The sequence below is a fragment of the Lepidochelys kempii genome, chromosome 14 (genome assembly GCF_965140285.1).
Source record: "Lepidochelys kempii isolate rLepKem1 chromosome 14, rLepKem1.hap1, whole genome shotgun sequence".
Classification (NCBI taxonomy): domain Eukaryota; kingdom Metazoa; phylum Chordata; order Testudines; family Cheloniidae; genus Lepidochelys; species Lepidochelys kempii.
This window is the reverse complement of record NC_136393.1, coordinates 35,136,856-35,258,751: the sequence shown is the minus strand read 5'-3', so window position 1 is coordinate 35,258,751 and position 121,896 is coordinate 35,136,856. Positions and strand designations below refer to the sequence as shown.

The 121,896-nt window shown below is 49.0% G+C and overlaps 1 protein-coding gene and 1 pseudogene across 1 annotated transcript; both read left to right on the top strand.

Moving 5' to 3' along the window:
* The first annotated feature begins 692 nt into the window (after positions 1-692).
* LOC140898123 (butyrophilin subfamily 1 member A1-like) lies at positions 693-74,337 on the top strand (annotated as a pseudogene).
* A 14,729-nt stretch (positions 74,338-89,066) lies between these two features.
* Positions 89,067-100,751, top strand: LOC140898283 (zinc finger protein RFP). Its single transcript, XM_073311917.2, has 7 exons — positions 89,067-89,483; positions 91,542-91,637; positions 94,423-94,653; positions 94,969-94,991; positions 95,642-95,757; positions 97,706-97,765; positions 99,989-100,751. The coding sequence occupies exons 1-7, from the start codon at positions 89,067-89,069 to the stop codon at positions 100,501-100,503; spliced, it is 1,458 nt and encodes a 485-aa protein (XP_073168018.2). The 3' UTR covers positions 100,504-100,751.
* Positions 100,752-121,896: the final 21,145 nt, after the last annotated feature.

Sequence of the window (121,896 nt, the reverse complement as noted above, 5' to 3'; positions counted from 1 at the left end):
CGAGAGCAGCTGCACATGTGTGTAGTTATGATATTTATGACACACGTACATTGTAACTGAACAGCCCAGTCTGACGGTTTTTAATAAGTATTTTGATAAGAGAAATATTTTGGATTTCCTGAAATGACACAGTTGAAATACAAATGATGCCATGTAGAGAAGGTAACCCTCAATATAGATTTGAGAGAAGAATCAAAAAATAAATGTAAATAATTCCATTTCTAAAAATATGTTCAGATGCATGTGTCAGAAGTACTGTTGAAATGTCTAGGAAAATGCTTTGGTTTTACAATAACATTTTCTAATTAGAATCATCTTTTTTTCATATTTTGCATTGAGATTTCACGGGGTAGAAAATTGTGAGAGGAGTGAATGATCCCCATCCGTCACCATCTGCTACCCCTGGGCAGGAGACGGGGAAAGGTGAGGGCAGCAAAAGCCACTCGCTGTCTGGCCGTATTTCTTACCAGCATCGCCCTGTGCCAGGGGTGGAGCAAACACGTGTGTGGGGGGGGAATCTGTCTGGGTCCCACTCAGCAGCCTGGGCAGGGGTTGCCAGGTGTCCGGTTTTCTACTGCAGCTGGAAAGGGAAACTGGCAGCGTCTGGTCAGCACAAAAAACTCCAGCAGCTGCAGTAACTGGCCTCTGCCACAGGGGGTGTCCGTGCCGCGGGGTCACTGTCAGGGACCGAGATGCCCCCCGGCCGGAGCCGGGACCGGGCAGAGGATCAGGGGAGCCGCGTTTCTACCCCCAGCGTTGAGACCGGGACTGAAATAAGGGCGGAGCGTCCCGGAGAAGGTGCCAGTGAAAGTGAAGAGACGGGACCCGTCAGTCACATTGTAAAACGAGACCTCGCCCGCCTCATAGTCCAGGAAAATCCCCACCCGGCCGGGCCGGACGCTCACGGGGAGGGGTGTCCAGGAGGAGGTGAGGGCCTGGTATACCCCCTTCCTCAGCCACACGGCCCAGAATCCAATCCCAGGAGTGTATGTGACCCACCCCTTCCTGCGCACAGATTCCCTACAAACCCCCAGTTCCCACTCAGTCTTGTCTCCCACCCCCACCTCCCAGTAACGCCTCCCGCCCGCGAACCCCTCAGCGCCCAGGACAATGGGATAAGTATCGAATCTCTCAGGCTTGTCGGGCAGATCCTGGCGTCTGTCTCCGTGTCTCACACGTTTCCGATCCTCAGACAGGACGAGCCAGGGATTTGCCGTGTCTGGATCCAGAGTCACGTCCACTGGGGAGAGAGTCACCGAGTCAGGGCCGGGGGCAGGGGCTGGTCACTGGGATCGAAGGGAAATTAACCTGCGTCCCGTTAATTGCTGTGGGGGGGGGAGGCATGGGGGGGGGTTGTTGCCTGAGGGGAGTCAGGGCCCATCTGCCTGTGAGGAAATGGCAGAGGCCGGGGGAGGGGGAGGGAAGGTGTCCGTGGGGGAGGGGAAGGGAGGGGAGGGCAGCAGAGGGATGGGGGAGGGGACAGCTTGATGCTGGGAGAGGAAAGGGGAGGGGCAGGTGAGGGAACACGGGGGGAGGGGTCGAGGGGGGCAGGCACAAGGGCAGTGGGGGGGAAAGAGGAGCTGGCACCAGGAGGGCCGGGGCGGGGGGAGAAAGGGGGATAGGTTTGAAAGGGCTGCAGGGGGTGAGGGGGGGCAAAGGGAGGGGAGGGGCAGACAGAAGTGCAAGGGGGGGCAAGGGAAGGGGTGGGCACCAGGAGGACGGGGCAGGGGAAGGGAAGAGCAGGTTCCAGGGGGTGAGGGGAGGGGTGGGTGCCAGGGCAGAAGAAGGGGACAGACCCCAGGGGCACAGGGAAGCTAGGGAAGGGGCGGGCACCAGGGGCACAGGGTTGTGAGGGAATGGGGGGAGCTCCAATGGGGTGGGGAGGGGGGAGGAGGAGTGGGGCAGGCACTGGGAAGGCAGAGGGGAGGTAGAAGGAGAGGTTGGCACCAGGGGAAAAGGAGGGGGAGGGGGAGGGAGAAGGCGCAGGTGACAAGGGGAGGAAGAGGGGTGAGGGGTAGGGCAGGTGCCATAGGACCATGGGGGGGCAAGGGGTGGGGCAGACCCCAGGGGGAAACGGGACCAAGAGAAGGGGCAGTCATCAAGGGGGAGAGGGGCATGATGGTAGGGGTGGGTGCTGGTGGGGCTGGGGTGGGGGGGTGAGGGAAGGGCTAGTCTCCAGGAGGGATGAGGGGGCTGATCAGAGGGGCAGATGTAAGGAGTAGAGACAGGACAGGGATGGGCACCAGGGGGCAGAGTGGGGGAAGGGAACAGGTGCACACAGGTGGGGGGTAGAAAGTGGGGTGTGGAGAAGGGCAGGCCCTGGGGGGCACAGGGGTGTGGAGATGTGGGCACCAGGGGGACAGAGGGAGGATGAGGGGAGGGGTGGGACCTAGAGGTTAGGAAAGGGTGTGGGGAGGGGTGGGCACCAGGGGGGCAGAGATGGGGGGAAGGAAGGTCTGACACCAGGGGGCCCAAAGTGGGTCAAGGGAAGGGGTTTTCACCAGGCAGGCAGATGGAGCAGAGGAAGGGGCAGGCACCATAGAGGCAGATGGGGGAGAGGGTAGAAATGGGCGTCAGAGGGGCAGAGGAGTGAACAGAAGGGTTGGTACCAGGGCACTAGACGGGGGTGAGGGGTGCAGGTCTCAGGGAGGCAGAGGGGGCGACAGGAGGGGTGGGGGGAGAACTAAGGGGAAGGTGGCAGGGGGAGGAGGTACAAGGGAAGGGGCAGGCACCAGGGGGTGGGGGGGCAAGGAAGGGGGCTTGTGCCAGAAGGTGAGGGGAGGGATGGGGTCAGAGACAGGCATTGGCAGGACAGAGTGGGGGAGAGGTGGGCACTGGGGGGCAGTGGTGTAGCGTGGGACGGGACAGGCACCGGGGCAAATGAAGGGTGAGGGAAGGGTTGTCATCACGGGGAGGTGGGAGGGCAAGGGAAGGGGTGGGTGCTAAGGGGCTAGAGGGGCACAAGGGGAGAGGTGAAAGTCAGGGGGTTGAGGGGACAAGCAGATGGGCAGGCAGTAATGGGGCGGGGGAGGGGCAGGCGCTAGGGGGACAGTCGTGCGGCATGGAAAGGGGTAGGCACTGTGGCCAACAAGGGGCAAGAGGAGGTATTGGGGGATAGAGGGGGCAAGGGAAGAGGTGGGTCCCTAAGGGGCAGGGGGAGGGGCAGGTGGTGGGGGACAGACGGGGGAAAGGATGGGGCAGGCAAAAGGAGGGAAGGGGGAGGGGAGCAGTAAGTGCTAGGAGCAGGATGGTGTGAAAGCAGAGGTAGGCACCAGAAAGGCAGGGAATGGGGAAAGTCATGGGTGATGGGGGCAGAGGATGGTGTGTGTGTGGGGGGGCACCAGGGAGGAAGGGGGCAAGGGGAGGGGCAGGTGACAGAGGGGGTGAGGGGGGTGAGCAGAGGGGCAGACACAAGGAGGGCTGAGGGGGGAGGGGTGGGCACCAGGGGGCAGAGAGGGGGGAGGGGAGAGGCAGGGCAGGTGGGGAGAGGGTGTTAGGAGAGGGGATTGGGAAGGGGCAGGAGCCAGAGGGTCAGAGTGGGGCTAGAGGAGGGGTGGGCACAGGGGGGCAAGGGAAGGGGCGGGTGCCAGGGGGGCAGAGAGGATGCGGAGAGGGGCAGGTGCAAGGAGCGCTGAGGGGAATGATAAGAGCAGGAGCCAGGACAACAGAGGAGGGTGAAAGATGGGGTGGGCACTAGGGGCAAATGGGAGTGAGGGGAGAGCTGGGATTCGTGAGCAGGGGGGAAAGGGAACAGCAGAGGCTAGGGAGTAGGGGAGTGAAGTGATGGGTGGGCACCAGGTGCAAAGAGTGTTTGGAAGAGGGGGCAGCTGCCAGCCCAGGAGGGCAGGGTGAGAAGGGGGGTGGGCTCCAGGGGGGCAGAGGTAGGTGGGGGGCAGGGACATGTGACAGGGCAGGGGACATGTGACAAAGTGCGTAGAGAGGGGACCATGGGAGCAGAAAGGGGGTAAAGGGAAGGGGTGGGGCAAAGTGGAGCCATGGAGGATAGAATTAGGGGCCAGGTGGGCACAGAGGTTGAGGGAAGGGGAAGGGAGGGGCAAGAGCTAGGGGCCGGAGGGCAATGAGGAGATTGGCAGGTGCCAGGGGGCAGAGAGGGGTGAAGGGGGCAGGTCTGCATCTCTGTTGCTTTGGGGCCATGTGTGGTTGGTTTGTTACTAAGAGCAGGTTGGCACTGTCCCCACATACACTGGCCAGGCAGCCCTGCCCCAGGGGTGGAGCTGGGACTCTCCATGCCGCCGGCCCCATGGGTACCACCTTCCAGCCAGGCAAACCCCACAGCCAGCCCCTCCCCTCCCCTCGCCAAGCCCAGCCCCTCCCCCAGGCCATGGGAAGTAGATCTGGGCTTGGCTCCTGGGTGGGGGCAGGACAGTGGGGGGATGCTTGGAGGTGTAACTGGGTAATGGGGGGACCAGGGGCCATTACTAATGGGGCTGGGGCAGTGGGGAGGGCGGGGACATTTCCCCACTTCCTGCCCCCTCCATCTGGGATAAGCTGCACCAGGGGCCAGTCCTGACTCACACCTGTGCAGCGCGTCTGCACTAGGGGTTTGCACAGGGGCACCGACATGCCTGAGACACTGCTGTGCCAGGGGCCATAACCCCTTCTCTCACTGGGGTTATGGATCAATAATTACAGGGTCAATGGAGCAGGGGAGCTGACTCTGGGTGTACGTACCAGGTGGGGCCTGACCCACTGAGCTGCAGGGTCATTCTCACTCCCATGCTCTGGCCGAGGGCCCATGGCAGTATTTAGACACGGGCATCTTCAGCAGGAGAGACACAGAGAGCCCCATGTCAGAAACCTGGAGCCCAGCGGTTCCAGCCCTCACCTGAGGGGGGGGAGACCCCCATTCCAATTCCTTCCCCTATATCACACGGGGGGGATTGAACCTGGGCTCCCAGATGAGGGCCCAGCCACTGGGCTAAAGGCTAGAAGGGAAGGGGTGGCATATTCTTCTGTTCATTCAAAGTATTCAGCAAACTCAACATGGATTTGCAAAGTTTCAGCCTATCAAAAATAATATTTTGCAGCAAATAAACTATTTGTCCAAAACATTTCACCCAGCTCCACTTCAAACCTGTCTGATCAACTTAGGAGCCTAAACCCCAATGACTTGCAATGAGTGACTGTCAACATCCTCAGCAACGCAGAGTTACGGGCTCAGGTCATCAGCTATGAAACACCCCAGTGCTGCCGTTAAATTTGCCCTGGGTAGGAAAATTCCCCACCCCCCCAGCTCCTGATCGCACCCAAAAAATCAGGCTGAAAATGGAGTCTCGGCTCCAGCCTGAACTCTCTGCTCAGAGCGATTTTCTCCCCTGGATTGTGCGAGTGGCACAGACCCTCTGCAGCTGCACCTGGGTGTCTCCCAGAGCGGATAATGCTCCCAGAGACCGTCTCAGAGCCCCAGGGGCTCAGGTGTCTCCATCTAATGACTGTGCCAGCCACCCCCCTTGCTCTAATTAACCGGCCCTGGGTCAGACACTCTGGGAACTTTCACACCCAGACTCTGGAGACACTTTGGGTTCGTCTACACAGCCCGTGGCAGCAAGTCTCAGAGCCGGGACAACAGAATGAGGTTTGTGGGGGCTCCTGCTATGGCGCTAAAAAGAGCCGTACAGACCTTCTGGCTCAGGCTGGAGCTGGGGCTCTGAAGCCCAGGGAGTAAGTGTGGAGTTCAGACCCAGGCTCCAGCCCCAGACACAACATCTAAACAGCTGTGTTTAATGCTTAGCTCAAACCCCAGAAGCTGATGTCTGTCACCCCGGCTCTGAGACTCGCCCAGGAGGGCTGACAGAGCAGCACGGTACAGACACCTTCCATGATGGTGGGACATTCACTCTCCCAAGCTGATGTCTGGAGGGCCAGCAACAGCCAAGGGTATTCCAGCTCCCATTGCTGGAAGTGCCCACGCACCCACAGCGATGCACAGAGGAGGGCCAGTGACTTGAAAGAGTCACCCTGGCCCATTGCAGACAGGGCTGGTCCAGTGCTGTGCACAGACTGTGGGCAGGACGGGCATATAAGATGGGGCTGCCTCCAGAAGCAAGGATGGGCAGACTGGCCTGGTTTCCCAGAACGCTCGGGGAACAGAGGAGTCCCAGGTTATTAGACACCCTGCCATGGGGAGGTCAGGCCCAGGACTGTGGGAACCCTATTTTGGGCTGGGAAGAGTTCCCCCTCCAGGGTCAATTTGTTTTGACTACACAGAAAAGGGACACATAAAAAGATGCTGCCCTACAAGAACTTTGGATTTTGGACAGAGGGGATCGGGGATGTTGCTATGGGGCAGTGAGAGTTTCTAGCACTGAGCAAAATGGGTAGCTAAGAAAGCAGGCCCTGGGGTATAAGCTTCAGAGGGAGAGGCCAGCCATGGGTTTCAGATATCCCTCTGCTTACCAGGGATATCTTAGCCTCGCTCCCAGAAACAAAGCTTGAGAACTGGGGGCATTTGAGTAGCTTCCTCCAGGATCCTGAAAGGACTCCCTTGGAAAATGATCCAACCAGCAGCTTAGTGGACAGCAGGCTCTCTGGGCCAGGGGAGCTGAGGAAGAAGCTAAATGTGATTCAGCATTTCTGGTGGTCCCAAGAGGGTGGTGTTACTAGAGCTCTGAGAGGGCTATTGAACAGCTCTGTAATTTGCAGGCCCAGGTACGGGTTTTCTTACTGAAACTGGCCAAGCAACAGGAGCAAGCCCACTGACCAGAAGACAGGCAGAAGGAGCTACTCACAGAGCAGGAGAGAAGCCACCAGGTTGTGGCTGTGGAGAGCAAACAGGTCAAGGCACTGAAAAGAAATAGGGCATTCGGCAGAAGAAATTCTGCTCTAGCTCCCAAAAAGCCCAGCTGTTGAAGATTAAGCTCCAGCACCGACATGAGCCGAGGACTGATGAGATTATTGATATTCAGGAGAAACTCACAGCTGCTGAATGTACCAAGCGCCAGGTACCATCCCACAGGGAGGAAGTGGCAGTTGGAATTGACAATACTCCTGGTCAAGGAGCCCAGGCCCTAGAGGAGAAGCAGCACCTGGAGACCGGAATCGTTCAGCCGAGGGAGGAGTAAAGCAACAGGGAGATGGGGAACAACAGTCTCCAGGCAGCCAAGGTAGAAAATGAGCCATGCAAGAGGAAAGTTACCCAGGAGCCAAAACGGGAAGGGCTTGAACAAGCCCTAGGCCTTGGAAGGAGGGGCCCAGAAAGGGCTGCAGGATGGGAGTGGTGTGGCTGGGAAACTAGAGGAGGGTTTGCTGGGACACAGGAGCCTGCCACGCTGGTTAGAAGGAAGAAACCTGGAGAACTTGAAACAGAGGGTGTCTGCAACTGAGCGGGGAGGTGAGATTCCCAGCTCATGTAGACGTACCTACACTAACTCTGCTCAAGCTAGAGCGCTAAAAGTAGCAGTGTAGCCCGGCGAGGAAGGGCAGCTCGGGCCAGCTGCCTGAGTACGTACCAAGGGGGGCTGGGCGGGTTTCTACTCAGATGGTTAGCTGAAGCTGCCACCTGTGCTACCCTGGCCACACGGCTGTTTTTAGGTGCTAGCTCAGCTACGTCTACATGAGCTGGGAATCACACCTCTTAGCTCCAATGTAGACGTTTCCTAATAGAGGAGAAGGAGCAGCTCCTGGACTAAGTTAAAGAACTAGACAGACTAAAGCTGAGGGTTCAGGAGAGGGCAAAGGTGCAGCCTGAGGGCTCTGGTGTGTGCGATAAGAGAGCCCAGCAATAAATCACCAGGAGGCTGCATTTACACAGGGGAGTGCAGTGATGCTGCGGGTGTCCTGGGAGGCTTTTTAGGGGAACAAGTGGATCAGTCACTGAAGGGCTGGATGTCGACGGGCACAGATACAGAGGTGCTGGCTACAAAGGAAGCTGCACTAGTGGCCGAGTCCTCTACAGCGACCCAGCAACCCCACCCACAATGGACTGGGCAGAGCGAGAAGAAAAGGTTGCTGCAGCTGAGGGGAGCAGGGCAGAAGGCCTTGCACAGCTGAGCACCCTCCAGGCCCAAAGGCTGAGGCCCTGCAGGAGCTAGAGGAGATGCGCTGACAAGGGACTGGATCTCAGCCCAAGCCATCCAGTGGGAACGGGAGCAGGAGCACTGGAAGGAGCCCATCTCAGCACTGGAAGGTGACCGGGAAACAGCAGTGTTTGTTGTTGCAGAAGAAGCTGACTAAGCTCCAGATCCAGCTTAAGATCGAGTATGGAATGAAGCCCGGCTCTAAGACGCATACGAAACAGGAGAGCCCAGAGGCCTTGTGGAAAGAGATGAAATTATGTCAGAGAGAGAAGGCGCAGCTTCTCCAAAAAACAGAGCAGCTGGGCAGTGAGCTACACCAGCCAGCTGGAGACAAGAACAGCGCTGTGGTGGGTGCAGAGGTACAGGCCCATCGTGTGGAAGATGGACTGTCTGAGGTGGAGATTGCACCTGCTGGAGGGAAAAGCCACCATAAAAACATACGTCCAAGAGGAAGTTGAAATAGAAAAGGAAGAGACTGGGGACCTCTCTCCCCAGAGACCTGAAAAAGCAGCACAAAGCCCGAACCAGAGCTGGGCTAAAACGAAGTCCATCCTACAGGAAAAGGGGAGAAGCAGAAAGGCACTTTCCCAGCTCCTAACATTACACCCAGCCAGGTGAACGGAGGAGGATCTGAAATGTGCTCCCAGAGCTCATTTACTGAAGGCTGCAGGAAAGAAAAGCTGTGCTCAGTAATAATTAGAGATGCTAATAAGGAGCTATCTGAATGAAAGACAAACTTAACTCCAAAGGGCATGTGTGTGAGTGTGTCCTGGGAGGCAGCTGTTGGAGGGACCTTGTAGCTAGGTGGGTCTGTGTGTAGCAGACCTTATTTAAGCTAACCTCAGCCAGACCTGGCAGAGCCCTGAAGGGCCTTGTGATGAGCACATCTGGTGTGTACCTGGCTCCGGAGGAAGCTCTGTAGCCAGCCTGTATCTGTTACAGCATCATGACGGCAATGGTGAAAGCCTGGTGCTATTGCCTACCTCTGCTATGGCCAGAGGGCCTGACTCACACAGTACATGTTGTTCTGAACTACGCCATGCTGAAGACTATGGGAGATTTTGCCCATCACATGAGCTACACAGGACTGTGGGGAACACAACTCCTGGTCTCTTCATTTTTTCACAATTCAGTGATGAGGATAAAAATATGGCCAAGGGCCTTGTAGGTTTCCTTGTGGCAGAAGGGCAGGAAGTGCCCCCTGGCTGCAGAACATCACCAAGTGTTAGCCACGGTCAAGCCTGCTTTTAGGTAAACGGGGGGAAGGGAGGTCATGGGGGCCGGCCCTTTACGGGGAGTCAGGGATCAGCCTACCTGTGACAGGCTCCTGTAAGGGAGAACCAGCCAACCCAGCCCCACCTGGAAGTAATGAAATCCCTAGTGCCTGGTTGGCAGCTAAACAGCTAATGAGCCTGATAAAGGGTTATCAGGGCTCAGCTGAAGGGATCCCAGAAAGAGGAAGCTGCTGAGGAGAGGGGGGCCCAGGACAGCTCACAGAGCAAGGACCCTGGAAGGGGTGCACCTAGAGAGAGGAGCTCCTCTAAGGGGGAGGAGCTGCCAGAGATGACATTGATAGAAATAGCAGCTGAATTAGGACAGAGGCCTGCAGGTGAGGTCTGCAGGGAAAAAGGTACAGTCTGAACTGAATCCAGCTCCAGGAAGGAGGGCTGGGGTCTCCTGACTCGAGGAGAGTGAGGACCTTGAATTAGAGCCAGAGGCTAGAGCAGAGTGAAGGAAAAGATTTTATTTTGGGGTTTGCTGGGACTCAGAGTAGACCCCAGCAGGGGACTTTTGTCTCAGCCCTTTTGGACTGTGGGGAGCAGTTTAAGGAATGCTGAAGAGAGTAAACTGAGGCAGGGCAGTTGCAGGGCCACCCAGAGCCGGCTGAGGGTGGTATGTGTGGGCGCCACCCCATGATGCGTCTGCACAACTGGCCCCCATTTAACAGAATTGCCCGTTCCCCAGGCAGACAGAGCCTCGCTCTCTCCAGTCTGTCTGCTTGGGCCCAATGGAGCCTGCGTCGCTGAGTGAGAACCTGGAGCAACTGAGCACAGGGTGGTGCCTCCCACCTGACTCCTGGCCTCCCCATCCCAGCTCCCAGGCTGTTGCCTCTTGCCTGTGACTGCCCCGTCCTCTGAGTGCCCCTGCCCTGCCCTGTGCCCTGGGGGTGCTGAGCCCCCTGCTGGCTGTACATTGAACTGGGAGTGACCCAGGGCCCGGCAGGGTCACTACAATACTCTGTCAGACCCAGCCAGACAGGCCCAAGGGTGCACTGGGATCCTTGCATCATCTTGGCGTTTGCTGCTCCCCTTGCTGGGCCTTGTCCGCACTCAGACCGGGAGCCCTTTGGGGCCAGCAGCCCCTTGTTCTGTCTCTGCAGCGCCTGGCTCACACATGGGCACTCACTGCCCAGCCCCTAAGGTCTGCATGACAGCATGGGGCCTTCCCCATTGCACATGGAGCCCTGGTTACTCTGCCCCACAAATTCACGCAGTGACTCCCCCGAGTTGCCAGACCTGGGTCCCTGGGGTCAGAACGCGGGCAGTCGAGTGGCACTGACCAGTCAGGGGCTGGTGGGGTGGGTGGAAGGAAAGGGTTAATCCCAGCACGGTGGCACTTTGCTGCCTGGCCCTGGCTGGTCTCTGCCCTCCGGGTGCAGCACAGGGCGTGTGTCTCTGAGCAGGTCCCTGCCCACTCGCCCGGCCACTTGCCCCAGACGCAGAGAACCCAGGTGCCGGCGGAGGAGCAGCCCCAGCAGCGCCGCATTGGCCCTGGCACGGGCTGAGCCTGCGAGCGCAGCACCAGAGGCAGCGGCAGAGAGAGGGGCTCCGCCAGGCAGAGCTGCAGAGGAGGGGTCAGTGCTGGGGCAACAGGCCGGCCTGGGTCAGGGGCTGGGAGCTCTGGCCAAGAGAGCGCGGTACCAGCACCAATGGCCCTGGCCAGCTGGGAACAGCCAGTGAGTCTCTCAGGGCCTGGACCCTGCCCAAGACAGGACAGCTGGGGTGTGTGTGTGGGCCGGGAGTGGGGGCAGGAGGCTCCCCAGGGGCTGGAGATTCCCTAGAATGAGGCATCGAGGAGACGGGCTCAAGATCACAACAGGCTCAGGGGCCAGGGGTGTGGAATGGCCCAGAGAGCCCAGCCATGCCCAGGGCCCCGTGGCCATAGAGTGCGCTGGGCTGGGGGCGGGGAGGGAAGCAGGGCTGGCAGTGCCAGGGGTCTGAAATAATCCAGAAGGAGCATTTGGCCTTGCTGACTCTAGTCTTGCCCTGCCATTCTGTCCTGATCGCTGCCACCAACTCCACCTCCTCCTCATCATTCTGGCCCACCACATAAAAAACAATGGCTCACGTTTTAGGTTCTTTTTCAACAAATTATCTAAGTATATGAATGTGCCGATGGACGTTCTACAGCATCTCTGTCTACCTTCCTGAGCTGGGGTGTGTGTGACTTTGCTAAATGTGTTAATAAACTATTTGTAAATCTAAGAGGGTTCCTGATGTAAGCAGTGTCAGGATGAGCTCCACCCTGACATCTGGTGGTGAGGTGTGGCAAGTTGTGGAAAAGAACTTCAGGGGCCGATCTCATTTGCATAGGCACACCCACCACGCCTAGAATGAGACCATAGCTGCCCAAATGGTCACTTTGGCTGCTGTGGGATCCCCAGTGTCTCTGTTATTGGGGCAGGAAGAATAAATTGTTATTACCCTGATTATGGGAACTGTGCTTGGAACTGTACGTGGCCTTTTGTTATGATGGAGGGATTCACCATCAACTAAGTAACACTCGCTAGGCAAGGGTCATGGGTTCCAAAACTGTGTGACTGGAGAGAGGCTGGGGACAAGTATTAATACTTGGTGGCATGGGCCCCTTGGTGAGGGCCTTACATGCTGATTGCGCTTCCTCCTCTCTCCACTGTGGAATATCAGAGCTAATTTTGGTTTTATTAGAAGTCTAGTTATAGGCTGCTGAGCTCACTTTGGGCTGACAGTGCACCAGCACTAGGGCTCCCCTACTATAAGCTGAATTCACCTAAGAGCTGAAATCACTGAGTGTTGTGTTAAGTAGTGGGGGAGCCTGAAGATATATTGTGGAGCAGTTTGAGGGAGGGCTGGTGAAGCAGTTAGACGCGGAGCAGTGTGTGGATGGCAGGAGCTGCTTGTGGGCCGTGGAGCTGAGTGAAGGAGTTTGTGGGGCGGCTGGCGGAGCGGAGCGGAGCGCAGCTGAGCGAAGGAGTTCGTGGGGCGGCTGGCGGAGTGGAGCGCTGCTATGGAGCTATGGGGCGGTCAGCTTCAGATCGCGTAAGGTGCCTCTTACCCCCGTCCCATTTCCACCCAGGTTGGGAGGTAAAGCTCCGCAGATAAACTTTCGAACTCTGGGGCTGCCCTGACCAGGGACAGAGACTTTTGGGACTTTTGGGACTTTTGGGACTTTTGGGACTTTTGGGACTTTTGGGACTTTTGGGACTTTGGGTGATTTGGGGTTGCTGGACTCAAGAACCAAAGGAAAAGGGCATGCCCCAATTTGCCTGGGGTGGGGTTGTTTTTGCTCATGGGTTGTGTTATGAATCCTGTTGGTGGTGTTTCCCCAACATAATGCCACATTGTTTCTCTCTGTTATTAAAAGACTTTTGCTACTCAGACTATGTGCTTGCGAGAGGGGAAGTATTGCCTCTTGGAGGCGCCCAGCGGGGGTGGTATATATTTGTCCCAGGTCACTGGGTGGGGGCTCGAGCCGTTTTTCATTGTGTTATTGGAATGGAACCCCTAGATATTGAACCTGGCCCTTGTTGCTGCCAACTCTGACGGGCAGAAGGGTTACATTTTTGGGGGCTCGTCCGGGATGAGAGATGTGAAAGGGCTTTTCGAGAAATCATTACTTGCCTAAGTCATGCTCCAGTCCTAGTTTTTGCTGACCCAAGCAAACCATTTATCCTGCATACTGATGCCAGTTTGGAGGGTCTGGGAGCAGTCCTGTACCAGGAAGTGGAAGGCAAATGTAAACCTGTAGCCTTTGCCAGCCGAGGATTGTCTGATAGTGAAACTCGCTATCCCACCCACAAGCTGGAGTTTTTAGCCTTGAAATGGGCCATCACTGAGAAATTTCGAGACTACTTGTATGGTGCTCAGTTCCAGGTGTGGACAGACAACAATCCACTGACTTATGTGTTAACAAGTGCTAAGCTGGATGCTACAGGGCAGAGATGGGTGGCCGCCTTGGCTAGCTATGAGTTCAGCATTCAGTACCGATCAGGGAGAAGCAATGTGGATGCAGATGCATTGTCCAGGCGTCCGCAGGCTCCAGAAGTTGCTGTGATACCCACAGATGGAGTGAGAGCTATTTGCAGTGTGAGTCGCCGAGAGCCAGAGGCCCGTGAAGGCTTTCAGGGATGTGTTGCAGAAGCTTTGGGCCTGCCCCCTGAATGCATGCCTTCTGCTTCGGTGAACTATATTGCATTAGACCAATCTCCTTTGCCCATGCTCAATGCGGCTGACTGGCAAGAAGCCCAGCGGCAAGATATTGACATTCGTGATACACTACTTGCCAAAAGGGAGGGGCGAAGCCCAGCTGCGGTTGTCCCACCTAACCCGGAGGGTAAACTACTATTGAGAGAATGGACCAAATTAAAACTGATTCAGGGAGTGCTACACCGAATGACCACTGACCCTTTACAAAAACAACGAGCACAACTAGTACTGCCAAAAAAGTACAGAGCCCTGGCCATGAGGGCCCTGCATGATGACTTTGGGCATTTAGGGATGGAGAGGACCCTGGAACTTATTCGTAGTAGGTTCTATTGGCCCCGAATGGCTGAAGATGTTCGCAGGAAATGTGAGACTTGCGCTCGATGTGTTCAAAGGAAAACTCTGCCCACGAGGGCTGCATATCTCAAGAACATCACCAGCAACAAACCTTTGGAGTTGGTATGCATTGATTTCTTGTCTGTAGAGGTAGACAAGAGGAATGTTGGAAACATTCTAGTAGTGACTGACCATTTTACACGGTATGCACAAGCATATCCCACACATGATCAGAGGGCCACCACCGTTGCTCGAGTATTGTGGGACAAATATTTCTCAGTCTATGGATTCCCGGCTCGGATACACTCTGATCAGGGGCGGGATTTTGAGAGTCACCTTCTGAAGGAGGTGCTGAAGATAGCAGGAATTAAAAAGTCTAGGACAACGCCTTATCACCCCCAAGGTGATCCTCGGCCAGAGAGGTTCAATCGAACCCTATTAGATATGTTGGGAACTTTGCGACCAGAGCAGAAGGCAACCTGGAGCCAGCATGTCGCATTTCTGGTGCATGCCTACAATGCCACAAAGAACGATGCTACGGGAGTCACCCCATATCTCTTGATGTTTGGGCGAGAACCAAGATTACCCATAGACTTGTGCTTTGGTGTATCAGAGGATGGAGATAGCTATGAAACTCATCAGCAATATGTATCCCGACTAAGAGAAAAGCTGCGGGATGCTTATCGCTTAGCTACCGCTGCGGCTCGGAAGAACGCAGACCGCAACAAACATCGATATGATGCTAGAGTGCGTTCGCAGGAGCTCCAGCCGGGGGACAGAGTCCTGCTGCGAAATTTGGGTATTGCTGGCAAACACAAGATAGCTGACAGATGGAAGGCAATACCTTACCTGGTGATGGAAAAGCTGGGAGATCTGCCAGTCTACAAGATCAAACCTGAAGACGGTCCAGGGCAAATAAAGACGGTGCATAGAAACCTTTTGCTCCCTGTGGGGGAATTGGTAAGCACCCCTTGTGAGATGGGCCATGGCAGGGCCGCCGGGCAGAACAGAGGTGCTAGACCAAAGTTGCCATCCAACACAGACAGTGGGCCCCCTGCAGCTAACTTACCCCTATTCTGCACATCTGAGAGTGAGTCTGAGGAGGAAGACACAACCCTGGTGTATCCTGGGATGGAGACAAGATTTCAGTCTCGATCAGCTGAACCAAACGAGAGTTTTCCCTCTTCCGCCCTAAACCCAATGGCGGAACTATTTAGGCCCCTTTCTGATACCCCGGTGCTGCTGATGAGACCCCCCTGTGATGACACACACAGGTTATTGGACAATGGGGACAGACAGGTAGAGGATGTCCTGGGCACCTTGGACCCTCCAGCGTTAGAACTAGGAGTGCAGGGGCCTACGCCAGTAGCCGAGGGACCCTCCAGGGAAGCCTCTCCATCCGTCACTCAGGAGGATGTTCCCCCTACTTCGGCAACAGAGATTCTCAATAGACGAGACAGGGTGATAAGACCAGTGAAACGGTTAACTTATGATGCACCTGGGGTGACTAGTGAGGAGCCAATACATTTAGCACACAGGCTTGTGGAAGCTAAAGTGGGCTTCCTGAGGCCCTTTGGAGGAAACCAATGAGTTGGTATAAAGGGAGTGTGATTTGTCGGGACGACAAAGTCTCAGCTTGGGGGAGGATGTAAGCAGTGTCAGGATGAGCTCCACCCTGACATCTGGTGGTGAGGTGTGGCAAGTTGTGGAAAAGAACTTCAGGGGCCGATCTCATTTGCATAGGCACACCCACCACGCCTAGAATGAGACCATAGCTGCCCAAATGGTCACTTTGGCTGCTGTGGGATCCCCAGTGTCTCTGTTATTGGGGCAGGAAGAATAAATTGTTATTACCCTGATTATGGGAACTGTGCTTGGAACTGTACGTGGCCTTTTGTTATGATGGAGGGATTCACCATCAACTAAGTAGCACTCGCTAGGCAAGGGTCATGGGTTCCAAAACTGTGTGACTGGAGAGAGGCTGGGGACAAGTATTAATACTTGGTGGCATGGGCCCCTTGGTGAGGGCCTTACATGCTGATTGCGCTTCCTCCTTTCTCCACTGTGGAATATCAGAGCTAATTTTGGTTTTATTAGAAGTCTAGTTATAGGCTGCTGAGCTCACTTTGGGCTGACAGTGCACCAGCACTGGGGCTCCCCTACTATAAGCTGAATTCACCTAAGAGCTGAAATCACTGAGTGTTGTGTTAAGTAGTGGGGGAGCCTGAAGATATATTGTGGAGCAGTTTGCGGGAGGGCTGGTGAAGCAGTTTGACGCGGAGCAGTGTGTGGATGGCAGGAGCTGCTTGTGGGCTGTGGAGCTGAGCGAAGGAGTTTGTGGGGCGGCTGGCGGAGCGGAGCGCAGCTGAGCGAAGGAGTTTGTGGGGCGGCTGGCGGAGTGGAGCGCCGCTATGGAGCTATGGGGCGGTCAGCTTCAGATCACGTAAGGTGCCTCTTACCCCCGTCCCATTTCCACCCAGGTTGGGAGGTAAAGCTCCGCAGATAAACTTTCGAACTCTGGGGCTGCCCTGACCAGGGACAGAGACTTTTGGGGCATTGGACTTTTGGGACTTTGGGTGATTTGGGGTTGCTGGACTCAAGAACCAAAGGGAAAAGGGCATGCCCCAATTTGCCTGGGGTGGGGTTGTTTTTGCTCATGGGTTGTGTTATGAATCCTGTTGGTGGTGTTTCCCCAACATAATGCCACGTACAGTTCCAAGCACAGTTCCCATAATCAGGGTAATAACAATTTATTCTTCCTGCCCCAATAGCAGAGACACTGGGGATCCCACAGCAGCCAAAGTGACCATTTGGGCAGCTATGGTCTCATTCTCGGCGTGGTGGGTGTGCCTATGCAAATGAGATCGGCCCCTGAAGTTCTTTTCCACAACTTGCCACACCTCACCACCAGATGTCAGGGTGGAGCTCATCCTGACACTGCTTACATGTATATGATGGAAGCCACTTCAAGCTGGGGGTTCCTGCCGCACCCTCAGTATCCCTGGTAGCAGCACCTTTCCAGACATCAGCTCCAGTCATTGGAATTCATTGAGATTCAGCAGACTCCTGCTCTCAGAAATCTCCTTCCTTGTAGGTCCCAACAGCCCACAACTTTGAAAACTGCCACTGAGCACTCCCTGGCCATCTACCCTTTGTTTTATCCTCAACAATGGAAAATTAACTTTACTAAAACATCAGAGTCACCTAAGTGAACAAGTAGCAGGCACGTGGGCTTGCATGTTCCAGGCTCTGTGCATGAAGCGCATTTGGGTTGTGCAGCTAGAGTAACATGCATGCCCTCATGCCCGTCATACAGGTCCTGAATACACGGGAACGCCAGGCAGGCAGAGCGGGGCAATGGAGCTCAAGGGACAGAATAAAAGGTATGACAGGCTGGATGCAGCCTGCAGACCATAGCTTGCCCACTCCTGGTCTACACTGACCACTGCATCATTCTAACTAGGTCGCCCTAAGCACTACGCCTCTTGTCAAGGTGGTTTTATTATGTTGGGGTTGCAGGAGAACATAAGAACGGCCATACTGGGTCAGACCAAAGGCCCATCTAGCCCAGTAGCCTGTCTTATGATAGTGCCCAATGCTGGTGCTCCAGAGGGAATGAACAGAACAATAATCATTGTGATCCATCTCCTGTCACTCATTCCCAGCTTCTGACAAACACAGGCTAAGGACACCATCCCTGCCCATCCTGGCTAATAGCTATTGATGGACCTATCCTCCATGAATTTATCTAGTTCTTTTTTGAATCCTGTTATGGTTTTGACCTTCACAACATCCTCTGGCAAGGAGATCCACAGGTTGACTATGCGTTGTGTGAAGAAATACTTCCTTTTATTTGTTTTAAACCTGCTAACTATTAATTTCATTTGGTGACCCTAGTTCTTCTGTTATGAGAAGTAATAAATGACACTTCCTTATACTTTCTCAACACCAGTCATAATTTTATAGACCTCAATCATATCTCCCCTTAGCCATCTCTTTTCCAAGCTGAAAAGTCCCAGTCTTATTAATCTCTCCTCATAGGGAAACTGTCCCACACCCCTAATAATTTTTGGTTTCAGAGTAGCAGCCGTGTTAGTCTGTATTCACAAAAAGAAAAGGAGTACTTGTGGCACCTTAGAGACTAACCAATTTATTTGAGCATAAGCTTTCGTGAGCTACAGCATCCGATGAAGTGAACTGTAGCTCACGAAAGTTTATGCTCAAATAAATTGGTTAGTCTCTAAGGTGCCACAAGTACTCCTTTTCTTTTTGCTAATAATTTTTGTTGCCCTTTTCTGAACCTTTTCCAATTCCAATATATCTTTTTTGAGATGGGGCGACCACATCTGCGCACAGTATTCAAGATGTGGCTATACTATGGATTTATATAGCGGCAACATGATATTTTCTGTCCTATTATCTATCACTTTCTTAATTATTCCCAGCATTCTGTTCGCTTTTCTTACTGCTGCTGTACATTGAGTGGATGTTTTCAGAGAACTACCCACAATGACTCCAAGATCTCTTTCTTGAGTGATGACAGCTAAGTTAGACTTCATCATTTTATATGTATAGTTGGGATTATGCTTTCCAATATACATTACTTTGTATTTATCAACATTAAATTTCATCTGCCATTTTGTTGCCCAGACACCCAGTTTTGAGAGATCCTTTTGTAGCTCATCACAGTCTGTCTGGGTCTTAACGATCTTTAGTAATTTTGTATCATCTGAAAATTTTACCACCTCACTGTTTACCCCATTTTCCAGATCATTTATGAATATGATGAATAGGACTGGTCCCAGAACAGACCGCTGGGGGACACTACTATTTATCTCTCTCAATTCTGAAAACTGACCCTTTATACCTACCCTTTGTTTCCTGTCTTTTAACCAGTTACCAATCCATCAGAGCACCTTCCTTCTTATGCTGAGCAGCTTACCTGCTTAAGAGCCTTTGGTGAGGGACCTTGTCAAAGGCTTTCTGAAAATCTAAGTACACTATATTCACTGGATCACCTTTGTCCACATGCTTGTTGACCCCCTCAAAGAATTCTAGTAGATTGGTGAGGCATGATTTTCCTTTACTATAACCATGTTGACTCTTACTTAATAAATTAAATTAATCTATATGTCTGACAATATTGCTCTTTATTATAGTTTCAACCAGTTTTCCCAGTACTGAAGTCAGACTTACAGGCCTGTAATTGCCGGGATCACCTCTGGAGCTCTTTTTAAAAATTGGCATCGCATTAGCTATCCTCCAGTAATCTGGTACATAAGATGATTTAAATGATAAGTTACAGACTACAGTTAGTAGTCCTGCAATTTCACATTTGAGTTTCTTCAGAACTCTTGGGTGAATACCATCCAGTCCTGGTGACTTATTACTGTTTAATTTATCTATTTGTTCCAAAATCTCCTCTAATAATACCTCAATCTGGGATGGTTCCTCAGATCTGTCACCTAAAAAGAATGGCTTGCGTCTGGGAATCTCCCTCACATCCTCAGCAGTGAAGACCAATGCAAAGAATTCATTTAGTTTCTCTGCAATGGCCTTAAATGAGAGTTAAATGAGTGGGAGTAGCATTGCAGTGTGTACACCTTTGTAGTTAGGTCGACATAAGATGCCTTATTTCGACTGAACTTTGTAGTATAGACAAGGCCTTAGACCTGCCTCAGAACAGGGAACTGGACTAGATGACCAATCAAGGTTAAGTGGCCTGTTAACACTTTGCCAGTCAAACAGGCATTAGTGGGTTACAGACTGTTGCCTCTTATAATTTTAGGTAAAGGGAGTGGGAGTGAGGACTGAGATGCTCTCGCTATCCAATTCCACTGGGGTAGTGCAGAAGCCAGGAAAGTTCCCCACAATAATGAGACCATTCCCCCATTAACATAATTGGCATTGGAAACAGGATCCTATCCGTAGGATTTGCCCCATTGGTATACTGGTTGAATTCTGGTAGTACTGTCCAGGTCTGGGTCAGAAATCTATAAAGGCTGGAATTGAAGAACTAAACACACAGTTTTCTGAACTTCAGCACATATTACTGGACAGGCTGAGGCATTACGACAAGCTAGATCTGAGCAGCAAGAAGTTTTATCATTGGCTAAGGTGGTGAAAGACCAGCATGCTGATGCAGCTAAGAAGCCTCCTACCATTTATGTTCCATGAGACTGGAAGATATCTGAGTTCAATAGCTTGGCAACAAAGTCAGGGGACATCACAATAGAAGACTGGATTAAGTCAGTGAAAGCAGATCTACAGGTGATGAGAACTGAAGATCATATGGATTTTGTGGAAGAGCATGGAAAAAGCCAGACCCGATCCATAGTGAAGTTCAGGGCAACAGCTGACAAGACAGATGTAGAGAAGACATTTCAGCTTCTCTTAGAAGAGTATGGAAACTCTGATGGGTTGGGTCACAGAGATCTCCTTGGGATTGTCACCTGATGTGCTGAAATCACCTCTGAGCCAGTCTTCCCTGCCAGCCCAGGCCCCCCAGAACCCTGCCTTGATGGACCAGACACACTAGCCTGCCCAACACAGACCCAGGGTCTGGGCTAAACCCCAAAGCTGCAGACTTTAACTGAAAACAGCTCAGCAAGTTACCTATTTCCAGCATCCAGACACCCAGCTCCCAATGAGATCCAAACCCCAAATAAATCCGTTTTACTCTGTATAAAGCTTATACAGGGCAAATGGATAAATTGTCCACTCTCTATAACACAGATAGAGAGATATGCACAGCTGTTTGCTCCCCCAGATATTAATCACTTACTCTGGGTTTATTAATAAACAAAAGTGTTTTTATTAAGTATAAAAAGTAGGATTTAAGTGGTTTCAAGTAGTAACAGGCAGATCAAAGTAAGTTACTATGTAAAATAAAACAAAACACACCAGGCCAATTTAATACATTGAGGATCTAGTTACAGGTAATATCTCACCCTCAAAGATGTTCTGATAAGCATACTTCACAGACTGGATTCTTTCCTGGCCTGGGCCCAGTCTTTTCCCCTGGTACAGTCCTTGTTAGTTCCAGCTTACATCTCAGGTGGTAGACAGGGGTATTCTCCTGACTGGCAGCCTCTTGAACCAGCTGAAGACAAAATGGAGGGGTTTCCAGGGCCTTTTATATTCTCTGCCTAGTGGGAGGAAACCCTTTTATTCCTTTGTAAGATTACAGCAGCTAGATGGAGTTTGGAGCCACATTGGCAAGTCACATGTCCATGAATGATTGAGCTTTCTGCAGGCCGTCGCCATTGTTTACATGTTAGCTTAGCACATGTGGACTGGTGTCTCCCACAGTCCATTGTTAGTCAAGTACTTCCAATTTACCTGAATAGTCTTCAAAATAGGTTGGCTCACCCTCCCTTATGTGTTTCCCACAGCAAACACTTAACATATAAGAATAGAGCCAACGCTCATAACTTGAAATATAAAAATGATACATGCATACAAATAGGATGAATATATTCAGTAGATCATAACCTTTTCAGATATATGTTACATGGCATACTTAGCATAAAGCATATTCCAGTTATCTCATATTCACATTCATAAACATTTCCGTAAAACATATGGAGTGCAACATCACAGAAACAAAGTGCCCATTGGAACCAGACTCAAGGAATTCTACAATCTGACACAGAATCCAGGTGAGACCATTTGGACCTACACGTACAACCTTCAGGAGAGAATGAGTAAGCTGAAGCGCTGGGACCCACAAAGAGTTCCAGACAGAGATATGGTCCTGAAAGAGCAGCTGGTGCTGGGGCTCTAGGATGACTCCCTCTGCTGTGAAATGAAGAAGAGGTTTAAAGAAGAGACCATTAAGAAGTTCCATGAACTCGTGCCAGCTGCCATTACATGGTCCAAAGAAGAGGAAGTTCCTGTGGAAGAGATGGACAAACCTAATACCTGTACACAAAGTGGAGGCCTAGTGAATGCAGCTACCAGGGAAAAGGCCCTGCCTCAAACACAGTTAACACTGGAAAGTTTAAATGAAGCTGTTCAGAACCTGGCTGAAGGAGATGACTGAGGTGATGAAAGCTAAAATCTCCCCAGTACACCGAAGTATCCAAGGGCACTGATATCCTGAAAATCTCCACTGAAGGATGAGCAGGGAAGGTACATTTGCTACACTTGTGAAGGGCCAGGGCATACTAGCCGAGAATGTCCACTGAGAAGGAGACCAGAATGCCAGGCACTCAAAACCAAAACTCATTCCTGATGCCCCATCTACAGTAGAAGCCCAAGCAGTGGCAGAAGGATTCCTAGGCCTGTCCTTGGTGTCACTCTGCAGACAGTGCTGGAAGAAACATGAACAGTGCCAGGATATGTAGTGACTTCTGTGAGTGAGCATTTGGAGACTGTTTAACTGCTGAAGGACTTATAGCAGGGGTGCAGACCAGATGTTTGTTAGATACTGGCTCAGAAGTCACCACTGTTACTGAGTCGCATTTTAAAAATATTTGAAGGACAAGGAGCTGACCATGCACAGCACACGGTTTGTACATCTAACAGCAGCTAATGGAATGACAATCCCAGTGGTAGGGTGCCTTGACACAGACATAGAGAACCTGGGTCAGACACTGCCAGGAAAATGCATCTTCCTCCGGAAAGACAAGGTCTCCGAAGGAAATCATATGGGAGATGGAGTCCCCGAGATTCTAGGGATGCACATCATTAGTGAGCTGAAGGAGCTACTGTTGCCAGGAGAAGGAACCAGGAGGATGAACTGTCATAGGCACTTCAAGAAGAATGCTGTGCAGAGTAGGGTACTGGCTTGAGCAGAGAGACGCCATTCCCTGGGCCCCTTGGGCAGATTGGAAATGTGAAAGTGGCTGGAAGACAGAAGGTGGCTATTCCTCCCTGGAGAGGGAAGATCCTTGATGAATGCTGCCGGGTACCAGGAAATACGGATGGATATCAAGTGCTTGTAGAGCCCGCATCTTGGGCAAGCCTACCTAATGGGTTTCAGCCAGCCAATGTACTGACAAATGCCATGAAAGGAAGAATACCAGTGAGTCTTCTTAACTCAAGTGTGAAGGCTGAAGGGTTGTATCCTCGAATTAGAGTTGCTGAGGTGTACCAGCCTGAGGAAGTGGTTCCTCAGGTGGAGATGACCTTTGAAAAGAATGAAGATGAGAAGACAAGAAGAGAGAAAGAAGAACAAATTGCCAGTTGCAGTTCAAGCAGAGCTCCAAGAGTTGATTCCTGTCACAGATGGTTATTTAGGGCTTGTCTATACTACCACTTACTTTGGTATAATTCACCTCGCTCAGGGGTGTGAATAAGCTACCCCCCGGAACAATGGAAGTTACTTTGATCTCAGCACCATTGTAGAGAGCACTATATTGGTGGAAGAATTTTTCCCACCGACACAGCTACAGCCTCTCATAGAGGTGGAGTTTTATGCCCACATTAGAGCTCTCTCCCATCGGCATAGAATGTCTTTATTAGACGTAGAGCTTCTAGTGTAGACTAGTTCTTAAGCATGTTGCTAGAGAAGCATCAAAAAGTCTTTTCTATGGATGAACTGACCAATATGGAGAACTGGGTCAAAGGTCACCATGACAGGCTGAAGACAACCTGTGAAGTTGCTCCCAGCACAATGCAAGACACAGCCCAAAGTAGGAAGAGGACTTCTGATCACGAGACCAGTGGGGCTCTCATCAGACCTGGTGACCATGTACTAGTTCGTAACCATAGATACTGGGGATGTAATAAAATACAGGACAAGTGGGAGTCAAATCTCCACATTGTACTTGCTCACAACAACCCTGAGCTGCCAGTTTACACTATCCGGCCTGGAGGAGGAGATCCCGAAAGAGTCGTGCCTAGGGACCAACTAAAACATTGCACTCTTAGTCCGATTGGGGACCAAAGGAGGCACAGATCAGCATACCTCAAGGATACTGATATCAGTGTGAGTGTGGTTCTAGTCACATAAACTGAGTCCCAAGGAGAACAGAGTAGAGCAAACCTAATGACAATGGCCAGATCCCTCAAATTGACCCAGTGTTACTCGGGGACGGGGAATAGAAAATATGGGTAATAAAGATGGTACCAGGGAACTAAAAAAGGTGAAACACCCATTAAATTTACAGATGATTGTTATTCGTTTTGTGCATTATATTAATGAATGTTATCATGTATAAGATAAAGAAGTGGGCATAGAATGTTAAATATGTTCAATGTTTATATATATAAAATGCTTGTAAATGTTGTTAATGTGGGACCTGGATGTGCTGGTGTGGACATTCTGGATGTGGCAGAAAGGGGGAATGTAGAGGCTGTTGGCCCTGTACTGAAACTTAGTGGAGGTTTGGCACTCTCCTGAAAGAAAGGGGAAAGGCTGAAGAGAAATTAAGATCCTAAGACTGGCAGTCCCCAGGGCCAATGTGGGAGAGGCCAAGGCTCCAGGTCAACCTGACTGACAGGGCAGGCCGGCCAATGAAGGAATCAGGAGCCCAGAGGACCGTCCTCCATGTGAGCTGGAGCTGCCTGACCTAATCCGTCACAATTAGCTACCCCTGTACGAGAGGACGATAGAGGTGAGAGGTAGAAAATTGTGACGGATGATTGATAGCCTGTCACAATTGGCTACTCCTGGACCAGAGGATGGGAAAGCTAAAAAATTGTGAGGTGTACCTCATCTGTCATAATTTACTACCCTGAGACCAAGGAGAAAGGAGGGGTAGCAAATTGGGACACGACACCATGGGTGTCAGTAACTGCTACAGGTCACAAACTCTGCTTGACTTTTCCAACATGGCATTTAGTATCAGTTGTGCAAGTCTGTCTGTATTGCTGGTCTTCAGACTGCCTTCACTGCATGCACGGACAATTCAGGGACTAAGTGTTCTCCACTTTACACGGTCTAAAGGCCAGGAGAATGTGGCCGATGCTTGCCCTAGAAACCAAAGGGAGGTTCGAAATGGGAGGGGGGTTGAATCCTTAGTGTTCTGTAGCATTTCTATTTGCAGAAATTTCCAAAACTTCCATAACCCTGATTTTCTATGTGAGCTTTGTGATATTCCCGCCGCTCCTGAAATCTTCTCAGTGCACTTTTAACTCACTGGTGAATGGGAGCTATGCATCCGCCTCTGGTCCCGAGCCACAGAGTATATTAATCTTTTACACCTCTCTACTCATTGTCCACCCTCCTTCCTTCACCACCTGCTCCCTTTTCCTGCTGTTAAACAGGGTCATACAGATTGTAATCAGGTCACAAATGACACAGGATGAGGAGAAAGTTCAGTTACAGTGTTTCTCTGCACTGGGTGGGGAGACTGGGTGGGGTCAGATAAGTCAAGTAAATTATTTACCAGGCACTGGGAGAAATAGCAGCCAGTGAAGGTCTCGTGTCCTCCTGCTTGGCAATCAGTGTATTTCCACACTGGGGAGTAACCTGCATGTCACTGAGCTGCTTACATGGTGTAAACACAGTGTGGAGTGGACATCCCCATTTAATCACCAGGTTTAAAAGCCTGATTCTGCCTTTGAAGAGGGAGGAGAGTTTGGGGGCAAACAGGCTAAAATGACTGGATTTTGCCCCGACATCTCTCTGCTGCCATGTGTGATACTGAGCCACTGGCCCAGCTACAGCCCCCATTGACACCAGTGGGGATTTTAACCCTTCACCCAGTGGGAGCAGGACTGGGGCTCACAGGTTTGAAACATCAAGATGAGGAGTGTTGATTCCCCCTCCCAGTTTCAGGAACAGACAGACCACATGGGGGGATCCTGAGCCTGGATCTGCCAAGGAAAGAAGGGAACAGGCTAAGATAAGAGACGGGTGGGACACTGGAAGCAGGGAGAAGGGGTGGGTGGGTGGCAGCAGGAGAGGGGGTGATTAGGGCAGGGTGAGAGCTTGCCCCATGAGGGGTTCTGTACCCTTATCCTGTCCTCTGTGTGAGCCAGGATCTGCAACTATTGTTCCATTGTTCAATGTTAGATGAAATTTTCTAACTTTTCTTCCTTCTCTTCTTAAGAATGAAACTTCCCAAGAGCCAGACACTTAATGTCTCCCTGGCCATCAAGCAACCGTTGATCTGATAAGGGAATGTTTTATGGTGCTACCCATATTATTCATTGCTGTGTAAAGTCTGAAGTTTACAACAATTCCTGCCTCCAGAGACAAGGAGCCTTTCAGCACAAACTGGTGTGAAGAAAAGTTATCAAATACGGAGGTGACTCATGTCCCCCTGCCCAGATCTGCTCTCACAGGAAACCTCTGCACCAGGGTCCCCTGCTGTGAATGGGGCTCAGAGGTCTCTGTGGCACTGCCGACACCCCCCCCCCCAGTAGAGTGTACTCCATGGACCCTACAGCAGATGGTGCGAGGAATGGATAGGCCAGAGCTGGGGACACCCATCGTCCCTCCCTCAGCCTAGTGGAGATTCATTGGAAAAGGCAATATCACAGGGGGCTATATGATATTTTCTGCACCTTCCCATTCATGGTGGGGATCCCCCTTTATCGGGTTCCCCAGGGGCAGCTGTGATCACAGGGGACTTCCAGCTAGTGCTGCTCCCTAGGAACTGTGTTTCCAAGGAATGGCCATGGGCACTGCCTGGGGCTTAGGGCCTCCTGACTTCTTGCTGGTCCCGCAGCACCGGCCAGTTTTGGGGCAAGTCTCTGGCTCAGTCTGTGGGAGAGCCAGCCCCCACCCACTGACAGAGCTGTGTGAAGGGTATTCCTGTATGGGAGCTCCATGGCGACTTCCTCCAGCTGCAACCCCTCCAGCAGGTGTTACCACAGCAGGGGTCTGATCCCTCCTGCTCTAGTCAGGTTCTTATACTGCACCCATCCCTGTGTGCTCTGCAACCTTGCAATTTATATATTTAGTCTTTCATTAATTTTGGAAGTGTTTAAAAAAGAAAAGGAAATCAACCTTACGGAAAAGTAGAATACAAATGTTCCCAGCAATAACTTGTACAAACGATTCTGGGGAAATGCAGGGGAGATATTGAGGTGTCAAACCCAGAAATGAAAGCAGCTAGAAGGACAAATATAATCAAATGATCCTTCGAAAAGGTTTCTGTTACAGAGGAGTGGCTGGGCATTGGCCCACACCTGGCTTTCACCACTAGGGCACTGGTACCGTTGGTCAGTAATAGCACAGGACAATACGTGGACGATGTCTGGAGACCTGTGTGAAGTGAGCTGTTGGGTCTTCGTCTATTTCATAGGGAACTGGCCACACATCGCCTCATCCACCCTCACAATCGGCACCGACACAGATGCTGTTTGGAGTCTCAGCAGAGAGGTGAAACAACCCAGGACGGGGAGAGTGCTTGACTCTGATCCCTAGAGAGGGCCTTGCCCATGGGGTCTCAGCCTGTGCAGCTGCATGAAGGGGTCATGGCCACAGACTCTGCTAAATTGTTTTATTTAATTGCACCAGGAAGACTATGAATGAAACTGACACTGTGGAGAGGGTTTTGTCTGGTTATCTTGGGCGGCTGCTGAGCTCCTGCCAGGCTGCCGGCCTTTGTCACACGCCTCACAACCAGACCTGTGTCGGGGTTTCTCTCCAGTACGGCAGGAAGGCTGGGCAGGTGGGTGTTACATAAACATTATTTCCTTAATTACACCGGGGCCCAGTGAATTTCTCAATTCTCAGGCTGCAGAATTCACCTCTTGCTGCAGAACTGGGCTCCAGAGTCTCCATCTGCATCTTCAATAATCACAGGTGGGATTTTCAAAGCCCCACAGAAGATTTGGAGGCCCAGCTCCCATTTTAAATTAATGGGGATTGGGCACCCAATTCCTTTACTCATTGACTTCAAGGGCAGAAGGGACCATTGTGATCATCTAGTCTGACCTCCTACATGGCACAGGCTACAGAACCTCTCCCACCCGCTCCTGTAATAGACCCATAGCTGCTGCCTGAGTTACTGAAGTTCTCAAGTCATGATTTAAAGACTTTTAAGCAATAACCTTGAAAATGTGAACAGGCAATGACTGCCTGAGTCTGCAGACAGCCTGAAACAGTAGCTCTGAGAGGAGTGAACTGCCCCAGACATCTGAGCCAAGGTCCCATGGAGGGGAGAGAAAAGAACAGCTGAGAGAGAAAATGCAGCTTCTGTCTGTGGGTCTGACTCTGACTCGCAGCCTTGCTGCTGGAGAATCACAGCACACAGTCTGATCAGCCACTGCGAAGACAGAGCAAACTTGTACCAGCATCCGGTTGTTTAGGTCATTGCTTTTAGTGCCTCCTCTGCAAAATATACAGAAGGCAAAAGGAAAGGGACTGGACAGAATAAAAATAAGGTAGGGAAGGAAAAGGACAGAGAGAGAGAGAGAGAGAGTATGTGTGTGTGTGTGTGTAAGTCTCTTATCCCAGGGATGTAGCCAGAGTCACTTGCGATGTCACCTGGGACCCTCCCTGGCTCGGTCTGGTCAGCACATCTCTCTGGATCAGGGCTATGAAGGCCCAACTGCATAATGGTGGATTCTGAGGTCCTAACACATGATGGGGGTGGCAGCCATGATGGTGAAGCTCGCTCTTTCCGGCCAACCTGACTCCCAGTCAGCCAGCATCGGCTAATTTCCCCCGCAGGTTCTCTTTTAGAAGTCCCCAAGGGGATTGGTGGGTGGAATAGCCCATCCCCTCATTATTTTGCTCACCAGCTAGGCCTAATTTCAGACACACGCATTGTGCTCCACTGATTTCCCACACCACCCTCCTCATGTTTACCAGGCGCGATCTGAACACAGTCCTGGAGTTAAACCAGGAGCCCGTCTGTTGGGACTGATTCAGGCTGTCTGTCTCCCACCAAAGCCAGCCCTCGGCATAAGCTGACTAAGCAATTGCTTAGAGGCCAGGACAGCTCAGGGGGCCCTGTTTTTTGGAAATAATGCAGTTAGTATTCTCAGGGGTGGGTAAAGGCCACCCCGCCCCTGCACCGCCACACACACATTGTTCTCTCTTAGGGTCCCCAACAGGGTAGCACCGGCTTGGTTTGCAGCTTTTCCTATCAGCATTTATTGCTATCGGCTATTGTGATATTTTATCAACTTTTTCTCACTTCTCACCGCTCAGCTCACAATTCGGGCAGATGTGTAGCCCAATTATCACAACATTCCACAGTGAGGGAATTCAGCATTTTCCATGATCCCACAGAATTCAGGAGGTTTGTTGCACACAAGGTTTGTATTTTAAAGAATCCTTATTGAGGTTGCAAAAACAAACCATCCCAATGTGTAGAAAGAATAGTAAATATGGCAGGCGACCAGCTTGGCTTAACAGTGAAATCCTTGCTGTTCTTAAATACAAAAAAGAAGCTTACAAGAAGTGGAAGATTGGACAAATGACCAGGGAAGAGTATAAAAATATTGCTCGGGCATGCAGGAGTGAAAGCAGGAAGGCCAAATCACACTTGGATTTACAGCTAGCAAGAGATGTTAAGAGTAACAAGAAGGGGTTCTTCAGGTATGTTAGCAACAAGAAGGTGAAGGAAAGTGTGGGCCCCTTACTGAATGGGGGAGGCAACCTAGTGACAGAGGATGTGGAAAAAGCTAATGTACTCAATGCTTTTTTTGCCTCTGTCTTCACAAACAAGGTCAGCTCCCAGACTACTCCACTGGGCAGCACAGTATGGGGAGGGGGTGACCAGCCCTCTGTGGAGAAAGAAGTGGTTCAGGACTGTTTAGAAAAGCTGGATGAACACAAGTCCATGGGGCCGGATGCACTGCATCAGAAGGTGCTAAAGGAGTTGGTGGATGTGATTGCAGAGCCATTGGCCATTATCTTTGAAAACTCTTGGCGCTCGGGAGAGGTCCCGGATGATTGGAAAAAGGCTAATGTAGTGCCCATCTTTAAAAAAGGGAAGAAGAAGGATCCGGGGAACTACAGCCTCACCTCAGTCCCTGGAAAAATCATGGAGCAGGTCCTTAAGGAATCAATTTTGAAGCACTCAGCGGAGAGGAAAGTGATCAGGAACAGTCAGCATGGATTCACCAAGGGCAAGTCATGCCTGACTAATCTAATTGCCTTCTATGACGAGATAACTGGTACTGTGGATGAAGGGAAAGCAGTGGACGTGTTGTTCCTTGACTTTAGCAAAGCTTTTGACACTGTCTCCCACAGTATTCTTGCCAGCAAGTTAAGGAAGTATGGGCTGGATGAATGCACTATAAGGTGGGTAGAAAGTTGGCTAGATTGTCGGGCTCAACGGGTAGTGATCAATGGCTCCATGTCTAGTTGGCAGCTGGTATCAAGTGGAGTGCCCCAAGGGTCGGTCCTGGGGCCAGTTTTGTTCAATATTTTCATAAGTGACCTGGAGGATGGTGTGGATTGCACCCTCAGCAAGTTTGCAGATGACACTAAACTGGGAGGAGAGGTAGATAAGCTGGAGGGTAGGGATAGGATACAGAGGGACCTAGAAAAATTGGAGGATTGGGCCAAAAGAAATCTGATGAGGTTCAACAAGGACAAGTGCAGAGTCCTGCACTTAGGACAGAAGAATCCCATGCACTGCTACAGACTAGGGACCGAATGGCTCGGCAGCAGTTCTGCAGAAAAGGACCTAGGGGTTACAGTGGACGAGAAGCTGGATATGAGTCAACAGTGTGCCCTTGTTGCCAAGAAGACCAATGGCATTTTGGGATGTATAAGTAGGGGCATTGCCAGCAGATCAAGGGACATGATCGTTCCCCTCTATTCGACATTGGTGAGGCCTCATCTGGAGTACTGTGTCCAGTTTTGGGCCCCACACTTCAAGAAGGATGTGGATAAATTGGAGAGAGTCCAGCGAAGGGCAACAAAAATGATTAGGGGACTGGAACACATGAGTTATGAGGAGAGGCTGAGGGAGCTGGGATTGTTTAGCCTGCAGAAGAGAAGAATGAGGGGGGATTTGATAGCTGCTTTCAACTACCTGAAAGGGGGTTCCAAAGAGGATGGCTCTAGACTGTTCTCAATGGTAGCAGATGACAGAACGAGGAGTAATGGTCTCAAGTTGCAGTGGGGGAGGTTTAGATTGGATATTAGGAAAAACTTTTTCACTAAGAGGGTGGTGAAACACTGGAATGCGTTACCTAGGGAGGTGGTAGAATCTCCTTCCTTAGAGGTTTTTAAGGTCAGGCTTGACAAAGCCCTGGCTGGGATGATTTAACTGGGAATTGGTCCTGCTTTGAGCAGGGGGTTGGACTAGATGACCTTCTGGGGTCCCTTCCAACCCTGATATTCTATGATTCTATGATTCTATGATTCCTTCTTTAGAAGATTTTAAGGTCAGGCTTGACAAAGCCCTGGCTGGGATGATTTAATTGGGGATCAGTCCTGCTTTGAGCAGGGGGTTGGACTAGATGACTTCCTGAGGTCCCTTCCAACCCTGATATTCTATGATTCTATGATTCTAAGGTGCCACAGGACTCCTCGTTTCCATTGATATGTGTTGATTCCAGTCCAGATACTCTGAGTGGCTCTACATCTCAGATATCTGGCCTTTTCAGCCTAGTCCCAGTGAGAGAAGCAATTCTTTCCCCCAAAGAAGTAGTGATGCCAAGGGGATAGGTAGAGAGTCCTACTGATAGTTCATTAAAATATTTCAGTAAAGTTTCCCATCTGTCAGACCTTCTGTGACAGAGCAGGGAGTGGGGAGTATTGACCTGGGAATGTTGTGTGGGAGTTGTACTCGTATTGTCTGCATTGATACTGGATGGTGGTGGGATATCAGGGTGTGACTTCACTTGGGGGATGATACGTGAGCATGTAACCTGAGCCCTGGAGGGGGTTGGGGCCAGGTGACACCTTCTGCCTGGGAAACTGGACAAAGGCTGGAGGAGGAGCCAGGGTGGGGGGTTGGCTGGGTGAGATGGCTGGAGGAGGGTCTCAGTTTGGAGCTGGCTGGGGAAATGGAGGGAGACCCAGGACCAGGGTCTGGGCTCCCTGGCTCTCAAGATGGACGTGACTGAGGGGGTCCTGTTGTCTGTACCTACAAGCCCTGTTTTGGACTGTGCTCCTGTCGTCTAATAAACCTTCTGTTTTACTGGCTGGCTGAGAGTCACGGTGAATCACAGGAAGTAGGACACCCATCCCAGTGTGTGTAGGGCAGTGTCTTCTGCCTTGTGTTCTTGAGTTCTACAACCAGACGTTCCTTTTCTGTGCCCCGCTCTGCTCCCTCACCCCACCCCACCCCACTCCACTCACAGTGGTTGTCCTTGGTCAGTGAGGACCCAGGGGATCAGAGGTGCATCTGTGTGAGTTTACCTCCCTCCCGGAGAAGAAGGCACCTGACTTGATCTATCCTCTGAGCACTTGCTCTGGCTAGTTACCCCACCAGCCCCTGTTCCTCTTGCCGATCACCTTCTGCCACCTGTGTCTGCTGTGACCTCGGCAGGTCAGTCTCTTGAGGGTCTATCCAGCTCTTAGTGACGGTCAGCTCTGAGGCTGGGCAGAGACACTGTCCCACCAGAAGTGATTGTCAGCTCTTTTAAGCACTTAAAATAACAAAAGGCTCCTAATGGAGACTATTTAGCTCTACCTCTGAACCATGGGGAGGAACAACTTAAACCAGCCCAGGCACCCTTAGGGAGCATCCACACCTCCTTGCTAAAACACTTGTCCCCACCCTGTCTCTGCTTTCTCAGGGGGGTCTGGCATTTAAGCCCCTGGCTTAGCGAGGTGACCTCTTATTTGGGACAGGTTAAGCACAGTTCTGCTCCCTTCTACTCAGACAATAAAGACAACAACACTGATAACAGCATTTCACTACCCCTGCATTCAGTACTAAAGTGATTTGTAACCCAGCACCAGCCAAAGTAGATCACTTGGAGCTACACAGCTCCTTTCTGCTAGATATTTACACAGAGTAGGAGTGTTCATGTAAATACAGTTTGCTCCTGAAGTCTCTCCCCTCTCAACTAGATGTCAGGGGACAGCTCATTCAGACCCTGCTTACATCTAGTGCTCCTGTCAGCTAATTACTAAGTTACATATAAAAAAACCACTCTAGAGTTTTCAGGTACCTAAGTAGCCCCTGGAATCACAGTTAAAGTTGCCCCCACTCCCCAAAATCAGAAATGGCACCCCGGTGAGCCAGGAGTGGCCCAAACGGCTATGGGCTCTGGCAAGATGCAGCCCCTGTGTGATAGTGTAAAGCCTGCCTTGAGCTGCAGGCCGAGTGCCAGGCACTACGAGTCACAGCAGCAGCAGTAAGGGTAGCATTATAGCATATATCACGCCACCCTTACTTCTGCGCTGCTGCTGGTGGCAGTGTTGCCTTCAGAGCTGGGTGCCCGACCAGCAGCCACCACTGTCAGACCACCCAGCCAGTGCTTAATTTGTGCCGGGATTGAGCTCTAACACCTCTTTCAATATAAATTGAGCACTGGGGGGAGGCAGTGGGGCAAGGAGGTGATGGGGGAGTAGGAAGACTGTGAGTGCCAAAGGTGATAGGGGGAGGCACCAAAATAAAAGCTTGCCCAGGGCACCAGTTTCCCGAAGGCCAGCCCTGAGATCAGGTCCAGAAGTCTAAGGGAACAAAGATTTTTGGTTTAAAAGCTGGATTTGAACTGACCAGAGGCCCAAGATCTTGGGCTACAAAGTGACAGGACCTGTTAACCAAGGGGGTAACCTTTAGAGAAAGGTTTGAAAGACTCTGAACCCTACCAGCGAGTCCCATGTGCCAGATGAGAATCCTTTGGGACAAGTGTAAAATGTGTTCAGACTTTTGATGGGTTTATGGTAACTTTTCTCTCTCAGGCTTTTGTCCTTAAATGTTCTCTGCTTTGCAAGAGCTCATAGAATCATAGAAGATTAGGGTTGGAAGAGACCTCAGGAGGTCATCTAGTCCAATCCCCCGCTCAAAGCAGGACCAACACGAACTAAACCATCCCAGCCAGAGCTTTGTCAAGCCAGGCCTTAAAAACCTCTAAGGATGGAGATTCCACCACCTCCCTAGGTAACCCGTTCCAGTGTTTCACCACCCTCCTAGTGAAATAGTGGTTCCTAATATCCAACCTCGACCTCCCCCACTGCAACTTGAGACCATTGCTCCTGGTTCTGTCATCTGCCATCACTGAGAACAGCCTAGCTCCATCCTCTTTGGAACCCCACTTCAGGTAGTTGAAGGCTGCTATCAAATCCCCCCTCACTCTTCTCTTTTGCAGACTAAATAAGCTCAGTTTCCTCAGCCTCTCCTCATAAGTCATGTGCCCCTGCCCCCTAATCATTTTAGTTGCCCTCTGCTGGACTCTCTCCAATTTGTCCACATCCTTTCTGTAGTGGGGGAAGCAAAACTGGACGCAGTACTCCAGGTGTGGCCTCACCAGTGCTGAATAGAGGGGAATAATCACTTCCCTCGATCTGCTGGCAATGCTCCTGCTAATAAAGCCCAATATGATACTGGCCTTCTTGGCAACAAGGGCACACTGCTGACCCCTATCCAGCTTCTCATCCACTGTAATCCCCAGGTCCTTTTCTGCAGAACTGCTGCTTAGCCGGTCGGTCCCCAGCCTGTAGTGGTGCATGGGATTCTTCTCTCCTAAGTGCAGGAGCTGTTTGGTTACTGGCACACGCTGTTCATAGCCCTGGGACAGGAAGCAAAGCACAGGTCTTTGGTCAGGCCTGCTGGGAAAACCACAGTGAATTGTGGGGCCTGAAACCCCAGTGTGAGGGAGAGGGACGGTGAGAGGTGACGGCTGGAGGCCCGAGACCTAAGGAGACATGCCTTGAGCAGACCACAGAGGGGTCAGAGGTGCAGTTACCCCAAGCCTGTGACTCTCTGCATTCATAGACGTGACTAGAGCACTGCATGGGGACATGATTTTCACTTCTAACGCAGGGCACGCTCTCACTGTGGGTCTTACTGCTGAATTAATGCTCCCTCTCGCCAATTTAATTTCCATTTTTCATTGTACATTTCACAGCACAGTTCACAGTGACTGGACCTGACCGTCCAATCTCCGCCTCCCTAGGAGGTGAGGCCATCCTGCCCTGCCACCTCTCCCCGAGGATGAGCGCTGAGAACATGGAGGTGGGATGGTTACGATCCCAGGACTCTGCAGTCGTTCACCTGTACCGTGATGGGCAGGATCAGTACGGAAAGGATAGGCTGGAATATCGGAGAAGAACTGCGCTCTTGAAAGATGACATCACCAGTGGGAGAGTTCTCCTGAGAATACGTGATGTCCGACCCTCCGATAATGGGCAGTACACGTGTTTTTTTCAGTCCAGTGTCTCTTATGAAGAAGCTTTATTGGAACTGCAGGTGGCAGGTCAGTGACTTGTGGTACTTTGACGTCTTCAGCAGGGTAATAGGTGGAGTCGGGGGGGGGTCATTGTGAGATGACAGGTGATTTTTCTCATTGTAGTGGGGCAGTAGCTCTGCTCTGGTTAAGGTTTGTTCTAGTTCACTGTTTAACAACAATTTTTCCCCCTAAGGGCTCTAAAATCCACACGCATACTCAGATTGCCTTGAAAATTGTTGTGGCTCATTGGAGTCTGGGGTAGGGTTAGTGGGCTAAATCTGAGGTCATTAGAGCAACGGTTCTCAACCAGGGTACATGTATCCCCGGGGTACGCAGAGAGCTTCCAGGGGGTACATCAGCTCATCTAGATATTTGCCGAGTTTTATAACAAGCTACATAGAAAGCACCAGCGAAGTGAGTACAAACTAAAATTTCATACAGACAATGACTTGTTTATACTGCTCTATACGCTGTACACTGAAATGTAAGTTCAATATTTATATTCCAATTGATTTATTTTATAATTATGTGGTAAAAATGAGAAGTGAGCAATTCTTCAGGAATAGTGTGGCTGTGAGACTTTTGTATTTTTATGTCTGATTTTGTAAGCAAGTAGTTTTTAAGGGAGGTGAAACTTTGGGGGTAGGCAAAACAAATCAGATTCCTGAAAGGGGTACAGTAGTCTGGAAAGGTTAAGAGACACTGCATTAGAGCCAGGGGTTAAGAAGATACACAAACACCAATAAAATGTCAGGTGATATTAGCATGTTGTGGTTATTACAACTTTTTTGTGCACAGCTGGGGCAAACAATGGCTGATCCTCCCCAGACTGATGTCACCAGTTGGGATTGGTTCTCGGCTTGTGTCTGGCGCCCACAGGGTAACAGTGGTTGATACACAGGAACCCATAACCCAGAGTCTGGTCTAAGCATGGGAGAACTGAGGAATTCCCCCTACCGCAGGACAGGTGAAGGCAGGAGGCCTGACAGCTGAAGGTGCTGCCAGACAGACCAGCCAGGACACAGGTGTAGCTAGTTCTGTAACCATGACATGAGATTTAGGGCAGGTGCAGTAAACACCACACTGCTGACAATCCCCATGGCTGGAAGACACCTCTGTGCACTTTTATTGACACAGCCTACAGACCTAGGGTGACCAGATGTCCCAATTTTATAGGGACAGTCCTGATATTTGGGGATTTTTCTTATATAGGTGCCTATTACCCCCCACACTCTGTCCCAATTTTTCATATTTGCTGTCTGGTCACCCTATACAGACCTCAGCACTGAAATGAGACATATGTGATCATATGACAGCGACAGCTCTGCCAGCCTGCTGTAATGCATCCCTTCACCAGTCACTACAGAAACTCCAGACACGGGGAAGGCAGTGGGAGTGCAGGCAGATCGATGCTGGAATCCAGATCCGAGAAATACAACACAAACAATGGCACCTTCCTCATGCCTGTTTATTATGGCACCACCCTCGCTGAACCACTCCCCGCTCCTGTTGCCAGCCCCAGGAGGCAGAGTTAAGGTTGCATGGCTGGGGCGCTGTGTGCTGTTACTTTGTATCTCTTGGGTCTCAGATATGTAAGTTTAGCCGCTCTCTGCATTTGGAAAGGCACAAGGCCCTACTGGGAAACTGTAATTCTGCACTGGGAAGTACTTTGTGGGAATTAATAGGTAACTAGAGAGCCCTCATGGCCAAGATGGAGTCTGCTCTGCAGAGCAGCTCCGGCCAAAACCAGGCGCACACAGTGCGGTAACTCCCTTCCACTCCAGGGGCACTTGTTCCAAACCCCACTGATGTAAATACACACACACACCAGAACAGATCAGTGAATACAGGAAAGGGAAATATCTACAGAGGGATGAAGATAGAAAAACAACAGGGGGGGAAAATGGGAATGCCGGTAAAACAGGTTACGGCCCAGTGATACCACAATTAAAAATGGGAGACACCAAGCACTGCGTCTACACTCACAGTTCAGGAGTCCTGGGTCGAGTTCTCATGCAGCAGTGAGTCTTGGGTGCTCCTGGTCATCTTTGACACCAATGAATTTTCCACAGCAAACCCCTCTAGTGCCCTCTTCTGCCGCTCTCTGCAAACCCACACAGAGCGACAGCCTTCCCACTTACCTGGCTAACAGCCTCCCTCCTTATTCCCAATGTAGAGTCACAAACCCAAGTACTCACAGCCCCATACAGCTCGGGGTGACAGCGAAACTGGGTCTGGCTCTGGTTTGTCCTTCTCAGGTGATTCCTCCCTGGCACAGCGCTCTTCCTGGCTCCCATCCTGGGGTGTCCCCAGCCAGCCGCTCTGTCACTCCTGGGCTTTGGGCAGGTTCTTGGCTGCTGTCACTGTGTGAGGGCCTCTCGCTGTAGCCCTCTTGTTGGGAGCTATAGACACACTCACCCTGTCTCTCTGCCTGTCTCCACCCTCCTCCCCCTGGAAGACCCAGCACTTCCTTTGCTCCAGGACAGGTTTGAAGGGGCCGTGCTCTCTAAGCCCCAAGGGTGTCACAAATGTTTGTAAAATTATCTTTGTAACTAAGTGAAAGTCGTGGACGACTTTAGCCTCCCTGCCCATCAGTTAAGCCAGGGGTGGCCAACCTGTGGCTCTTCAGAAGTTAATATGCGGCCCCATGTATAGGCACCGACTCCGGGGCTGGGGCTACAGGTGCCAACTTTCCACTATGCTGGGGAGTGCTCACAGCTCAACCCCTGGCTCTGCCCCCCTCCCCCCTTTCTGCCCCCTCCCTTCTGCCTGCAGTGCCCTCGCTCCTCCCCCTCCCCCCCAGATCCTCCTGCATGCCACAAAACAGCTGATCAGGAGGTGTGAGGAGGGAGGGGAAGGTGCTGATCAGTGGGGCTGCCTGTGGGTGGGAGGTGTTGGGAGCGAGGTGTGGGAGCTGATGGGGGGCTGCTGACATATTACTGTGACTCTTTGGCAATGTACACTGGTAAATTCCGGCTCCTCCTCAGGCTCAGGCTGGCCACCCCTGAGTTAAGCAGTACACAGCTCCTTCCAATGGTTCTTCTGATTCAACCCTTTGTCCCTGCTGAGAGGCACTGCCTGTGTTCATAAAAGGGAGAGTCAATCTCTTGTTCCTGCTCAGGAAACTGCAGGGTTATGTAGCAGCACCAGCTCCCCGCTATTGGTAGAGAATATGAAGCATGTGCACGTAAGGTAGAACAGCACTAAATGAGAGACACGATTGCCTCGTGGATAGCAGGGATTTCCCTACGTCCCCCCTGAATTTTCCCAACACTCCTCCCACCAGTTTTGTGAACTAGTTACACGCAGTGTTGCAAATTTAGTGATTGTTTGGAAATTTGAATTGAAATTGAAACATTAATACACACTTTAAAAGCATGTAAAGTGTATGATAAAATACGTGTATCTGAAAAAGTATAATTGATTTGAAAAGTATGAACATAGACTAGCTTCCTTATACAGCTGTTGTTTTTCATGACAGTGTCAGTGCATTCATTTCGGTGATGTTGGCCAACCTAATCATTTCAAATTATGATTTGTAAGCAAAGTCTAAATGAGCTCTCCCTGACAGCTAGTGATGAGCTGGGGGCTGTGGGGGAAAGGCTTCAGGACCAGATTGTATTTACATTCACACCTAATCTACCTAGGTATCCATCAAACGGACCTGTGTTGCCCAAGTGATAGATTTTGGCTGGGATTGGATTACAAATCTCTTGAATGTGGGGGTAAAGAAATGTTGTTATTCTTATTGTATGAGTAAAGGGCAGTAGAACTGTACTTAGCCTGTGCTGATTGAGGGCATCGAGAGAGAGGGTGGGGCCAGGTGTTTTGCTTGATGGTCTGCCTGAGTCACAAGTACTATTTGACTTACCCCCTCTACTGTTTAAAGACAGAGCTGATTAGGCTCCATAGATAGTCTTTTGTTTTGTTAAGTGACCACTACAGCTGAAATCACTGATAATCAGGTCTAAGTGCTTAGTCCTGCTGTGGGGACAGTGTTTTTGTGGAAGAGTTGGCCCAGTCTGCACTAGCAGCGAGGTTCCCCCACTGAGAGCTCAGCTGAAATCACTGAGAGCTGGGTGAAACCTCAAGAGACCAACTCACAGAGGTCATGATGGCAGCAGAAGGTGACAGCGCAGGGCCATTGGCAACAGAGCGATGGAGTGAACGGTGGCATAATGAATAACAGTGACCAGAGCGAACAGTGAGCAGCTGGAGGAATGAGCAAGGTGCCTTCTTGCCCTCCACCTAGGAGGTGAACTCATGTGAAAGCACCTCTAAACTCTGAGTCTCCACTGACCAAGGACAACACTGGTGAGTGTCAATGAGGCTGTTAAGAATGCTGGAGACACAATACAGTTCATGTGAACAAACATGGCTGTGGCATCATACTTTCTATTTAAGCAAGAGATAGCACACACTACAAACTGGAGGCCAATGTTAAGTGCATGGTCACTTGTTCATCCTGAATTTGAACACTGGTTCCGAACAAGACCAGCAGATGCTCACTATCTTTCTGCAAGAAACTCAACTGACTGGCTAGACGCAGGTGGTGCGACAGTGAAAGACTCAACAGTTGAAAAAGTGAAGAACGCTCTCTCCACATTCAAAAAATGTGCATCCATGGCTGATGAATGCACCGATGCAAATGGGAATCAAGTATTAAGTCACTGTGTATGTTATCTTGATGTCAGTGGTCGGCCAGTAGATGCATTTCTAGATGTTCAAGTTATAGAAGACACATCGGCTCCATCTGTGACAACCCACATCTTAGAAGAGTTAAATGCTTGTCAGTTGGACCCCAAACAGATGGCTGCTTGTGCATTTGATGGAGCTGCAAACTTCTCTGGAAGATATGGTGGAGAACAAGCTTTGCTCAGAGAAAAGTGTAACCCTAGTCTCTCCTATACACACTGCAGAGGCTATCTACTCTAACTATCACTAGTACGAGCTGCAGAATCTTCAAACGATATTTAAAAGCTATAAATTTAATGTCTTCATTATATTTTTCAGCAAGAGTCCAAAAAGACGGAATATCTTGGAAAATATAGAAGATATACTGGTATTGAAGTTCAAATTAGTCCAACCTGGGAAAACTCTCTGGCTTTCTCATGAGCGATCCTTAGCTGTTGTCTTAAAATTACTCCAGCCATTATTACGGGCTTTGGAAAGTATCTACCAAGATGGGATGGATCTAAGTAGTGAGGCTGGTGGATTACTTTTTCTACTACCTTCAGAGAAGACTATGACCATTCTCTCTCTTGTAAGTCTACTGTTGAAACCACTTGGGTCATTAAACAATGTCATCCAGGCATCTGCTACAACAGGAGTAGATCTTTGTCCAGCAATAGAAGCTACATTTGGATCAATCAGAGAGCTATCCATTGAAAATGTACTGGAAGAAGCAAAGACTTCAGTCCAGAAGTTGAGTAATGAAGGCATTTATATTGAATCCTTAAGTGAAGAGGACAAAAAGTGTTTGTTAAGACAACTGAAAAAGTACACAGACTTGACTCTTAAAAATCTACAACAGCGACCCCTAGATTCTACTCAACCTCTACATAGCTTTTACAGATGCCTGTCCTCTAAAACACTGACAGTTGAGTGGAGTGAGGCACTACCAGCAATGGGGCTGCTGTGGGATCAGGACAGAATAGAGAATTTGAACACACAATGGAATATCATACAACGAATGAATGAAGATTTGACTTCAACTTCTTTTTTATCATCACTAGCGGCTCGAACCGACGTTTGTGCTGTGTTTCCTGGGATGAAAGAAGTAGGAATTCATCTCTTGCTACTCCCAGTCACAACAGCTACAGGTGAGTGTTCCTTTTCATCACTGAATAGAATTTTGTGTTCTGAAAGAAGTCACCTTCTGCCTGATCACGTGAATGAACTAATGAGCATATCAACTGAAGGAATGGAAGTACCGGGCATACGAGAAGCCACCGAAGATGAACGCATTGCATTCAAGAAGTTTATTAACAGAGTTGTGCAAAATTATAACAAGGAACCAAGAAAGATGTAGATATAGTGCTTCATAGAAGGCTTGAGTAGCCAACTTTAATTTGTGTGATGATTTTAAAACATGAGTTAAATCTAATAAAATAGTCTTGAAACATTTTTCAGTTTTTACTATGGTGTCATACAACCCACCTTCACCCTCATGGCCTCACCCCTCATCGGCCCTGACCCCGCCCCCCTGTAAATTCAAACACCCCCCCAATTTCAATTCCTGGGGAAAACACTGTTCTCTATCATATCCCCCCCAGTTGCCTCTTTTCCAAACTGAAAAGTCCCAGTCTTATTAATCTCTCCTCATACGGAAGCCGTTCTGTACCCCTAATCATTTTTGTTGCCCTTTTCTGAACCTTTTCCAATTCCAATATATCTTTTTTGAGATGGGGTGACCACATCTGCATGCAGTATTCAAGGTGTGGGCATACCATGGATTTATATAGAGGCAATATGATATTTTCTGTCATATTATCTATCCCTTTCTTGATGATTCCCAACATTCTGTTCCCTTTTTTGACTGCCGCTGCACATTGAGTAGATGATTTCAGAGAACTATCCACAATAACTCCAAGATCTCTTTCTTGAGTGGTGACAGCTAATTTAGACCCCATCATTGTATATGTATAGTTAGGATTATGTTTTCCAATGTGCATTAGTTTGTACTTATTAACATTAAATTTCATCTGCCATTTTGTTGCCCAGTCACCCAGTTTTGTGAGATCCTTTTGTAGCTCTTCGCAGTCTGCCTGGGACTTAACTATCTGGAGTAGTTTTGTATCATCTGCAAATGTTGCCACCTCAGTGTTTACCCCTTCTTCCAGATCATTTATGAATATGTTAAATAGGACTGGGCCCAATACAGATCCCTGGGGGACACCACTATTTACCTCTCTCCATTCTGAAAACTGACCATTTATTCCTACCCTTTGTTTCCTATCTTTTAGCCAGTTACCAATCCATGAGAGAACCTTCCCTCTTATCCCATGACTGCTTATTTTGCTTAAGAGCCTTTGGTGAGGGACCCTGTCAAAGGCTTTCTGAAAATCTAAATACACTATATCCACTGGATCTCCTTTGTCCGCATGCTTGTTGACCCCCTCAAAGAATTCTAGTAGATTGGTGAGGCATGGTTTCCCTTTACAAAAACCACGTTGACGATGAAATTATGAAACCATGAAATTATGTTCATCTATGTGTCTGACAATTTTGTTCTTTACAATAGTTTTCAGCCAATTTGACCTGTACTAAAGTGAGGTTTACTGGCCTGTAGTTGCCAGGGTCACCTCTGTAGCCCTTTTTAAAAATTGTCTATCCACCAGTCATTTGGTACAGAAGCTGATTTAAATGATAGGTTACAGAAGACAATTAGTAGTCCTGCAATTTCACATTTGAATTTCTTCAGAACTCTTGGGTGAATACCATCAGGTCCTGGAGACTTATTACTGTTTAGTTTATCAATTTGTTCCAAAACCTCCTCTAATGACACCTCAATTTGGGACAGTTCCTCAGATCTGTCACCGAAAAAGAATGGCTCAGGTTTGGGAATCTCCCTCACATCCTCAACAGTGAAGACCGATGCAAAGAATTCATTTAGTTTCTCTGCAATGGCCTTATTGTCTTTGAGTGCTCCTTTAGCATCTCGATCGTCCAGTGGCCACACTGGTTGTTTAGCAGGCTTTCTGCTTCTGATGTATTTGAAAAATATTTTGCTATTACTTTTGGAGTCTTTGGCTAGCTGTTCTTCAAATTCTTTTTTGGTCTTTCTAATTATATTTTTACACTTCATTTGCCAGAGTTCATGCTCTTTTCTATTTTCCTCATTAGGATTTATCTTCCACTTTTTAAAGGATGCCTTTTTGCCTCTCACTGCTTCTTTTACTTTGTTGTTTAACCACAGTGGTTCTTTTTTGGTTCTCTTATTATGTTTTTTAAATTGGGGTATACATTTAAGTTGAGCCTCTGTTATGGTGTCTTTAAAAAATTTCCACGCAGCTTGCAGGGATTTTACTTTTGGTACTGTACCTTTTCATTTCTGTTTCACTAACTTCATTTTTGTGTAGTTCCCCTTTCTGAAATTAAATGCTACAGTGTTGGGCCGCTGTGGAGTTTTCCCTGCCACAGGGATGTTAAATTTAATTATAATATGGTCACTATTATCAAGCGGTCCAGCTATATTCACCTCTTGGACCTGATCCTGTGCTCCACTTCGGACTAAATCAAGGATTGCCTCTCCTCTTGTGTGTTCCAGGAATAGCTGCTCCAAGAAGCAGTCATTTAAGGTGTCAAGAAACTTTCTCTCTGCATCCTGTCCTGAGGTGACAGGTCCCCAGTCAATATGGGGATAGTTGAAATCCCTCATTATTACTGAGTTTTTTACTTTAATAGCCTCTCTAAAGTCCTTGAGCATTTCACAGTCACTATCACCATCTTGGTCAGGTGGTCTGTAATATATTCCTACTGCTATATTCTTATTATTCAAGTGTGGAATTACTATCCATAGAAACTCTATGGTACAATTTGATTCATTTAAAATTTTTACTTCATTTGATTCTACACTTTCTTTCACATATAGTGCCACTCCCCCACCAGCACAACCTGTTCTGTCCTTCTGATATATTTCGTACCCTGGTATTACTATGGCCCATTGATTATCCTCATTCCACCAGGTTTCTGTGATGCCGATTATATCAATATCCTCATTTAATACTAGGCACTCTAGTTTACCCATCTTATTATTTAGACTTCTAGCATTGGTATATAAGCATTTTAAAAACTTGTCATTTTTTGGCTGTCCCCTATTGCATGACATAATCGAATGGGACTTTTTTTCATTTGACTGTTTCTCATCAGATCCTCCCTGTATTTTATCATTTTCCATTCTCTCCTCCTTATTAGGACATAGGGAATCTCCATTTATAGATCCTTCCCTAAGGGATGTCCGAACCACATGCTCCTCCACACCCGTCGGCTTTCCCCCAGCCCTTAGTTTAAAAAATGTTCTAAAACCTTTTTAATTTTAAGCGCCAGCAATCTGGTTCTGTTTTGGTTTAGGTGGAGCCCATCCTTCCTGTATAGGCTCCCCCTCTCCCAAAAGCTTCCCCAGTTCCTAATAAATCTAAACCCCTCCTCCCTACACCATCGTCTCATCCACACATTGAGACCCTGCAGTTCTGCCTGTCTAATTGGCCCTGCGTGTGGAAATGGAAGCATTTAAGAGAATGCTACCAGGGAGGTCCTGGACTTCAGTCTCTTACCTAGCAGCCTAAATTTGGCCTCCAGGACCTCTCTCCTATCCTTCCCCATGTCGTTGGTACTTACATGTACCATGACCACCGGCTCCTCCCCAGCACTACACATAAGCCTATCTAGATATCTTGAGAGATCTGCAACCTTCGCACCAGGCAGGCAAGTCACCATGCGGTTCTCCCGATCATCACAAACCCAGCTATCTATGTTTCTAATGATCGAATCGCCCATTACTAATACCTGTCTCTTCCTAATAACTGCAGTTCCCTCCCCTGGAGAAGTATCCTCAATGTGAGAGGATACCACAACATCATCTGGGAGGAGGGTCCCAACTATGGGATCGTTTCCCTCTGCTCCAGTTGGATGTTCTGCTTCCCTGAGGCTTTCATCCTCCTCAACAGCACAAAGGCTGTCAGACTCGGGGTGGGACCGTTCTACTGTGTCCCAAAAAGTCTCATCTATGTACCTCTCTGTCTCCTGTAGCTCCTCCAGCTCAGCCACCCTGGTCTCCAAAGTCCGTACACGGTCTCTGAGGGCCAGGATCTCCTTGCTCCGAGTGCACACATACGCCACCTGCCCATAGGGCAGTTAATCATACATGCCACATTGGGTGCAATAAAATGGGTAGCTCCCAATCTGTTGCTGGACTTCTGCCTGCATTCTCTTTTTACTCCCGAAGCTTGTTCCCTTGTTGGTGCTTTGTTTTTATCAAGCGATGTTTTGACCTTTAAGTGCAAAGAATGTTAGGTGTATCTAGCCCCTGCTCACACTCCCCCTGTAAACTCCCTCGTCAAACTCCCCTGTTCGCTAGCTCCTCTGGTCGCTTATTTTTTAAAGCCCTGCTCTGCCTGAGTAGTGCCGCCCCCTGGTTGAGGGTTGATTGGATGCCTCGTCAAGAAGCTCCTAGCTCTCAGCCTTGCCTAGCAGGCTGCTAGGCTCAGCACACACATGGTCAGCACACGGTCCCTCAAACAAACAGACCACACGGTATATTACAGTCAAGCAGCAAGCACACCACAAACACAAAGACTACAGACAACAAACTTACCCCAAGGGATATTGATTTATCTTGAGTCAATTCCTTCTTGATTTAAGAGTGTCCACACAGGAATTTGCACTTGATGAACTAAACCAGTTTAACTAAACTGGAGCAAATTTGTGCATAGAAAAGCCCTATTATAATATCAGTTTTACTGTATATCAAATATTAATCTGGCCAGATTAACTGACCAACCACACTTGTGAACTCACATCTGATTATTAGTTTAATAGGAAATGGCTTTTGATAACAGTGTAATGAAGCTTTTGACTCATTACTGGGCACTGTAGGATTATCACAAGTTCATTTATTTCTTCTGTAGATATGGGCTCTGCTCCTTCCATCTCAGTGGAGGGACATCAGGACAGAGGGATCCGGGGTGGTGTGTCGATCATCCGGATGGTACCCACAGCCCAAGGCTCAGTGGAGAGATCTCCAGGGAAAGCTCTTAGCGTCAGCCTCTGAAGAAATAACCCCAGAGGCCAATGGCCTGTTTCAAACAGAGATTGCCATTGTTCTAACAGAAGAGTCCAACCAGAAAATGTCCTGCTGTGTCAGGAACCCCCGACTCAACCAGAAGAGAGAGTCAGTGATTTCCATAGCAGGTCAGTGCCAGTCTGTGCCGCACATGGACAGACTGAGATGCTGGAGACGTGAGCGGAGAGTATTTATCATTGTGTCTCCTATTTATTGGCCTGAACCTTCAAGGTGCTGAGCACGTCTTGTAAAGTCCTGAACAACCTCCGTTCTCTTTGGAGATGTCTACACTGCAGTTAGACACCTGCTGGTGGCCTGTACCAGCTGGCTCAGGCTAAGGGGCTCGGGCTAAGGGGCTGTTAAATGGCAGTGTAGATATTCAGGCTTGGGCTGGAGGGTCCCAGAGCTCAAGCTTCAGCCTAAGTTCAACTACACTGCCATTAAACAGTCCCTTAGCCTGAGCCCAGTGCACCTGAGTTAGTTGGCAGGTGCCAGCCGCAGGTGTCTAATTGCAATATAGACTTACCCTTTGACTCACAGGGGCCGTCCTGCATAAAGTACATCTCAGTTATGTCATATCCATATCATAAGCATATTTTCATAAAGATTATAGAGTGTAACGTCACAGCAGCAATCATCATTCTTCTCAGTAGGGGTGGGGGAGGGAATTCTCCTTTGTTCTTGTGGTGTGGTGAGGACTGTGTTGGAATTTCAAGCCATCACTTTGAGAGGGGTGTTTGCCAGGTCCTGTTCACAGACCGGAGGGCTCTGTAGAAAATCCTGCAAGTTCACAGAAGCAGTCTGTGGCAAGCTGGGGTGTAAATCTGCCTCTCACTAGCCTGCCACATACTAACTGTCCATGTGGACCCGGCTACGTACACTAGTAATTCCGCAGTGTGCTTTGTTCTACCCTGTTTTGAAATGGGAACAGATCAAAATGCACCAGGGAACTTGTAGTTCACCGTTGCAGGGTGCACACAGCCAGTTAGTGCACAGCAGGCTAGTGCGAGGTGGATTTACATCCCAGGCTGCCACACACTAACTGTTCCTACAGACAAGCCAACGTAAAGCAAGGTGCCCGCTGCCTTAGGGAGCAGCCTCCTCTCTGTGGTTTTAGTTCTTGTGTGTTATGGTTCTGGATTCTAAGAAGTAAAGTCCTGTTGGTGACATCCCCTAGGGTACAGTCTGGACTGTTGAACTGCTGTGTCCCTTTAACTGTCCAGCCCAGGGTGCCTCGTACACGGCTTTGCTAGTGAAACGCAGCCTCTCTGGGCTCTGCTCACACACAGCCATTAGCACGTAAAGTTACTCACAGCAAAGTTACATGAATGCTTTCCCAGCCACTTATGGACTACATAGAGTGACACTTGCAAACTCCCCAGCCTTGCACCCAGGAGTGTGCGTCCTGTAGTGTCCAGCACACTACTGAACAATCTTTAATAGTCAGTCGTTTCATCAACGGAAATGATTCTGCTGGAGTGTTTGTTAACCTGAGTAACACTTAAACCAAAACACACTGGTTTAGGTAAAACAATAAAATAAGTTTATTAACTAGAGAATGGTAGATTTTAAGTGATAATAAGTGATAAGGCATAAAGGTCAGAATTGGTTACAAAAGAAATAAAAAATGAAACCAAAAACTAATTCCTAAACTTTACCAAGCTAAACAACATTTGAAAGCAAAAAGGTTTCTCACACCCAAAAACTTACTGCAGTCCAAACTAACTGGCAAGCCTTCCAGCTAGGACCAACTCTCCCCCCCGCCCCCGTTCAATGCTGCTTCTACTGACTTTCAAGCAGTCTTATTGCTGTGAGTAGAGATGGGGGAGGAGAGGCAAGGTGAAGATCACTGTCTATTATTTTATACCCTCCTCCTCTCTTCGAGGATTACTCCCCACTGGGGTGTAGACAAAACAGTCCCCTGTGTATGTGAGATTCAAAGAGTCTATCAGGAGAACTGTAAATTTCTTGTTCGCACCATCTGTGTACGTGATGTGTGAGATGTCACTGGGGTTGATATGCAAATCTTTTTACAGTCCCCCGATGGCAAATGGTTGCCTCAGCAGTTAATGGCTTCCCATCACCTGTCATCAGTTTGTTGTCTCTGAGGAGCTAGTCTGTGGGCATTCCCCAGAATTATAACATATTTCACTAACAAACGTAGTAAAATCTCATAGCTCCACATACAATGTTATCGTACACATTTAAACAGAAAAATGCTATTCAGTAAATTATGAATTTCAAATGATACTTCACAAGGCACACTTTGTACAAAATATATCAATCATATAGCAGTGGTGAACATGGGGGTTCAGGGTTTTATATGGGGTGCAGTGTGTCACAGTGTTACAGAAAGCAAGGTGGGATGAATTGTGCCGGCTGCCTTAGAGACTCCATTGTAGGGTTCTTGTGGGTTAAGGTTCTGGATTCTAAGGAATAAAGTCACATTATGCTGCAACCTTCCAGCAAGAGTATTGATATCTGTGTCTAACTTCTCTGTGTGCTGTGACCATCGCAGTTCTTGGGGGGGTGGGGGGTGGGGGGGAGGGAATTCTCCTTTATTCTCACTGAGAGCTGCTGGGTGCTGACTGTTTGTGCAAATCTGGCTAATGAAGTCATTTTTCCTGACTAGCACAAGAGAGCCCTGGATATGGTCTCAGCGTTGCTATTTAGATGACATCTGAAACTCCCACATCAATGTGAGAGCTGTGCTATGGGCCTTATCCTGCAGTTCAGACTCTGGCAAAATCCCATCACCTTAAATGAGAGTTTTGCTCATTTAAGTCATAACTGAGGATCAGGTCATAACTTGTACTTAATTGCTCAGAAGGCAGTAATCACAGAGCTCCACAGCCAGCATCGGCCATGAATGTACATTGTGTTTTTTTATTTCACAGCACACAATGGAACGGATCCTACCTTCCCTGCATAACCAGGTTGATGAGAGTTTTGGCAGTGCTAACAATAAAGGATCAGGCCCAAAACATGCAGAAACAAACTTTTAGCTAAAAAGCATCTTGATTTTTAGAAAAAAGGTTCATATTTTTCTGTATTATTATCTACCAAATAACTTTGTTAATACAGAATGTGTAGTTCATCACTATTGTCATAAACATACAGCTAAGGGTAGCCTAGAATTCCTTCTTAACCCCTTACAGGTAACAAGGAATTCTAGGCTACCTGTAGCTGTATGTTTATGACATGTCAAGGTTGCCTCCCCACTCTGAACTCTAGGGTACAGATGTGGGGACCTGCATGAAAGACCCCCTAAGCTTATTTCTACCAGCTTAGGTTAAAAACTTCCCCAAGGCACAAATCCTTCCTTGTCTTTGGATGGTTACTGCTGCCACCACCAAGTGAGTTAGACAAAGGTTCAGGAAAAGGACCACTTGGAGTTCCTGTTCCCTAAAATATCCCCCCAATCCCCTTCACCCCCTTTCCTGGGGAGGCTTGAGAATAATATACCAACCAAATAGGTAAATCAGATTCTTAAAAAACAGAACTTTATTATAAAGAAAAAAAAGTAAAAGAAGAACCTCTGTAAAATCAGGATGGAAGGTAACTTTACAGGGTAATCAGATTCAAAACACAGAGGATTCTCCTCTAGGCAAAACTTTAAAGTTACAAAAAACAGGGATAAACCTCCCTCTAAGCATAGGGAAAATTCACAAGCTAAAAGCAAAACATAATCTAATGTGCCTTGCCTTATTTACTTACTCTTTTTGCAATATTGAGACTCATTTTAGGATGATTTTAGGAGAAGGAATTTTCTGACCTGATGCTTCTCTGTTTCCCCAGAGAACACACAACACAGAGCACAAACAAAGCCTCCCTACCCCACCCCCGATTTGAAATTATCTTCTTTCCCCATTGGTCCTTTTGGTCAGGTGCCAACCAGGTTATTTGAGCTTCTTAACCCCTTATAGCTAAGGAGGAATTCTAGTCTACCCTTAGCTGTATGTTTATGACAACTATAATAATAACAATGTTGCATATGTTAATCACTATTCATCTGAGATCTCATAGTGCTGCGCTGCTGATAAGCTTATGGTATGCCCGGTATCACATGATTGTTGTGTTCACAGCATACCCACAGAGAGTTAGAAACAAAACAAATACTCTTCCTGGAAGGTTACAATGTAATGCTGCTTTATTCCCCAAAATCCAGAACTCTAACACACAATAGCCAAATACAGAGAGAGACAAAGCAGGCTGCTCCCTGAGGCAGGGAGGCAGAACATAGCCCACCTGGCTCTGTGCAGAGTGACTGTAGAGGCCCCACATTGCATGCTCCTTACAGAGCCCCCTAGCCTGCAAGCAGCATCAGAAAACCCCTCAGGATTCAGAGTGGCAATTTGTGATTTCTACACAGTTTTCAATACACCACACTAATCACATAGCAAGGACCCTGTTGTCAGCATCGTTCCAGGGCCCAGGGAAGAGGAATCTGGAGGAATTTTTAATCTGACTCTCCAGGCTCAAGTTTTGTTTGTATTAAAACCCTGCAATAACATCTTTTGGGCCAGACTCTCTCATGTGGCTGAGCCCCTCTGAACACAGGGGAGTTGGGGGTGTCAGGAAGCTAGTCACAACTCTCTGATTCTGAGGGTCAGTCTGCACTGGCTGCAGCTTGGGGATCAGTTAGAGCAACCTAGGAAATACCTGAATTTATGCCAGTGCGGGATAGATGTAACACAGCAGAGCTCCACCCTACCCCCTCCCTACCTCCAACACGCCCCCTCCCTTTAACGAACCATGATCAGTAAGAAGAATAAAGCCTGGACTTTCATTGACTTAATAATAAAGCACAAAGGAGCCACATCTCATGGTGCTTTTCCCCATGAGATTCTTTTAACTAATCACAGTGTCACCACTGTCACAGTGTCCTGCCTTCATTCTGCACGTGTTTGCTCCCAAGTCAATGGCACTTTCTCTTGCAGAGCCATTTTTCCCAAGGGTCAATCCCTTGAAAGTGGCTCTCTGGGTGATCCTGACTCTTCTGGCTGTTCTCATGGCCCTGGCCGGTTACTGCTTCTGGAGGTGAGACAGAGCAACAGGTGAAGTAACGAGAGAGGGGGCTTTGGGGTGAGGAGAGAGATAAAAATGAAAAACAAAAGTAAAGATACAGGGATTAAGGGGCTTTGATTCCATGTTCAGAAGAGTTTCAGGCAATGGGCGGTGGGAGAAGGGTGAACGATGGCTTCACAGTTGAGCTGAGAAGTGTCAAATGGCTTCACCCCTTCAACGTTCATTAAAGGATCCCAATCGAATGGGATTCTGAACTATTCCACGGGGATCAGCACCACTTACATTGAAACACCCATGTGGGGCTCAGTGAGCTGGGCTTGGAGCGCTGACATTTGTAACTTGGCAAGAAAAAACTAACAGAAAGTAGGAGGAGAGAGGGGATTTCTTCGGTTCCAGTTCTGCCCCCGCCCCAGTCTGTGCATGCCCCTTCCCCTCCCCATCTAGATGAGTAGGAGCTGCAAATGGGAAAGTAGTGATAATGGAGAGGTTAGCAATTACCTTATCTACTGTGTGGTCATGCACCAGCAAAACCACTCCACGAGGGGCGGGGCGTAGCTCCCAGTGCTGGGAGCCTGTCTACACTGGCAAGTTACTGCGCTGAAACTTGCTGCGTTCAGCCGGAGGGTGGATCTACACTGCACACTTCTATCGGTATAACTACATCCCACGCTCGGGGGTGTGGGAAATCCTGACCCACGAGCAACTCAGTGATACCGACCTAGCTCTCGGGGAGGTGGAGTACCTACCCCAATGGGAGAGGCTCTCCTGTCAGTGTAGGTAACATCTCCACTAAGCACTCCAGCGGCGCATCTGCACGGTGCAGCTGCAATGCTGTAGGTGTAGACAGGCCCTGAGATCCTGCTACAGGGACAGGGCAATAAACTCTCTATTGTAGTACAAGCGCTCAGCTGTAGGTTTTCCTCTGATCACAAGGGGTAGAAATTGGCCTTCAGTGATCTGGGCATTTCTAGCAATGCTGGGGTTTTCAAAGCTGCCTAAGGGATCTGAATACTCAATTTTTGTTTAAATTAATGGGCACTGAGTGTGCAAACCCCCAAGGCAGCTGTGAAAGTCCCAGCCAGGGTTTTCTCGCCTGAAGTGCTGTGTGGGAATTTACAAGTATCTGAAGAATTGGGAAGGGGAAATATCTGTTACAACCATTTCCCACTGAGGACGGAAGCGGGTAATTCAGAGAAGCAGAAAGGAGCTGTGCTTTGTACTTGTGAAAGTTGGAACTGGGTGTTGTACCTTTACAGCTGTCACCAGTAACCCTTCTGCCTGTTGGAACTGGCAGCAACAAGGGCCGAGTTCAATACCTAGGGGTTTCCCTTCAACAACACAACACCAAACCAGCTTGAGCCCCCACCCAGTAACCTGGGACAATTATATACCATGCTCTGGGTGTCTCTAAGAGGCAATACTTTCTCTCTTGCAAGCACAAAGTCTCAGTGTAGAAAGAAACTTAATAAAAGGTGGGAAATAACCCAGCATTAATTTGGGAATACACCACAAACAGAGTTCATAAACATAAACAATGAGCCAAGGACTCAAGCAGTGTCCTTTTTCCCTCAGGTTCTTCAGTCCAGCAACCAAATGTCCCTTTAACATGCCCATCCCTTCTCTGCACCCCACTCACAGTTGTTGTTGTGGGTCAGTGCAGACCCAGAGTCCAGAGGTGCATCTGCAGAGTTCACCTCCCACCCTGGGTGGAGAGGGGGTAAGCAGGCATATTAGGAGCTCTGCTGCCCAGCAATTGCTTGCCACTCCTCGTCGCCAGCCACCGTGCTGGCTGATCACTGTGCCTCTTCACCAGCTACCCTGACAGACAATTGGCCCTCTGCTTCTCTTCCCCAGCCACCCTGCTGGCCAATTGCTATACCAATCCACCAGGATGTTTTCAGGTCCCCACACTTAGCACAACTCTCATGATTTCAGCTGTTAGAGTGTGGGAGCCTCACTGGCTGGTGCACACTAGGCAATCTCTTACATCAGAGACACTGTCCCAAAGCAGGTCTAACAGTTAGACCTAAATATCAGTGATTTCAGCTCTGGGGTGTATAACAAAACTCTCAATTGACTCCAAATTAACTTTGTTATTACACAGCAGACAAAAAGGATCAAATAGCTGGCTGGCCAGCCTCACTAGGCTTTGGAGCCCATGTCCACTGCCTAGCGAGTGCCATTTAGTTGAGGGTGAGTCCTTCAATCAGTTATGCCACGTACAGTTCTGCTGCCCTTGATTCACACACCAAGGATAACAACCCTTTATTACTCCTGCCCCAATAACAAGGAGATGTGGGATCCCACATAGAATCATAGAATCTCAGGGTTGGAAGGGACCTCAGAAGGTCATCTAGTCCAACCCCCTGTTCAAAGCAGGACCAATCCCCAACTAAATCAGTCAGCCAAAAGTGATCATTTGGGCAAGCAATCCCATCATGTTGAGCACCTAGGCAGGGTGGGTGTGGAGGGCAGAGAGGCCCTGTGACCAGAATATATGGGGCTGCCCTTGCCCTCACGCCCCATGGCCAGAGTCAATATGGCTGCCCCTATCCTCAGGGCAGCGAGGCCTAGCAGCGAAAGTCAATCAATCTGGGGCTTTAACACCCAGTGGCTCTAGCTTCCAGTAGCAGTGCCCAATAGTCACCATCTCAGACAGTAGCACCCAATCCCTGGGGTGGCCCCTGCACCCAGTGGTAGGCACGGGAAGGGGTAGGGGGACCCAGATCCACCCTGCTCCACTGGGTCCCAACCCAGGGCCCTATGAAACCAGTAGCCCTGGTTTCAGATTCAGGTTCCAACCTCAACAAATAATCTTCCTGGGCTGCTTCCCACCCATGATTCCAGTGATGGCATTTCCTCCACCAGCAGCAGCTGTCTGTCTTCCTCTGTCTCCGCAGTCAACCGGGGTCCTGCCGTGGGCTCGGTGTGTTCAGCTGCCACAGTCTGCAGCTCTAGCAGCTTCCTGGCAGGAGCTCAGAGTGTGCGTATGCTCTCTTCCGCTGTTAGCCCAGACTGGGCTGAACTGCTCCCTTGTATATCCAGCATCCAGTTGGAGCGTGTCCAGGAGGGGCGAGGATGCATGGCCTCTTGCACCCATAGGCTGTGTTCAACCCTTGTTAGACCAGTGCACGGTTGATAGGCCCCATCACACAGGGATTCACTCATTTTCAGTCATATGTAAAATTTGTCTGTGTCCAGAGAAAGCTATGTGGGGTTCATTTCCAAGCACTAAAAAAATCAGAAAAATTAACTGTCACTGTCTTGTTCCCTGGGCCTTTCAGAGAATTCTCCGCACTAGCTGCCCTGGTGAGCTGTGGCTAGGATGCTGTAATTACACAAACACACTCAGGACTTGCACAGCTGGTCTGAGATGCTGCTCACACTGGGTCCCAAGACGGTCTCGCTCAGGCTGTGCTCAGCAGTGACTGGCAGACATGACGCTGCCTCCATGTCCAGCAGTGTTGTTACCTCAGGGCTGATGCACCAAGTGGATGAGCTCCAAGTAGGAAAGAGCTGATCTTAGAGGCGATGCCTGTAGGGGCCCATCCACACACCCCTCCCTAGTTCATGCTGACCCAAGCATCCAGCTAAAGAAAAGACCCCATCCACACGATTCTTAGCTGGGGCACCCCATCTACCCAGGCCCTAGAAGGAGCTTTTCCCAGATATCACTAGGATCAGGGAATAGGCATGACCCTAGTGATACATGGCCAGCAGTTGACCCATGATGGAGCCAATCAGACCCTGTCCCTTAACCAGCTCAGGTCAATGCCCCATTCCCATCCTTCACTTTCCTCCCCCATCCCCACAGTCAGGAGCTGGGGAGAACTGGGGCCGCCCAGGGGATGGGCGCAGAGGGGAGCAGACAGGGAACTGGATAAAAAAAGAGACCTTCTCTCCTCTTCCCCCGCAACAGTCAGATCAGACGGGAGTGCGACGAGGCCCAGGAAGCGGGGATGGCTCCTAGGGGAGACACTTAGAGCAGCTCCTAGAGGTGATGGTCAGTGGGGGAGGGAAGTGAGGGATGGTCAGTGCAGGAATGTTGAGACAGATCTGTCTTTGTGTCCTGTCAGTCTGTCTGCCTCACTTTCATAGTTACAGCACAATTATATTAATATCTGGAACTGCACCATAAACATGATGGTGAAATCTCACCTCTTGCCCTTTTCTCCCTCTCGAGATTCTGCGATCTGATATGGAGAGCGAGAAAGGTCAGTGTTTGGATCCCATTACACTAGCTGACAGTAGAGTTATCCCCATAAACACAACAGGGTGAAATCTCGCCATTATTAATTAATGATTGGAACAATTTCCCAAGGGCCGTGGTGGATTCTCCAGCACTGGCAGTTTGTAAATCAAGATTGGATGTTTTTCTAAACAATCTGCTGTAGAAATTATTGTGGGGAAGCCCCCTGGCTTGTGTTATGCAGAGGTCAGACTAGGTGATCACAATGGTCCCTTCTTGCCTTGGAATCTGTGAATTGATGAATCACCTCTCGCCCTGTTCTCTCTCTAGAGACTTTGCTGTCTGAACGGGAAGGAGAGAAAGGTCAGTGTCTGGGCCAGTTACAAAATTAACATTATCCCCATTAAGACTACAGGGGGAAGTCTCACCTCTCCCTCTTTTCTCCCTCTAGAGGCTCTGCGATCTGAGATGAAGAGGCAGAAAGGTCAGTGTCTGGGACCAATGGGATGTGTTGAAGATTTCATGTCAAGTCAGTCAAGTCAGCTCAGTCCAGCCAACTTAACTCAATTGAAAGCCACATTTACTGCCAGTGGAGTCACAGTTTAACACCTTTAGCTCAATTTTAGCAAGTGGAGTTACAGCCTGTTTGAATGAGTGACAAGGAATGTCTCCATATGGGCACCAGAGCCCCAAGCAGGGAGCTCAAGGCTGCTCACACCGACACAAAGAGGCTCTGAAGGGTGAAGGGCCCATTTGTCCTAATAAACCCCATGGAAATTACAGAAATGGCACCTTGAGCCCAGGGCCCTGAATACAACAGCCCAACTTGGTCAGTCTCATTGCTGGAGACTGTGGGTACATATACAGTGCAAAAACCCACCTGTGGCTGCGAGTCTCAGAGCCTGGGTCAACTGACTGGGGCTTGTGCTGCAGGGCTAAATCTAGCAGTGTAGCCATTCCCACTGGGACTGGAGCCCAGGCTCTGAGACCCTCCCCCATCGCTGGGTTTCAGAACCCAGGTGCCAGCCCAAGCAGAAACTTCTACACTGATATTTTCAGCCCTGTAGTGCGAATGCTGCAAGCCCGAGTCAGTTTGCCCCAGGCTCAGACCCACTGACACAAGGTTTTCTGCAACGTAGATGAACCCGGAGAGACTTGTCCAGTGTTTGACAGGATCCCTCACCCAGGAACCCGCTGTGTTCTGACCCTTCTGTGCCCATGTAATATGGGGGGGGGAAGGGATTTTACCCTCAGTAACCACGCACACCCACAACCTCAGCTCCACCCTGCAGTGACTCCATACAATAACCATACAGGTCTGATCAGTGCAGAGCAGTGTGTGTGGTTCTACATTAAATGAAACTGATTTTTAAAGGCACACAATGTTTTTCAGTTTCCCCCTCGTGATCTTACTACAGGGCAGAGTTAAGGTTGTTTAGATGTCTTAGCTGCATTTCTAGACCATAGATTTCTTTTATAATTTAACCATAATTTGTATTTCCTGGGTGTATAACACTTGGTTTGGGAATAATTAAAAGATTCCTCCTGTAATGTGTTTTACCCTAAGTTACAAGTATGTTCTCTCAGCCTTAGCTCCACATTAATGTAGTTTTTATCTGGGAATTGCACTGTGCATTACGGCCCGGATCTACAAAGAAACCCCAGACATAAGCCTCTCAATCCTAGTTTTAGGCACCATGGTCCACAAAACCCCACTTGGTTGAAACCCAACCCTGTAGGCACCTAAACTCACTCAGGGCATTAATCTCTGGTGTAAAAGTTCTCTCAGTGTCTAAGTTTCTGCCTCTGGGCACATGGAGCACACAGGTGCCCAGATATCTACAGCAAGGCAACCATCTCCCACCTGTGCTCCTGGAGACACATAAACTGAGGGGAGGAGCATCTAGCTCACTTGTGGGGCCTGATCCAGTAGATGTGCTCAGAGGCTACCCACCACCACACAGAACGAGGTGGGAAAGGGAGAGGTTGTGAGCCTCCTTTGTAACATTTAGCCCAGGGGTTAGGGTACCCACCTGGGCTGTGGGAGACTCTGGTTCAAGTCCCACATATCTGCCAGATAAGGAGAAGGCATTTAAACAAGTATCTTCTACCTCTCAGGAGAATGCTCTAATCACTGGGCTATGGGACATTCTGATGTGAAGCTCCCTTTGTCTCTTTTCAGAGTAACAGCCATGTTAGTCTGTATTCGCAAAAAGAAAAGGAGGACTTGTGGCACCTTAGAGACTAACCAATTTATTTGAGCATAAGCTTTTGTGAGCTACAGCTCACTTCTGCGAGTGAGCTGTAGCTCACAAAAGCTTATGCTCAAATAAATTGGTTAGTCTCTAAGGTGCCACAAGTCCTCCTTTTCTTTTTGTCTCTTTTGTTACACTTTAATTAAACATTAACTCAGAATCACTCTATAACACCTCTCTACCCTTCGGCCATCTTGCGTGGCGCATGGCCAGTGCCTTCCTCTGTCTCTCAGACACACAGAGATGCCTAATTTGCCTGGTTCCAGAAGAGGGGCTCCTGGCTGTGGATCACTAGCAGAGAGAGGCACCAAATTCAGGAGAGGGGTGGGGCTTAGAACATACCCCTCTTGTCGGCCTCTCCCATTGGCTGGCTTACATGGCTTCTAACACACTAGGTTCTGTGGATCCCATTCTAAGTCGCCTGCTTCTCCCCATTCAGTGTATCGGGAGCTCTGAGATGCCTTTGGGGTTACACGAGTTCTAAATCGCTGCAACCTGCTCACAGTGTGAGAACCTTGTCTGTGCCCACCCAGGGAAACTCTCCCAAAGCTACTGGCTACAGGCAACACGAGGTGCTGTGCTCCGGGCTCCATGAGCCCCACTGTGTCTCTCTGCAGGCTAGCAATTCACACCCCGGCTTTGTTACACCCCTTTGCCCAGTCCCCTGTCTCCTCCTGGACACCAGCAATGCACCCCCGCTTACTGGCTTCACCTTGGTTCAACACACTCCTTTGCACCAGGCACTTAGACACTTCTACAGTAAAACAAAACTGAAGTTTAATTAATAGAGCCTAAGACAGGGACTCAACTAAAAGCAAGTGTAGATTTGGAAACATAAAGTTACAGGTATAAGAAACACAATCTATAGCCTATACTTGTTCACAGGTTATCCTGTCTAACAGGGTATTTCTCACCCACTGGACAGTTCTATTCACAGTGGCTGCGAGAAAGCTGGTGCAGGGAATGGAGTTACAAATTTCCAACCTTTCACACAGTGAGGCTGAGGTTTTCGAAGCTGCCTCAGAGATCTGGATGCCCATCCAAATTCCTGTTTAAAACCTTGTTAAAACTTTGTTTTCATGTTTTTGTTACAATCAGACATGAACAGGGCTCTTTTCCATGTCCTAGGATGTCCTGCAGGTGTCTTCCTGCTCCCTGAAGCTCTCCTTAGCTGAGGGACTTGCTGGCCAGGCTTTTGTGAGGACAAGGCGATCTTTAAGCCGTCACCTGATCCCTGGGCCCAACTTCCCTTAAAAGACCAGACACCCTGTGACACTTAGTCTCACCCATCTTCACACTTTCCATCCCCAACCCCAGTTCCCTCTCTACTTATTGTCCCTTCTGCCTTCCATCTCTAAGCTCAGTGAACACTCTGTCTACAATCGCTGTCTGGAGTTCCTCTCCTCCAATTCCATCCTAGACCTGCTCCAATCCAGCCTCTGTCCCCTGCACTCCCCTGAAACCGCTCTCGCCAAAGTTTCTAATGACCTTCCTGGCCAGCTCCTATGGCTTCTATGTGATCCTCATTCTCCTTGCGCTAGCTTCATGCTCCTCCTTCTGACACCACTGACCAGACCACTTGTCTCCATTAAATCCTTGGCTTTCACAGCTCCCTCCTCTCCTAGTTCTCTTCTTGCCTTTCTAATCACTTCTTCGGTGTCTGTTTTGTTGGGTTGGTCTCTTCCTGTCTCCCTCTTTCAGAGAACATCCCTCCCCCAGAGCCCAGTGCTTGGCCCCCTGCTCTCCTTTCTCCACACCCTGCCTCTAGTAGCTCCTATCTACACACATGACTTCAGATACCACCTCTGTGCCAATGTCTCTCAAACTGTTTCTCCACTAAAGACTGTTCCCACATCTCAACCTATCTGACATCTCCTCATCAATGTCCAGAGGGCAACTTAGGTTCAACAGCTGAGTGTTTAATCTCTTCTGCACCCCTCAGAGCCCTCCTCACTTCCTAGCTTCTTCATCTCTTTGGATAACACCATGAGCCCTCCCAGAGGCAGGGGGCTGGGGCTGCCCTCCCTCCCTCCCTCCCATCCTGCCCACTGGTCTGCCCCGAGCTAGGTACCAGGATCTCTGCCCCTCCTGTGGTCCAGAGATTGTAGCCCTGAGGTGGGGTGTGAGGCTTGAGCTGACTGGAAGGAGCCCAGAGTGGAGTGGGAGGCCTGGGGTCTGAGCCCTGCTTGAGGTGGCTCCTTATGGGAGGGGACCGGGGCTATTTCCCCTGCCCTGGCTGGGAGAACCACTCCATGATGTTGGCCTGAGTTGGGAGTTGAGTGGGAGGGGCAGAAAAAAACTGTCCGGTATTTTTGAAATACAGTGTTGGCCACCCTAACAACACCTCCATCTGCCCAGTCACTCGGGCCAGAAATCTGGGCATCGTCTCTGACTCAGCCTCTCGCTGGGCCCGCATGTCCTGACCTCACCCCAGTCTCCCTGCTCCTGCCTGTATAACACGTCACAGATACAGCCTCTTGTGTCCGTCTCAACAGCCCAGACTCTTGTTCATCTCACACCTCCACTGCTGTGATCGCCTCCTGTCCTGCCTTCATGCCAGCCGCTTTGTCCCCTCAGCTGCATCCAAAGCACGGCTGCTAGGCTCAGCCCTCAGGCTCGTCTCTCCTACCACATCCTCCACTTAGTTCCACTGAGGCCCCCTCCAGCACAAGCTCCTTGTCTTTGCCTTTAGGTCCCTCACCAGTTAGTCCCACCCTGTCTGAGCAATTGGCGCCACCTTCCCTCTGCCAGTGATGGCAGCCTGCAGAGCCGGTTCTAGGGGTGGGCGCATGGGGCCGGGTCACCCTCGGCACCACTTCCAGGGGGAGCTGTACTGCTGCTGGGCTTTTTTTTTTTTCCTCCTGGCAGCCTAGGTAGGGTGACCAGGTAGCAAGCGTGAAAAATAAGGACTTTTTTTTTTGCAGTAGGGTGTATAGTTGCATATATAAAACAAAGCCCCTCGTATTGGGACGGTACTGATAATATTGGGGTCCCCCCAGCCTGGGTCACCTGCCTGTCTGCTTCTCCCTTAAAAACCTCAGTGTTTTCTCCGCTTCCCTTTCCATGTACAGAAAAACACCCCCTCAGTATTAGTAAAGCTGCCCCCTTCTCCTCTCTTTAATCCCTCCTCCAAACCCAGCTGTGCTGTGGCCCCTGGAATCTCTCCTGGCTGGCACTGGGCACCTGGTGAGCTGGGCTTTGGTTTGTTTTTATCATTATCAACCCCTCCCAACCCCTTCACCCCACTTGCCTATTTCATCCCCCTGTTGTACCCTGTCTGCCATGCAGAGGGTGAGCTCCCTGGGCCAGGGACTGTCGCTTTATTAGATGCAGTTTGTGCGGACAGAAGGGGGACAGTGGGTGCGTATGGGAGCCATAGAAGAGGCTGTGGTTTTAGTCATGGCAGGATATAATGAGGGCCTGAGAGAGAGATTGTGCTGCAAGGATGGAGAGAAAAGGGCAGATACTGGAGATAACACCCAAGAAGCAGCAGCAGTGTTTGGAAATGGCCTGGGCGTACAGAGGGAGGAACCAAAAATAACCACAAAGTTGTGGGCACTGAGATTTGGCCAGGGTGATCACTAGGGACCCCAGTGAGAGTGGAGTGGGAAAAGTCAGACTGGAAGGGATCTAGGACAGCTGGAGACACAAGCATTGTTTGCAGACTGGGTTCACTGAGTTCAGAGACAAAAGGGAGGAGGGAGAAGGGGCAGCAGTTAGAGGGTTGGGTGGGGAAAAGGCGGTTTGTGGATAAAGTTAGACATGGGCATAAATATTTGCAGGGTCAGGCCCCAAGACTGTAAACTCTTTGGAGTAGGGATTATGTCTCTTATAGTCTGGCGTGTGTGCACAGGTCTAGTGCTGTGGGCAGGGCCTTTAGCGGCTGTAGCCCAGGGCCCCGGGCTAAGCATGGGTGGGGGGGCCGGGCTGCAGCCACTAAAGCTCCTCAGTGTTGCATTCTTGGCCAGTTCTGCCTGGCGGGGGGTGGGGGGAAGCGGCTCCGTGCACTGCTGACCCTTTCCTCCCGCACCCGCCCCGGGCTGGAGCCCTGTCCCAATGCTTCGTTCGCTCCGCCCCCGCCGCTCCCATTGGCTGGGATCCATTGGCAGGTGTCTCCCCCCTCCCCCCCCCGAAGCAAGCGGGAGCGCCAGGTAAGCGCCCCGCATGTCAGCCCTCTCCTACACCCTACCGCCCTCACAGGCCCCGCACTCCCACCCCCCCAGCCTGCTCCTGCACCCTACATCCCTTCCTCCCTCCCAGACCCCGTACCCCCACCCAGCTCCTACACCCTCCCTCCCAGACCCCACACTCCCACCCCTCAGCCTGCTTCTGCACCCTCCCTCCCTCCCTCCCAGACCTTGCATCCCCCCAGCCCACTCCTGCACCCTCTCTCCCTCCCAGAGCCCCCAGCCCCAGCCTTCTCCTGCACCTTACCTGCCGCCCAGACCGCTCCCCGGCAGCTGCCTCCCACACACTGAACCCTGCATTTTTGGCCCAACCCTGGAGCCTAGGGGGCCCCACAAAATCAACTAGCCCCAGGCCCCCAGAAGAGTTAATCCAGCCCTGGCTGTGGGGCCTGGCCCTGAGTGTGTGCGTACAGGACCCAGCTCAGCGGGGCCCGGCCCTGAGTGTGTGTGTGTACAGGACCTAGCGCAGTGGGGCCCAGCCTGGAGTGTGTGCGTACAGGACCTAGCACAGTGGGGCCTGGTGCTGTGTGTGTACAGGACCTAGCGCAGTGGGGCCCAGCCTGGAGTGTGTGCGTACAGGACCTAGCGCAGTGGGGCCCAGCTCTGAGTGTGACTTCTAGGTGCAACTGGAGTGCAAATAACAATGTGGAGTGGGGCAGAAGACTGGCCATGGGATATGCAGGTATGGCATCAGGTGGGGCTTAAAGGTAGGGTTGCCAGCTCTCCAGGATTGGCCTGAAGTCTCCAGGAATTAAAGATCAATCTTTAATTAAAGATTGTCATGTGATGACATCTCCAGGAATACATCCAACCAAAACTGGCAACCCCACTTAAAGGTGTGTCCGTCGGTGCAGAGGACCAGGGATGAAGAGAGGCAGGTGGGGAGGGTTTCGGGGATCAATATGGGAGGGACAGGGAGTAGTGATGTAGAGCCAGGAAGCTCTGCTCTCTGGTCCAGGTTTACCTGTGCAGTGTTTGAGGTGTATAACATAGTACATGTAACAGCTGCAGTAGGACAGGTTGGGTCCCTGCCTCCATAAGAAGCCGGCTCCTGTGCTGTGCTCTGCTTAGCATCTTATGGACAAATCTTGCAAAACATTCGTATCAGCAGTGAGGGAGATGTTGGTTTTCGCTTGACTATTGCCCATTCAGTTTTGAGACACAACGTTAACTCAGGATGTCTTTGACTTTCCAGGGGAATACGAGGCAGTGAAAGGTATGTGTGTTTTTACTAGTTTTGATTATGCTTTAAATTGGAAGAGGAACACTCAGAGCTGCGTGTGCAAAGATGTGTTAGTGTAAAAAATTAATGTGTTACAGGTAAGGTACACGACAAGAGGATATCCAGATATTACCCAGACATAATGGATGAAAAATTTGTGGTATTGAAATATGAATATTAACTACAGTTGCCAACTGAACTGAAACACAGAGAGACTCAGTGACTTGCCCAAGGTCACACGGGCAGCCTGTGGTGAAGCTGGGCCTAGATCTGTTGGTTCCTAGGACAGCACTTTAATCATGGAGGGAGTTTGTTCTGGGTATAGGGGGAGCTGGTGGGAGAAGGAACAAAGTGAGCATGGGGGTGAGTGGGGCTGGTAGTGCGGGAGCAGCAGGAGGTGAGAGGTGAGCAAGGCAGAGCCTGGGAGGGGAGGGCAGTGGGTGGGAGGCATCCAGGGTGGTGAGGAGGAGGAGTTGGATGGCAACGATCAGAACAGAATTGCAGAGCAAGGCGAGAGTCAGGAAGGCCAGATGCTCTTTCCAGACACCAACCTAGGCTCTGGTTCGTTTAATCCCTGCTCCCCTCGCCACCTCTGCTCCCCTCCCCCCTTGCTGCCCCCAGCCCTGTGCAGTCTGTGTCCATTGAACCTGGTCACAGATGGGTCTGGGCCATTTCATGTCCCTGAGCCTGTAGGGAGCCCGAGCCTCCGATCATCACCCCCTTCTCACATCCCCCTCCCACACTCCCTCAGCTGGCTCAGGGTGGCCCTGCAAACACCCCACCTCAGTTTACCCTCTTCACACTCCTTACATTACTCCACACAGCCCAAAAGGTCAGAGACAAAAGTCCCCTGCTGAGGTCTGTTTTCAGTCCACATAAACCCCAAAATAAAATCTTTTCCTTTGCTCTGCTCCAGCCCTGACTCTCACTCCAGCTCCTCACTCTCCTCGAGTCAGGAGTCCCTCAGCCCCCCGATTCCCAGAGCTGGGCTTGGTTCTGTCTTCCTCATGGAATCAGGAGCCCCCAGCCCTTCTTCCCATAGCCAGGCTTGGTTCAATCTCCCTCATAGAATCAGGGGCCCCCATAGCTGGGTTCAGGTCAGGCTGTACCTTGATTCCCTGCAGCTCTCAGCCTTAGGGCTCTGTCCTGCTGTAGCCTGTCATTGTCACCTCCAGGTGCTCTTCTCCCTCAGGGGAGCCCCTCTCTCTGGGGGCATCCCCTCCAAGCTCCTTGCTCCGTGAGCTCTCCTGGGATCCCTTCTCCTCAGCAGCTTCCTGTCTCTAAGACCCTTCAGCTGAGCCCTGGTAACCCTTTATCAAGCTCATTAGCTGTTTGGCTGCCAACCAGCCACCTAGAGATTTAATTACTTCCAGGTGGGGCTGGGTTGGCTGCTTCTCCCTCACAGGAGCCTGTCATAGGTAGGCTGGGCCCTGACTCCCCTTAAAGGGCCAGCCCCCCCCCCCCGTGACATCCCTTCCCCCCACAAAGCCAACCTGTACCCAAAGGAAGGCTTGACCATGGCTCACACTTGGTTATTGTCTGCACCCAGAGGGGTACTTCCTGCCCTGCTGCCACAAGGAAATCTGCAAAGCCCTTGGCCACTGAAGTGTAAAGAGACTACGAGTTGTCCCCCCAATGTTCTGTGTAGCTCATGTGACAGGCAAAATCCTCCATAGTCTACAGCGTAGTTCAGAACTTGTACCCCCTGTAAGGGCATGTCTACACTGCAAACTTACGTTAACCTATGTTAGGTCGCCTTACAGCCACAGCAGTCATTACTGGGGTAGGTGTTGTCCACACTGCCCTCCTTTTCTCAGCTGTGTCCAGCTCCCCGCCAGGAGCCCAGCTGCCCCATGGGGATCTTGGGCAGCCACCCACATTTCTCACCTCCTTTAGCAGGGAGCTAGGATTGAGGGCAGATGGACTTCAGCTGAAGCCCATCATGGGTCTGGGCTTTCTTGATAATTTCACAGCTCCAGCATGGAGCCATGAAATTAACGACAGCTAACAGCTGACATAAGTAAGGCAGTGTCTACACCAACACTGCATCACCCTAACTACACCGACATTAGTCCTATGCCTCCTGTGCAGGTGGAGTCATTATGTTGGTGTAGTGCAGCACTTACATCAGTGGGAGCAAGGCTGTCATGTGTACACTGACATAATTAGGTCAACGTAAGCTGCCTTATGTCAGACTGACTCTGTAGTGTAGACCAGACCTAAGTCAGGCCCTCTGGCCATCACAGAGATAGTCAAAGCACTGACCTTTCACCACTGGTGTCATGCTCCTGTGCCAGATATGGACTGGCCACAGCGCTTTCCTCTGAGCCAGATACACACCAGCTGTGTTCAGTGTAAGATCAATTAATGCTCTGCCAGGTCTGACTGAGGATTGTTTAAAAAAGGTATTTAGCACACAGCAGCACCTAGTGGCTGAACAGTATAATACAGTTTAGCATTCCAATACATCTTCCCCTTTAAATCCTACATCCCTACCGTTGCCAGTATTTACACTATCACACTGTATTTGGAGTGCAGTATGGATCAGTCTGTCAGGTGTCTCTGAATGGTCCTGGTCTTCTAATTACATGACCCGAATATGTAACAGATTGGTCCTCTGAGTGTTCGTTAGTTGCAGTGACTGACTATGGTCGGTCTGGAATCCTTGAGTCGTCTTCTTGCTCTGCATCCACCATCTGTAGAGTTTGCTCTGTCGATTGTTCTTTCTGAAGAACCAACTGTAGATATTGACAGTTTCTGCTGAGCTCTCCTCTGTCAGTCTCGACCACATACAACCTGGGTGCTGAATTATTTTCCTTTACGACAGCTGGAGTATTCCATTCTTTTTCTCCATCCAGTTTGACACAAACACCGTCACCAGGTTCTAGACCTGGTAGGTCTCTGAGTGATGTCCTTTGTAAAAGTGTTCCTAAGCTCTTTTTATCTGATTTGGCTACTCCCTACATTGGGAGGGCAGTTCTGAGTTGTCTTCCCATCTGGAATTGTGCTGCACTGTATCCAGGAGCTGCTATTGGTGTAGATCTGTAGCTCAGAAGAGCAAAGAATGGATCTTTCTGCTGTAGGATATTCTTGGCTGTCTGTACATTGGCTTGGCTTCTCCATTCGCATGTGAGTAATATGGGCTGCTAGTAATATGAGGAAGACCATATTTTATTTGGATAAATTAAATTCTGCTGCAGTGAATTGTGGTCCATGCTCTGTCACAAGTTTTTCTGGAACCCTGTGCACTTCAGTTGCTCTAGAACACTCTGGTGTGTTACGTCTTTCAAGTACACTATTTCTATATACCTGGAAAAATAATCCACAACTACCAAGTAATGAGGTCCCCTGAATTCACATAAATCTGCAGCGAGTCTCTTCCAAGGTCTCTTTCATTCAGACTAGCTTCTTTGCATCATTAATTACTACTGGCCATATCTTTTTTCCTGCTGCCTTCAGCAAAGGAGCTCTGGGAGCCCATTTTGAATCCTCCTCCACCCACATGACTGTGTGTAATGTTATCAGCTGGAAAAGCACCTTCCTGCTCCTCCCCTGGGGAGATGTCTTTTCCTTTAGGATGGACTTCTTTATGGCCCAGCTCTGGTTCAGGCTTTGTGGTGCTCTTCCAGGCCCCTGCAGGGGAAAGGTCCCCTGTCTCTTACCTTCTTATTTCAGCTTCCTCTTGGATGTAGGGTGACCAGATATCCCGATTTTATAGGGACAGTCCCAATATTTGGGGCTTTTTCTTATATAGATGCCTATTGCCCCCCACCCCCTGTCCCAATTTTTTACATTTGCTATCTGGTCACCCTACTTGGATGTGTGTTTTTATGTTATTAACGTGGTTGCTTTTCCCTTTAGAAACCAGAATCTCCACCTCAGACAGCCCATCTTCCACCCGATGGTCCTGTACCGCTGGACCCACAACAGTGCTGACCTTGTCTCCAGCTGGCTGGCATAGCTCACTGCCCAGCTACTCTGTTTTCTGGAGATGACTTGTCTTCTCTCTCTCTGGCATAATTTTATCTCTTTCCACAAGGCCTCTGGGCTCTCCTACTTTGTATGTGTCTCAGAACCAGGCTTCATTCCACACTCGATCTTACGCTGATTCTGGAGCTTCGTCAGCTCCTTCCGCAACAACAAACACTGCTGTTCCCTGGTTACCTTCCAGTGCTGAGACGGGCTAGCTCCTGCTCCCGCTAGATGGCTTGGGCTGAGATCTAGTCCCTTGGGCAGCACATCTCCTCTAGCTCCTCCTCAGCCTTGGGCCTGGAGGGTGCTCAGCTGTGCGAGGCCTTCTGCCCTGCTCCCCTCAACTGCAGCAACCTTTTCTCCTAGCTCTCTCCAGTTCATTAGTGGGTGGGGTTGCTGGGTCGCTGTAGAGGACACGGCCACTAGTGCAGCTTCCCTTTTAGCCAGCACCTCTGTATCTGTGCCTGTCGACATCCAGCCCTTCAGCGCGAGATCCACTTGTTCCCCTAAAAACCTCCAAGGACACCCGCAGCATCACTGCACTCCCCTGTGTAAATGCAGCCTCCTGGTGATTTACTGCTGGGCTCTCTCTTATTGCACACACCAGAGACCTCAGCCTGTACCTCTGCCTTCTCCTGAGCCCTCAGCTTTAGTCTGTCTAGTTCTTTAACTTCTTTCAGAATCTGTTCCTTTTCCTCTATTCGGAAACGTCTACATTGGAGCTAAGAGGTGTGATTCCCAGCTCATGTAGACGTAGCTGAACTAGGACTTAACAATAGCCGTGTGGCCAGGATGGCGCAGGTGGCAGCTTCAGCTACTTGCCTGAGTACAAACCCGCCCAGCCCCCTTGGTATGTACTCAGGCAGCTGACCGGAGCTGCCCATCCTTGCCGGGCTACACTGCTACCTTCAGCATGCTAGCCTGAGCAGAGTTAGTGCAGGTACATTTACATGAGCTGGGAATCTCACCTCCCCGCTCAGTTGCAGACATACCCTCAGTCTCACCTTCTCCAATTTTCTTCCTTCTAAGTGGTGTGGCAGGCTCATGTGTCCCAGAAAACCCTCCTCTAGTTTCCCAGCCACACCACTCACATCCTGCAGCCCTTTCTGGTCCCCTCCTTCCAAGGCCTAGGGCTTGTTCAAGCCCTTCCCATTTTGGATCCTGGGTAACTTTCCTCTTGCATGGCTCATTTTCTACCTTGGCTGCCTGCAGCTTGGCTGTCTTGAGACTGTTGTTCTCCATCTCCCTGTTGCTTTGCACCTCCCTTGGCTAAAGTATTCTGGTTTTCAGGTGCCGCTTCTCCTCTAGGGACTGGACTTCTTGACCAGGGGTATTGGCAATCCCAACTGCCACTTCCTCCCTGTGGTCTGCTGTCTGGTGCTTGGTACATTCAGCAGCTATGAGTTTCTCCTGAATATCAATAATCTCACCAGTCCTTGGCTCACATGGGTGCTGGAGCTTTATCTCCAATGGCTGGGCTTCTTGGGAGCTAGAGCAGAATTTCTTCTGCCAAACGCCCTGTTCCTTTTTCAGTGCATTGACCCATTTGCTCTCTGCAGCCACAATCTGGTGGCTTCTCCCCTTCTCTGTGAGTAGCTCCTTCTGCCTCTCCTCTGGTCACTGGGCTTACTCCCGTTGCTTGGCCAGTTTCAGTAAGAAAACCCGCACCTGGGCCTGCAAATTACAGAGCTGTTCAATAGCCCTCTCAGAGCTCTAGTCACACCCCTCTCCTGGGACCACCAGAAATGCTGAATCACATTTAGCTTCTGCCCCAGCTCCCCTGGCCCAGAGAGTCTGCTGTCCACTACGCTGCTGGTTGGATCATTTTCCAAGGGAGTCCTTTCAGTTTCTTGGGGGAAGCTGCTCAAACACCCCCAATTCTCAAGCTTTGAATCTGGGAGTGAGGCTAAGGTATCTCTAGTAAGCAGAGGGACGTCTGAAACCCATGGCTGTCCTCTCCTTCTGATGCTTATACCCCAGGGCCTGCTTTCTTAGCTACCCATTTTACCCAGTACTAGAAACTCTTCCTGCCCCATAGCGACATCCCCTCTTCCCAAAATCCAAAGTTCTTGTAGTGCAGCATCTTTTTACGTGTCCCTTTTCCCTGTAGTCAAAACAAATCAACCCTGGGAGAGGATCACTTTTTCCAGCCCAAAATGGGGTTCCCACAGTCCTGGGCCTGACCTCCCCATGGCAGGGTGTCTTTAATAATCTGGGACTCCCCTGTTCCCTAAGTGTTCTGGGAAATCAGGTCAGAGTAACCATCCTTGCTCCTGAAGGCAGCCCCATCTTATGTGCCCGTCCTGCCCACAGTCAGTGCACAGTATTGGACCAGCCCTGTCTTCGGTGGGTCAGGGTGACTCTTTCCAGTCACTGGTCCTCTGCAGTACGTCATTGTGGGTGCCTGGAACACCCTTGGCTGTTGCTGGCCCTCCAGACATCAGCTTGGGAGAGTGAATGTCCCACAGTCATGGAAGATGTCTGTGCCGTGCTGCTCTGTCAGCCCTCCTGGGCGAGTCTCAGAGCCGCGGTGACAGACTTTGGCTCTTGCAGTTTGTACTACAGCAGTAAACACAGCTGTGTAGATGTTGTGTCTGGGGCTGGAGGTTGGGTTTGAAGCCCCCCCTGCTACCTGGGCTTAAGAGCCCGAAATTCAGACTGAGCCAGAAGGTCTGTACGGCTGTTTTTAGCGCCATAGCAGGAGCCCCAGAAACCTCAGTCTGTGGACCGAGCTCGCTGCTGCGGGCTGTGTAGACGATCCCAAAGTGTCTCCAGAGTCTGGGTTTGAAAGTTCCCAGTGTGTCTGACACAGGGCCAGTTAATGAGAGTGAGGGGGGTGGCTGGTGCTGTCGTTAGATGGAGACACCTGAGCCTTAGGGCTCTGAGACGGTCTCTGGGACCATTATCCACTCTGGGAGACACCTAGGTGCATCTACAGAGAGTCTGTGCCACTCGCAGAGTCCATGGGACAAATCTCTCCGGTCAGAGAGTTCAGGCTGGAGCCAAGTCTCCATTTTCAGCCTGATGTAGGGGTGAGATCAGGGTCTGGAGGGGGGCATTTTTCTACCTAGGGCAAATTTAACAGCAGCTCTGGAGTGTTTCATAGCTGATGCCCTGAGCATGGCCTGCCCATAACTGTGTGTTTCTGGGGATATTGACAGTCACTCACTGCAAGTCTCTGGAGTTTGGACTCCTAAGTCGCTCAGACAGGTTTGAAGTGGGGCTGGGAGAAATGTTTTGGAGAAATAGTTTATATTTTTGGTTCGATTGAAACTCTTCCTGAATCCATGTTGAGTTTGCTAACTAGTTTCAATGAACAGAAAAAGGTGCCCCTTGTGTGATGTGGGGTGGGAATTGGAATGTGGGTCTCCTCTCCTCAGGTGAGGGCTGGAACCGCTGGGCTCTGGGTGTCTGACGTGGGGCTACCTCAAGCTCTCCTGCTGAAGACACCCCCCTGTGTCTAAACACTGCCATGGGCCCTGGTCCAGAGCGTGGGAGTGAGAATGACTCTGCAGCTCAGTGGGTTGGACCCTACCTTGGAGCCCAGAGTCCAGCTGCCCTGCTCCAGTGATCCTGTAATTACTAACCCATAACCCCAATGAGGAGAGGGGTTACTGCCTCTTGCACAGCAGTGTCTCAGGCCATGTCTGCCGGGGTTTCCTTGCACCGATGTAGCTGCCCCGGTGCAAACCCCTAGTGCAGACGCGCTGCGCAGGTATGGATTGGGACTGGCACCCGATGTACCTTCTCCCAGATGGAGGGGGCAGAAAGTGAGGAAATCCCCCCTCCAAAGCAACAGAGATTCCCTGGGGTCTGCCCCTTCCCTCATATGCCTCTGCCTCCCAGGTGCCTGTGACTGCACAGTACCACTTGGCCCTTGCCTCTATTCATCCATAACCACAGTGAGGGGAGGGGTTACGGCAGGGGATGGCCACCGACATAACCCAGCCAGCCTCCTCTGACTTTAGCGCAGGCAGGAAGGGGTTAAGCCCTAAGGATGCATTGTGCACCAGGGCCCAGGGAACTTGATTGCAAGGGCTTCAGCGAATGGGGCCAGAGAGGTGGCTCAGCAGGGGAGGGTGCCTAGGGGATGGAGTCGCTCTGCACTCCCTGGGGGCAGGAACCTACCCTGGGGGCTGCTGTGGAGCCTGCAGGTTTGGGGCGTGATCAGGCTGGAAATCACCCCCACCCCCACTATCACCCCCAGAGCTTAGCTGAGGAGAGGCTTCCTTGTCCCAGTGCTGGGGGCGGGGGGGGGGGGTTGACACATGCAGAGCTCGGCTCCTCTTGGCCAGTGCCCTGGGCTGGAGGGTCTTGGGCGTTCCCAGAGTGCTGGCCCAGCCAGAGGCAGTGGGGGAAGGAAAGAGCCTGCTGGTGATGCGGCTGGTGAGCTGCTGAGTGCTCAGATCAGGGGCAGGTTCTTCACACAGTGCTGGGAGCAGGATGTGCCCCACTGGGGGGCAGCAGATACGGAGGAGCAGTGAGGCTGGGGGCGGGGGAAGGGGCAAAGGACAGCGAGGGAGGGGGAGCACGTGAAGGGCCGAGGGGTGGGAAGCAGGGGCAACATGTAACCGGCTGCCACCTGGTGCCTGCCTGCACTCACCAGCCACCGCAGCTTGCAGCGAGCAGCCAGCGCTGGCCGGAAACGGGCCAGGGGCAGGGCCCTGCTGGCTGAGAGCTGGCACGCAATGGGGGCTGCGCTGGTGGACCAGCAGGGGGAGAGTCCGGCCCTGCGTTCTGCATCTTCGCCCCGCCACCAGCCTTGCAAACCCACCCCCATCGTCAGCCACTGGCCGCCTCCTCCTCACCGCTGGTGGGTGGGCGTCTGGTGAGCAGGGATCTGGCCAGCAGCAGGACCCGTCAGAACTGATGGGGGCAGAGACAGAAAATACGGGACAATTTGCCCATTTTGAAGAAAAAGTCGGGACACCGGCAGGAGGGCTTAAATACAGGACTGTCCCTTTAAAAAAGGGACGTCTGGTCACCCTCCCCCCTGAGGGGAGTCAGGGCCCGTCTGCCTGTGAGGAGACAATGAGCCGGGAAAGGGCAGGGGGAGCGGGGGTGGGGAGGGGAAGGGGACAGGCTGATGCTGGGAGGGGAAAGGGGAGGGGCAGGTGATAGGAGCAGAAGGGGGAGGAGAAGAAGGGAGGGGCAGGCACAAGGGCAATGGGGGGGCAAGAGGAGTGGACACCAGGAGGTGGAAGGGATGAGGAGTGGGGCAGGTGCCAGGACCATGGGTGCGGGGGAGCGAATGGGCAGGCACCAGGAACAAGGACCTGGGGATTACAGTGGACGAGAAGCTGGATAGGGGTCAGCAGGGTGCCCTCATTGCCAAGAAGGCCAACGGCATATTGGGCTGCATTAGTAGGAGCATTGCCAGCAGATCGAGGGAAGTGATCGTTCCCCTCTATTCGACATTGGTGAGGCTTCATCTGGAGTATTGTGTCCAGTTTTGGTTCCCCACATTACAGAAGAGATGTGGACAAATTGGAGAGAGTCCAGTGGAGGGCAACGAAAATGATTAGGGGGTTGGGGCACATGAGTTACAAGGAGAGGCTGAGGGAACTGCGGTTATTTAGTCTACAGAAGAGTGGGGAGTGGGGATTTGATAGCAGCCTTTAACTACTGAAGGGGGGTTCCAAAGAGGATGGAGCTAGGCTGTTCTCAGTGGTGGGAGATAACAGAACAAGAAGCAGTGGTCTCAAGTTGCAGTGGGGGAGGTCTAGGTTGGATACCAGGAAACACTATTTTACTAGGAGGGTGGTGAAGCACTGAAACGGGTTATCTAGGGAGGTGGTGGAATCTCCATCCTTAGAGGTTTTTAAGGCCTGGCTTGACAAAGCCCTGGCTGGGATGATTTACTTGGTGTTGGTCCTGCTTTGAGTGGGGATTGGACTAGATGACCTCCTGAGGTCTCTTCCAACGCTGATATTCTATGATTCTATGGCATGGAGTGAGGCAGGAGCCTGGGGGCAGAGGGGCTGGCTGGGGCAGAGGGGCTGGCTGGGGCAGGGGCAGTCACCAGTGGGTGGAGGAAGGTGAGAGGAGGGGCAGGGGGAAGAATGGAATGATGGGAGGGGTGGGCACTGGGGGTGGGGGTTAAGGGGGAAAAGGAGGGGCAGGCATCAGGGCCATAGAGTATGCATGAGGGGCAGGACGGGAGATGAGGGGAGGGGTGGGCTCAAGGGGCAAAAGGGGGGCAGGAGAAGGGACGGGAACTGGGGCTCAGAGGAGGGGGAGAGGGAAGGGCCTCGCACCAGGGGACACAAGGGGTGGACAGAGGGGCAGGCACTGGGAAGGCAGAGGGTGGGTAGAAGGAGGGGCTGTCACCAAAGAAAAGGAGGGTGTGGGGGAAGGCGCAGGTGACAAGGGGAGAAAGTGGGGTGAGGTGCAGGGCGGGTGCCAGAGGGCCGTGAGGGGTGGGGCAGACCCCAGGGGGCAACAAGGGAGCAAAGGAAAGGGACAGTCATAAAAGTGGAGAAGGGCATGAGGGGAGGGTGCCAGGAAGACAGAGGGGGGCGAGGGAAGGGGCAGGCACCAGGAGGGATGTGGGGACTGAGCAGAGGGGCAGATGCAGGGAGAGGAGAGTGGAGGGGCACCAGGGGGCAGATTGGGGGCAAGGGAACAGGTGAGCACAGGGGGGCAGAGAGAGGGGTGTGGAAATGTGGGCACCAGGGGGGCAGAAGGAGGATGAGGGGAGGGGTGAGCACCAGTAGGGCAGAGATGGAGTGATAAAAAGGGCTTACACCAGGGGTTCAAAGGGGGGAAGGGAAGGGGACTTGTACCAGGCAGGCAGGCAGAGCAGGTAAAGGAAGGGGCAGGCACCATGGAGGCAGATGGGGGCAATGGTAGAGATGTGACTCAGGGGGGCAGAGGAAGAGTGAAGGGCAGGGCTGGCACCAGGGCACTAGAGGGGGGTGAGGGATGCTGGTGTCAGGGGGGCAGAGGGTGAGGGGAGGGGCGGGGGGAGAACTAAGGGGAAGGTGCCGGGGGAGGGGGTGCGAGGGAAGGGGCAGGCACCGTGGGGAGCGACGGGAATGCAGGTTAATTTCCCTTTGATCCCAGTGACCAGCCCCTGCCCCTGGCACTGACTGTGACTCTCTCCCCAGTGGACGTGACTCTGGATCCAGACACGGCAAATCCCAACCTCGTCCTGTCTGAGGATCGGAAATGTGTGAGACACGGAAACTGGGATCCGCCCAACAAGTCTGAGGGATTCGATCATTATATCTGTGTCCTGGGCGCTGAGGGGTTCACGGGCGGGAGGCGTTACTGGGAGGTGGGAGGCAAGACAGGCTGGTACCTGGGGGTTTGTAGGGAATCTGTGAGCAGGAAGGGGAAGGTCACACTCAGACCTGAGGATGGATACTGGGTCGTGTGGCTGAGGGGTGGGGTATACCAGGTCCTCACCTCCCCCTCGACTTCCCTCCCAGTGAGCATCAGGCCCGGCCGGGTGGGGATTTTCCTGGACTATGAGGTGGGCGAGGTCTCGTTTTACAATGTGACTGACAGGTCCCGTCTCTTCAGTTTCACTGACACCTTCTCCGGGACGCTCCGCCCTTATTTCAGGCCTGGTTACTATGTTTCGGGTACAAACGCGGCTCCCCTGAAAATCTGCCCAGTCCCAGCTCAGGCCTGGGGGAATCTCGGTCCCTGACAGTGACCCCCACAGCACAGACTGGCCCCTCCCAGCGCTGCTGCTCCTCCAGCTCCCAGTGGTGGGGCCAGTCACTGCAGGCAACTGGACTTTTTGTGCTGACTGGACGCTGCCAGTTTCCCTTTTCAACTGGAGGTTCCAATCAAGAACCGGACACCTGGCAACCCCCGCCCAGGCTGGGTGAATAGGTCCCACTTGCTGGAAGGAGCCAGACAGATTCCCCCCTCCCCGTGTTTGCTCCATCCCTGGCACAGGATGATGCTGGTAAGAAATACTGCCAGACAGCTAGTGGTTTTTGCTGCCCTCATCTTTCCCTGTCCTCTGTCCCAGGGGTAGGAGATGGTGACAGATGGAAATTATTCACTCCTGTCAGAATATTCTACCCCTGTGAAATCTCAATGTAAAATATGAAAGATAAAAGATTATTCTAATTTAGAAAATGTTTTTATTGTCACAAGGTGTAAATGCAAGAACATTTTCATTGACATTTCAACAGCATTTCAAAAACAAGCGTCTAAACATATTTTTAGAAATGGAATTATTTACATTAATTTTTTTAATTCTTCCCTCAAATCTATATTGAAGTTTAACTTCTCTAAATAGTATAATTTGTATTTCAGCTGTGGAATTTCAAGAAATCCAAAATATTTATCTTAACAAAAAAAATTATTAAATTGTCAGACTGGGTTGTTCAGTTACAATGTACATGTGTCGTAAACATCACAACTACACACATGTGCAGCTGCTCTCGCTCTCTTTCCCTCTCTTTATTGTCTTGACTGGTTCTCTCTGGAAGGCAGAGCACATACACCCACCCCCTGCACTACACCTTTGACAATTAATTGGTGAAAAAATGATAGAATTAATTAAGCAATATATTTAAGTTAACTCACACAAGATTATAAAATAGTCTTTGAACTTCTGTTAGTATTAATTCATGTGATTTTTAACTTTCTAGCTTCATATAATCTGTAATCAAGATATGACATTTCCTTTCTTGTTCTCACATCAATTAAGAAAAAACGGTCCCGAACCTCAAATGCTATCTTCCTGTATATAGAAATCTCTTCTACAATATCCTTTTCTAAGTTTATTTTTCTTTAGAACTATTATTTGCAGGCAATGTACTGTCAGTGTCCACTGTTGATTTCAATGTACTGATGGGCTCTTCGTGTTCTTGGTTCTAAGAATGAAACAAATGTCGTTTGGTAAAGAAACAGACAGGGTTGTATTCCTTTATTGAATTATCATAAATTAAGTTAATTGTATTAAAGACACTGGCACTTGATGACATATAACTTGAAATTTGGTGATGCTTTATTAGGAAACCTTTCTTCTCGGCCCTAAATCAGTTGAAAGGGTGATATTTTTGTTGTCATGTGAGGTTTAGAGTACAAAGAAATAAAGTTGCTCCAGGAAATTCATCTCAGTTCCTCTGGGTTCTGTCTACCACCTTCAGGAATGCTCTGTAAAAATAGTGACTGATTGGCCTAATTCCTTCAAATTAGCCATTGAACCTAATTTCTTCAAGAGCTAGCTGAGCAGAGTATGAGGGGAGGCACATCACATGGCATTGCTTGGACTACTTTTTGTTTTAAACGTGATGCGTTATGAACATTTTCAATGTAATAATTCATTTTGAAAATTTATTCATAATATGCCATTCATGTCAGAGTGCCCTAAACTTACTTTGATTATTTGAAAATAAATACCCTAAAGTTATCTTTTGATGGATTCATTTGTGTTTTTATCCAGTCTGCTAGTGTCTAGGTGGCATGGGCTGCTGAAGTTATGTGTTTTTCTTAGTTTTTAACACAGGGAAATGTTAATCTAAAAATAGATAATTATTCCTTAAAATTTCCTTCAGAAATATCTGAGTTCCTTTCCCTATTTCTTACTGAATTATGTGTAATTACTATGGCTTCTTATCCAATCTCATTGTGTTATTACGTGGGAAAATATGTTGGCAAACAGGTTAATATACAACATGGTTTTTACTATCTGACAAGACATAAAAATGTGTTGTCACTAACAATTTACAGCATGAAATGTCATGAAGAGATTGCAGGCAATGTCCATTTTTAAATGTCTAACTATGAATGGGCTCCCCCATCAGTTCCTGCAACCCTGGGCTGGCAGACCTCTGTGTGAATTAAGCAGCCTCCAGTCTGCCAGGGAACCTCCACCAAGTGTCTTTATTACCTTTTATGGTGCATCACAGCATAGCAACAGTTACAAGGACCCCCCTTCCTGCTCCCTGGTTCAGCCTTTTATACTGCTGCTTTCTTCTCAGCGCTGAGCTAGTGACCTCATCAGGCTCCCTACAGGTGCAAGTGATCCCCTCTATCCTTCTGTAACAAGGGGTGCTCTCGTGGGACACTACTGAGAGTACCAATTCAGGGCAATTTCCTGAGAAATAGGGCAGTCACAGCCTCAGGCTGGTGGTTCTCCACCTCTAAGGCACATCAAACCAGCCAAACAGAGAGGACTTCGGTTTCACCCCACTGGCTAACCAGAAGTCATACAAAGAATTCCCTCAGGTACCCCAGTTCCCTTGTACCACCAGTAGCACTCCTTATAGGCATGACTGATTATGAAAACCGGTTTCCCCAATTAAAGATTCTCCTGATCCCAAAGGACCAGCCACAAAACCCAGGTCAATATACAAATCAGATCTTACCCCAAAATAACAATTTCACCAATCATTTAGGATCTAAAATCTAACAGTTTATTCATAAAAAGAAAGAAATATAGATGAGAGTTAAAATTGGTTAAAGGAATCAAATACATACAACAATTGAAAAGTTCCTGGTTCAGGCTTATAGCAGTGATGGAATAAACTGCTGGCTCAAATCAAGTTTCTGGAGTACATCCACAGATTTGGGTGGGTCCTTCAGTCCTTTGTTTAGAGCTTCAGTTTATAGCAAAGTTCCTCCAGAGATCAGAAGCCGGTTTGAAGACAAAATGGAGGGGCTTCCAGGGCCTTTTTATATCCTCTGCCATGTGGAAAATCCCCATTGTTCTTACTGTGGAAAATCACAGCAGAAGATGGAGTTTGGAGTCACATGGGCAAGTTCACATCTCCATGCATGATTCAGTTCTTTGCAGGTGGCAGCCATTGCTCACATGCTACTTTCAACATTCCCAGGAAGGCTCATCAAATGTGGATTGGAATCTCACAGGGTCCATTGTCAGTTAAGTGTTTCTTGTTGGGGCACTTAATCTGAATAGTCCCTTCTCAATGAGCTGGCCAAATGCTTCACTGGTGCTGCTTAGAATCACACACACTGAAATACAAATGCAGAGCCAATACTCATAACTTCAAATACATAAATGCTACACCCATACAAGTAGGTTAATCACAATCAGCAAACTACAACCTTTTCATAGATATCTTACTTGGCCATCTTTGTACAAGATTTGTTGCAACTATATGACAGCGGCTGCAATAATGATGTATACAGTCATAGCTCATTTAGATACCGTCACACCTTCCGGACCCAGACTACTCAGTGCCTTCTCCTCTAACTGCACCCGGTGTCCTGGGTGTGGTCAGTGACCAGGGCGCTGGCTTCCAAAGGGCTCTCTTTGTAGCTTCTAACAGCACCTTGTCACATGGCCATGATTGTGTAATTGACCGTCCGGAGAAAATAACACCAAATGTAAACTGTTACCTCATTGTTCAATTCAGAACCCTTTCCACACCACTATCTCCTGTCTTCATGTCTCTGCGTACTTATCCTATGTGATAGTGTTCTTGGGCAAGTAGGCTGTCACTGCCATTGCTACGCTCCTAGGCACACAGGTGGCTGACTTCTGGCATGCACTGTATTCATAGCTGCAGGATAATTGCATGGCAAGTGGAGAGGACATGGGCAGACAAATATCTGCTCTGAAGCTGCCTGGTGGCTGTCTCCCACTCCCCAGCAGGAATGGGGGCTTCCTGCAGTCAGGGAAGGTATTTGAGGTTCCCCAGCCGCTGCTACTCCTCTGTTCTGCCTTCCAGGAAAGACCAGGTCTCTCTGCAGCTGAAGTTCCCACCTGCCACATTTCACATCACCATTTCATACATGTCCTGGATCCCTAGGGCTTGAGTCCTCTTTGCCAAGCCATTGCATGGCTCCCAGTCTTCCCCGTGTAGTCTTCACAAACCCAGTAGCTGTTTCCCCTGTATGACAGCCAGCCAGTGGGGCAGAGTCTGCACCTGGAGTCCCCTGGATGGTGAGACAGGGAACGATTTGCCATTTGGTTTGTCCAGAAGAGTTTTGGGGCTTGTTTTAACTCAAGTTCATTAACTGTAAATTAATACATTAATCACCACAACTGTAAATGCTGGGGCTTGGCCACATAAGCGTTTGCACCTGTTTAACTAAAGGTGTCTTTTTAAACCAATTTGATTAATCACCCACTAGCACAGAGGCAGTTATACCTCTACAAAGGTGTTTATATCAGTACAGCTGTTCCGTTATGTGGAGTTCTGTTTCACTGAAAGACCAGATTTGCTTTAGGGGTACTGTGACTCACCCACAATATTTCATACTATAGTGAGAAATATGTTAGAGACAGACTAACAGGGGGACTGTTACAAACTGTTAGAGGGACTGTTACAAACGGGAAAAATAGTTCAGTATGTAGATGACAATTCAATAGTCACTGAATTTGCTGGAGCCCGGGCACCACAGGCCCATATAACTCACTGCCCCTGAGTATTTAGATCAAGCAGCTTTCTTACCCCTCTGGCTGTAACAGTTCATAATACACAGGCTTCTCCCTTAAGCCTGGACCAGTCTCCTCTGTTGAAGTTTTCTGTCTTCTCAGTATTCTTGTTGATTCCAGCATAGGTGGGGGAGGAGAAAGGCCAAGCCACTATCCCCTATTTTATATCCTTAATCCATCCCAGACATGCCCTGGTGGGCTTTAGAATCATAGAATATCAGGGTTGGAAGGGACCTCAGGAGGTCATCTAGTCCAACCCCCTGCTCAAAGCAGGACCAATCCCCAGCTAAATCATCCCAGCCAGGGCTTTGTCAAGCCTGACCTTAAAAATATCTAAGGAAGGAGATTCCACCACCTCCCTAGGTAAAGCATTCCAGTGTTTCACCACCCTCCTAGCGAAAAAGTTTTTCCTAATATCCAACCTAAACCTTCCCCACTGCAACTTGAGACCATTACTCCTCGTTCTGTCATCTAGCCAGCTTTCTATCCACCTTATAGTCCCTTCATCCAGACCATACTTCTTTAACTTCCTGGCAAGAAGAACAATTGACCAATCTCCAACTCACTGGACCCTCAACTCTGAGGAAAAAATAGAAAAAAACAAAGGGAAGGAAAGAGGCAGAACAAACCAACCCAGTAAAAATGAAGACAGAGTCTCACCTGAGGCACAGGTTTTTAAGTGTGGGTAATTAACCACTGGAACAACTGGCCAAGAGATACGGTGGATTTTCCCTCCCTTTGAGACTTTAAATCAAGATTGGATGTCACTTTCTAAAAGATCTGCTTTACCTCTACCGCAGATTATGGATTTGATGCAGGAATTACTAGGTAAAATTCTCTGGTCTGTGTTACGCAGGAGGTCAGATTAGATGATCATAATCGTCCCTTCTGGCTTTCACATCTGTCAGTGTACAGCAGATCTTTTAGAAAGGCATCTCGTGACAATCTAAAGACTTGATGACAAATTCTGCCCTTTCCCTTGGGAGGCTGTGCCAGTGGTTTGTTACTCTCACTATTAAAATGTTGTCTAATAAAAAGTAGAACTCATTACATGAAACTGATCACTGAAATGCTTATATTCCCACAGCCGTGGCCTGTCCTCTGAGAAAGCTATTGGAAGAAGCATTTTGTCCCATCTGTCTGGAGTATTTCAACGATCCAGTGAGCATGGACTATGGGCACAACTTCTGCCGAGTTTGTATCACAGAGTACTATGAAAAATTGGAAATTGAAGAAGAGGGAGTTTTCTGTCCACAATGCAGGAGCAAACTGAAGAAAGAGAAATCCCAGGCCAACAGGCAGCTTGCCAGAATGGTGGAAAATATCCAGCAATTAGGGATAAAACCTGAAGACCTAAAAAAACAGACCATCTGTAGGGAGCATGAGGACAAACTCAAGCTGTTCTGTGAAGATGATGGTGAGGTGATCTGTCTGCTTTGTGATAAAACCCAGGAGCATGGATCTCATAAGCTGGTGCCCATCAAGGATGCTGCACAGGAATACAAGGTAGGAAACATTTATTTCTAAATAGTCAGGAGAAATTAAATCACTGCAGGAGAAGTTTAATTTTCAAATGACATGGAGTTTAGCCATGACAGGTAGGAGTCTTCTAAATATACTGGGTGAAATCATGGCCCCATTGAAATCAATGGAAACTCCCAATGGACCCACAATGGTACATAGGAACCTAAGTCCCAGTTTTAGGTGCCACTGTGATCCCCAAAGCCCCTTTATTTACCTGAAGTGGAGCAGCTTCAACAGCAGAGACTGAGTGAGCCCCTCATAAGAACGGCCATACTGGTCAGACCAAAGGTCTATCTAGCCCAGTATCCTGTCTTCTGACAGCGGCCAGTGCAAGGTGCCCCAGAGGGAAAGAACAGAACAGGCAATCGTTGAGTGATCCATCCCCCGTCACTCATTCCCAGCTCCCTGAGCCCCTTCCACAAACGCCAGTGCTGAGCACCCCATCTGCCCCTCTCCCTAACCTCGCAAGGCATGGCAGAGCAGTGCTGGGAGGCGGGCAGAAAATCCCCTCCCTGAATCTTGCAGCTGGCTGTTTGGGAACCGAATAGGACAGCTCTGCAGAGAGCCCCGGGGTCACTCAGATCAGCTCTGTCTGTGGCAGGCCTGGGGATAGAACTCAGGTCCCCTCACTGCCAGGCCTCGGCTTGGCCAGAACCCCCTCCTTCCTGCCACTCATGGGCTCTGACCCATTGCAGCAGAATTCCCCAAGCATCGTTTTCCCCACAGGTGACAACGACATTGAGCTTCTGAAGAAAGCGAGGGAGGAGATTTGAAAGCTGGAATCTAAGGAGCAGAATAAACCGAAAGACTGGAAAGTAAGTGTCCACGGTTTGGTTTAATCTCTCATTTCATTGAGGTGTTTTAAAGAATTTACAAGAGATAAACATAGACCACACCAGCATAGCATTAAAACAACTAAAGAAACCCTGTTTATTATTAGTTATAATAATACCATAAAAACTTTGAAAATAACCCTGTTTTTTATCAGACTTTAATTCCAGAAAATGTTCTTCCTGAGGAGTATGGAGGGGAACAGCAGCAGAACATTAGCAGATCTACATGGCACTTAACAAATAATGGGCTGATTTACACTGACTCTAAATGCAAATGAGGTCCAGATAAAGCCATGTTTTATTTATCTGCATTTCTATTGCAGAAGCCCCTTCTGGATCAAGCCCAGTCGTTCTAGCAACATCTAGGAAGGCAGAGGGCCAGACTCTTCCCTGTCTCGCATCTTGCGTCAGCATTTACACCAGGGCCAAATCTGTGTAAAACGCTGCCATTCTGGTTTAGTTGATTTTACACTTCCTGTGCTCACTGGGACAGCCCTGCTCTCGCTCGCACCAGCTTTCCACTGCTATAGCCCCATTAGCATGGATAGGGTTACCTCTGATTTACACTGGGTCAGTGAGAGAGGAATCGGCCCAAGTGAGTCCAGTGGAGTTAGACATGTTTAGGGGAAGCCTTTCTGCACCACACTTAAGGCTGAAACACCATTTCAGTTTAAAGCTGCCATTCAGAGTGCTCTACAATCCCCAGGCATGCTCAGATTGGTTTGAAAATTGCTGTTTGTTGAGGGACCAGTGCAGAATACATGGGGCAAATTTAGGGGCATTTGATCAAGGGATTCTGGAGACTGCATCCCTCACCCCCATAGGATGACCTGTTTTTTAGATTCTAATTCTTTCCCATCTTTCCTTTTATGGATATTTTGCATTTCCTGGTGAATATCTAGTGTAATGGAAGGAGAGGGGTGGGGGTTGCTTTTTCCCAAATATGAGTTTTGGGTTGGTTGTCTCCGGTGAGGGCAGAGTTAAGGATGTAATGGTTACTTGAAGATGACTCTGGCCCTGATTCTCAAAGGGACTTAGGTGTTACAACACCAAAGCTTTAGGCACCTGGAAAATCACTGGCTTAGGGGCCTCAGCTCCCAGTACAACAAATGGGGGTAGGATGGTGCCTCTCTTATAACTTTTAGCGCAGTGGTTAGAGCATTCACGTGGGATGTGGGAGATTTTTCCCTTGGCCTGAGAGGCAGAAAGGATTGGAACAGAGGAATCTCGCACCTCTCAGGAGAGTCGTGGGGGGGGGGGGGGGAACAGGGCGGGAGGCAAGTCTCTTCTGTTGAAATTGTTCCACTGTGTGTAAGTACTTGTACAGTCATTGGGCCAGAGTGTAAAAGAGAATGGGTCTATAGCCCAGTGGTTGGGGTATCCACCTAGGAAGTGGGAGATGCAGAATCCATGCCCCTGCTTCATTGACTCTTTAATTCTTTACTCAGAAGTTATGGGCTTGATGCAGGAATCCCTGGGGGTAATTTTCTGGCCTGTGCCATGCAAGGGGTCAAACTAGATGGTCACAATGGTCCCTTCTGGCCTCAAAATATGAATCTATGAACGTACATTCAAATCTAATGCACTTCTCCCAAAATGGCCTTATACGCTTGCTAATTCTGCTGATATTTATGGGTTTGTTTGTTTACTCTTTCCTTTAGGAAATAAAACAAAGTGCCAGAGACAGCGAATCTCGTCTGAATTTGAGAAACTGCAACTGCTTCTGAATGAGAAAAAGGAACACTTTCTCCAGGGACTGGCCAAGGAAGAGAGGGAGACTCTGAAGAAACTAAAATGTGTCCCGCCCATATTATCATTATTATTTACTGATTTACTATTTATTTATGTACGGCCACAGATTTACACACCATTAGCAGCAATATTTAGGCTCCCTAAAGTTAGGGACCTAAGGGTAGAATGATCAAAAGCACCAAGTGACTTGGGGGCCCACATCTCATTTTGAAGAATGACTTAGGGCCAGATTTTCAGACGTATGTAGATGCCTAGAGAGGCAGATCAGCACCTTGTGAGGTTTTCAAAAGCATCAAACAGGTTAGGCACCCTACTCCCATTGACTGGTTTTACAGTTCCTATCAGGGTACCACCCACCATGCGCTGGATGCTTTCCAGGATCCAGCAAGACCCAGCGCCGCCCCTAAAGCAGGGGCAGTCAATAGGCGGACCATGAGCCATATCTGGACCACCAGACGCTTTTGAACAGACCTCCAAATATTTTTATTTCCGCACTATTATCATTATTGTTGGGGTTTTTTTTGGTTTTCTCTTGAGTCTGGACCTTGACTATACCTTGATCAAGAAATTTGGACCTTGAGAAAAAATAGACTACTCCTTCCCTAAAAGATTAGCCAATCAACATTCCTAAGTTCTTACTTGATGCACCTCCCACCATCATCCAGTGTCGGCATCCAGATAAAGTTCTCTCTTCCCACCAGGCAGCAGGCCGGACTTTGTTATTGGTAGGGCAGTTAGAAGACACATTTTCACAGTAAGAGCAGCACGTTTTATCCAGTATTTGCAGCCTCTAGAGGATTTCCGGGAAGGGAAGGGAAGTGTTGTGTCTTTTGCTCTGTACACAATAGGGAGCAGGTTGGAAATGTTCACAGCAGCCAGTGAAGTCAAGGGTGGGGTTTAAAAGGGAGCTAAGAATGCAGACTACCCATTCCTGCTCCTGGAGAAATTCTGTGCCACTGCACATGTGCAGAATTCATGGCTGGTGCAGATATTTTTTCCCCAGAGAAAATATATTCTGCTTGAGAAGTGCTGCAGTTCTGCCTTTTGCCCACCAGAGGCCACCGTGGTCCGGCAGCATGGCTATAAGAGGACCACAGCGGCTTCTGGTGGGAAAAAGGTGGAATTGCAGAACTTCCTGGGCAGAATGTATTTTCTGCAAGAAAAAGAATTTCTGGGCATGCACAGTGTCACAGATTCCCCCCAGGAGTAGAAGTTCATCACAGCACCCTGCCCTCAGAGCCAGGTTAGGACAGACAGAGCGGGGTACATGGGGCTGCTGGGTGGGTCACAGACGGGTTCAAAATGGCTAGTGGGGGGCACTGACTGGGGCACGAGCTCAGGAATTAGTGGGATGACAGCGTTGAGTCAGGTGCTGAATGGCAGTGGGGATGCAAGGCCACATGAGGACAGGGGTAGGGAGCTGTAAGGACACATGGGGATGGCAAGGAGGCTGCAGAGACCCACGGCGATGGGGGACGTGGAGTCAGGGACAAATGTGCCTAACTGAATGGGAGAGGCTTGGGGTGAGCCAGGATCTTCATGGGGCAGACTGTCCAACTCCCTAACAATCCCCTTCCCCCAACCCCCGCCAAAAACCTGTTCCATACTTCTCCCACCCACATTCAACAACCCTCCAGGATCCTTTCCTGTCCTTCAGCTCCTCTGTTACCCCTAACTCCCCCAAGCCTTTGCACTGCTTCTGATGGGTGTGGAAATACTTTTCTGGATTGTAATTTAAATTAATTACTCAAAGTTCTGTATTAGTGTACCTAGTAAGGAATCTATTTGTCAAAAAAAATTACCAGAATCTTCTTTTTTTGGTCTGTATTCTTACAGACATACTTGATAGCTATTTTGAAATAAATTACCAAAATAATTGAAACTGGCATGATTATAGTGCGTTATTTTGACAAATAAAATATGCAGAATTTTAAAATCTAGTGTGCAGAATTTTTAATTTTTTGGCACAGAAATCCCCCAGGCGTAAAGAATTCCCTGAAGAGCTCTCTGATGGGGGAAGTCCACAATGAGTGATTACTGATATTGGAGCTATGCTTGGCTACACAATAAGTGACCCATGTATTCAATATTACCATTGTTCTGGAATAACATCGGGGGAGGAAGGCACTGAACAATGAAAACAACCATGAAGGACCTAGAGTTGTGACTCACTTCCTCATTCTTGGGCCTCCCCAACAGGCCCCAAATTATTACAAGAGAATGCAGCACTGCTCTTTGCTTATGCAGGCTTTTAAGGCTTAGTCCATTGGCATGAACAATGGATGGGTAGGGAAAACATTGAAGGAAAGGGTAGGTGGGGAAACTAGTCATACCACACAGCAGGGTCCCCGATGGTGTTTATCAGTGGTGTGTCTTGGGGCCACAGAAAATGTGTCCATATGTTGGTATGCTCAGGTTGGCACCCCTGATCAGTGAAAACTTCAGTGTTGTCAATGCTGGGTAAGCTGGCCACGTAAGGGAAGCTATTCCTTGATATTTTGCTCACAATCCTCCTTTGGGGGTGAGAGAAGAGGGGGAGTGATCACAAGGGCAATGAAAAGAGTTTCAAACTCAGGTTCATAAAGTCAGGCAACTACCTTTAAGTGTTTAGCTGAAAATCCTGAAAAATTCCAGCAAACTGAAAAGCTGACAAAAGTTTCATTTTGGGCTGAACTAAATGTTTTGGTTCACCCAAAATGCACCTGTTCGTTTAATTTCAAGGCACTTTTTAACACGAAAGCAAAGGAAATAAAGGCCTAAAAGAGATCCACAAAATGGCCCGAAAAGGAGCCTCCATTATAATCTTTAGGCGAGTGGTTAGAGCACTCACCTGGGAGACCCAGGTTCAATTCCCTCTTTGCTTGATATAGAATAGGTGGTTGAACTTAGGTCTCCCACATTGCAGAGACTGCCTTAGCACCTGGGCTGTTCTGGTGGGTGGTTAGCACACTCTGGCCTAGTGATGCTGTTCCAGTGTAAAGGAATAACCACAGGAGCAGGGACATGAACATGGATCCCCGAACCATTGGCCTATATTGTGATTAGCAACCAGAACATATGGTAAAAACATCCAAACATTAGTGTTTCTATAACAAAGGCTGGTATTTCCTACCAGGATTGTCAGAGGATAACGCTGGCTAACTCTGATTTCAATCTTTGCTCTTTCACACTCACCACACCAGCTGCAGTACAAAGGGGGCATTCACCCGCTGATTAAAGTCATTAGAGGTAAAATCCTGAGCACAGATGGACCCGGACACTCAGTTGAGACAATTTACAGCTCAGGATAAAAGTGAAAGACTGCACTAACAAGAAAAGGAGTACGTGTGGCACCTTAGAGACGAACAAATTTATTTGAGCATAAGCTTTCGTGAGCTACAGCTCATCGTGAGCTAACGAAAGCTTATGCTCAAATAAATTTGTTCGTCTCTAAGGTGCCACACGTACTCCTTTTCTTTTTGCAGATACAGACTAACACACCTGCTACTCTGACACCTTCACTAACATGGTAACTTCTGGACCGACTTGATCTCCTAGGGAGCCTGTAACTTCTGTGGAGTTTCTAGCACTTTCAGGCAGTACAGTACCTAACGAGTTCTCCATCTCCCCGTCCCTTGGGCTTGTAAGCTGAGTCTGTGCTCTGTTCAGGAGGAATTCTGCTGTATCGACCTGAGCACAGGTCGAAGGATCCCCTGGGTGCTGGTTCCTGCTCTGCCCCCCTGGGTGAAACCCACCCACAGCCTGGAGAGCCAGTGCAACCCCCATCCTGACTTAACCCCAAACCTGGGGGGGAAGCAGCCTCAGTGCACCATGGATGCGGGAACCCAGCACTGCCAACAAGTGCAAATGGGCTGCATTCAGCCTTCTAATGCTGCAGTCCTATGGGAGTGTGTTTCACCTTCCTAATCCCCGTGCTCTATCTACAGAGAGCCCAGTTGCTGGAGTGAAGTAAATTTCACTCTGGGTGACTGACCAAGTCACTTAGGGATTGATCCAAAACCTTTTGAAGTGACTAGGAATGTTTCCATTTATTTCACAGGGGAACCAAATCAATTCATTAAGAACTATGCTTAGCTTCTGGCAAACAGAGACTAGGGACACAATCCGAGCCCATCCTGGCTAATAGCCATTGATGGACCTATTCTCCCCATACTTATCTAGTTCTTTTCTGAACCCTATTATAGCCTTGACCTTTACAGCATCCTCTGGCAGAGAATTCCACAGGTTGACTGTGTGTGTGAAGAAATACTTCCTTTTGATTGTTTTAAACCTGCTTTCATTGGGTGACTCCGAGTTCTTGTGTTACCAGAAGGAATAAATAACACTTCCTTATTTACTTTCTCTATGCCAGTCATGATTTTACAGACCTTTATCATATCCTCCCTTAGCTGTCTCTTTTCCAAGCTGAAAAGTCCCAGTCTTATTAATCGCTCCGCATATGGAAGCCATTCCATACCCCAATCACTTTTTTTGCCCAATTTTTGTTGCTTTTTTCTGTACGTTTTCCAATTCAAATAAATATTTTTTGCTAAGGGGTGACCAGATCTGCACGCAATGTAGTTACTGGAAAGGATTCCATGGCTGTCTCACTGAAGGAGGTACACAGGAGTAGCTAGAGATGTGGGCTCGGAACTTCAGTCACAGGTCTTTAGATGTTGCTGTCTATGTGGCTCGTGTGCTGGATATGTCTAGTAACATGGAGAAGGAATTGGTGCTTTGCACTGGAGTGGGTCAGGAACAAGAATGTCCTTTTTGTGAGAAATTCCATTTTTATTTTTTGTACCAAATCAGAATGAAAAAAACCCATCCTGCAATGGTAAACAAAAATTAATAATTTGGGGTGAATTGAAATGTTTCATTTTGTTGCCGGCACCCAGTGCCGAGAGGCTGAACAACAGCTTGAGTGGTTCGTTACCCGGTGTGCTATACCCAATAATCACAATGGGGTGGAGAAGCAGAAAAGTTTATTTGAAGCTTCAAATAGCTACAGGGAGATTTGAATCTCAAATCCTGCACACAGAGCAGGAAGTTACACAGGCTTTTATACATCCTTTTTCCCAGCATACTTATCCAATAGCAAGCTGCCCCAAGTATCCATATAGCCAGCCAATCCAGTTCCCAGCTAGTTCCCTGGTTCTCTGTATCATTTGTTAAACTATACATAAAGCTGCTTTATTCAGCATTGTTCTTCCATATCTGCCCTGTTTGGCCTTGCTTAGTTTCAGGCAATCTGACTCTGCAGCATATTTTTGCAGATTCTCAGCATAACTGCTGTGTGCGCCTCCAGGCGGGGTGGCCAAGGACACTTGGGCCTAGGACGCAAAAAGAAAAGGAGTACTTGTGGCACCTTAGAGACTAACCAATTTATTTGAGCATGAGCTTTCGTGCTCATGTATTTCATTTCATTTCATTTTATTTCATTTCATGTATTTCATGCTCAAATAAATTGGTTAGTCTCTAAGTTGCCACAAGTACTCCTTTTCTTTTTGCGAATACAGACTAACACGGCTGTTACTCTGAAACTTGGGCCTAGGACGCAGAGCTTCTGCGAGTGCCTCCAGGCGGGAGGGGGGGCCAAGGACACATGGGCCTAGTGCGAGGGGGCTTCATCGACACTCGTGGTCTTCCATCCCCTCGAGTTACCTAGTGGCCATGCCCCAGTGTCCCCAACAGGGGAGAGCAGATTTCACATTCCTTGACCCGTTTTTTACAGTGGTGAATTTGGTAGGGCCCTGCTCATCACACTTCAATCAAAGATTCTTTTCAATCTACAAAAAACAAACAGCATGAGACCGCACCCAGAAAAGAAATGCCTAATGACTGTGCCAAATTCAATCAGCCCATTCCTGACAAGAAAGAAACGAAACTAAATACCTCTCTGGTCTCTTTCTTGCACTAGAAGCCATGGCTGCTACAAATCCAGCAAAAACTCTCCAGGACGAAATGACCTGTCCCATCTGTCTGGAGTATTTTAAAGATCCGGTGTCTCTAGACTGTGATCACAGTTTCTGCAAAGCCTGCATCACCCAGTGTTGGTGGGGATTTGCTACGGACATCGCCTGCCCTCAGTGCAGAGAGATCTTTCCCGAGAGGAACCTCCGGCCGAACAGGCAGCTCAGGAATATTGTGGAAGCAGCCAGAGAACTCAGGTTGCAGACAGGGAGGGAATCAGGACCAGAGAGACTGTGTGAGAAACACAAGGAGCCTCTCAAACTCTTCTGCAAAGAGGACGAAATCCGCATCTGCCTGGTGTGTGACAGATCCAAGGAGCACAGAGATCACACCGTGATTCCTGCTGAAGAAGCTGCCGAAGAATTCAAGGTAGGAAATGACCAACTGTTATTTTTATAGCCAGAGCCTTGGGAAACTCACCTTCGCCCAGCATTAGGGTTTTCTTGAGCCCCAGATAGCCACTCAATAAGCCTCCACTGGAGAGGAACGAGGGACTTCAGGCCTAGGTAGGTTTCCCAGCAACTGGGAATCCTCCAAAGGCTTGTGCAGGTGAGAAGTGTGGCCCTAAATAAATATTCTAAGGCTAACATGCTGGAGTGTGGGGGAGTGAGTAACCTGCACCCCACCCCCTCCTGCTTCCTATATGTGGAGTCCTGGGCAGTGAAGGACCCCCCTTCTCTGCCCTTCCCCACTTCCACCATCTCCCAAAGCTATTAACACCATGTCCATGCTGCTCCTGTCCTTGGGGCTGAGGGAGCAGAAGGTGTAGCTGGGGCTGTCCTCTTGGCCCACATCCCCTTCATCATTTTCCTGCAGAGCTCCTCACCCAGACGAGAACCAAGGGAGCTGCGCTGCACCCTCATGAGACGTAGGAGGGCACTGGAGTAGAGCTCCCATCCTGCAGAGCCTAGCAAATCTGTCTGATGCAGGAAGCTGGGACTGAGTTGGAGGGGGCAGCAGAGCAACGAGGCATGTAGCAGGGTCATTGCCTCCAGAGTGCCCCCTCCTGGCCTGGGGCTCTGCCTCAGTTTCCCTCTGCAGTTTCCAGAAATAATCCACAAAGGCTTTTTGGGGCTAGTAACACCCCTGCTCTCTCAGCAGCGACTCGCAGGACTTCAAGTCTGGAGTTCGGCCTTATCACCCCAAGGAAGCTCCAAGGCCTCCTCTGCCTTCTCCACAAGCCTCCTCCCTCTGGCTCTCTATAGGCCTCTGTTTTACCTACCCCAGGCCTGGTTGAATCACATGATCCCACCGGTCACCACTCCCCATTTTCCCCACCTGGGGAGGAGAACTGGCATGTGACAGGTGGGGCAGAGACCCCTCTCCTATAATAGGGCCAGCCACCCTCTAACTGGCATCGTCCCTCTTCCACGTCTCCTGAGGGCACAGGGAGAGAGTCCCAGTCCTGAAGATTTCTGTTTGGAAATTTTGGCCGTAGATTTCAGTGCCCATAAAGTTTCCATGTTGACATAAATAACAATAATAATAATAATTCATAATCAATAGAATGTACTGATTTCTATTGCAGTAGCATCTCTGGTCCCCAGTGAGGGATTAGGGCCCCATTGTCCCAGGCACCGTACAGAGAAGTCAGGCAAAGAGAGCTCACAGTCACAGTCTAATGAAGAGGATATGCAGCAGGTGGCTAAAGAAACAACCGGGGGTTGGAGTGGGGGACAAGTAAAGAGCGCTGTGTTTGCATACACTGGGAATCGCGATACTTAGGTCATTGTGGGTGGCCACCATTCCAGATTTCAAAGCTGTCCATTTTCTCTGGTGCAGACTTAGGTGCCCGTACTTTTCTATGGGGAAAGTTTTAGGTGCTTGAGTGGCAGCAGGCGGAGGAGGAGTCTATGGCCCAGTCTCCCATAGTCGGCGGGTATAATAGGCCGGGGGAGGCTTTAGTCTCCCCTGGTGCAGCCACTGCCAACCTGCTGCTGGATGCTTGGGCCGTGGTGGCCTTGCCTGTGCTCCACCTCTTCCTGTCCATGCTCTTCCCCTTCCCCGAGACCCCCTCCACCCACCACTGCCTGGTGAGTCGCTCCTTTCCTCCACTCCACCCCCGCTCTATAGGTCCCCACCGCTCGCTGCGTCCCTCCTCTCCCCGACTTCCTCCCCCTCAAACTTCTCCCCCCCCCACACCACTCACTGTGTCCAAGTATGTGATGCCAGTTTCCTGTTGGCGTAAATCAATGGAGTAACAAGGTCAAACAACTTCAAAGAGTCTGAAAATGAAACACTCCCAGAGTTCATTAATATGTCTCCACTTCCTTAATATCATAAACCTACTGAGTTCTCCACACATCTGCAGAGTGTTTGTTTGTGTTGGAAAAGCCTCCCCCGCCCCCCCCCCCGCCCCTGCCCGCCTGCCACCCCCACTCCTAAAACTAAAAATAACACCACTGAAATCGTTTTCTGTTTCTTCAGGAAAAGATTCAGGCCCATTTGAATACTCTGAGGGAAGAGAGAGAAAAGCTCCTGGGATGTAAAATGAGTGGAGAAAAGAGAAGCCAGGAATATCTGGTAGGTGCCTGTCATTATTAACCTGTATGTGTAATGAGCCGGATGGAGGGGCGTTCTGCATCAGAGCAATAAGGAGACGCAGGGGCAATCTAGAGGCCAAATTATATTTTATCTCAATGAGTTGGGGGTAAAGCAGAAATTCGTTCAGTGGGGAATAATCACAAATAAATCAAAACTGCGGGTTTTTTTGCAGGAATTACTACTTAGACTTACACCATAAATGGTTATCAACCTTTTTGCATTTGCAAATTTCGAAGGTGTGGAGGTGTGGACGGACTCCTTTGGAAATCGATTGTCTGTATGTATAGTTGAATTCTGTGCAATCAGTTTTCTTTTGCGGCCCTCTTAGACATCGTCTGGGTCTGCGGACCACAGGTTGAAAATACTGCCATAAACAACTGTAAACTATTATTCTTATCTACTGTATATTAACGACTGTTACCTTAATTAAACTCACTTCATAGGTAACAATTAACACGAATGAAATAACAGAATTCTGAATTAGAAAATCCAACCCAGAACAAACCACCACTGTTACACGTTCACTTCTTATTTCACAGTTCTCTGCCTCTGTCAGCCCAGAGTTTGGAGGACGTTTAGTTATATCTTGATGAATCCTCTTGGGCAATCTTTGTTTACTGTTCTGAGTTCCAGCTTAAATAAAGCCACGTATTCCTGTCTGTGATGTCTTGGGTTCTATCCCTCCGTTCTCTTCTGGCTTACAGTCTCTTTGTGCTCTGACAATTTCTCCATTTCTGTCATTCACCTTGTATGCCTGAGGGTGCTATCCAGCGATGTTGATTTTCTTACTTTCACAACAGCTTACATCCTCCTTATTTTTTAAGTCAGTTTCTCTTTAAATACAGTTTTTCTTTTATTCCCGGCTATTTCCTTCACATTTCACTCTTGTGAATGATTGCTTTGTGGCCTTTGGGAATGCAGACTTTTGTCTGCTGCTTCATGATCCTGAATTACTGTGTGGTGTGCGTGTGTGTGTGTGTACGTGTGCACACATCCATAGAGGGCCCGAAAAATCCTCTCCCTAGAAAAGGGCAACATGATCCTCTTTGGATTCTAAGCTTTCATTTCTATTAATGAATTAATTTCCAGCTTTTGTGGCTGTGATAAATGAAGGGGGGGTCTCCGTTTTATGGACACCCAGCCAGCCAGTAGCTGTAAAATCCCTCTTAGTAGCTGTTCTCTAATTGCTCTAACTGTAAAGGGTTAAAAAGTCTCACTGCTATGCCCAGGTAACAGGAAGTGAGTGGGCACCTGGACAAAAGAGCCAATGGGAAGGCTAGAACTTTTTAAAATGGAGACAAGACTCCCCTTTTGTCTGTCTGTTGTTGTTCTCCCGGGGAAAGGTGGACAGGGTAGCAGCTTTGCTGTAAGAAGCTTGGGCCAGGTATGAAAAAATCATCAGTCTCATACCTAGAAACTACTCATTTGAAACCCCAGATATGTAAGTAGATCAGGAAATGTCTAAGAAGATGCGATTAGGTTTATACCTTTTATTCCTTTATGGTTTTTCGACTCCACTCTGCTAACCCCAGGTGCTTTTGTTTTCCTTGTCACCTTTAAGCCGAACCTGAAGAAAGCTGTTCTTGGCGCTTAATCCTTGTAGTGGCTTTTTTCAGAACAGGATTGGATTTTTGTGTGTTAAGAGGTTTGTGCATGTGGTGTTTAATTAGCTGGTGGCAACAGCTGATTTCCCCTTTCTTTCTCAGCTGTTCCCCGGAGGGGGGTGAAAGGGCTTGAGGGTGCCCCACAGGAAGAATTCCCAAGTGCACCTTCCTGGGCTCTCAAAGGGGTTCTGCACTTGGGTGGTGGCAGCATCTACCCATCCAAGGTCAGAGAAAAGCTGTAACCTTGGAAATAATACAAGCCTGGAGTGGCCAGTATTAATTTTTAGAATCCTTGCGGGCTCCCACCTTCTGCACTCCAAGTGCCAGAGGGGGAATTAGCCTGGACAGTGGCTGTAATAAACATTTTCCCAATGTGAAATGAGTGTATCCAATGCAGAGCTCTCTGCCTGAGTCTGCAGTTTTTTGTGTCATGGTTTCATTTGTTTTTTTTCTCCCCACCTGTCTCTGTCAACATGGTTCTGAGTAGAGCTCAGCAAATACCAGATCTGTTTCACTGGCTGACTGTTAAAAAGAATTGGGTTGAATCAAAGCTTATTTTTTTATAAAAATTTCAGCAAATCACAAATTTGTCTTTTTCTTGGTCAAATGAAATGTTTCATTTTGACAAAATCAAAATATTTTGTTTCAGTTTAGACCATTTTAAAATATATATATATATATATAATTATATAAAAACAAGGACATTTTCAAACATGAAGTAATTTGAAATATAAAACCCTGGGAAAAAATTAAAACAAGAAAATGTTTTGATTTTTCATTGATTTCTTTTTGTAACAAAACAACTGGGTGACAGTGACAGGAATTAATAAAACGTTTCAAAGTTGACAAATCTGCATTTCCCCTGGAAAAAATTTTTAGTGCAGAAAATGTTACCCAGCTCTAGTGCTGAGTCCTGCCTCCTGCTGCTTTGGATCTGTGTGTCCGAGGCCATCAATAATGTATGATCCAAACCAGGTCAGACATGGCAATGTGGAAAGGTGTGAGAAAATCCTCTCTCTAGTAACTACAGGATATTGTTCACTGTAAGATGATTTAGAATTTGTAAAGACTTTCTCCCTCCTGCACATTCAGCGCTCCGTGAAAGGACCCCAGGCTCCAGCCATGTCCATGACCAGCCCTTGCCCTATTTTTGTTTACAGAGAAAGACAGGAACCGAGAGGCGGAAGATTGTGTCTGAATTTCAGCAACTGCGGCAGTTCCTGGAAGAACAAGAGCGACTCCTGTGGGCCCAGCTTGAGAAGCTGGAAAAGGAGGTTATGAGGATACGGAGGGAAAGTGTCACTAAACTCTCTGAAGAGATTTCGCGTCTCAGTGAGCTGATCAGTGAGATGGAGGGCATGTGTCAGAAGCCAGTGAGTGAATTCCTGCAGGTGAGACTGAGTGAGAAACATCCCAGGTCCCCACACAGGGACAGAACTGCTCCTAAATTATACGCACAGGGGTCCAGCAGTCAGAGATCTCAGTGTAACTCAGCGTGTGCATTCCTGAAATGTGAATTACTATTGTTGATTGCAGAGTGACAGACAATTTGATATTAGAGATGGAAAAGCCCCATTAGCTCAGCAAACACATGGCCCTGGAGCCAGGGCAGAGCCTCTTTTCCCCATACTTGCAATATCCCTTCTTTGGAATGTTAAGTGTGTGTCAGGTGGGACTGAAATACTCTCTCTCTCTCTCTCCTCTAGGATGTCAGAAGCACCCTGAGCAGGTACATGGCTCTCTCACTCCCCTTACACTTCACAATGCTAGGAAAGACCTTGGAGATGATGTTAGCACCGCATCCCCCCAAAGCTCTACAGCAAAATGTGTGGGGAAGGTCACATTTTGGATACAAATCTCTTTGATAAACTTTATTCTGAGGTTCTCACCATTTTATAGAAGACTCTGGAATTATCCATTCAATGGGAAGGACTAACCTCAAATATTTCCTAGAGATGTCACCTCCCTGGGGGTCTGTCTGCCTCAGCATTGTGGGGATGGAATATGGGCCTGTCACTGCTGGGGCCCTGGTCACCATTCAGCCCAGGGCAGCAGTACTCAAGAGTCTTTCCTGCCTGACGACTGTTTTGAGACTGTGTGGAATAAGTTGGGGAGTGGGGAGTTGGTGTCTCAGTCTAGTTCTTAGTGGACGATTTCTACAGCACTTCACATGGGAACCTCCTGTCCCTCAGAGCATGGAGGCCAAGGAATGAATTGGCCATAGAGACTCAATTCCCCTTTTATCCCCAGAGCTTGTCTCTCCAGGCCAGAGTTGAAGAATGTTAATGGGATTTTTGAGGGGAAGGTTTAACTGCCATGCCAAGAACTTATAATGTGTCACTAAATGAAATATAATCATGTGACATTGTTTCTGTCCAGGTGTGAGAAAGGGAAGTTCCAGCAGCCAGTGGAGATTTCTCCTAAACAGGATAAGAGACTCAGTGATTTCTCCCAGAAGACTCTTGCTCTAATGGAGACTCTGAGAAAGTTCAAAGGTACCTAGAAGGGATCTAGAATGGGAAATTGGGATAAGCCTCTGGGACTGTTGGAGGAGAATGACTCTGGCCAATTGGTTCATAATTAGATAATGCCTCTATTTAATTGTTGGGTGAGAATGCCACACACGGAGTCCAAGTCACTCAGGTTCATTAACTGAAACCTTTGTTTGTACCAAAGGCATGTCTTGCAATTGCAGTTACTATGAAAGTAAGAAATGACAGACATACTGAAAGACGTACTGGCCAGTTGCCTTCTGCTGGGACATAGGTGTGTCATGGTAGATTTCTCCTACGAGGCTCTCATTACACTTACAATGTCTGACATATTATACACAGCCAACTAAAATATTTATTAGTTTTTTTTCCAATCCTCTTTGAGTGTTATGACTATTAAGTATCTTATATAGCTCATACAATACACATGCACAAACTTTTAAATTTTCAGTGCTTTTGCTGCCCAAGCAATTTCCATGTTGTTATTCTCTTTTCTGATTGGTTTATTACCACCGATTATGCATAGGTCACTTTGACCCTTGTCTCCACATGGGGGTTTTTGGACTTTGCTAACTGCTCCTTGGCACTACATTTTAGGTGTCTGTCGTCTTTAAGCACTTTGTGTGATCAAAACATCTCTTTGTCCTACAGAGCAACTTATGAACACGTCACTTAATAACAAGGTCACTTAAGGCAACATTTCCCTTATGTCAAGCAAACAGCTCACCAGGCCAAAGCCAAGTCAGTCAGCACAAACGCACAATCTCAGTCTCTCCAAACTTATGCATGACCCTTGTACCAATTCTCAATACTGAACATAATAACTAGTGGAACGCAGACAAATGGAGCAGATGTAGCAGGGCCCAGGTGTCAGGATGTTTCCCATTAATTCATGATGGAACAAAGGTCACAATATTAAGGCCCGTATTTAGTAAAAATGGCCTAATTTGGGGCACCTGAGTTTCTCTCTCCCCACTAGAGAGCTGCAGGGCAGGTGCTCCAGAGCCGTGTAGCCTCCACAGCTGCAGGGGGAGTCAGTGGGAGCTGCAGGTGCCCAACCCCTCTGAGAACCAGGCCCCAGGGGCCTAAAAGACAGGCCTGTAAATTAAAGGCAAATTGTTAAAGCTGGACCCAGCCCATCATTAGGCTCTGGTCCCATATGGCAACTAGTCTGGGCCAAATGGGCCACAGGGAAGGAGAAAGCTCCTCCCCCACGGTGAGGGATCCCTCCAGCACAGGAGCCTCTTGTACCTCCTCCCCAGCAGCTGCAGGCACAAGGTGGGTTCCTGAGAGGGCTGGGAATGGGGTGGGGGTGGACCAGAGACAGAGGGACATGGGCAGTGTAAAGCTGGGCCTCTGACACTCTGCACATTGGCCAAGACACATGGGCACCACTGTCAGAGGGAGGTAGCTCTGGCTGGCTTCAGAACTTCCTCAGCCTGGGCCAAGGTCTGCACCGGCCCCTGCAGCCACTGAACAACAGAGTCATAAAATGGCCCCTCCCCTCTCTCCTTTTGCCGGTACAGGGGTGAATCTGGCTCATGGAGCCAACCTTCCCCCTGCCTCAATGTCCACATGGATAAAATGATTTTATTATTATTCCTATTTCTGCCTATGGAGGACGAGGGCCCCATCATGCTGCTTTCTGTAGAGACACTGAGTAAACAGACCCAACAGCTAACAATTAGAGCCAGGATTTCACGAAGTCTCAACATCCCGTAGAGATTGTAAGTCCTGGGATGGTTGTGAGGCTTCCATTTCTGTGAGATGCCTGAATGAGAGGGGAAAGAGAAAGTTTCAGATTAGTTTATATTAAATATCTGAGTGTCTCTGGGCCTCTCTGTCTGTTTCTCTGTCATGACCGAAACACAGTTCTAGGAGTTCAGAGTGGGAATGCTGCTATAAATAAGAGAGCCTGAAATCTCGTCTCTTTTCTCCTTTCCCCCTCTAGACACTCTGCCGTCTGCACTGGAAACAAGAAGAGGGGAACGTGTACGAGCACACAGACAGGGTGAGAAACCAGAGAAAACATTTTCATGAGATTGTAGCTAAAGTTACCAACCAAACTGACAGAGACCATGACACACAGATCCCTAAAAATAAACACGTTGAACATTGTGGAGATCCCAAGCTGAAGTCACACAAATACTCCTGACAGTTACCTTGGTGCTGAGTTCATGCCCACGCTGATGAACAAAAACACTCTCCCTGAACAGCATCCAAACACCCTTAACTCTGACCCTGGGGTTTTCATAGACGTTGACAGGACTTTTAATATTATATTGAGAGGAATGAGTGGAGAGCTCTCTCCCCTGAGGACTGACACATCCCTGTCCTTTATCCTGGCTGAGGGGGTTGCCCCCATAGGCGTCTACTCCGTGGGTGCTCGGGGGATGGAGCTCCCACAGCAAAAGAGTTGGTGCTCAACACCCACTGGTGGCCGTTGCTCCCACTCTCCTCTAGCGCCTCCCTCCCGCCTGTGGCCCTTCCAATCAGCTCCTCCCCCTCCCTCCCAGTACTTCCCGCCCACTGCAATCAGCTGTTCAGCAGTGTGCAGAAGGCGCTGCAGGGAGGGGATGGAGCTAGGGCGGGGGGTGTTCAGGGGAGGGCGCAGAATGGGATGAGACAGGGGCAGGAAGAGATGGGGTGGGGTGAGGCCTTGGAGGAAGGGGTGGAGTCGGGGCAGGGACTTGGGCGGAGCGGAGGGTCAAGCACCCCCGTGGAAAATTACAAAGTAGGCGTCTCTGGTTTCCCCTATCGCTCTTCTCCAACATCCTACCTTTCCTTTGGGCAGGGCTTGGCTCTCCCATTGGAGCATCTCACTCTTTCATGGATTGGGGAGGTGCTGTCCTGCTGATGCTGCCCCTCTCCCTTCTCTCTGGGCTAGGGATGGGGCTACCCCAGCCAATGCCACCTCCTACTCTCTGGTCTAAAGTGGCTCTTCCCCAATGCTGCACTTCCTCTCTGTTCCCTGGCCTGGGGGTGGAGGCTGCATTAGGGGAGGGAGGTTGCCTCTGGGGTTTAAAGCTGGTACCTTCCTCTTCTGCTCCCTCCTCACTAAAAGCTTCTGATACCTTCCTGGTTGTACATTGGTCAAACTGGACAGTCTCTACGTAAAAGAATAAATGGACACAAATCAGATGTCAAGAATTATAACATTCATAAACCAGTCGGAGAACACTTCAATCTCTCTGGTCACGCAATCACAGACATGAAGGTCGCTATCTTAAAACAAAAAAACTTCAAATCCAGACTCCAGCGAGAAACTGCTGAATTGGAATTCATTTGCAAATTGGATACTATTAATTTAGGCTTAAATAGAGACTGGGAGTGGCTAAGTCATTATGCAAGGTAGCCTGTTTCCTCTTGTTTTTTCCTACCCCCCCCCCCAGATGTTCTGGTTTAACTTGGATTTAAACCTGGAGAATGGTCAGTTTAGATGAGCTATTACCAGCAGGAGAGTGAGTTTGTGTGTGTATGGGGGTGGGGGGGATGTGAGAAAACCTTGATCTATGCAGGAAATAGCCCGACTTGATTATGTAAAGAGTTGTCACTTTGGATGGGCTAGCACCAGCAGGAGAGTGAATTTGTGTGGGGGGGTGGAGGGTGAGAAAACCTGGATTTGTGCTGGAAATGGCCCACCTGTTGATCACTTTAGATAAGCTATTACCAGCAGGACAGTGGGGTGGGAGGAGGTATTGTTTCATGATTTCTGTGTGTATATAAAGTCTGCTGCAGTTTCCACGGTAAACATCTGATGAAGTGAGCTGTAGCTCACGAAAGCTCATGCTCAAATAAATTGGTTAGTCTCTAAGGTGCCACAAGTACTCCTTTTCTTCCTGGTTGTGTCTCTGATGCTGGGAATGGAGCAGCCCCAGCAGGGGGAGCTGGGAGCTGAAGCCTCTGCAAACAAATGAGAAACCAGTGAAGTGGTTCCTACGATGAAGTGAGCTGTAGTTCACGAAAGCTCATGCTCAAATAAATTGGTTAGTGTCTAAGGTGCCACAAGTACTCCTTTTCTTTTTGCGAATACAGACTAACACGGCTGTTACTCTGAAACCTATCAAACAGTGAGGAACTGCAGTGACATCTCTGCTCAGTCTCAGGTGCCCAGGACAGAGGCAGCTCCCTGGGATCCAGGGCTGATCAGGGCTGCTGGGGAGTGTGAGAAATGGTCCCAGCCTCCCCCAGGGCCAAGCTCTGCCCCTAATGCTCGGATTCTCTCTCTCCCCAGTGAATGTGACTCTGGATCCAGACACGGCTCAGTCCCAACTCATCCTGTCTGAGGATCGGAAAAGCGTGAGACGAGGAGACACACGCCAGCGACTGCCCAACAACCCTGAGAGATTTGACACTGAGCCCTGTGTGCTGGGCTGTGAGGGATTCACCTCGGGGAGACATTGCTGGGAGGTGGAGGTGGGGGGTTGGACAGGCTGGGCTGTGGGGGTGGCCAGAGAGGCTGTGGGGAGGAAGGGAGCGATCAGCCGTAGACCTGACAGGGGGATCTGGGCTGTGGCACGGTGGCCGGGTCAGTTCCTTGCTCTCACCTCCCCTGTGACCCCCCTGCCCCTGAGCTGGGCCCCCAGCAGGATCCGGGTTTGTCTGGACTGTGACCGGGGGCAGGTGACATTTATCGATGCTGGTGACGAGGCCCCGCTTTTCACTTTCCCACTGGGCTCCGTCCTTGGGGAGAGAATCCGCCCCTGGCTCCGGGTGGGGTGGAAATCCCAGCTCAGACTGTGTCCCTGAGAGTTGGGCGAGGTGTGTGTGTGTGAATATCCCACTGGGGCCCTGAAATCAGCCTCTCTAGCCTCGCACACCCTAGTCTCCATGACTTCTCCCTGTGGACTGTCTAACATGCTTCCTCTCTGTCCCTGGAGGTTGCTTCTGGTCTCATCTCTGTAGGGTGACCAGATGTCCCGATAAAATCGGGACTGTCCCGATTTTTAGTTCTTTGTCCCGCATCCCGACCCATGCACGGTTGGGACACCATTTGTCCTGATATTGCGGCTTTGGCCCCCCCCGGCCGTTTCTTTTTTTTTTGCTTTGGCAACTCCACCCCGGCTTGCTTCCCCCATGTGTCCCGATCTTTTGTCCGTTTCATCTGGTCACCCTACATCTCTGTGCAGCCCCTGGCCTGTCAAACCATAGAGCGCATTGAGTGAGCAAGGTAGAGAAGCCAATGTCATCACTGCCCCAGGGTCTGTGCAGCCTCTTTGCCACTGTCCTCTATGATCCAGGAGGACTCTGGGGATCCTGGATCAGACAGTGGCACTGAGACATGGGGGGAACAGCCCACTGGGAATAAAACATGGGACGAAAAAATGAGCTTCTCTAGCCACAGTTATCCTAGCCCCCCTATGGGAATCCCCCAGGCCATCTACCCAGCGCTCTAGCTCATCCCTATGCCCCTGGTGGACCCCTGTCTACACAACTCCCCCCCCCACCCCCGCCATACCTCATCTCTTTGGCCCCTGGAAGCGTCTCCTCCTTCCTCTGTGCAGAACCAGGGATGTGGGGGAGGAGGGGGAAGAACCCCTGGAGCTGCAGGAGGAGCAGAGGGGCCTTGAGGGGCAGATGTGTTGGTTGCAAGGTCAGAACTGAGGGAGGGGCTGACGGCAGAAGTTATGTGGGGTTGGGGGAAGAATTAACAGCCAGGCTGGGGACAGGCAGAGGTGGGGGTGGCAGGGACACAGACTAAATTAATTACGATTTGGGGGTTTGGGGAGAAACTGGAGGTTCCACAGCAGCAGGGAGCCTGGGAGAGGGAGCCCCAGGGACTGGGGAGTGTGACCTACAGGCCACCAGGGAAGGGATGCTGCGGAGGGAAGGAGTTGTGGGTGGGGAGATGTCACCTGGATCATAGAATCATAGAATATCAGGGTTGGAAGGGACCCCAGAAGGTCATCTAGTCCAACCCCCTGCTCGAAGCAGGACCAATTCCCAGTTAAATCATCCCAGCCAGGGCTTTGTCAAGCCTGACCTTAAAAACCTCTAAGGAAGGAGATTCTACCACCTCCCTAGGTAACGCATTCCAGTGTTTCACCACCCTCTTAGTGAAAAAGTTTTTCCTAATATCCAATCTAAACCTCCCCCACTGCAACTTGAGACCATTACTCCTCGTTCTGTCATCTGCTACCATTGAGAACAGTCTAGAGCCATCCTCTTTGGAACCCCCTTTCAGGTAGTTGAAAGCAGCTATCAAATCCCCCCTCATTCTTCTCTTCTGCAGGCTAAACAATCCCAGCTGAATCAATCCCAGGATGAAGAAGAGGTGGCTGTGTGGAGGGGAGAGTCAGGTACAGGGCAGGTTTAACCAGAAGGGAGAGAAGAAATGCAATGGGAAAAAGTGAAAATAAAGTAATACAAGAGTAAGGAGGGAAGCTGAAATGAGACGAGTGAAAGCAAAACCATTCTCAGAAGGGAAACGCTCATTGGGCACTGAGAGGGTAGGGGATAAATTCAGCAAAGAGAGCTGGGTACCTGGAGCTGCCTTTTGTTGACCTAACTCTGGGGTGTAGACAAGACCTTCATTTCAAATGATATCTCACAGGGCGGACTTTGCACAACTTTTATCATAATCTTGTAAAAGGGGAGAGCACAGACAAGATGGGAGAGTTGCATTGATGCTTTGAAGCCTCTTCACTATGAACTCGGAAACATTTATGATGCCCTAATTGAAATTTCTGATGATACTTACTTTTACTGGATCATCTGGCAATATGGCACGTTCAGATGCAAAAGCTCTTGCAAATGGCCTTTCCAAGTTCAAATTTGTGACTTCACTCATTTTGTGGTATAATATCCTTTTCAAGATTAACCTCACTAGTAAGCAGCTTCAGGAAAAGAACTTGAACATACCTTCTGCTATTCAAAAACTGCAGCAAACTAAAAATATTCTGGTGGAATTCAGAAGTGATGAAGGGTTTGAAAGAACACTGGTAGATTCTCTCGAGCTTGCTGCAGAAATAGACTTTCCAACAGAATTTGAACCAGAGCCAGTTCACATTCAGCAAAAGAAACAGCAGTTTTCATATGAAGGACGAGACACACCCATTCAGAACCCAAAACAAAGGTTCAAAGTGAATTTCTGCTTCACAGTCCTTGATACTGCTGTTCACTCGGTTGATGAAAGATTTCAACAGATGCAGCAGCTAGAGTCAGTATTTGGCTTTCTTTATGATATCCTCAGCTTGCAAAAGAAAATAGCAAAACAGATAAGAGAATTTTGCATAAAACTGGAGCTGGCATTGACTCATGAAAATTCAAAAGACATTGATGCTACAGATTTGTGTAGTGAGCTTCAGGCTTTTTCAAGACAACTTAAGAAACATTCCGCTCCTGAAGAAGTAGTGAAGTTTGACTGTTAAAATAAACTCACAGATAGTTTTCAAACATTTTTATAGCTCTACACATTCTTTTAACTTTGCCAATTTCCATAGCTAGTGGAGAACGTAGCTTCTCAAAGTTAAAATTGATAAAAACATATCTGCGTTCAACAATATTAAAGAAGTTCTGTATTAAAATCACAAATGAGTTTGATTCCCCATAGTTTAAATTTCAGGGTATTACTAATTAAGAGGACTCTTGGTTTTTGGTACTGTTTCTCTCCCTCTCTGTGTGAAACTTGCAAGCTGCTAATTGTGTTAGTACATTCTAAGACAGAGTCTGTTCTCAAAGCAATTCTTTGTATCAACAACCACTCACACAGAGAGAGACTCAAAGCAATACTCTGTAACAATAGAAACAGCACCCAGAGACTCCCCGCCCTTTTGTTGTATTCATCTCGCTTTGTTAACAACTGTGATTAAAATAGAGATAGAGGATGTATGTGGATGGTTGCTTGGTGTGGATAATAACTGAATGATCAGGGAAGTGCCAGCCTAAGAATGCAGTGTCCATCGGCTGAAGAAGGCGTCAAGTGGAAATAACCAGAGGACCCCCGGACGGCAGACTGGAATCCACCCAACAGCCTCAAGGATGGGAGAACCAAAGAACAAGATAACATCCGGCAGCACGGAGCCGTCAGGAACGTGACATCTGCTGATTGATTCAGCAACAGCATGATGAAACAATTCCCATAGACTGGCATAGGAAGAAACTCCTATAAAAATGGACTCTAGAAAGTGAGAACTTTGGGGTCTGATTCTGCAAACCAACTTCCAGGAGCATCAGATGAGCATCTGACGAGGCCCTGTTCCCTTCTCATATCCAGGCCACCTGGCCAGTGGCTTGGCATGAGCAACTCTAAGGCTGGTAACTATGATAACAACCTTGCAGAACCTGTGTGTGTGGGTATGAATGAATGTGTGAATAAATATGAGATTGAATGGAATGTTATAGCTATAACTAACTGCTTACTATGATTCTTTCTGTATTCACAATAAATGTGGTATTTTGCCTTTTCCCCTTTAATAAGATCCTGCTGGTTTTTATTTTATTGGTATAACATTTTGGTGGAGAATTGTGAAAGGGGGAATACTTGTAAAAAAACCTCAGTTATTGTAAATATTGGTGTGCACACCGCCAGCTCTGTTGATCTAGGCATTTCTATTACGGCTGCTGGCCTCCGAGAAGGTAGCAGGGAAAAACAGGTTAACCAGACCAGACTCTCCTGTTACCTGTGGGGGGGGGGGGGGGGGGGAGAGAGTGTGGAGGGGGAGAGAACCTGGATTTGTGCTGGAAATGGCTCACCTTGATTATCATAAACATTGTAAGGAGAGTGATCACTTTAGATAAGCTATTACCAGCAGGAGAGTGGGTTTTGGGGGGAGTGGGGAGAGAACCTGGATTTGTGCTGGAAATGGCCCACCTTGATTATCATACACATTGTAAGGAGAGTGATCACTTTAGATAAGCTATTACCAGCAGGAAAGTGGGGTCGGGGGAGAGAAAACCTTTTGTAGTGATAAACACCCTTTTTTTCATGGTCTGTGTGTATAAAAACATCTTCTGTATTTTCCACAGTATGCATCCGATGAAGTGAGCTGTAGCTCACGAAAGCTTATGCTCAAATAAATTGGTTAGTCTCTAAGGTGCCACAAGTACTCCTTTTCTTAATTCAAAGTTGCAAAACTGACAGACCTTTTTGCTGGACACAGGTAATTAGCGTTGTTTGGCTTTGGGATTTGGCATTTAACCATTACAAGGTAACTCAATGCTTTACAAAATTTAAAATGTTTTTAAGTTGTGGCTGCAGCAGGGCAGTCAAAATCAGGAGAATAGAAAAAAAATTTGGATTCTTTTTGTTTGGTTGGTTGGTTTTTGTTTTGTAAGAAAATAGCAGATGAGAGCTGTAGTAAAAAAAATAAATAAATAAGAAATTAAAAAAAGACAGTGCCCCTCTGAAGCAACAGCAGGGGTGAGGTGCACAAAACAAAAAGAAGCAATGTTAGAAACAGTGAGCCTTAAAATGGCTCTGAGTAATCAGACTGTCACTTTGATAAAGGTACATGAAAACTCTGTAAGCAAAAAAAAAAAAAAAAGAAATAGTTACACCTTATGTAAAAATGCATCTGGATCATGTTATAGAAGTTAAACTATGGAAGGAATGTGCATTTGCCCCAGAACATGTATATTGTAGAAGGGGCAAAAGAAATGCAAACATACCATGCTACTTAATTAAAATGCTATTCGGGCTCCAAAGGGAGCCATAATAGGTTGGGTTTTCTTTTTCAGGTTGCTGTGTGTTTTGGAAGCAGAAGTTAAAAGTGATCAAAACTCTGGTGAAAGTTGATTGTGTCTCTTTTAAGATAGAGTCTCTGAGCTGCTGAGGGCTTTAAATCCAAAAGCAGGAAGCGTCTGTGAAAATGCAAATGTCCTAAATGATAAAGGAAGGAAAGAACTAGCAGCACAAAGGAGCTGCAGATAAAGGACACACCTGGTCAGCAAACAAAATGTCTAAATAAAAGGCATGGGATAACAAGATAATTTTAATAAATTTAATGATAATAAGAACCCCTGTAACAACGTATAGTGTGTATGATTTTTTGAAAAACCCTTTAAGGTCGTATGGTAATGATGCTTCTCAGCTATTACCTGTAAATAAACTTAAAGCTTAACACAGCAGGAAATACATTATAAACTTGGTCTGCTGTATAAGAAGGGAAACTGAGGTACCCCACCTCAGGGATTTCATGACTAAACAGTGGGATAATTTCCCCATAACCCTTAAAAGATTAAAGCCATTGAAACCTGGCCTGCCTATAGAAAAAAACAGGAAAATATGGGGGTAATTCCTCTGTTTTGCCAGCAATCAGCAAGGGTATTTGTAAAAGAAATATTTTAAGCAATAATCTGCCACCCCAAAAGAGGTAGAAACATGTTCTTTTGTCTTTCAGAAAATCAGGAAAAGCTGATGCCAGCGGAAGAGCAACCCAATACCATGAATCTACTGTCACAATAGAAATTGTGTTTTGTGTTCGATGTTTTGTCTTGTCTTGTTGCTAGCACTGTTGTGTGTTTAAAAAAAAAATACTGAAGACCTGCAGGTACTTAAAAATAAATTAAGCTCTCTGTCCCAGCTACAGGACAGCCTGATACAAAAACAAGTACATGCCGATGTAGACTTGGTCCAAATTGGTCTGGGTAACTTAAAAGCCCGATGGAATCTTTGGCAATGGCTTAATACTACCACATGGCTTATGCATAAGAAAAGAATTTAGAAATAGGAAACTACACAGCCATAGCCATGGGATGCACTGAAATGCAGATACTTGCCCTAGCTACTTTGGAACACAAAATGTTATGGGTCATATTGGGAAATATTAAGGGATTGATGCATTTGTTAAAACAAAGAAAGAGATCATTGTTTGACACTTATCAATATGAATGGATGCAATATGTTTCCAGTATTGTAAACCAGACTTGTTAACAGGGGAAATTGTTGTCAAAATTGCACACCTACAGTCCCTGGAAGCAAAGGTATTGAAGGTTAGCCCACTTCCCATATTACACATGGGATCCTTCTGGCTACCCTGGACCTCAAGCCAGTGGGCTGGGGAGGGAGGGAAGCTATTGGACACTAGAGGTTGTACCGAATGGACTCCTCAAAAGTGGGTGTGCCTCACCTTGCCTGTTGCCCCAGAACTTTGTAGTAAAGATACATCACTAGGATCATGTATGTGGGATGAATTGGAATCACAAACTCAAATTGCCTCACGGTACCTTCTCTTGAATAGACTACACAGAAAGAGAGTCTGTTCTCAAAGCAATTCTTTGTAACAACAACCACTCACACAGAGAGAGACTCAAAGCAATACTCTGTAACAACAGAAACAGCACCCAGAGACTCCCTGCCCTTTTGTTGTATTCATCTTGCTTTGTTAACAATTGTGATTAAAATAGAGATAGAGGATGTATGTGGATGGATGCTTGGTGTGGATAATAACTGAATGATCAGGGAGGTGCTAGCCTAAGAATGCAGTGTCCATCGGCTGAAGAAGGCGTCAAGTGGAAATAACCAGAGGACCCCCAGAGGGCAGACTGGAATCCACCCAACAGCCTCAAGAATGGGAGAACCAAAGAACAAGATAACATCTGGCAGCACGGAGCGGTCAGGAATGTGACATCTGCTGATTGATTCAGCAACAGCATGATGAAACAATTCCCATAGACTGGCATAGGAAGAAATTCCTATAAAAATGGACTCTAGAAAGTGAGAACTTTGGGGTCTGATTCTGCAAACCAACTTCCAGGAGCATCAGATGAGCATCTGACGAGGCCCTGCTCCCTCCTCATGTCCAGGCCACCTGGCCAGTGGCTTGGCATGAGCAACTCTAAGGCTGGTAACTATGATAACAACCTTGCAGAACCTGTGTGTGTGTGTGTGTGTGTGTATGAATGAATGTGTGAATAAATATGAGATTGAATGGAATGTTATAGCGATAACTAACTGCTTACTATGATTCTTTCTGTATTCACAATAAATGTGGTATTTGCCTTTTCCCCTTTAATAAGGAAACCTGCTGGTTTTTATTTTATTGGTATAACAGTTTTCCAAACATTTTTATAGCTCTACGCATTCTTTTACCTTTGCCAATTTCCATAGCTAGTGGAGAACGTAGCTTCTCAAAGTTAAAATTGATAAAAACATATCTGCATTCAACAATGGTGCAAGAGAGACTTCTTGGACTTGCCACAATGTCAATAGAGCATGAAATAGCTGGAAAACTGGTTCAAAACTAAAAGCAAGAAAAGTCACGTTTTAAGAGCACAGAGTGTTTTTTATTCGGAGTGTTTTGTAAATGCAGGTTAAAGTTCATTGAAGAGTTTTCTTATTTCTTTCTATATTGGATGTGGTAGCAATGGCAGTTAAAGGAGGATAGCGTAAATGGATATTTTTGGATTTGTAATAATAAAAATTATAATTAACATTTTAATGCATTTTTATTTGAAATCGGACTGAAATATCATCTAGCTGTTGTGTACAAATCTATTCTGAAAATTTTGTGTCTCTATTTTATTTGATCTCAGAAACATTGGTTGGACGGATGGAGGAACAGACAAACCAAATAAGCCTCTGTTTAAAAAAAAAAATGCTTAAAAACATTAAAAGGAAAAAAGGTGCAAAATGTTTCCCAGTTTACCAAAAACCTCAGCCTAGATCTGCCCTTGGGGTTTGGGGGTAGGAACGCCGATTGCATGGTTCACCTAGGGCGCCAGTCGCTGGCAGCTAGTCTAGGGCCGCCCCTGTCTACATGTGCCATCCCATCTGTCTGAAGTATTTCACAGAATCTGTCACTCTGGAGTGTGGGCACAATTTTTGCCAAGCCCTCAGTGCAGAGAAACTGTGCAACAGAGAAACCAGGCAGCTGGCAAATGTCGTAGAAATCGCTAAGCAGCTGAGTTTCCAGGCAGCAAAGGGAACAGTAGGGGACGGGGTGTGTGAGACACACCAGGAGGCTCTGAAACTGTTCTGTGAAGAAGATCAAACCCCCATCTGTGTGATCTGCAGAGAGTCCTGGGCTTACTGTGCTCACATGGTGGTTCCCATACCGGAAGCCACCCAGAAGTACAAGGTACCGAGTTGGTGTCCAGTCGAATGGGTAATAACTTTGGATTTTAATTCCAGATTAATGGCATCACAAGTTGCCCGACACAGGTTTCACTATGTCGTTCATCTGTGTGTAGCCTTCACTGTATGAAAGCATTTCCGCTGTGCTTTACTTATATACCTAATGCATACTTATCACACCTAAATACTTATCAACCTTATACTTCTATTATCCTACAACTGAAATCTGTTTAGCCTACATTAATTATATGTAACATAGCATGTGAGTTAATCATAACATCACACAGCACAACACTAGATGGATAATGAAATGAACTAATTGGCTACGAAAGCCAGAAGGGACCATGTGGACCATCTAGTCTGACCTGGATAACAGATTAGAGAATTTCCCCTCATAATTCCTGCATTGAGGCCATACAGTCTTGTTGAGCTACAGCAAATATTTTAGAAAGACTCCTCTCCTTATTTAAACAATTTAGACTCATAGACTTTAAGGACAGAAGGGACCATCATGATCATCTAGTCTGACCTCCTGCATATTGCAGGCCACAGAACCTCACCCACCCACTCCTGCAATTCACCCCTAAACTCTGGCGGAGTTACCGAAGTCCTCAAATCATGATATAAAGATTTCAATTTACAGAGAATCCACAATTTACTCTAGCTTAAATCTGCAAGTGATCTGTGCCCCATACCACAGAGGAAAGCAGGAAAACTGCAGTCTCTCTGCCAATCTGACATGAGGAAAATTCCTTCCCGACCCCAAATATGGTGATCAGTTGGATGCTGGGCATTTTGGCAAGACCCAACAGCCAGACACTCAGCAAAGAATTCTCTGTAACTCAGAGCCTCCCTATCTAGTGCCCCATCACCAACCATGGGGACATTTGATACTTGCCATTGCATATAGAAAGAAATGCTGGCCAGTTCCCTTCTCCTGGGGCATAGGCAGGTCATGGGGGATTTCTACTATGAAGCTCTTATTACCCCTTACAATGTCTGACGTATTATACACATCCAAATTACATATTTGTTAGTTCTTTTCCAATCACCTTTGAGTGTTATTTAATATTTGTATCTTATATAACTCATACAATTCACGTTCATGAACTTTTTTATTGTCAGGTCTTTTGCTGTCCAAGATATTTTCATGTTATTCTCTTTTCTGATTGGTTTATTACTGCTAATTATGCATAGCTCACTTTGACTCTTTTCTCCTCATAGGGATTTTTGGACTTCGCTAACTGCTCCCGGGCAGTACAATTTGGGTGTCTGTTGTCCTTAAGCACATTGTGTGGTCAAAACATCTCTCTGTTCAACATAACAACCCATCACTTAATAACAAGGTCACTTAAAGCGACATGTCCCTTATGTCAAGCAAACTGATCACCAGGCCAAAGCCAAGTCACTCAGTATAAACTCACAATCTCAGTCTCTCCAAACTTATGCATAAGAAATGACCCTTGTACCAGTGACACTGAGCATAATAACTAGTGGATGGAAAGCAGACAAACGGAGCAGATGTAGCAGGAGCCCAGGCATCAGGATGGCTCACATTAATTCGTGACCTACCAAAGTTTACAGTATTAAGGCCCCAATTTAGCAAAATGGCCTAATTTGGGACACCTGATTTTCTCTCTCCCCACTAGAGAGCTGCAGGGCAGGTGCTCCAGAGCTGTGTAGCCTCAACAGCTGCAGGGGGAGTCAGTGGGAGCTGCAGATGCCCAACCCCTCTGAGAATCAGGCCCAGGGATATAAAGGCTGACACTCAAAATCTAGACTCTACATGAAAAGCCACTTGTTAGAGCTGGCCCCAGCCCATCACTGGGCTCTGGTGCCGCACGGCAGCTAGTCTGGGCCAAAGGGGCCATAGGGAGGGAGAAAGCCCCTTCCCCCCCCGCCCCGTGAGAGATTCCCTCCAGCACAGCAGCCTCTGGTGCCTCCTCCCCAGCAGCTGCAGGCAGAAGGCGGGTTCCTGAGAGGGCTGGGAATGGGGTCGGGGTGGTGAGGGCGGGTGGAAGAGGCAGGGGAGTGGAGCAGGTACAGAGGGACATGGACAGTGTAAAGCTGGGCCTCGCACACTCTGCACCTGGGCAAGACACACGGGGGCCATTGTCAGAGGGAGGTAGCTCTGGCTGGCTTCAGAACTTCCTCAGCCTGGGCCAAGGTCTGCACCGGCCCCTGCAGCCGCTGAATAGCAGAGTCACAAATGGCCCCTCCCCTCTCTCCTTTTGCCAGTACAGGGGTGAATCTGGCTCATGGAGTCAACCTTCCCCCTGCCTCAATTTTCACACGAATAAAATGATTTTATTATTATTCCTATTTCTGTCTATGGAGGACGAGGGCCCCATCGTGCTGCTCTCTGTAGAGACGCTGAGTAAACAGACCCAACAGCCCACAATTAGAGCCAGGATTTCACACACTCTCAATATCCCGTTAGTGTCAAAGGGTCCAAAGTTACTTTTATGTCAAAGTCTTTGCATGATCTGAATCTAGGTTACGACAAAAGGCTGTAAGTGAATGAGACAAACCAACTGGAGTCTGAAGGGCAGGAGGGGTTGATGAGGGAAAAGTAGATCTCACTTACAGACTGTGGGTCCTGGGATTGTTGTGAGGCTGCAAGGATGTTGGTTCCTTTGCTGGGAGGTGCCTGAATGAGGGAGGAAAGAGAAGGTTTCAGATTAGTTTATATTAAATACCTCTGTGTGTCTCTGGGCCTCTCTGTCTGTTTCTCTGTCATGATGGAAACACAATTCTAGGAGTTCAGAGTGGGAAAGCTGTTATAAATATGAAAGCCTGAAACTGCGTCTCTTTCATTCTTTCCCCTTCAGACACTCTGCCGTCTGCACTGGTGACACAAAGAAGGGAATCCCTAGGAACATTCAGACAGGGTGAGGTTGCAGGTGGAGATGGTCTTTAAATTATGAGAAAATTCCAGTAAAAACAGCTTCATGAGATTGTAGCTAAAGTTACCAACCGAAGCGACAGCAGCCATGACACACAGCCCAACAAATAAACCTGTTGCAAAGTGAGGAGATCCCAAGCTGAAGTCACACAAACACTCCTGACAGTTACCTTGGTGCTGAGTTCATGCCCACACTGATGAACAGAAACACTCCCAGCAAGGAGGGCGAGAAAAGAGCTCTCTGCCCTGAGGGCTGACACATTCCTCTGCTTCACCCCAGGGCAGGGGGTCTCCTCATCGCTCTTCTCCAACATCCTGCCTTTCCTCTGGGCAGGGCTGGGCCCTCCCATTGGAGCTGCTCACTGCTTCCTGGACTGGGGAGATGCTCTTCCTCTGATGCTGGCAGCTCCTCCCTTCTCTCTGGGTTGAGGATGGAGCTACCCCACCCAATGCCACCTCCTACTCTGGTCTTAACTGGCTCTTCCCCAATGTTGCATCTTCCTTGCTGTTACCTGGCCTAGGAGTGGAGGATGCATTTAGCAGAGGAAGCTTATCTCAGCTCTGGGTTTTAAAGCTGGTACCTGTCTCCTCTGCTCCTTTCTCACGAAAACATCTAATACCTTCCTTGCTGTGTCTCTGACGCTGGGAATGGAGCAGCCCCAGCATGGGGAGCTGAAGCCTCTGCAACAAAATGAGAAACCAGTGAAGTGGCTCCTATTACACAGACTGAAGAACTGCAGTGACATCTCTGCTCAGTCTCAGGTGCCCAGGACAGAGGCAGCTCTGATCCCTGTGTAACCCTTCTGCCCGTCAGAGGTGGCAGCAACAAGGGCCGGGTTCAATATCTAGGGAATCCATTCCAATAACACAATGCAAAACCGGCTCGAGCCCCCACCCAGTGACCTGGGACAAATATATACCACCCCCGCTGGGCGCCTCCAAGAAGCAATCCTTCCCCTCTTGCAAGCACAGAGTCTGAGTGTAGCAAAAAGCCTTTTAATAACAGAGAGAAACAATGTGGCATTATGTTGGGAAAACACCACCAACAGGATTCATAACACAACCCATGAGTAAAAAAACCCCACCCCAAGCAAATTGGGGCATGCCCTTTCCCTTTGGTTCTTGAGTCCAGCAACCCCAAATCACCCAAAGTCCCAAAAGTCCAATGACCCAAAAGTCTCTGTCCCTGGTCAGGGCAGTCCCAGAGTTCGAAAGTTTATCTGCAGAGCTTTACCTCCCAACCTGGGTGGAGATGGGACAGGGGTAAGAGGCACCTTATGTGATCTGAAGCTGACCGCCCCACAGCTCCATAGGCCTTTGCACCGCTCCGCGGCCCACAAGCAGCTCCCGCTGTCCCACAAACTGCTCCGCGTCCCACCAGCAACTCCCGCTGTCCTACGAACTGCTCTACCAGCCTGTCCACAAGGCACTCCAGCCGTCCCGCAAACTGCTCCACAATATATCTTCAGGCTCCCCCACTACTTAACACAGCACTCAGTGATTTCAGCTCTTAGTCAGTTCAGCTCTTTGGTGAACTCAGCTTGTAGTAGGGGAGCCTCAGTGCTGGTGCACCATTAGCTCAAAAAAGTGAACTCAGCAGCCTGTAACTAGACTCCTAATGAAATCAAAACTAGCTCTGATATTCCACAGTGGAGCGAGGAGGAAGTGCAATTAGCATGCAAGACCCTCACCAAGGGGCCCATGGCACCAAGTATTAATACGTGCCCCCAACCTCTCTAAATTCACAGAGTTTTGGAACCCATGACCCTTGCCTAGCGAGTGCCACTTAGTTGATGGTGAGTCCCTCCATCATAACAAAAGGCCAAGTACAGTTCCAAGCACAGTTCCCATAATCAGGGTAATAACAATTTATTCTTCCTGCCCCAATAACAGAGACATTGGGGATCCCACAGCAGCCAAAGTGACCATTTGGGCAGCTATGGCCTCATTCTAGGTGGGATGGGTGTGCCTATGCAAATGAGATCAGCCCCTGAAATTCTTTTCCACAACTTGCCACACCTCACCACCAGATGTCAGAGTAGAGCTCATCCTGGCACTGCTTACACCTGCATGCTGGGCTGTGAGGGATTCACCTCGGGGAGACATTGCTGGGAAGTGGAGGTGGGGGATGGGCAATTCTAGGCTGTGGGGGTGGCCAGAGAGTCTATGGGGAGGGATCGGTCATAGCCCTGAGGGGGGGATCTGGGCTGTTGGGTAATGGTGGGGTCAGTTCCGAGCTCCCACCTCCCCTGAGCTGGGCCCCCAGCAGGATCCGGGTTTGTCTGGACTGTGACTGGGGACAGGTGACATTTATCAATGCTGGTGACAAGGCCCCAATCTTCACTTTCCTGCATTGGGAGGAACCTAAACCTGTTCACTCCAGGGCAGCTGTCCCAGCATGTCGTGGACAAGGAGCCCTCAGTGCAGGCTCTGCCGGGCCTCAGGCATCACGGGTGGTTCTCTCTGAGTGCAGCAGCCACTGAAATTCCCTCCTGCCCCACCAGGTCTCCCTCTGCACCGGTAAGACCTGGGTCTTCTGCACAATAGCAGAGGTGGGGTGGTGGTGAGGGGGGTGGGGCATTAAGATTTTGCTCCAACAGAGGGAAGTGAAGGGAAGTCCAGTGCCCACCCTCCTCCAACTCCTCCATCCCTGCGCTGAGCCCAGGGTGAGTCCGGCATAGGGTGCTCTCTTCCCCCATCCGCACCTATGCTGGTCCCAGGGCTAGCCAACGATAAGGAAGGCAGGGAGAGGTGGAAAAAACTCACCAGAAAAATGTGATTGTTAATGTCTGGGGTTTGCTTAGTTATGCGGGGCTGGGAGGACCATCGCTGCACAGGCTGGTTTCTCAGGTTTCCCAAGGGCTGCAGCATTCAGGTCCATGGCTGTCAAGTGGAGAGACTGAGCTTCCACATGGCCACTGCTCCCTCGCTCAGCAGAGCCACCGGTGAGACCCGCTGGAATGGTTGGGATGTCAGAATCGCCTGTTTCTCCTAGGCTGGCTGCCACCTTGTAGCTTACAGCTGTGCAGCAAACCGTGATGACTGGCAGGGCTGGGTTCATTCAGCGCACACACCACTGTCGGTCACGTGTTGCAAAATACAGGCGCTCGCTTCCTGAACATCATTAGGGTTGTTTGTGTGGAAACCAGGCTTAGTGTTTGTGTGTGTTCCTTTAGCACCTAGAGGCCCCAGTTGTGCACAGACACACAGCGAGTGACCATCCCTGCCCTGAAGAGCTAACGAACAGGAAGGATTATTATTCCTTACAGATGGATACTTGAGGCCCAAAGAGATGCAGTGACTAGCCCACGATCGCCCAGGTAATCTGTGACAGAGTTGGGGATTGAATCTAGGTTTCCCACAGGCCAGTCCTGTGTATTGAACACAAAACCGTCCTTCCCCAGCAGGAGCGACCCATGTACATGTGTAGACTGACACAGGAGGTGTGTTACTGGCCCCTTTGCTTGCACTGGCTCTGGGGACGGTATTCCCCAGCGCTGCAAACAGGTGTGACCGCCCCAGATTGGCTGACACGCCGGGGATTGAACTGGGTACTTCCAGAGCTAAAAGGTATGACCCACCGCTCCTTGAGCTAGAGTCAGGCTTATGGGTCACTACCTGTAATACTCTTCAGTACTCTGTGGCTGGGCTCAGCTGGAGGGGCTGAGCAGCGGGTTACACAGGGTGTCTGGAGAGAAGAAAATGCAGGATGTATTTACCCCACTTCTCCCCTCTCTTCCCCCAGTGAGTTCCAGGTGTCCTTCCTGCTGAAGGTTACACCCCCTCCTCCCCCTGCAGCAATTTGGAGGGCAGCCGTGGTGTTCAGTAAACACTCAGCCAGCACTTGCGGGACACTGGCTTTATGCAGGTTTCAGAGTGGTCGCCGTGTTAGTCTGTATCAGCAAAAACAACAAGGAGTCCTCGTGGCACCTTAGAGACTAACACATTTATTTGAGCATAAGCTTTCGTGGGCTAAAACCCACTTCATCAGGTTGCCACAAGTACTCCTCGTTGTTTTGGCTTTATTCAGTGACCATGACCTTCTACGGATCAGCTCTGCACAGTCTGAGAACTGGTTCCACTCAGCTCGTGCCAGGCCCTTTAAAGAGACACTTCCCCACAGCAGTGTCTGCAAAGTGACTTTGCCCAGTCACTCTGCTCTCTGTACAGGGCTCATTCTCCCCCATGTCCACCGTGCTGGGGACATCTGCAGGCGCCCCATCATAGCAAGGAGCCGGGGGGAGGCTTTTAGGGTGCACAGGGAAAGTGATCAGGGTGGGGTTGCATGTCACTCAAGTCTCACTCAATGAAAGGGTGATGGGAATATCCCACTGTGCCCTGGAGCTGTGTTTGCAGCCAGATGAAATAAACATGGTGAGATTTGAGTCATCTTTAGAACTCAGTGTGGATACAAACTTTGTATCCTCATCTGATCCGCCATCCACAAACATGGGCCATGTATATCTGCCTCCGCATCCATGGCTGCCAAGTGGATCTCCCCGGCTACCTGAAGACTTGCAGGGCTCTAGTCATCTTACCGCAGGCTTGGGTCTTGTAATAAACAGGCCTGGCAGGCAGCCCAGACTTCAGTGTATACACCCAGCTTCTTCTTTAATTCTCCTTCTCCTCTTGCTGTCTGGCTCTCCGCTGCGCAGATTCTGCTGAATGGGCTCTGCTTTCCAACAGCCTGACACAGCCCAGGGCGTCTCCACCAAAGTAAGATGCACGTTTTATTGCAATAGTGAAAAAGGGAGCGATTCTCCGGTTGTTGCTGTTGAAGTGCTCATATTATGCTTGGTACAGAACGTGTGTCAGGTTCATCAGCCCCTTCCTTATCCTTACCCTTTAGTCTATATCTCCAGAGGCGTGTAAGCATGGTGTCGTGGCATAGCATGCTGCCCTGGGCTATAGAGGTTCTAATCCTAGTTCTGCCAGAGGGCTACTGCGTGACTTTCAGGTAAGTCAATTTCCCTCCTTATGACTCTTCTTCCCCACCTGTAAAGTACTTTGAGATCTATGGACAAAAAATGCTCTATAAGAACTAGATATTGCTATTATCCTTTGTTCTGATTCTCCAGCCTTAGTCCCCATCTTCCTCTTTCATGTTCTATATTTCCATCCTTCAATCTGTCTCTGTGCAACTACTTTGCCCTACAAGACCCGTGCAGCCTTTTAAGTCCCCCTTGAATCCTCCTTTTCTTTCTCCGGCGTTGATTTTTATTGAAACATTTAGCTAAATACTTAAAATATAACCAAGTGATTCCTGTGTTCATTAACACATTTCGAAGACTCAGCAGGCTGTGTTGTTGTAGCCATGTTGGTCCCAGGATATTAGAGAGACAAGGTGTGTGAGGTGATATTAGGGTGACCAGATGTCTCGATTTTGTAGGGACAGTCCCAATATTCGGGGCTTTGTCTTATATAGGTGCCTATTACCTCATCCCCATTTTTCATATTTGTTATCTGGTCACCTTGATACCTTTTATTGGACCAACTTCCGTTGGGGAGAGAGACAAACTTTCAAGCTTTCTCAGAGCTCTTCTTCAGTTTCCCAGACCTGAAAATGAGCTCTGTGTAGCTGGAAAGTGTGTCTCTCTCACCAACAGAATTTGGTCGAACGAAAGATACCACCTCACCCATGGACCTTGTCTCTCTAAAGGTGGAGCATTTCATTGACCCCAGTGTCCCTGACCGTCCTGCCATCAGAGGTACAAGTAACCTGGCTTGTACGTCAAGTAACCTGGCTTGCAGCCCACTTCCACTGTATAGATCTCATACATTGTGTGACTTAGGAAGTATTAAAATTAAGATAAATAGACACTGAGGAAATCGCTCAATGGAAATCTGTTCCCAATGTGGAAACTCCCAAGGGGTTGCTGTGAAAGGAAATCTCCCATTTACGACGTGCCAGATTTAGCAAGATAAAGAAGCCCAGAACATGGCTTCTGGCAGGATGCCTGATTCTCTGCAGGGCACTTGCTCAGGGCCGTGGGCACTGATGTACTCGGCTGGGCCCTGTTAAGGCTGGGAGGGGTGAGACTGGATGCTGCATGCAGGGAGAGGGAGACTTTTTGGGTATGTCTACACTACAGAATAAGGTCGAATTTATAGAAGTCGGTTTTTTAGAAATCGGTTTTATATATTCGAGTGTGTGTGTCCCCACAGAAAATGCTCTAAGTGCATTAAGTGCATTAACTCGGCGGAGTGCTTCCACAGTACCGAGGCAAGCGTCGACTTCCGGAGCGTTGCACTGTGGGTAGCTATCCCACAGTTCCCGCAGTCTCCGCTGCCCATTGGAATTCTGGGTTGAGATCCCAATGCCTGATGGGGCTAAAACATTGTCGCGGGTGATTCTGGGTACATATCGTCAGGCCCCCGTTCCCTCCCTCCCTCCGTGAAAGCAAGGGCAGACAATCGTTTCGCGCCTTTTTTCCTGAGTTACCTGTGCAGACGCCATACCATGGCAAGCATGGAGCCCGCTCAGGTAACCGTCACCCTATGTCTCCTGGGTGCTGGCAGACGTGGTACGGCTTTGCTACACAATAGCAGCAACCCCTTGCCTTGTGGCAGCAGACGGTACAGTATGACTGGTGGCCGTCATCGTCATGTCCGAGGTGCTCCTGGCCATGTCGGCTGGGAGCACCTGGACAGACAAGGGCGCAGGTACTTAATTTAGAGTGACTTGACCAGGTCATTCTCTTTAGTCCTGCAGTCAGTCCTATTGAACCGTCTTATGGTGAGCAGGCAGGCGATATGGAGGGATAGGATACAGAAGGACCTAGACCAATTGGAAGATTGGGCCAAAAGGAATCTGATGAGGTTCAATAAGGATAAGTGCAGGGTCCTGCACTTAGGACGGAAGAACCGAATGCACAGCTACAGACTAGGGACCGAATGGCTAGGCAGCAGTTCTGCAGAAAAGGACCTAGGGGTGACAGTGGACGAGAAGCTGGATATGAGTCAGCAGTGTGCCCTTGTTGCCAAGAAGGCCAATGGCATTTTGGGATGTATAAGTAGGGGCATAGCGAGCAGATCGAGGGACGTGATCGTTCCCCTCTATTTGACATTGGTGAGGCCTCATCTGGAGTACTGTGTCCAGTTTTGGGCCCCACACTTCAAGAAGGATGTGGATAAATTGGAGAGAGTCCAGCGAAGGGCAACAAAAATGATTAGGGGTCTGGAACACATGAGTTATGAGGAGAGGCTGAGGGAGCTGGGATTGTTTAGCCTGCAGAAGAGAAGAATGAGGGGGGATTTGATAGCTGCTTTCAACTACCTGAAAGGGGGTTCCAAAGAGGATGGCTCTAGACTGTTCTCAATGGTAGCAGATGACAGAACGAGGAGTAATGGTCTCAAGTTGCAGTGGGGGAGGTTTAGATTGGATATTAGGAAAAACTTTTTCACTAAGAGGGTGGTGAAACACTGGAATGCGTTACCTAGGGAGGTGGTAGAATCTCCTTCCTTAGAGGTTTTTAAGGTCAGGCTTGACAAAGCCCTGGCTGGGATGATTTAACTGGGAATTGGTCCTGCTCTGAGCAGGGGGTTGGACTAGATGACCTTCAGGGGTCCCTTCCAACCCTGATATTCTATGATTCTATGATTCTATGATTGCTAGCAGTCGTACTGTACCATCTTCTGCCAGGCAGGCAAGAGATGAGGATGGCTAGCAGTCGTACTGTACCATCTTCTGCCGAGCAGCCATGAGATGTGGATGGCATGCAGTCCTTCTGCACCGTCTGCTGCCAGCCAAAGATGTAAAAGATAGATGGAATGGATCAAAACAAGAAATAGACCAGATTTGTTTTGTACTCATTTGCTTCCCCCACTCCCCTGTCTAGGGGACTCATTCCTCTAGGTCACACTGCAGTCACTCACAGAGATGGTGCAGCTAGGTAAATCTAGCCATGTATCAATCAGAGGCCAGGCTAACCTCCTTGTTCCAATAAGAACAATAACTTAGGTGCACCATTTCTTATTGGAACCCTCCGTGAAGTCCTGCCTGAAATACTCCTTGATGTAAAGACACCCTCTTTGTTGATTTTAGCTCCCTGAAGCCAACCCTGTAAGCCGTGTCGTCAGTCGCTCCTCCCTGTGTCAGAACAATGGCAGACAATCGGGCATCTGAGAGTGCTGTCCAGAGCAGTCACAATGGAGCACTCTGATGGGGCTAAAACATTGTCGCGGGTGGTTCTGGGTACGTATCGTCAGGCCCCCGTTCCCTCCCTCCCTCCGTGAAAGCAAGGGCAGACAATCGCCTTTTGTCCTGAGTTACCTGTGCAGACGCCATACCACGGCAAGCATGGAGACCGCTCAGGTAACCGTCACCCTATGTCTCCTGGGTGCTGGCAGACGTGGTATGGCTTTGCTACACAGTAGCAGCAACCCATTGCCTTCTGGTAGCAGATGGTGCAGCATGACTGGTAGTCGTCCTCGTCGTGTCCAAGGTGCTCCTGGCCACGTCGGCTGGGAGCGCCTGGGCAGACATGGGCGCAGGGACTAAATTTGGAGTGACTTGACCAGGTCATTCTCTTTAGTCCTGCAGTCAGTCCTATTGAACCGTCTTATGGTGAGCAGGCAGGCGATACGGACTGCTAGCAGTCGTATTGTACCATCTTCTGCCAGGCAGGCAAGAGATGAGGATTGCTAGCAGTCGTATTGTACCATCTTCTGCCAGGCAGCCATGAGATGTGGATGGCATGCAGTCCTTCTGCACTGTCTGCTGCTAGCCAAAGATGTAAAAGATAGATGGAGTGGATCAAAACAAGAAATAGACCAGATTTGTTTTGTACTCATTTGCTTCCCCCCTCCCCCATCTAGGGGACTCATTCCTCTAGGTCACACTGCAGTCACTCACAGAGGAGGTGCAGCAAGGTAAATCTAGCCATGTATTAATCAGAGGCCAGGCTAACCTCCTTGTTCCAATAAGAACAATAACTTAGGTGCACCATTTCTTATTGGAACCCTCCGTGAAGTTCTGCCTGAAATACTCCTTGATGTAAAGACACCCCCTTTGTTGATTTTAGCTCCCTGAACTCTGAATTCCATGATTCATCTTCTTCTGACACTTAATAGCTTTTCTATTTTAGCTGTAGCGATTCTTCAGACGTTCGGCCAAATAGCAATCCCAGTCCCACGTGGCACCTCAATTTCCCACTCTCTAAAGTGGGGATAATCCTGACTCACATTCAGAAAGTGGTTGATCTTCTCTCTTTCTTCCCAAGACCCTGCCCTCCTTGCCAAGCCCTGGCCTCTGTCCTGTTCCCCAAACTTCCATGCCCATGTTAGTGCCTGTCTCACCCCCCCTCAACCTGCAAGGTCTCCTGCCAGCAAAGGAAAGCTGCTCCCGGATCTGGAGCTGCATTCGCATGTCCTGAGTGCTGTCCTGCACCATGGTCACCACGGGCAGGTAATTCATCAACCTCCATCTGTGTGCCAGGTGCAGGATGGCCTCTGGTTCCTGTTCCCTCAGGCACCTGGAGATGCTGAAATAGGGGTGGGGTTGGCGGAGCAGAAGAACACCCCATAAGGTTAAGAAATGGCAGTGAGAGCCTTTTCTCTCCCTGGGAGATTACGGTGTCCCTCTGTGGGGACTCCCTTCCTGGCAGATGCTGTGCTTTTGTTCCTGGACACTGCCAGGAGGCCCAGCTCCCAACCCTAGCAGCTTGGCTGTTCCATCCCCTAATGTGTACCGAAACTGACTTGAAAGGACTATCCAAGCCCCTCCCAGGCCTGCTCCCATTACGGGTCTCTCTCCTGGCTGAGCACAGGCTGTTCTTATATTGCCCAACAGGCCTGGATCCTAGTTACATGCTGCTCCTTCTCATGTGACCCCTGCACTTATTCCCTTCACCTGGGGATAGGTTCAGTTGAGCTACTACCCCTTTCATGGCCATCTCACTCTGGGACAGCCTGAAACTGGAAACCTGTGCTCGAACAGTAACTGTTTGCTAGGAAAGGTGCTGAAGACACAATGGAAGAGGAAATCCTTTGGACTGGATTGAAATTATTCCAAAGGAAAGTGAATGAGAGAAAATGTCCAGCGTTATCCTCCTAGCGAAAGAAAAAAATTAAGGTCAGAAAGGACCATTCTATCCATCTTCTGTGTAACACAGGCCCTAGAATGTCACCGAGTGCTTCCTCCAGAAAACCTACTACATGGGACTGAGCCAGAGAACGACTTCTGGAAAGACATCTCCGTGCATTAGAGCCAGCTGGTCAGAAA

Excerpts from the sequence above, each read along its gene's own strand:
- LOC140898283 (XM_073311917.2), top strand. The coding sequence starts at position 89,067 with ATGGCTGCTACAAATCCAGCAAAAACTCTCCAGGACGAAATGACCTGT. Across the intron at positions 94,654-94,968 it reads CAGTGAGTGAATTCCTGCAG|GATGTCAGAAGCACCCTGAG; the intron begins GTGAGACTGAGT and ends TCTCTCCTCTAG. Across the intron at positions 97,766-99,988 it reads TGTACGAGCACACAGACAGG|TGAATGTGACTCTGGATCCA; the intron begins GTGAGAAACCAG and ends CTCTCTCCCCAG.